Source organism: Megalobrama amblycephala, linkage group LG12, assembly GCF_018812025.1.
Source record: "Megalobrama amblycephala isolate DHTTF-2021 linkage group LG12, ASM1881202v1, whole genome shotgun sequence".
In the NCBI taxonomy this organism is placed as follows: Eukaryota; Metazoa; Chordata; class Actinopteri; order Cypriniformes; family Xenocyprididae; genus Megalobrama; species Megalobrama amblycephala.
In genome coordinates, this window is record NC_063055.1 from 26,997,493 (window position 1) to 27,138,641 (window position 141,149).

The 141,149-nt window shown below is 38.2% G+C and overlaps 9 protein-coding genes across 18 annotated transcripts; 5 read left to right on the forward strand and 4 right to left on the reverse strand.

The window, feature by feature from the left end:
• Positions 1-2,391: 2,391 nt before the first annotated feature.
• Positions 2,392-12,376, forward strand: LOC125280707 (class I histocompatibility antigen, Gogo-A*0501 alpha chain-like). Of its 4 annotated transcripts, none has more exons than XM_048211441.1 (7): positions 2,394-2,811; positions 8,875-9,132; positions 9,321-9,599; positions 9,787-10,077; positions 10,947-11,078; positions 11,240-11,284; positions 11,382-12,376. In XM_048211441.1, exons 1-7 carry the CDS (start codon positions 2,763-2,765, stop codon positions 11,390-11,392), a joined length of 1,065 nt encoding a protein of 354 aa, XP_048067398.1. In that variant the 5' UTR covers positions 2,394-2,762; the 3' UTR covers positions 11,393-12,376. The 4 variants fall into 4 exon arrangements, with proteins under 4 accessions (XP_048067397.1, XP_048067398.1, XP_048067399.1 ...); XM_048211442.1 differs by having other exon boundaries at positions 11,645-12,376; XM_048211440.1 differs by having other exon boundaries at positions 2,392-2,811; positions 10,953-11,078; positions 11,240-12,376.
• A 7,330-nt stretch (positions 12,377-19,706) lies between these two features.
• Positions 19,707-35,989, reverse strand: LOC125280388 (HLA class I histocompatibility antigen, C alpha chain-like). Of its 3 annotated transcripts, XM_048210901.1 has the most exons (8): positions 35,884-35,989; positions 35,689-35,733; positions 27,709-27,779; positions 25,578-25,829; positions 25,100-25,375; positions 24,622-24,912; positions 24,240-24,365; positions 19,707-20,515 (listed from the first exon to the last, which is right to left on the reverse strand). In XM_048210901.1, exons 4-8 carry the CDS (start codon positions 25,813-25,815, stop codon positions 20,409-20,411), a joined length of 1,038 nt encoding a protein of 345 aa, XP_048066858.1. In that variant the 5' UTR covers positions 25,816-25,829; positions 27,709-27,779; positions 35,689-35,733; positions 35,884-35,989; the 3' UTR covers positions 19,707-20,408. The 3 variants fall into 3 exon arrangements, with proteins under 3 accessions (XP_048066858.1, XP_048066856.1, XP_048066857.1); XM_048210899.1 differs by lacking the exons at positions 35,689-35,733; positions 35,884-35,989 and adding an exon at positions 30,889-31,231; XM_048210900.1 differs by lacking the exons at positions 27,709-27,779; positions 35,689-35,733; positions 35,884-35,989 and adding an exon at positions 30,889-31,230.
• Positions 35,990-43,322: 7,333 nt separating this feature from the next.
• LOC125280681 (DLA class I histocompatibility antigen, A9/A9 alpha chain-like) lies at positions 43,323-48,079 on the reverse strand. The gene is made up of 6 exons (XM_048211397.1): positions 47,551-48,079; positions 45,314-45,565; positions 44,839-45,114; positions 44,349-44,639; positions 43,961-44,092; positions 43,323-43,791 (listed from the first exon to the last, which is right to left on the reverse strand). The coding sequence occupies exons 1-6, from the start codon at positions 47,597-47,599 to the stop codon at positions 43,685-43,687; spliced, it is 1,107 nt and encodes a 368-aa protein (XP_048067354.1). The 5' UTR covers positions 47,600-48,079; the 3' UTR covers positions 43,323-43,684.
• A 6,576-nt stretch (positions 48,080-54,655) lies between these two features.
• LOC125280673 (major histocompatibility complex class I-related gene protein-like) lies at positions 54,656-61,309 on the forward strand. The gene is made up of 7 exons (XM_048211389.1): positions 54,656-54,920; positions 56,034-56,294; positions 57,130-57,408; positions 57,595-57,885; positions 58,952-59,083; positions 59,244-59,288; positions 59,396-61,309. Exons 1-7 carry the CDS (start codon positions 54,872-54,874, stop codon positions 59,404-59,406), a joined length of 1,068 nt encoding a protein of 355 aa, XP_048067346.1. The 5' UTR covers positions 54,656-54,871; the 3' UTR covers positions 59,407-61,309.
• Positions 61,310-63,863: 2,554 nt separating this feature from the next.
• On the forward strand, positions 63,864-74,380 carry LOC125279980 (gastrula zinc finger protein XlCGF52.1-like). Of its 3 annotated transcripts, XM_048210229.1 has the most exons (4): positions 63,864-64,271; positions 64,408-64,526; positions 65,308-65,436; positions 72,994-74,380. In XM_048210229.1, the coding sequence occupies exons 3-4, from the start codon at positions 65,352-65,354 to the stop codon at positions 74,139-74,141; spliced, it is 1,233 nt and encodes a 410-aa protein (XP_048066186.1). In that variant the 5' UTR covers positions 63,864-64,271; positions 64,408-64,526; positions 65,308-65,351; the 3' UTR covers positions 74,142-74,380. The 3 variants fall into 3 exon arrangements, with proteins under 3 accessions (XP_048066186.1, XP_048066184.1, XP_048066183.1); XM_048210227.1 differs by lacking the exon at positions 64,408-64,526; XM_048210226.1 differs by lacking the exons at positions 63,864-64,271; positions 64,408-64,526 and adding an exon at positions 64,603-64,756.
• A 2,678-nt stretch (positions 74,381-77,058) lies between these two features.
• Positions 77,059-80,441, forward strand: LOC125279978 (gastrula zinc finger protein XlCGF26.1-like). 3 transcript variants are annotated; one of them, XM_048210224.1, is made up of 4 exons: positions 77,059-77,139; positions 77,329-77,466; positions 78,839-78,898; positions 79,031-80,441. In XM_048210224.1, the coding sequence occupies exons 2-4, from the start codon at positions 77,382-77,384 to the stop codon at positions 80,317-80,319; spliced, it is 1,434 nt and encodes a 477-aa protein (XP_048066181.1). In that variant the 5' UTR covers positions 77,059-77,139; positions 77,329-77,381; the 3' UTR covers positions 80,320-80,441. The 3 variants fall into 3 exon arrangements, with proteins under 3 accessions (XP_048066181.1, XP_048066182.1, XP_048066180.1); XM_048210225.1 differs by having other exon boundaries at positions 77,062-77,125; XM_048210223.1 differs by having other exon boundaries at positions 77,091-77,253.
• A 3,861-nt stretch (positions 80,442-84,302) lies between these two features.
• Positions 84,303-91,242, forward strand: LOC125279982 (EF-hand calcium-binding domain-containing protein 14-like). Its single transcript, XM_048210230.1, has 10 exons — positions 84,303-84,970; positions 86,170-86,315; positions 86,820-86,965; positions 87,184-87,282; positions 87,404-87,514; positions 87,985-88,032; positions 89,453-89,608; positions 89,727-89,767; positions 89,843-89,932; positions 90,255-91,242. The coding sequence occupies exons 1-10, from the start codon at positions 84,792-84,794 to the stop codon at positions 90,349-90,351; spliced, it is 1,113 nt and encodes a 370-aa protein (XP_048066187.1). The 5' UTR covers positions 84,303-84,791; the 3' UTR covers positions 90,352-91,242.
• A 956-nt stretch (positions 91,243-92,198) lies between these two features.
• Positions 92,199-95,199, reverse strand: LOC125279983 (zinc finger protein 830-like). The gene is made up of 2 exons (XM_048210231.1): positions 94,521-95,199; positions 92,199-93,734 (listed from the first exon to the last, which is right to left on the reverse strand). The coding sequence occupies exons 1-2, from the start codon at positions 94,888-94,890 to the stop codon at positions 93,079-93,081; spliced, it is 1,026 nt and encodes a 341-aa protein (XP_048066188.1). The 5' UTR covers positions 94,891-95,199; the 3' UTR covers positions 92,199-93,078.
• A 39,627-nt stretch (positions 95,200-134,826) lies between these two features.
• Positions 134,827-141,143, reverse strand: LOC125279987. Its single transcript, XM_048210238.1, has 4 exons — positions 140,287-141,143; positions 139,826-139,994; positions 139,379-139,537; positions 134,827-139,262 (listed from the first exon to the last, which is right to left on the reverse strand). The coding sequence occupies exons 1-4, from the start codon at positions 140,864-140,866 to the stop codon at positions 135,254-135,256; spliced, it is 4,917 nt and encodes a 1,638-aa protein (XP_048066195.1). The 5' UTR covers positions 140,867-141,143; the 3' UTR covers positions 134,827-135,253.
• Between the last annotated feature and the right edge of the window lie 6 nt (positions 141,144-141,149).

Here is a 141,149-nt window from a genome sequence, read left to right on the forward strand (position 1 = left end):
CAACATCATTTGTGTAAAGAAGCTAAAGTTTATGTGCTGCTTGCCAAACTTAGTGTTGTAGTACCTAACCAGCAGGAGAGCAGTGATGTATGAAGCCATGACAGCAGTCACATGGTGCACATGTTTTTCAACAGTTCTTCAAAAGTTAATTTCTTGACAGTGTTGTATGTGATGTAGGTATGGACCCGAAACTAGAAAAGAGGCTAAATGAGACAAAAGGGGCTGGAAGTCCAGTTCCATAATACGTAATAATAGGCCCACAGGGGCAGTAATGCAAAGTTAAAAAAGAAAATTAAATTGAAATATTATTTCTAATTCCAAATTAAATTAAAGTAAATGTGTCACTTTGTCAGACTGAGGAGAGGCAGAGAGACAACAGCATCCACTGTTTCACACCATGACACCAGGCCCTTGAATGGCATCAAAGACTGACAGACCAAATGCATCAGATGAGGAGGGAAACACTCAAACAGCAGCCCGACCAGTTAAACTGATCTGCTTTCTTTCAGTAGACATCAGTCTAGCCATAAGCATTAAAAAAAATAAAAATAAATAAAAAGCTAACTAAAACTGGGACTGGACTGGACTAGTGAGGGGTTATTGAATTAACTAACTAAGGTCAAATACATAATTAGATCATTGATGATGTTGTCCAGTGTAGAAAAGACAGAGCCGATGAGCCTGTATGATACTGAGCTCTCTATCTGGGGAAAAAAGGGACATAATATGTTCAAGAAAAATGTGGATGATAAAGTTATGGTGCTGGTCACTCCATCTTGGTCCATAGTTCATTTTTTGACCTAGATCTAAGGTAGTAATTTCAAAACTTACAAATTTATGATAACACAAAGGCTGTCATTACCAGGTATTAAGTGATGTTAATACTGTATTGTTGGTAATGAATTCAAAATAATGGTGAGATCTAATGTCAATTCAAAGAGCAGTTTATGATGAAAGATTAAATTAATAGATGAATGACAAATTAGCTTTCAGAAATTAAAATGAGTTCTTTCACACTGCGATATGTCCCATACATAGTAGATAATTTGATTTATTAGATATCGGAGCTGTGGTGTTTAACGCAACTCATGCCAACTAATATTCATCGAATGGATATTCTGTCAAATGGATAATGCCACATGGCCTGAGTTCAAGTAGTTCATGTCGATTAGAATTGTGTTACTAATTTAGAATTGGTGGTATTTGCACATTGATATTTAGGTAAATTGCGTATAAAATTAAAGAAATATTGATAAGTCAATTAGAAGGCATAGGTGAAACACCTCAACTTTATATTGATGGACAAATGAGATATAAAAGGATATATGATTACACCAGCAACTCTTTTTACTATTTTATTTTCAGATGCGTATGGTTTTGACCATTGCGCAAGGGGGGAAGTGAAAATCAAGGCTGGTATTTTTCTTTTTTTTTTTTAAGCCAAGTGCAACATTTGTGTGGAAAACAATGTCAGAAAGGGTGTGAACAAAGGTTTGAATGGTCAACCAAGGGGAATACCAAATGATTTTATGTTAGAGATTAAGTAAAATCAGGCTTTGAGTATATTTGTATAGATAACATGTGATAAAAATGCAGAATGAATGAATGACATTTATTGTGATTAACAGAAGTTCATCAACCACACTGAAGATGCATTGAGAGCCTTGGGAGAACAGTTGGGGACCCATAAGAAAAATGACATGGCAAAACAGACAAATGTTAAATTGGTTATTCGAGGTGAAAGAATGTGTTATGTAATATTTGAAGCTAACTGTTGTACTTATGTTTCAAATACTACAACTCCTGATGGATTATTCACCAAGGCTATAAAGAAACTGAATAAAAGGGAAGGAGTCAAATGTATAAGATAAGCATACTGGGAACTAGTTTGACAAAATATTTGGACTTGTTTTTGATTTGCTACATCTTGCCTAAGGGTTGAACATCATTTGGCAGGTTGACACTATCAGAGAGATAATAATGAAGACTTAATTGTGTGAAACTGAATGTGAATGTTATCAGACAGTTAAGTCACATGGTTATTGTGAAATAACAGATAAGAAAGGTTATAAGAATTGTGCCTTGGCCAGAGACAAACTCAGATGTCATGCAGGCATCTTGGCTTTGTTGCTTTTAAGTCTTATTTTGACTTCTGGAACTCCTCTCATTTGCAAGGAAATGTTTTTTCTCCACTACATATGTTGGGTCAAAGTAAATCCATTAAGTTACATAAAACTTGTTGAAGTTGGAAATAGTCCTACCTCATTAATGAAGTGAAATTACTGAAGTGAAATTAGAGCAACAAATGCTCATTGTCACTGGTTATTTATTTGTAGGCTATCATTTTTCTTCATTTATTTCTTTGGATGTTAAAAAGAGAAAACAGCAGGTTAGGGTTGTGATGTTTTCCATATAGCCTGTCATTCACAGGCAACATTGTCATCTAGGAATCTGCCTAATAATAAGAAAATAAAGTAGCGTATAAGTAAAAGAAACAAACAAACAAAAAAAACAAAAAACAAAAACAAGAGAAAACGAAAGAGAGTCACATGAGGAACATCACCTTAAATGGCAGTAGACTATAACGATCAAAAACATTGTAGAAGTAGCCTACACAACAGATTTTGTGTACACAACAGATTTAGGAAGACAGATTTTGCATCGATTTGTGATCGTGTTAAGAAGGGGCACACGAGTGTACGCGTGTATTTTTTTTTTTTTTCAGAGATTATCCATAACGCCTGGATTCATTAATTTAGAGAATGCTCAAGCTTGCGTATCTGTTGTCATGCTTGACAGTCGTCAGTGCAGGTAAGCTAAATGAATGCTTTTCTATCTACCTTATTTTGCAACGCGGAAGATATTTTCTGTGATTGTGTGAGGATTCTGATTTAGCCTATAAGAAGAACAACTGTGCATCAAACGGTAAAATTAGGCTATTTGTGCTGCAAACAAATCAGTGTGTTTATAATTACGGCAATAGCCTACATATAATAAGGTAAGAAATACCAGTTTGCAATATCAAACAGCTGTTTTGTACAGCTAAAAAAAACTGGAAGCGGATGACACCAGATACATCATTCACAATGGCCGCGCCCGATCTTAAAAATAAGGTGGATTCTTTTTATTTCATAAAAAACTATTTTTCGATGGTAACAAATGGTTTTGAGTGTTTGTGCCTATATAAACCTATAAACTCTGCTGAAACAGCTTAGGTCAGCATGAATTTCTGAGTCATTCTACGAAACGGGTGCCATTTGGGTCCGCAACATTTGATCAGATGCATAAGGCACAAACAATGTCCCAAAGTCTGTTTCCAAAGTTTAAAGTTATTAATTCAAGTGTTCTTTTTGACATGATATATGATCAAATGTTTTTTTTTTTTTTTTTGAAGATTATACTATTTTTAATCATTTTTCATTATTACATTTCACATGTCTGTGTTAACCAACATGACATTTGCATCTTAAAATATCACCAAATAAGTTACATATTTTTTTCAAACATATACTATTTTCAGGATTATATGTGTGTCCCTATTTACACAAAATATATTTATTCACAATAAATATTTTTTTTTTTTTTGTAAATATTTTATGATTTGTGCACGTCCCTCAGTATGACTTACCACCCCGTCACACTAACTTGTTTTATATATAAATAATGCTCTGTTCCTTTAAATGACATCACAAAGCCTAAGTAACATAATTTGAGCCTTATAGCCACCAAGAACAAAAGCAGGCAACTATGTAAAAATTTTTTACATTGTTTATTTGTTGCTTTTTCATGTTAGGCAGGCCCGTCAAGCTTAAACTTACCACCCCGTCACGCAAAATAGATAGGGAAAACTGTTTTTTATTCATTTTTTTTTACATTATTAATCCAAAGATATTTCAGATTGAATGTATGTGTGCTAGTTGAGAAACTTGACCACATGGGAGATTTGCGGACATTTTGGGATGAAATTTATGAAAAAATGTCCGCAAATCTCCCATGTGGTCAAGTTTCTCAACTAGCACACATACATTCAATCTGAAATATAATTATCTTTGCATTAAAAATGTAAAAAAAAAAAAAATGAATAAAAAACAGTGACGGGGTGGTAAAGGCCCCGGTATACTTCAAACGAAATCGAAGAACGAAATGATGTGACGTCATTTCGAACAAAATCAGGCCAAAACGAAGTTCGTTTTGTGTTCTTTTTGGAAGTTCGAAACGGCTTGCCAAAGCGAACTTTCAGGAAAAGTTCGTTCCAGCACCAAAACACCTTCGTACTACCATTGGTCAGTGACGATAACGTAACAGGAGGTGTGCGCTGAGGCTCCGCCTTCACTCGCGTGGGAAGCATCTCTGATTCATCTGATCTGTAGAGTTTGTAGAGGTAAGATCTCTGCGGGTGAAAACATGAACAGACTAGATAGCCGCTTTATAGTACAAAATGAAGTTGTGCTTGTAAAAAATGAGGCACTGACACTGTTTTTCATGTTTGATACTGTAAAGCTGCTTGATTTTAAGCAATCTATTGAATAAAGTGCTATATGAAGACCTGACGTGACTGGAGTGCTACTTTTGCTGAGTTCGTGCTAACATTCCCATGCTGTTATGATCAGACGCTTTTCTTATGCTTTCTATAATAAATGCTTACTGTTTTCTCATTTTTGTTGTGTTTATTTTGCTACTGAGAAGAAAGTGCACGGCACATATTCATCTAAACGTCGCTCTTAGCAGTGTGGGCGGCGTCAGATGTTCGTTTACAGTATATCGCTGGTCACACATTTCGAACTTAGTTTTACCCCTAAACAAAGAACGAAAAAGAAGTTCGTTTGAAGTATACCGGAGCCTTAAATGTCATCCCAAAATGTTCCCTGATAAAAATCACATTCTGGGGGGTAAAACTTTTTTTTTTTTTTTTGGCAGGGTTGCCTTGGTAAAATGTGCATTCCAAGGGCTAAATATCATATGTATCATGTTATTTGGGCTCACTTCAATCCGTGGACATGAAAAACAACCCGCGGCAACAGTGTAAAAGTAGCCTAGTCAAATTTCGCAGGAAAAACGCAGACTTGGCAACACTGTTTGGTTCACTCACTCACTCACTCACTCACTCACTCACTCACTCACTCACTCACTTTTTACTCAATTTGAAGGTCTCCCCTCACCCAGTTTTTAAAGTTTAATCCAGCAGATCATATAGAGAAACACTTTGTCCATACCACCCCGTCACATCAGTTACCACCCTGTCACAGGGTCATTTTGTTAAAGGTTTATGGAAAGAAAATGAAATATTACATAAATTAATGTTGAATGATGTTCTTGTTGTGTGGACTGATCAGACAAATGTAACTTTATTTGTATTTTTTAAGTAAATTCATTTTTTCAGTACAAACAATGAGGCCATTGAAAGGTCAAATTCATGTTTCACGATTAAAAATCTAAAAATAAAAAAAAATATATATTAAATTACAGACTTTCTATTGATGGTTTCCAAAAAAGGGACATTTTTCTATTAGGAAAACATTAGATTTTAAAAATCTATTTCTTGTTTTACTACTCCAATGTCATACATATTGTCCGTGACAGGGTGGTACAAGAATGGCTTTCTTGCCTGAATAAAAAGGATAATAGTAATAAAGATTTTGTGCCTGAGGTGGGAAAATATGTTTTTTGGAGGATTAACATATCTTTAAATTTGTAGGTTTATTTTAAAAAAAAAAGTTTGTTCATAATGAAAATTTTGAAAAATGCAAAGTGGAAATGGCACCCGTTTCGTAGAATGACTCTTCTATGCACAAGCAAGGTGTGGTTAAGTGTAATTGTGATGTTTACCTAGTTGTTTACAGTATGGAAATGTATCATTTATATGTTTTTCACTGTTTAAAAAACAACAACAAAGATAAGATGGTTTTCAACATGTCTGCTTTAAAGTCAATTTTGGAGGGTGAGTAAATGTAAACAGAGTTTAAGTTTGGTGACCTATACCTGCATTGCAATTTTCATATTTTTTCTGTGAATGTTGGACAGTATTTAAGATTTTGAAAAGCTTTTCTGTGACATACAGAAAAGGAGAAATGCTGAGTTGGGAAGTTAGTGTCACAGTCCATTCTGTTCAGTTTCTGTTTTGTATGGACTTTCAGTTAGTTTTCATTTGTCACATGTTCCTTTGTTCATCTTCCTGTCACTCATCTGTCTCTTTGATAACCGTCATCATTAGTTCATTCTGTTCAGCTGTGTAGTTCATTACCTTGTTTGTACACATATATAAGTCCCTCCTGTTTAGTCACTCCTTGTCCATTCACCGTCCATGTAAGTTGTGTTGCACCTGATTGTCTGCCTGTTGATGGCGAGATGAAGCCTCATAAAGCATTGAAGCTTTTCAGCCAAGTGGTTCACAAAAGGGTTCATTTCTCGAGGCTTCATTTGTTCACAATACCACCTGGTGGAGTGTAAAACAAGTAGATACATTACAGATGACCTGAAAAGATCTGATACACTTTATTTTGCAGCAGTTAGCTATGGCTTTGAAATAACAGTGAAGAAAAAAACACACATTTCCACAAAGACTTAAATATTTTTTTGAATGTAATGTGTATTTTCTGGTTGTATATAATGACGATTGTATAACATAACTGTGTAATAAACGTATTGGCTTTAAATGAATGGGGCTATTAAATGTGTGTAATAAATTCTTTGGTCATCATATGCAGGAGGGGAGATATTATTACTCTAAAACCACACAATCTGTGGTGATCTCATGGGTTTATATATCTGTCAAAATATCGCGCCAAAGATTTGAACCGCATCCAGTCGAACCATTCGAACCATTAAGGCAAAAGCGAGGCTTCGAACGTCATCAATGACGTCACTGATCTAAAATGTTACAAGCTTTCGGGATTTCTCGACACATGTTCCGAAGCCTCGGCACAGACTGTAACATCACTACCTGGTGGATTTTTCGTCAAAACCAGTATTTTGGATTTATTATATGGTATGTGTCTGCCTTCCTGCAACCCAGTGTGACAGATGAACAGACCGCCCTATTTTGATGAATGGGCAAAGTTCATCACTGTTCATCATGACTTCTTTTAATTTGTGAAAAACATTTGTGATTTGGCCAGAGACAGCATTCTGGAGGACGAAGCCCTTAACGCCCTCTTTTGGATCTGGACAAACTTCAACAACACCATCCACCTTTCAGACACCACCGGACTTAATTGGAGGGAAGCCGCCTTAAGGTGTCTGGCAGTACCTACTAGACAGTTTAATGGAGTGTGGTGAGAAACTCCCAATGTCCCTGGAATTCTGAATCTGAACCTGTATCTGAATCTTAAGTCCTGTTATCCCCACCCAGCCTCCCTCTCCCACCACCTCTACTAACTGCCATCAAGGACACTTTATTTTTATTTTTTTTTGGGTTTCTGTGCCACTCTTCACTTCCAGACCTCTGCCAAGCCTGTCACCCAGTCATCATCTCCCATCAGTCCCGCTGTGTCACCACATCCTCTCAGTGGTTACACCGTGGTCCTGCTGGGAGCCTACTCCTGATCATTACGAGCCCCTGGCTCCGCCTCCAGCCTCGTCATGCTCTATCCCGCCTCAACCCGTCATTCTGGCTCCTGCGCCTATACTCCTCCCCTCGACTCCGGTGTCGACCATCAAGCATTCATCCTCGCCGGGCTTCCTCGGACCGCAGACTCCCCCTGGGTCGGACATCACCAAGCCTCTGCTGTGGACTTGCGGGCCGTCCGCTGCTCTCTGGCCCTCCACCCCTTTGACTTTGGCAAGCTCTGCCCTCCCTCAGGCTCCGCCTTTGCCCTCGGTCACACCTTGGACTTCTGTCTGTGCGGTGGGCTCCACCTCCCAAGGCTCTGTCACCATCAGTCCTCCCCCCTAAGAAGTTGTGTTGTTGCAAATGATCGTCTGCCTGTTGGATTTTTCATTAAAACAAGTATTTTGGATTTATTATCTTTGCCTGTGTCTGCCAAACCAGCGTGACAGTTAGGTTTGAGGAAGAGCAGGTCAGTTAATAATGTGTCTGTTTGGTGAACAATTGTAAATGTGTGAAATATCTGTTCATGTTTTTGTTAATTGTAAAATTTGCAAAATGGCCACCTGGCCTTTTATATATATATATATATATATATATATATATATATATATATATATATATATATATATATATTTTTTTTTTTAATTATATTATTATTATTATTTTTTTTTTAATACAATGTTTTAACTGCCTATTTTGCTGCCTCCATAATACATTGTATAAAAATAGAATAAGTTCAAACAGCTCTCTCAAAATGGATCTTTACAAAGTGTTTGTGATGCTGCATATCAGATCACATAAGTATGGTAATTATTTTTATGGATGTCTACATTTGATTCTTAATGAGTTTGATAGTAGGCTATGCTCCGTGGCTAACGGGGCTAATGCTACACAGTTGGAGAGATTTATAAAGAATGAAGATGCGTTTACAGACTGCAAGCGTTCAAACATGAAAATGACATGGCTCTGGTCACTGTGAATACTTCAATAATGCCTATTAATACTTTTTATTATTTTTTCACCCTTTATCAGTATGGTTGAAAATGCTGCAAAAACCATCCAAATCTTTTATCTCAATCTCTTGAGTCATCTTGCCTCTTTATACTTCTGTTTCAATGATTCACATCAAGTATACGGTTCAGTACAAGGTTCTTTACAGATGAACCTTACTTCTCGTATATTTTAAAGTGGATGACAACTTATCTGAGTAATTTTGCAATTTATAAATATGTGATGGTATATGTATATTCAGTTATAATGCCAGAGGAAGAAGTGTGGAATTATTATTTATTATTATTTATTATTTTCTCGTCCTTGTGTATCCACAGGTTCTCACTCACTGATGGCTTTGGCAACATATATAGTTGGACAGACACCATTTCCTGAGTTCAGTGCTGTGCTGCTGTTGGATGATCTGCAAATAGGATATTATGACTCTGTCACATGGAAAGTTGTCTATCGCACTAACAGTGATTCAAAATACTATGATGAAGAGCAAAGTGATGCTGATACTGTATTTAACGCCATGTATAATGGCATGAAAACTCGTGATTTTTATGTTAAGAAACACTTAAATCACACAGATGGTGAGATCTAAAGCTCATATTATCAGCCTTAACACAAAAATAATTTAATAACAAATATAGCTTCTATGTCTTTTTATTATTTTATTAAAGTTTTTAATGTAAGATGGTAATCATACCAGTCCACTACATTTTATATAATGTCAGTGAGGACTAATAAAACATTTTTTTTTTTTTCCCTTTATTTAAAGGTGTACATGTTCATCAGAGACTTGCTGGATGTGAACTGTTGAATGATGATAAACCAGGTCAACTTCATTTCTGGGATGCTTTTGATGAAAAAAGTATGGAGGAGTTCACATATGACCAGGAAAAAAATGATATTCAGATGAAAAAGCCATGGATGATACCGTGGGACCAAGTGAAACGGCGTCATATAAAGTATCTATATGAAATATTTTATTATCCTATTTGCATTAAAGTTTTGCGAAGGTACCTGAATATGGAAAAGAACAATGTGATGAGAAAAGGTGAGAGAATCAACCTGATTAACAGTATAATTAAGATAGAAAAGAGCATAATCAACAGATATGACTTAAATAGCTGTGCTGACAGAAAATACATGTGCCTCTGAATAATTTATGAATCATGACAACCATAAATAAATAACTGATGCAACAGTTTAACAACAGTAAGACTTCTCATCCTTCTCTGCAGTGAAACCCAGAGTCAGACTCATGAAGAAGACACTCCCAGACTCTCAAGGGCTTCAGATCAGCTGTCTGGCCACTGGTTTTTACCCCCGTCACATTAACCTGACTCTGTTCAGAGATGATCAGCCTGTGGATGATGATCATATCACAGGAGGAGAGATTCTGCCCAACGGAGACAGAACTTACCAGATGAGGAAGAGTTTGGTGATCAGCGTAGAAGAACAACGTGAAAGACACAAATACAACTGTACAATGAAGCACCTCAATCTGGACAACAAACTGGACATTACGTTTGGTATTGAAAAACTGACAATCAAAAGAACAAACAAAACTACTGAATAACAAAGTAGACATTAGATTCAAGATACTTTATTGCCACTGAATAAAAGACAATGACATGTAGTGTATAGAAACTCTCAGTAAAAGCAACAATACTAGATTTGCAATTTTATATTAAAGGTGCTAAAGAGGATGTTTTGTTTTATACATTTTTGCAATATTACTTGAAACTGTCTTTACTAACTGATAAAAGACTATTTATTAGGTGCACTGAAAGGAATAATATTAATATACATCATCTGTGCACAAGGTAGGGCCTTAAAAACATCAGCCAATCGTTTACGCGATCATCGCGTAAACGATTGGCCCTCTGGCTTGTCAATCACTGCCGTGACGTTCCTTGTGAAAGACGTGCGCGGATTGGCCCTCTGGCTTGTCAATCACTGCCATGACGTTCCTTGTGAGAGACGAGCGCGGCTGCGCGCTCCAGTAACTTTCCACACTCCACAGGCGCCGCATGCAATGTTTTTGTCAGGAGACAGGAGTAACAACTGCAGATTATGAGTTACCTGCGGTGAGTCCGACATAATGAATCCACTAACACGATACAGCAAATGCCGGTGGTAAACACTCATGTTCCAACACTCGTGCACGAGTTTTGGGAGGCGTTCCCTCGAAAGGAAGGGGGGTTGTTCTTACGCATGCGCTCATTTCAAAAACTCAGTAACAGTCTTTGGTTTCTCAGTCGACGAAAAGATCCTCTTTATCACCTTTAAGTAACATTTTTTAACTGACTTTAACCTGTGTAAATCATTTCAATATCTGTCTGTAACTTACAAATTTATTTTCCTGTTGTTCATATCACTGTTTTTTTTCCCACCCCAGTTTCAGATGTGGCTGAATCTGACCCAGGATCCTTCAGTCTGTCTGTAGTTATCAGTGTGCTGATGTTAATGTGTGTGGCTGTTCTCATCATAACTGCACTCATCAAATGGAGGAAGAAGAGATGTGCTGCTGGTAAATATTCTGTACAATCAGTTCATTATATTTATTGCTAATTTAGAAAAAAACACCAAGCATAAGTTCCTTTAGAGACTTGGAGTTCACAGTATGAAGCTTTATGTTTCTGTAGTGTTCCTCTGTGTTTATTCTGGTCTAAATGCGTCACGTTTTTTTAGGACGAGTCTCCGAGATGTCACAGTGTAAATACTCCCCTACTCCATGTAAGTACAGTATGAAGTAATATGAATTCAGCAACATGTTCATTTTAAGATTCATTTGAAAAACTTTCTAGAAAGGAAATTATTTTCTTTATTTCAGCTTCAAGATGAGGTTGAGACAATGTGTGCTAAAAAAAAAAAAAAAAAAAAACTCAGCATTTGCTTTGTCGATGCTATTTGGGCAATGCTATGATAACAACTTTCAAAATGATATTTGATTAAAATAACAAAGGAACTCTGCACAGACCCCAATGACCAGCATGAAGCAGAATGAACTGGATTAAATATTTTGAATGCTACAGATTTCCACAATCTGACTTGTGATGCATCCTGAATCATAATCATATCACGTTTGTTTGTTAGAGGAGAACTGGCTCTCCGACTGAGGTTGGCTTCTCCCAAGGTTTTTTCTCCATGTCTGTCACCTGAAGGAGTTTGGGTTCAATCGTATTGAATCGTTATTTTCCTGTCCATCATTGTAATGCTGCTTTGAAAAATCTGTATTGTATTAAAGCTACAATATGTAAATATTTCGCCGCTAGAGGTCGCCTATTTTAAACAAAGGTGTAGCTTGATGACGCCGAGTTTGAGCGTGGAGTCTTGGGAAATGTCGTCTTCACATCACATCCAGTGGAAAAGAAACGGGATGGGATTCGAGCAGAAATCATATTCATGGATGAGATTATTAACGTTAATGTAGAAGCAGAGCAGGGCCGAGTGATGTTGGAGCTGAATGAGGCCGCTGGAGCAATTGCTAATGAGAGATGAGCATGACACACAGCTCGAGAGCAGCGGAACTTTTATTTTGCCACAGTCGTCGATGCTGCTTCTTCCGGTCAAGCATCTGAGGTAACACAGCGCTGTTTATCATATTAGATACATTTGACTGTATTGAAAATTATGTTATTACGTTAATGATGTTATGATGTTCACTCAGCGGCTGCAAAACACTTGTTGAACACTGAAGTAAGCTAGATTGATTCTAGAATATCATATTAATTAATAAATGCTGGATGGCTTGTGTTGATAAATGGCACGCAATTAATTAATTAATAACATTGTATGACGGAGAAAATGCTGTATTAGTTGGCTACTTGACAAAATAGTGTTTTTCTCTGAGGCATGGTAAAAGCTCGAAAAAAAAAAAAAAAAGATTTAAACAATAAGAGTAAACCTGTTGATCTATATAACAATAACAATCGTTTTCTGTCTATAAATGTAACCAAACAGTTGTTCCCTTGTCTAATAAAACATGTAATATATTAAAACGTCTTTAGTGTTTCCATGGTTTCTATTTTTGTGTGCATGATTAAAATCCCAGAGCTGTATCAGTTTTTTAAATCATACTTCGGGTGTGCTGCTTATTCTTTATGATATAATATTTATTTATTTTTATTTATTAATAATAATAATAATAATAATAATATTCCTTTCCATTCTGTTTACTTGTTTCTAATGTGTAACGTTTGTCAACGTAATAACTGTGAAAGGTACGATCAGCTATGCAGGTCAGTGTTACTTTCCGGGTTCTTTCTGCCTGTTTCTGGACACATTTTGTGGTGAAAATGACAAAGAGGAGCAGAAGAACCATTGTTTTGTAATGTTCATTTCTGGTCACCAGCACCAAGGATTAGCAGGCATCCAAACCTCAACTTAAATTTAAATATTCTTATATTATAACTTGCTTTTTCTTTTTGGTGAAGACTTTAATCAAATTATAAACAACTCTTTTGACAGATCACCTCATCAGGCCTTTGTGATTTGATCTCCTGATTTGACCTAATTGACATTTGGAGGAAAAAACATGGTTAACAGCTCTGGTTCACTGAGGTAGTATTGAATTCTGGTTTATATTTGACTCTTTCTGATTATGTCACTAAGGTTGAAATTTTGCCTTCTCAATTGTCCAATCATAAATCCATAATTCTGTCTTTCGATAACCCATCTTCTTATTCAAGAACATATAGTTCATATTAGAAACTAAACTCTGCTTTATTAAAGGTGCCCTAGAACCCTTTTTCACAAGATTTAATAAGTCTAAGGTGTCCCCTGGATGTGGTTTGTGAAGTTTCAGCTCAAAATACCCCATAGATTTTTTATTATTCAATTTTTTAACTGCCTATTTTGGTGCATAATTAAAAATGCGCCGATTCTGTGTGTGTCCCCTTTAAATGCTCCCCGCCCCAAAGGTCACAGCTCTACAATACATTGCATAAACAAAGTTCACACAGCTAATATAACCCTCAAAATGGATCTTTACAAAGTGTTCGTCATGCAGCATATCAGATCATGTAAATATGGTATTTATTACAGCATTCAGCGGTGAGTTTAACCAAAACAACGCTCCACGGTGCGTGCAAGTAAGCAGTTTAAGTGTTTTCTGGTCATAGGGTAAGTGACTAATTAGAGGTGATGCATGCTGGATAATGTTTTTTTTATAGGAGTCTGGTATTGATAAATAAATATGTATATATGTCTGTGTTCGATTAATCCATATCTTGTTTGTTTATTTATTTATTTATTAAAAATCCTCTAAATTAATAACGCTGACATCATTGTATGGCGCGATCGTGATCCCAAGTTCCATTGCGATTTTCCACTTGGTAAGTAGAAACTTTAATAGAGATCAAGACTATTCTTAAATTTACACAATAAAAACTGTTGAATCGGGACAAGTTGTGTTTAGAACTTTTAGAAGTGTAAGGTAAGGTAAGGTTATTAGGACGGTTAATGATAGAAAACTTTTATATATATATCTAAATAACTTGCTGCACCAAATGTGCAGTAGGCTAGCAAAGTTAACTAATTAAATATAGCAGTCACGCCCGCTAAGTGGCATTGGTTTTCAGCGTGAATGCCGCGAAAAACACACAAAACATTTCCAAAACTGGAAAGAGCTTTGTGATTGACTCTACAAATAGCTTTGACACAAAACCTGAGGTATATATTTAAAAACTGCAGAAATCAACAGAAAAAAAGCAAATGGATCAATGCAATTCACAGAAACAGCTGGACTCCAGCAGAGAGTTATCATTTTGTGTCAGAATGTTGGATTTTGAGGTAAAATCATACCGTACATATTGTATTGTTATATGTTATGTTGACATCTCATCAATTAATTATTTTCCATCTTATATTCTGCATAATTGGGTGTTTTTAAATAAACAACACTGAAAAAACTATAAAACTACATATGTTTTAGGGCTGGACAATGTGACGATATAACATTGATATAAGTGATTACGTGGATTTAAACCTACCTATATTGTAGTTATATAAAATATTCACAGGCAGATTTGCTTTATGGGTCATTCTACAGAAACGTCCACTTTTGGTATGATAAAATGTATTTCTTTTTCTAACATTTAAACTTAGACCACATTATTATAATACACTTTGAATTTATGAATACACATAAATGACAGCTTAATGATTTTTTTTTTTTTTTGTACATTTATTTAAAGACCACATGTCCCCATTTTTTGTCACTGGTGTTACCTTACTTCTCTGGCATTTTTAAACATTTTTATGAAATATTATTTCTCATTTTTTCAGCACATGCAGTCAGAGTTACAGAATAATAATGATAATGCAAAACATAAGGAGATTATGTGTTATTTATTTTAATCAGGTTAGTTAAAAGTGTGATTGAATGATGATAATTCAATTGCGCAACCATGTATTTGCTATAACAATGAAAATATTTGAAAAACAGTTTAAAAAAAAAAAAAAAAGTAATGATGCAATCCTTTAAATCTTAAGTGTGTGTAGCAGAATTCAGTGAATGTAAAATTATTACATATGACACATTTTATTTAATGTGACAGACAAAAAACAGTAACCCCAGTGACACAATGAATCACCAGTGATGTGGCCAAAGATCCTTAATTTTTCAACTATAATTAAGTAAATTGGACTAAATTTTTACATTTGGTGTACAATAAAAGACTTATCATTGACACTTAGTGAAAGCAGTCACACTGTAAAAAATGACCGTGATTTTAACAGTAAAAGACTGTAAAAATGCTGCGGTGAAAAACTGTCAATTGGTTTACAGAAAGTTTCCGTACTATATAAGGTGAATAACTGTAATAGATCTAACGGTACATTTAATGTAATTTTACGGTAAAATACCGTTAAATTCACAGTTTTTGGAAGTGAAAAATAACAATTCATTGTAAAATTTACAGTGAAAAATCGTTAATTGACATTCCCACAATTCCCTGCATGACACTTCACATTTGATATATTTTAGTTGAAATAACTCTGTTTCTTCTTAGTTTTTCTCATTTTTTTCTAATCAGTTATGTACATTAGGGTTTTATGTTACATCTAATGTTGTTAAATTAATGTTTATTGCATTTTTAAAATTTCATGCATGTTACCATGATGGTGTTTAGTGTGTGTGTGAATGACACTGTGTGCACCTTCTATATGTTAGTGTTGTCCTCCTCAGCTTGTGGAAAAGCTGCTTGTGATGAACTTTGATTCATCATGTGACTCTCATCACCACTGTGTTTGATGACTGTCAGTGTATTATAAAGGTAATAAACAGATATTAGTACTTCATTAGGTTGGTAAATTAACATTATATCAGTTAATGAAATACGTTATTTTACCGTAAATGTAACAGATTTTTTTTTTTTTACGTTGCTACTGTATTTTTTACGGTAAAGTTCTGGCAACCACAGCTGCCGGTTTTTTACCGTAAATTTTAATGGGATTTTTTTTACAGTGCAGAAAAAGATCATAAACAACATTTTAAAACTGTCTGTAAAATGCTATCTTCAGCTATATACCCTTAATTTAGCCAAATCTGACCAAAGGAGGATTAACAATGAGAAAGAGAAGTTAGAATCATGTAATCTTAGTGCTATTTTATGTAAAATAACTTAATGAATAGCTTTAAATAAAGTTTATCTATAAACGGGTAACACCAGTGACGGTAACACCAGTGACATTTTACAAAATGGCTGCTGCAAGGTGTCAACCCACATGTTGTCAATCATGATATATTCACTAAATCAAGTAATTTAATCCATTTGTATTCTAGTTTTTTATAATTCCCTAGCAATAAAGTAGGTCACACCAGTGACTTCAACTAAAAGCTTCATATGAAATTATGATTTTCTAATTAAAATTTCTGATAACTGAAAAGAGATAGTGGACTTTCCATTGGCGTTTCTTAATGGATCTTCAGGAAATAGGAAGAAGGATGTCAAGTGATGTCATCAGTGTGATTTTTTTCTTTCAAAATAAAAGATTTTTGTTAAAGGTAACACAAGTGACACAACACCAGGGGACAACTACATTCATTACATATTTTATAATATTTGGCATTTGGTTTTTTTTTTAATGTCATTTACATTATATATTTGATAGTTATGCATACATTATTGTATTTTAAATGGTAGAAAAACCTGTTTCTGAGCTGAAAATAAAGGACTTTCCCTCTGTACATGACTGTGGGGACGAGCACTTCTGTGGCGCTTGGAATTTTTATAATTAATTAAAAAACAAATATTGCCACATTGATAGCTCAAGAAGGTTTAATTGTTCAAATAACATATTGTTTCATATTAAAATATAAAAAATTGTAATCCTAAAGTGTTTTTCAAGTGTAATATTTCTGTAAAGTCTAGGGACAGAAAAGTGGACGTTTCTGTAGAATGACCCTTATGTATTTCCCCGCCATCGAAATCAGGCACATATAAATGTCAGGAAACACGACTCCTGGCTGCATATCAATATCCATGATTAGGTTTATTTAACAAGTTGTAAGAAACACTTTTGAGTCCAACCATTAATGCAATTTGTTAGTTTTTCTTAACTGCTCTGGTTTTACTCGCGTTTTCGCAGTTTCCCCTATTAAATCCAGTCACACAACAGGTTCTTTTGCCACTCAGTCCAGCTGAGGGAGCGCGTTTTCGGCGGGAAACTGACGTCGATGCATACCCTCTATAGCTGCCATTGGAAACTCCAGTTCCCATAGAAACAGGAAGCTAATGAATGGGATTGCACATGTGCATTGGCTGGTTTAGTTTAGAAAATAAGTCTTTTTAACTATATTTAAGCATGGGAAACAACACTTATGTGACAGTTTGTCCCAAACTGTAATAGCAGTGAGCCCAAACTGTAATAGCAATTACAAAGGCCTGTGAAAATTCATATATGTAACGAGATGGAAAGAAAGAGAATAATGAATTACTTTTAGACAGTGTGGAATATAATAATTACAAAGTGAGAAAACAGATAGTAAAAACCTAGAGGAAACTGATGTTGGTAAATATTATTATTAAGTAATATTTACTATGAATAAAAATGTTTTAAGGGCAAATGAGCAATTAATAATAATGTGAAAATATAGAATTAATAAATGCTTTGAAATGGTTCAACCCAAAGGTCAGAGACCTGTGTGATGATTGGCAAATACAAGATTAGGAGATTATATGTGCTTTACTTGCCAAACACATATGGAACTTTTAAATATAAAGAAGGTGTTTTAAAACTAAAATTAAAAGGAATAAAGTAAGCCCTTGAAACATAACTTCTTGGTTAAAGCACAGTGAAATGCGCGGCTCATGGAAAGGTATAAATACCAAGAAACCATGATTCCCATGATTGACATCTGTAGATTGTCTAGTCACTGGAAGGGGCCGTATGTTTCTATGTGTAGATCCCAAGAAGGTATTTGATTTAATAAGGAAAACTAATAAGGTACAAAATAGTACATTTGTGATGGCAATAAAGCAGAGTACAAACATTTAAGACTCTGGTAAAATGATGCATTAGAAAATGAATTGAATAATCAAACACAGACTACCCTGGGGGGACTAAATGAATGTATTTTAAATAAAGCTTATAACAAAAACAGGACAGGTATCAGATTAAAATAGTAAAATAAAAGAGGGAGAGAAACATGCAATAATTAAAAGTAAACAAACAAATGTAGAACAAAGTTGCATGAAGGGGGGTGTTGATATCAGCCACACCTTGCTTCATCAGGGAATGCAACTTTTCTAGGCTACTCGTACCTCTTCTGCTTATAAAGAATAACAATGACAACACAATTGAGATTTAAAGGTGCCCTAGAACTTTTTTTTTAAAAGATGTAATATAAGTCTAAGGTGTCCCCTGAATGTGTCTGTGAAGTTTCAGCTCAAAATACCCCATAGATTTTTTTAAATTCATTTTTTTAACTGCCTATTTTGGGGCATAATTAGAAAGGAGCCGATTCAGGGTGTGTGGCCCTTTAAATCTGGTGCTCCACGCCCCAAGAGCTCGCGCTTGCCTTAAACAACATAAAAAAAGTTCAAACAGCTAATATAACCCTCAAAATGGATCTTTACAAAGTGTTCGTCATGCAGCATGTCTAATCGCGTAAGTACAGTGTTTATTTTGATGTTTACATTGATTCTGAATGAGTTTGAGGATATGCTCCGTGGCTAGCGGCTAATGCTACACTGTTGGAGAGATTTATAAAGAATGAAGTTGTGTTTATGCATTATACAGACTGCAAGTGTTTAAAAATGAAAATAGCGACGGCTCTTGTCTCCGTGAATACAGTAAGAAACGATGGTAACTTTAACCACATTTAACAGTACATTAGCAACATGCTAACGAATAATTTAGAAAGACAATTTACAAATATCACTAAAAATATCATGTTATCATGAATCATGTCAGTTATTATTGCTCCATCTGCCATTTTTTGCTATTGTCCTTGCTTGCTTACCTATAGTCTGATGATTCAGCTCTGCACAGATCCAGACGTTCTGCCCTTGTCTAATGCCTTTCATAATGTTGGGAACATGGGCTGGCATATGCAAATATTGGGGGCGTACACCCCGACTGTTACGTAACAGTCGGTGTTATGTTGAGATTCGCCTGTTCTTCGGAGGTCTTATATAAATGAGATTTATATAAGAAGGAGGAAACAATGGAGTTTGAGACTCACTGTATGTCATTTCCATGTACTGAACTCTTGTTATTTAACTATGCCTAGGTAAATTCAATTTTTGAATCTAGGGCACCTTTAAGAAGAAAAATCATTTATTGAAATAAAGGATTTATAAGTAATAATGACAACACAACTGTGATTTGAAGATAAAAGAAAAAAAAGCTGTTTATGAAGTACAGCTGTCATAAAGAGATATCTTGGAGGAAGAAACATGTTCAATAACATGTTTGTGTGTAACCAAGTGAAAAGAAGTTAGCTGTTTATGAAGTACAGCTGTTATGAGAGATATATAGATAACTTGTTTATGGGTAAACAGTGAAATAATTATGAGAGATAATTTTCATGAAAAACAACTGTAAAAGAGACATTGGAGGAAAATACATGTTTGATAACTTGTTTGTAAAGCAGTAAAAAAAAATGCATGATAATTTGTATATGATAACTGATGAAAACAAGACAAATGGGTTTTTATAAAGCTGTTTAATAAGATAATAGCTTATTTTATATAGACAGAAGAGGGGAATTCCCAAGAAGATGACATCAAGTGGTCAGATAGTCTATAAAAGGCTGGAACATCAAGAGAACAGGAGGGGCCTTCGCACCTGAGGCTGCCTCTCCGACACCAGAACCAATGCTGATGATGCCTCCATCGCTGATATTGCCTTGACTGAAGAACTTTTTAATACTTATACTTTATTTAATTACTTGTATAGAATGTTAGTAGAATATATGTAATGCTAGTAATATTAATGTAATAAATAAATGAACTTTACTTTATAATTAACTTTATAATTAAACTTGGCCTCATGTGGCATTGATCTAAGTCGTTAAGCCTGAACAGACCATGGAGAAGTCTTCTGTCTGATTGTAAGTATTTTAAAATGCTTATAATTTAGGTCAGATTTGACTTTCTTACCTAACCTGAGAATAATAAAAATAAGGTAAAGGTGCTTATGCATCACAAAACAGTCTTTAGTAGCTTTCTGGCCATTGAAAGTGTTAATTGTCTTGCTGGCAATGCAGGCCTCACTGAGCCATCGGATTTTATGAAAAATATCTTAATTTTGTTGCGAAGATGAACGAATGAGGGTGAGTAATTAATGACAGAATTTTCATTTTGGGTGAACTAACCCTTTAATGTTTCTGTGCACTAGAGGGCACTCTAGTTCACTTCCTTGTATGTTGTGTTGAAGTAAGCAAGGTGGTGTTTAGATTATTGAGGGCCCTAAGCAAATCTCCAGGAAGGGGCCCCGCGAACGTCCCAGGTCCTCGTCCTGAATATAAGTGACACAGTGAAACCAGAATAAACACAGAGGAACACTACAGAAACATAACACTACATACTGTGATCTCTGAAAGCATCTAAAAGAACTGATGTTTGGTGTTTTTTCTACAACCCGAATTCCAGAAATGTTGGAACGTTTTTTTTTTTTTTATTTGAATAAAATGAAAACTAAAAGACTCATTTCATGTCAGAAATCACATGAGCCAATATTTTATTTACAATAGAACATAGATAACATAACAAATGTTTAAACTGAGAAATTTTACAATTTTATGCGCAAAATGAGCTTGGTGTTGGAATTTGGTCCCATTCTTGCCTGATATAGGTTTTCAGCTGCTGAAGAGTTGGTGGTGGTCTTTGATGTATTTTTCTCCATAGGTGAAAGATCTGGACTGCAGGCAGGCCAATTCAGCACCCGGACTCGAAGCCGTGCTGTTGTAATAGCTGCAGTATGTGGTTTTGCATTGTTCTGCTGAAATACACAAGGCCTTCCCTGAAATAGACGTCGTCTGGAGGGGAGCATATGTTCCTCTAAAACCTTAATATACCTTTCAGCATTCATAGTGCCTTCTAAAACATGCAAGCTGCCCATACTCTATGCACATGTGCACCCCCATACCATCACAGATGCTGGCTTTTGAACTGAACACTGATAACATGCTGGAAGGTCTCCCTCCTCTTTAGCCCGGAGGACACAGCATCCGTGATTTCCAACAAGAATGTCAAATTTGGACTCGTCTGACCATAGAACACTTTTCCACTTTGAAACAGTCCATTTTTAAATGAGCCTTGGCCCACAGGACACAATGGCACTTCTTGACCATGTTCACATATGGCTTCATTTTTGCATGATAGAGCTTTAGTTGGCATCTGCAGATGGCACAGCAGATTGTGTTTACCGACAGTGGTTTCTAGAAGGATTCCTGGGCCCATTTAGTAATGTCACTGACACAATCATGCCGATGAGTGATGCAGTGTCTTCTGAGGGCCCGGAGACCATGGGCATCCAATAAAGGTCTTTGGCCTTGTCCCTTACACACAGAGATTTCTCCAGTTTCTCTGAATCTTTCTCTCAATCTACATGTATATATGTGTGTTTTAAATGTTAAAAAAATAATTAATATATCACAGAGATGTTTGTGGTGGGGTAAATTATGCCGCATTCCAGGCAACCCGTAACCCGTGTTTTTCCAACCTTCTACCCATGAAAGTGCACTGGAACAGCAGTCAAAGCCGTGACTTCCCACCCGCGAACTCGTACTAGATCGATGTACTCCCAGTTACGAGTTCTGACGTCACACAGCCCGCGAAACAACAATGGCAGCCAGCCACCACGGATGCGGTGTTTATGCAAGTGCACGGTAAAATAAAAGGTATAACAGCTTCTCTTGCCTTATGTGCCATTTTCCACCTCTGTTTCCCTCAAATAAGCAAGGAGTGCACCTTTAGCGATAGAAATAATTGTTAATGAGCATAAGCCCCGTACGGTCCGCCATGTTGGTTTGTTTACACTTTTACGTAGTTTGGCGTGATTTTCCTGGAACCCTACAAAGTCGTGAGTCGTGACTTAAGCCGAGTTCAGACTGCACGATTTTAGCCCCGATTTTGGCTCGCCGACAGGTTTTGAGAAATCGCCGACAAACGGCCGAAATCACAAGCAAATCGGTGCTCGTTCACGCGAGTGACAATCACGCAGTGTGAATGAGCAAAGACGCGATCTGAGAGAATCGCAGACGAGTCGCCGACGCCCATGAGATATTTGGCATGCTAAATATCTGGACCTGTCGGCGATTCAAAATCCTGCTGTGTGAAAAGTGTTCTGACTGAAAACTACATCGGCGATGACCGACAGCCAATGAGAGAGCAAGATACAGAGCAGCGGGGAGTTCGGGGAGGAGTTATAGACCAAAATATCAGCAAGCATGGCTTTGTTTCAGATAAACATTACAATTCTATCAAACAAAAACAAAGCTCAAACATTTGCTTGACCATCCGCAACAGCAGCACATCGAAAAGTTATGTATTTAGCTCCAACTGTCGTTGCAGAACACACAATCCTTGTTCTTCACGTCTCCCCAAACAAATCCTCCTCCATCTTCTTTTCTTTATGTTGTTTTCGATGCAAATCAGCGCACAGGCAATTCGTATTTCAAGCTTCTTGCGGGCTGCTATTTTTAATAATAATCCCACCGTGTGTCTCAATAAGCTCCCTAGTTCAGTAGTCAGGGCACTGATCAGGGTATCAGCCACATTCACTTTCATTATATACTGATTCACGATCTAGGGAGCTAGGGAGCTGATTGAGATGCAGGGCCAGTCTCACGTGAGAACTCCGGTCTTGAACGCGTGATATCGCGTTGTTTCCTTGTCATGTATCGCGTGTGTTTGGTTGTGAAACGTAGTTTGCGTGCCAGACAGAGTTGTCGGCGATTCTTTCGCCGATCCATCGTGCAGTTTGAACACAGCAGCGACTGAGTGCTGGCCAAGATAGTCATGCAGTGTGAAAAGAACAGTGACCCGACTACTTTGAAAATCGTGCAGTCTGAACTCGGCATTACGGGCTCAAAAACCTGCCTGGAATGCAGCATTAAACGCGATATGCGGTGACGTCATAATCGTGTTGCATTGTGGGTTATGGAGCTGCCTGAAGTGTACATATGAAGTAGACTCGCTCCCTCGGTTAGGTTAAAATCAAGGGAGCGAGGGTCTGTCCCATAGACTGTAAGGTCTGTCCATATCATAGACTGTAAAAAAATATAAACTTCCCTCGTCCACTTCAGGAAGTGGAACGCACTTCAAAATGGTGGCAGGGATTCCCCCGAGGGGAAGTGTTTAGGGAAGTTTGTGAGTGCGTGTCTAAAACTGGAGTGGAACGCAGCCAAAAATGCATCTTTTTTAGCTTTTTGTTTAAAATGTTTTCTTTTTTTTTTACTGAAACTTGCCCACATTTAAGTGTTGATAAAAAAGGATTCATGAAGCTAGAATAAAATGTTTTTAAAATGGAAAGAGTTAAAGTACAGTTAAATGTTTTTCAAGTCTAAAAAATAAATTACTAAATAGGAACATAGTACTTAATGTGCAAAAATAATATATAAAAAGTAAACTATAAGTGTGTCATGTTCACTTAAAGAAAACTTATAAATATTCTTGCCCTAAACTAGTAGTTTCCTGAGAGTATATTTCGTATACTCTCATATATGTACGTGTACGTGTACTTTCATATACTAAAAATGTATTAATAGTATTAAAATATAAAAATTCTAGTATACTTGGTATTACAGATGCAGTACAAATGAGAAACGTAGCTGTGAACTAATTGTGTATTTAAAGTTTACTACTTTTACACTTTTTATACTTCAATTGGGCCAATTTAGTCCCATATTAAAATAGTACACTTACAAGTTAAAGTTACAAGTTACAAGTTATAGTTACTACATAAAGTATACTTAAAAATATACTTGGACATTACTTAAGTATACTTGATACTTGAAGTATACTTCTTTTTCATAAGGGTGAGCTCATTTTTTGGATAACCGTTTCTCAGTTTAAACATTTGTTATGTTATCTGTGTTCTATTGTGAATAAAATAGTGTGATTTGAAAGTCTTTTATTTTTTATTTTTTATTCAAATTTAAAAAACGTCCCAACATTTCCGGAATTCGGGTTGTAATTGAGCATTAGATAAAATGAACTGGACTGTACAGAACAATTACCAGCAGCTCGTCTTTTCCTCCTCCATATAATGAGTGCAGTTATGATGAGAGCAGCCACACACATTAACACCAGCACACTGATAACTACAGACAGACTGAAGGATCCTGGGTCAGATTCAGCCACATCTGAAACGGGTGGGATACAGTGAGATAAACAACAGGAAAATTAATTTGTAAGCTACAGACATTTATTGGAATTATTTACATTTAAGTTAGTGAAAAATGTTATTCCATTGTAATCTAGTATTGTTGCTTTCTCTGAAAGATGCTGTACACAAAATGTCATTGTCTTTTGCACAGTGGCAATAAAGTATCTTGAATCTAATGTCTACTTTGTTATTCAGTAGTTTGTTTGTTCATGTGATTGTCAGTTTTTCTTTACCAAATGTAATGTCCAGTTTGTTGTCCAGATTGAGGTGTTTCATTGTACAGTTGTATTTGTGTCTTTCACGTAGTTCTTCTGCGCTGATCACCAAACTCTTCCTCATCTGGTAAGTTCTGTCTCCGTTGGGAAGAATCTCTCCTCCTGTGATCTGATCATCATCCACAGGCTGATCATCTCTGAACAGAGTCAGGTTAATGTGACGGGGGTAAAAACCAGTGGCCAGACAGCTGATCTGAAGCCCTTGAGAGTCTGGGAGTGTCTTCTTCAAGAGTCTGACTCTGGGTTTCACTACAGAGAAGGACGAGAAGACTTCCTGTTGTTAAACTGTTGCATCAGTTATTTATTTATGGTTCTCATGTTTCATAAAACGATTAGAAGCACATGCATTTTCTGTCAGCACAGCTGTTTTGGTCATATTTGTTGATTATGCTCTTTTCTATCTTTGTACTGAAATGAATCAGGTTGATTCTCTCACCTTTTCTCATCACATTGTTCTTTTCCATATGCAGGTACCTTCGCAAAACTTTAAAGCAAATTGGATGATAAATATTTTCATGTATAAACTTTAATTTAAGCAGTTTCACTTGGTTCCATGGTATCCATGACTTTTTCATCTGGATATCGTTTTTTTCCAGGTCATATGTGAACTCCATTATATTTTGTCTATCAAAAGCATTCCAGATATGAAGTGGACCTGGTTTACCATCATTCAACAGTTCACATCCAGAAAGACTCTGAAGAACATGTAAACCTTTAAATAAAGGAAAAATGTATGTTTTATTACATTGTCTTTACTGACATAATATAAAACGTAGTGAACTTAAAATAAAAATACTGGACTTACATTTAATCTTTTAATCTTACATTAAAAGCTTTAATAAAATAATAAAAACACAGAAGCTACATCTGTTATTACGTGATTTTAATAGTGATTTGTAGGATATAGTTCTCACCATCTGTGATATTTAAGTGTTTCTTAACGGAAAAATTTTCCATCTCATTATACATGTCTTGAAATATAAAACCAGCATCACTTTGCTCTTCATCATAGTATTTTGAATCACTGTTAGTGCGATAGACAGCTTTCCATGTGTTTGAGTCATAATACATTATTTCCAGATCATCCAACATCAGCACAACACTGAACTCTGGAAATGGTGTCTGTCCAACTATATATGTTACCAAAGCCATCAGTGAGTGAGAACCTGTGGATACACAAGGAAGAGAAAATAATATTAGTACAGTGTCAAATTGAACCATAACATATGACTATACATTCCAGACTTACTTCCTCTGGCATTATAACTGAATATACATATGATAAATATTACATCACATATTTTTAAATTGCAAAGCTAATCAGATAAGTTGTCATCCATTAAATTATATGAGAAGTAAGGTCCACCTGTTAAGAACCGTGTACTGAATCATGTACTTGATGTGAAACAGTGACACAGAAATCAAGAGATTGAGAGAAAAGATTTGGATGGTTGTTGCAGCATTTTCAACCATGCTGATAAAGGGTGAAATAATATAGACAGTAAATAACAGGCAATGTTGAAGCAGAGACCAGCTAATTTGAGTCCAGGCCTGAGACTTAAGTAGGTTTATGACAAGACCATGATACTAAAACGCTGTTAACTATATTTTTAAAAAGCAGCAGGTGGCCATTGTACAATTTTACAATTAACATAAAAAACATGAAAAGATATTTCATACATATTTACAATTGTTCACCAAACTGACACATTATTTATAATGTCTTTTCTCCAAAGAAAAGGAGAAATATTGAGTTGGGAAGTAGAGCAGCTCAGGTTTATAAAGACGACATTTTGGAAAAACATCTGAGTGGTTGTTTATGTTGTTTAACTTTAAATAATAAATTACAATGAAATACCAATAAATGATAAATTGCCATCCTACTGTAAAAAACTGTTAGGTAAACATCACAATAAGGGAATAAACTCATCCACTTGACAGCTTCCTGCTTGTGCGTAGAAACCAATTTATAGGTTTAGGTACAAACACTCAAAACCATTTGTTACCATCAACATCAAGTGTTTCTTTTAATGAAATAAAAGTTAGTATCCACCTAATTTTTAAGAGCGGGCACGACCATTTGTAAAGTTTTATTTTTATTAACTGTAACAGCACATTTTGCTGTTTGACATTGCAAACTGTTATTTCTTATATGTAGTGTTGTAAATTAACACACTGTTTGTAGCACAAAATAATAGTTTTACCGTTTAATGCACTACTGTTCTTCTAGGCCAGGGGTGTCAAACATTTTAGGTTGAGGGCCAGATTGGAAAAAAATGAACCATGCGGACCAAATTACCTTTTTTTTTTAAACCTTAGTCAGCTGATAGTTGCATTAATATTAACCATATAAACAACAAATTAATTTGCAAGAAAACTAGTACCCTGCTCTTTAAAACTGTAGCCTATTTGTTTTTACACCGAAGAGACTATTAGATTTTTTAAATAATGATTTAATATTTTTTATTAGTGATGCACCTATTTTGATTTTTCATGGCCAATTCCACTTTTTTTTTAGAAGCAAATTGAGAGGTTCCGATATTGGTTGCAGATTTATTAAGCAAATTTGTTGTTTATTTGATCACAGGCCAAACTGGCCTCAAACAAAAAATGTGTAGTTCTTTGATATTAGAGGCAAACACTGCATTTATCACAATCCCAACAAAGATGTTATGCACATAAGCATGGGCAGTTTTTTTTTTTTTTTTTTAAATATAAAATTATTCTATAATTTACGCAGTGCTACTACTACTAAAGCTACTTGTCAGGGATCTGAGGGAGGACTCAAACGCAGGATGAATGTTACAGGTTTATTGAGAAGACAAGATGCTAGACAAGATATTGAGAGAGGAAGTGAACACAGTCCAAACAGTAGGAAGGGAATGAGAAACGATGACAGGCAGGCTGAGAGAGCGACCGCTGAGTCCAACCCAGGTTGGCAGGAGGTTGGAGAGCAGAGACGGTATGGCAGTGCAAGACAGGAGAGAAACAGCATAGCTCAGGCAGGAACACACTGTTTGAGGAGATAGTCCCTCATGGACTCACAGGCACTGCACAGGTCCGGCTGCTTGGTAGGACAGGAGAGCGGCCAGGGAAGCTCAGCCTGCTGGACAGGACTGGGAGACACAGTACCAGGATTTGACAAGACAGGAGGTTAGATAGTTGGTTAGGAACAAGGCATGACTACAATGACAAATGGATACAAGAAACTCCTACAAAAATACTATAAGCTTTAATGAACAAAAGACTACACAGCAGTACAAGGTTTAACGAACTGGCAAAGATAAGAGGGAAAGAGGGCACAATATAAAGGGAGCAAAGAACATGAGGAACAGGTGACAACACTCAGACTAACGAGGACTCAACAAGAAAGGGAGCAGGGAACACAAGGGACAGGTGAGCATACTAATACAAACGAGGACTGAACAACGATTAAACAAGAGGGTGTGGTGACAGCAAACAAGGAGGTGGGAACAGAGGAGCACATGGCAAACACAAACACAGACAGAGCCATGTGCTCACACACAACACAAACAAAGACAACACAGACAAGGCTGCCAGGGCAGAACCCTGACACTACTACTTTATACGGTGATAAGAGGAAGAGCCATCAAAACTTTTCTGAAGACACTTGGTTCCCTTCAGAGATACATTCATATCATCCCCAATTCAATATTTATATTATTCTTCCTATATTTCGCGAAAAGTGAGCTTGTGCATACTAGGCTACTGTATTTTCTCTGTTGGCACGTCTGTTCTCCTCTTTGTGTCCTTATTTATCTTGTGCCTGTGTTAATGTCCTGTTTAAACAAGTTAAGGCACTCTCTCAACTCCTCAATGTCAATTTCTTTATCACACACATTCTGAAAGTTTTGGTCTATTTTTATGGTATCGCTCACCAAACTATTTAAAAAGCATCAATGTTGGAAGTAGCTGATGTAGAAGAATACAAATTACTAAAAAACTGAGCCACATATTTTGAAGTAACTGAAGAATTATCTACTAATTTGTTGTTAATCATTAATTTTGAGATCAAGGCAAAGTCACTGTTTCTTTTTTTGAGGCCAATGTTTGATTTTTACTTGGTGTATTTGGACAACAAGAATCACAAATTCCTCAGTTTTTTACTTTACAGGCATGCGAGTGAGTATCATTAAAGTTTCTCTTCTCTTTCGTAGTGTTACTCTCCATCTCTGCGCCAAGATCCTCATCCATGTTTTTGAACTGTGCAGCGATTTTGGGATTTAAAATCCTTTTCGATGCTCCAGGGTCAATATTTGATTAAATTCAACAGTCAATAGCAACCTTTAGATAATAGTTAGCAACTTTATGAAATTTATATAATCATTTGTGAGAAAAACCTGATTTGTTTCTCATCTTAGAGAATCACGACCATCCACGGCACCATCTTGGAGCTCCCCCTTGCACGCGGATACTGTTCGGTGTGCTAGCGGTGCAGAAATGTTCCCTCACAAGGATAGTTTTCTAACCGCGGATACTGTTCTGTGCGCTTATGAGGTGGTTCCCCGGACAGAGATTAAGCCTAGTCCTAGAATAAAATGGCCCTTTAAACCAGATTAACAGAAATCTGCTTTCTCTGACATGGTTTAAAATAGTCCTAGTCTAGAGTTTAATAAACTGATTTCCTGGAGGAAGACTAGAGCTACTCCAGGACTAAACTGAGGCTTAAATTAAACCTACCAGGAGGCAGGTTTAACTTCAGATAACATTGTTTCAAAGAAGACACATGATTACTGTGAGATATATATATCTGTTCACTTTATTTAAACAATTTATTTTGATTTAACACCATTGTTTCTGGTTCAAATGTGATTGCTTCATGTTAAATTGACTTGAAATGGTTACTAAACTCACTTGATGTTTTCATTTTGAAATAACATGTTCCAGTAAAGTAACCTAATCAAACAGGACTTTCACTTCCCATCAGCACCAGGCTGAATTGGGAGAGTAAATGTTGAAATAGTGTTATTTTATGCATTTTTTTTTTTTTTTTGAAAGATGACAATATGGAGATACTTCTTACTATTTAATGTTCTATTATGTAAAAGTTTTTGTTATGTTACTGTTTTTTGGAGATTACCGTTGTGGTGAAGTGTTGAGCTTGTGCTTGGGTTGAGGACCCGCTAACAAAAATTGCCTTTTTTATATAGTGAAGCAACCACTATAATATTGCTTTGGATCAAACCAGCCCATTTTTACCAAATCAGTTTCTATCAAACCAAACCATTTCTAGACTGCCAACAGCGATTATCACATGTGTAAATAGTTACATTTAGTTTGTTGATATGTAAAGGACAAAACAAAAGCATTAATAATCATATACATATATATACAAACATATTTCCAGGCATTTTTTTTTTCCCCAACAGCTGATGTATTTTGCTTGCTTTAAAAGAACTCTCTTGTTTAGTAAAGCTTTTTTATTATTATTGCAGTCTTCTTCTGTTGCCATTGTTTTCCTTGGATTTGCTTCTCAGTTCCATGCAATTTTAAGCTTTTCTTGGTTCATTCCATGTTTTCTAGGCAACTTCTCTCATGCTAATTCAGATTAGCACAGTTGGTTTTAAATTAAAGGTGCTCTAAGTGATGTCACACATTTTTAGGCCAAAACATTTTTTGTCACATATAGCAAACATCTCCTCACTATCCGCTAGCTGCCTGTCCCCTGAACACACTGTAAAAAACGCGGTCTCTGTAGTTGCCACAAGCTCCGAAAACGGCAATAAAAATAAACTGGTGCAGCCTGGACCACGAATCATAATAAACATGCTCCAGCCAATAACCGACAAGAATGATTTTAAATGCGCGTTCATGACTGTTTCGGGAAGCACGGAGGGGAGGGGGAGGAGGAGGAGGAGGGAGGGTCTAGATAGCCTCTGTTTTGTTTGACAACTTCGAACGTTAACAGGAAGTTACATCCACCCAGGATCACTTAGAGCACCTTTAATCTAGTTTATTTTAATTCAGGACTCCATAGTCCAGGTTTTAGTAATCTTTACTTAATCTGTGTTTCAGAAAGCCATTTTTTAAGCCATGATTAACTATTCTAGATTAAGGCCTATCCTGTCTTAATTTAAACCCTGTCCGGGAAACCGCCCCAGAATCATGTGCGCGAGATTTGAGACTATTTAACTGCCATAGAATCCCCACACAATCACAGAAAATAGCTTACTTCCACGTTGCAAGATAAGGTCAATAACTTACCTGCATTGACGACTGTCAAGCATGACAGCAGATACGCAAGCATGAGCATTCTCTAAATTAATGAATCCAGGCGTTATGGATCTCTGTAAAAAATTGTCCCTTCAAATCTCCGTCCCTTCTTAACACGATCACAAGTCGATGCAAAATTGGTCTTCAGACACACAGGTGATGTGTTGCCTTCTTAATGTTCTTTGGTTGTGATCGTCTATTGTAACTTAGCTGGCGTAAAAAGAAAGACAGTGGCATTTTATTCCTCCTGTGTTACAATGTATTTTGCCTGGTCCTCTATCCTTTTCTCTTGTTCCTTTTTTACTTTCACTTCTCTTTGGATACCTGACGCGCATGCGTCTGCTGTAATGAAGTTGTGAAAATGATTTATGAACCTTAGAGTTGTGTCATATAACTCGCGTAGGTTGCGCTTAGGTCGGAGTGTTGGTGAAGCGCAACGCATTGTTATTGACAAGCTACTGGAGATGGAGAATGCGGACATTGTACTGTAGTAACCTATACTAGATGGTTTTATTTTTTTATTTTTTTTTTTTATCAAAACAAGATTGAGATAAACTTAACTGTGAATGTAGGAGAATCCACAGCAGATTTAAGTATGGGAACATTGTGTGGCAGAATACCTGCATCTTTCCATGCATCAAAATGCAATGTCATTCTCTGAAGAAATATTAAAATTTTAAATGTAATGGTATGTATAGTACAGAATAGTAGAATAACAAAACACAGATCACCTTGGATCAACAAGAAAAAGCAGGAGATAATATTCTTTAAAAAAAAATTAAGATTTCAGGCCAAACTGGTGAATTTTTATATTCCATACTGTACAGTATCTGTTATCATTGTGTACCTACCTAGATTAAAAGTCAAGTCACCTTTATTTTAAACAGCACTTGACTTAATTCAATACAGATTGTTTCAAAGAAGCTTTAAAGAGATAAACAGGAAAATAATGATTCAATAATGCAACCAGAATTAAATTCTGCTCTTGTAAAGGAGCTCTAAAAAGACAATATTAAACTGTCATTGTATCTGTTAGTTTTCTTCTTCTTCTCCTTCTTCTTCCTCCCCAATGGGAGTCTATGGCAGCCCTATCAACGGAACATGATGAAATTTTGCACAGTTGTAGAGATGCTCATGAATAGTGATTGGACCAAATTTGGAGTCTCTAGAACCACCAGTTCAAAAATTCACTCTTCTAAAGGTTATAACTTTTGAACCATTAGAAAAATAAATCTTAGTACATCTGATTCGTCTTTCATGCTGATGCTATTCAACATCTTAAATTAAGTCTCCGCCCAATACAGTAGTGGCCATTTTGAAAAGTACAGTATTCAGTTTTTTCACTACTCAAAGTTTGTCCTATTTTGTCTAAACTTCGATCAGTTGATCTTTGGACTAAGCTGCACAGAAATGACTGAACAGATTTTTTTTTATTCATCTTTGTTCAAAAGTTAAGATGTCAAGAAGTTAACGAGGTCGACCCAAAATTGGTTTAGAGGATGTATCTCGGCCAAACTTTGAGCAATCGAAACAAAAATTGGTACGCTTCATCTGAACCATGATCAGAGGGTCCATGCCAAATTTGAGAACAGCGGCACCTACAGGTCATGAGATCTGAAGAATGTCTATTTTGGCCAATAACTTTTGAACAGTTTGTCAGAAAATCAAAATCTTGGTGTCTATGGATTCCTTGTGTCTTGGATCCTCGTGAAGGATTTCATGCTGAATCAGAGGATACCGATTCTGTCAATATCGGATGAACCAGGTGTCCACTATGTTGAATTTTGTCATAAATTGCAATATCTTTTAAACGATTTGATATATCTTCACAAAAATTGGTACGTATCATCATCAGAATATCCTGAATGTACCTCTTAGCGTTCCAGAGATATATAACGATTTTTGCACAAACGCTTATAACTTTTGAAAACATTGTCCGAAATTTGTATGCTTTATGTCATTTTATTCCCTGGCTAATGCAAATTCCGACGATGTGTCATTTGTCACTTTCCTTAAATTCACCTGTCTGCCATATTGAAGTAAATGAAAAACAGTTTTTTCGCTACTCCTCCTGCAAATGTTGTCAAATTTTGTCCAAAATCTGCTCAGATGATCTTTGGACCGAGCCACACAGAAATGACTGCACTGATTTTTGATATTCGCTACCATTCCCGAGATATTCATCTACGAATGTGACCTTGCTTGTGTTTGTTGTCTTATGTTAGTTAGCTTAGCATGCTAATCAGGTGAATTTCTTTCTAATGTGGCTCTTCAGCTATTAGGTTAACCATAAGCTTCATTAGCATGAAGTTAGCTTAGCATGCTAATATGGTTAACATGTTAAAGGGGTGATGAACTGAGAAATCAAATTTTCCTTGAGTTTTTGACATATAAGAGGTCATCATACTTTAAGAATATACTGTAAGTTTTAGAGCTGAAAACTTCCTTGTTAGTACAATAAAAGCTTTTATTGACACCAGACCCAGCAAACGACAGGATTTACAAAGTGGGGATCTATGACGTCAAAGGGCAGCAAGCACCGCCTCGGACGCCTTGCGCGTGACATGCAATAGAATAGGTAGCCTAAGTAACATAGGCCTACGTGGTGCTAAACCGGATCAAGCTACCAAGCAATAAACATGCCATTGAGGATCACAAAATATTGTGCAGTGCCTGGACTCAACAGTAATGCAACAACATGTAAGTAACTGTGTTAATTCTAATGCCTGATCTGATATTAATGATTCGTGTACAGTCAGATGATCTTTGTCTGTGTCAGTAAATCAAACCCGTGACTAAATGTCAACTTGCGTTGTTTCTCTTAGTAGGATGAAAATAATCTGATATTTAACAGTGATTAAATTATATAAAGAAAGTAATCAAAGAAAGCTCCCTTTGCAATTGTTGGAGCAACATGCGCTGAAGCTGTCCGCGAGTTTATCAGTGATTGATGCGCAAAACTCCCGTTTTATTCGACAAATCCCTTAGTTATATCGCGTTTGCACTGTTAGTGAAGATGAAAGCATTTGTTAGTGTACAGAAATTGAGTTGCAATGATGAGATCACTTCTTTCATGCGCTCAACAACATGTCTGTGATCGGCTACACAGTGTTCATCTCTGCAACCTTTCATGCCATGATCTAAATATGCCATAGATCTAAATGTAATGCAACACTTTTCACAATTAGTTAACCTTGAGAGCTGTAAAAGTAAAAATGCGCTAAAAGAGAGAGTAATACTTGGCTATTTCAAATGGAAAGATGTTAGCCAATCACAGCAGTGGGCATTTACACTGAAGTCTCACAGCAGACACGCCCCTTAAAACAGAGCGTTCAAACCAGAGGGCTAAATCAGGGTAGGAAAAATGCCTTTTATTTATACATTCTGACAATTTTGGATGTAAAAAGCATACTAACATTATAAGTGCACCCCAGTAAACATTATAAAACAATAAAACAATGCAGTTCATGACACCTTTAAATAATGTTTTTTTTTTTTTTTTTTTTGCTTGTTTGTTCATTTTCACACTAAAAGTTCTCTTCAGCAGCTTGGGAACTCTGCATCCTCAGGTAGCTCAATGTGTAAAGCCAGATACCTGGGAAACACCTTACCCTAAGGTTGTGAGTTTGAATCCAGGATGGAGCAGTTTTATGAAATTGTGTGTTTTGATTCCTTTATTGCCTCTTGGATTAGAAATAATTTTTTTTTTTTTTTAATTCATGCTGTGTTCATTTTCATTTAATCTTCTGTACATACTGAATTCATACTGTACATGCTGTTTTTCATATTCGTTCAATTTCTGCTCCACATTGTGCCACAGCATGAGCTGCAGAATGATCTAAACTAAAGTTATTAAATATAACATTCAGTGCATTTTTACAAAAATTCTTCATTTTGAGTTCAGTTTCACATGAACTGCACTTCGGCATTTGTATGAATGTTCACCTACCCAATAGTGCAATGAGACGAGTAACAGACACCTGACCACAGAGGTTCTGGGTTTGAATCCTGTGTGGGGCAACTTTATACAATTGTGTGTAATGAGTCATTTTGATTCCTTTATTAATCTTTATTCTTCTTGGATTAGACACAAGTGTTTTTTGTTCATTCTGCGTTTCATTCTCATCTGAACTTCTGTTCATTTTGAGTTCATTCCCACCTGTGCTTCTGAACCAGCTGTTTTCCATGTACGTTCAATTTCTGCTATTTTTGCTCTTCCTGCTTCGCATTGCGCTACAGCCCCTTCTGGGGTTTGGCCCCGTATCACTGCTTGCAGCTATATTTCATTTCATTAAATCAGTTTAGTGTTGATTCACTTAGGTTCAATAACTATGTAAAGTACATCAATTATGAAATGAGTTCAATTCAGCTATAAAGCAGCTCTGCAGAAAACAGTGATGTCATCTTAGCTAAGTTGAGTTCTCATCCCATAGTGTCAGTGCAGTCAGTAATATCAGTAATATTGTTGAATATTAAGTGTCCCCAAATAAGCAAGCCAGAGGTGACAGTGTCAAGGAAAGCTAACTCCTTCAGGTGACAGAAATAGAGAGGAAAAAGAAAATCTTTGGAGAAGCCATACTCAGTCGGGGGGCTAGTTCTTCTCTGGCAAGCGAACGCAAACGGTTGAAAATATTAAATCCAGTTCTTTCTGCTTGAAGATCGGATTCGTCACGCTGGTATGGAGACCAAGCTGGTCAATAAACTTTTAGTTTCCTTTCTAGAAAGTATTTTAAATGAATCTTAAATGAACATGTTGATTATTCATATTACTTCATAAAACAGTGTACTTACATGGAGTAGAGGAGTATTTACACTGTGACATCCCAGGCCCTCGTCCTGAATAAGAGTGAAACCAGAATAAACACAGAGGAACACTACAGAAACATACTGTCAACTTTGAAAGAGTCTATAAAGGAACTGATGTTTAGTGTGTTTTTTCTAATTGAGCATTAGATAAAAATGAACTGGATTGTACAGAACATTTACCTGCAGCACATCTCTTCTTCCTCCATATGATGAGTGCAGGTATGATGAAAACAGCCACACACATTAACACCAGCACACTTATAACTACAGACAGAGTGGATGATCCTGGGTCACATTCAGCCACGCCTGAAACTGCGAAAAAACGGCAATATAAACATCAGGAAAATAAATTAAGCTACAGACAAATATCAGAATGATTTACACAAGTTAAAGATAGTAAAAAATGTTATTTAATATAAAATTGCAATCTAGTATTTTTGCTTTTGTTGAGAATTTCTATATACGAAATGTCATTTTCTTTAAAGGGGTGGTTCAATGCGATTTCACTTTTTTAACTTTAGTTAGTGTGTAATGTTGCTGCTTGAGCATAAACAGTATCTGCAAAGTTACAGCACTGAAAGATAAATGCAAATGGAGATATTGTCTTTTAAAGTTATGGCAGTTTAATGCCTACAAAAACGACCGGTTTGGACTACAACGAGCTTCTTCCCGGGTTGGTGACATCATAAACCCTGCAAATCACGCCCCCGGGAACACGCAACAAAGTGGGCAAGGCCATGTCGCACAGCATAATGGAAGCGGAAGAGTTGTCGGACACGAGCGGCACAACGCGTCAATAGACAATAGAACCCATTATAATCTGTGATATTTTCTACACTGGATGCGGCGCTGAAGACAGCTTCCAGAATCTACACGAGCTCAATGCTGGATTTGCACAAAGGCTTTTAATGAAAGATGAAGCAGTTCCCACTTTAAAAGCAGAAGCTGCTGTTTATCGCCCCAACCTGTAAGTACGTTTTATTGTTTGTACATGTCTTTTAAACATATAGTTCTGTTTCTATTTTTGGTTGCATCAAGGACATATACAAAGAGCAACTCGTTTTTGCTTCACTAGCCAGTTTTAAATTCTAGTGTATAACTGTTACTTCTCCAACAAACTTCTATGTTCATAGACAAACAGTTGTTCGTGCTGTTAATTAAACGCTACCTTTACAAAAATGCTACTACTCAGTATTCGGCTACAGTAAAGCTTTAATCAGGATAAAACTGTATATTGAAAGCTAACAAACAGCAGTGACAGCATATCTAAACACTTTGACACAAATATAAAATGAAATACCATCAATTTGATTTGGCTCAATTTGATACAGCAATACAATCGCCATTATTTACATTTCCATTGAAGCCCACGTAACCGGTAACAAATGGTAAGGGGCGTGGCGTTTCCAGACGCTTCAGCAAATCACGATGGCTCTGGATAGACTGGGCCTGCTAACCAATCTGAGCACATTGCGTATTTCGGAGGGAGCGGCTTCATAGAAGCAGGAAGTCAAACGAGCCGTTCGAATGACAATGGAAACAGAGGTGTAGAATAGGCCTACTCACTTTAAAATAATTTCTACTCCCAATTCGTTTTTTGAAATATAAACATTTAAATGGTGGCTGTCAACTTGACAAATTTATTCAAACATGCATTATATAGGCTATTGAAGAACATTAAAAATTATAATTAATATGTAATATGGTGCATTTAGCAAAATGCTCATCTCTATAGTTTTTCTAGCTGACTAACGAGTTTATGGTAACTTATGCTGCGTTCCAGGCAGGTTTTTGAGCCCGTAAGTCACGACTTTGTAGCGTTCCAGGAAAGTCACGCCAAACTGTGTAAAAGTGTAAACAAACCAACATGGCGGACGGGGCTTATGCTCATTTACAATTATTTCTATCACCAAAGGTGCTTATTCCTTGCTTATTTGAGGGAAACAGAGGGGGAAAACGGCGCATAAGGCAAGAGAAGCTGTTATACCTTTTATTTTACCATGCACTGGCATAAACACCGCATCCATAGGGGCTGGCATGGTTGTTTCGCGGGCTATGTGACATCAGAACCCGTAACTGGGAGTACGTCGATCTAGTACGAGTTCACGGGTGGGAAGTCACAGCTTTGACTGCTGTTCCAGTGCACTTTCACGGGTAGAAGATTGGAAAAACACGGGTTGCCTGGAACGCGGCATAAATATATTTGTTCTGAGGTAACGTTAAATGTGATGTTACGTGACCAGCTGTTTTTTTAACGTCTTTCCATGGTTGAAACACTGATTGCGCGAATACACGAGACATGATACAGATTTCGGTAAGTACAGTATCTTTTATCATACCTTCAGAAGTTCATTCATGTTTATTTCGCGCTGTAACCGGTATTAAAGCGGAGGAGAGAATCAGTTCATGTGCGCTTCAAGCTGCCGCTTCTCTTGAACTGATGAGGCACTACAGTCACAACCATGGTCATAACACATTAAAGAGCACCAAAACGGTATTTATGTTTTTTTTTTTTTTTTATTACATAGTAAAATGGGCAGAATTTGAAATATAAGACTTTGTTTCATGTCAAAAGCAACAAACCACAAATCTTATTGTGATTTATTGGATGGTTACGTATCCTCAAGATTTTTTAAGTGGGTATAAGGAAATCCTTAACCTTTATGGTTATACGGCGTATACCTGCGTATCACGTAGACTACACCACTGGACCAAACCGTTAGAGACTTGAAACTTTGAGAGCTGGTAGTACACAGAGTGTACAATTTCAGCAAGGCTCACCCCAATCGGCCTGACGGGGGCCCTACAGTGGTCAAAATTACGAAATGGCTCATAACTCCTGAACCATGCAGCCCTGGGTATACAGGTACTGGTCATATAATTAGAATATCATTCAGAATATCAAGTTGATTTATTTCACTAATTCAATTCAAAAAGTGAAACTTGTTTATTATATTCATTCATTTCACACAGACTGATATATTTCAAATGTTTATTTCTTTTAATTTTGATGATTATAACTGACAACTAAGGAAAATCCCAAATTCAGTATCTCAGAAAATTAGAATATTGTGAAAAGGTTCAATATTGAAGACACCTGGTGCCACACTCTAATCAGCTAATTAACTCAAAACACCTGCAAAGGCCTTTAAATGGTCTCTCACTCTAGTTCTGTAGGCAACACAATAATGGGGAAGACTGCTGACTTGACAGTTATCCAAAAGACGACCACTGACACCTTGCACAAGTAGGGCAAGACACGAAAGGTTATTGCAAAAGAGGCTGGCTGTTCACAGAGCTCTGTGTCCAAGCACATTAATAGAGAGGCGAAGGGAAGGAAAAGATGTGGTAGGAAAAAGTGTACAAGCAATAGGGATAACCGCACCCTGGAGAGGATTGTGAAACAAAACCCATTCAAAAATGTGGGGGAGATTCACAAAGAGTGGACTGAAGCTGGAATCAGTGCTTCAAGAACCACTACGCACAGACGTATGCAAGACGTGTTTCAGCTGTCGCATTCCTTGTGTCAAGCCACTCTTGAACAACAGACAGTGTCAGAAGCGTCTCGCCTGAGCTAAAGACAAAAAGGACTGGACTGCTGCTGAGTGGTCCAAAGTTTTGTTCTCTGATGAAAGTAAATTTTGCATTTCCTTTGAAAATCAGGGTCCTAGAGTCTGGAGGAAGAGAGGAGAGGCACACAATCCACGTTGCTTGAGGTCCAGTGTAAAGTTTCTACAGTCAGTGATGGTTTGGGGTGCCATGTCATCTGCTGGTGTTGGTCCACTGTGTTTTCTGAGGTCCAAAGTCAACGCAGCCGTATACCAGGAAGTTTTAGAGCACTTGATGCTTCCTGCTGCTGACCAACTTTATGGAGATGCAGATTTCATTTTCCAACAGGACTTGGCACCTGCACACAGTGCCAAAGCTACCAGTACCTGGTTTAAGGACCATGGTATCCCTGTTCTTAAAGGTGGTAAAGAGGATGTTTTGTTTTATACATTTTTGCAATATTACTTGAAACTGTCTTTACTAAGTGATAAAAGACTATTTATTAGGTGCACTGAAAGGAATATTATTAATATACATCATCTGTGCACGAGGTAGGGCCTTAAAAACATCAGCCAATCGTTTACGCGATGATCGCGTAAACGATTGGCCCTCTGGCTTGTCAATTACTGCCATGACGTTCATGAATCCACTAAGTGTGTGCGCGGCTTAACGATTGTTAGGCCGATTATGAATGTAAATTGATACTTATGACTGATCGCGCTCAAACGCGTCCAGTCAGAGCCAGTTGCGTTTAGTCTGCGATTACAGTCGGTGTTCAAATTCCATGTGAAAGTATATAAATCTGCTTCAGGAGCAGGAAACAATCGCTGTATGTTGAGCATAGTCAGAATGTTTTAGCTAGTTGTTAAATGTGTGCCCGGCTTAATAACACAGCGAATGCCGATGGTAAACAAACACTCGTGCACGAGTTTTGGGAGGCGTTCACTTGAAATGAGCTGTGAAGAAGGGGGATTGTTCTTCCGCATGCGCTCATTTCAAAAACTCAGTCGACGAAAACATCCCCTGTACCACCTTTAATTGGCCAGCAAACTCGCCTGACCTTAACCCCATAGAAAATCTATGGGGTATTGTGAAGTGAAAGATGCGATATGCCAGACCCAACAATGCAGAAGAGCTGAAGGCCACTATCAGAGGAACCTGGGCTCTCATAACACCTGAGCAGTGCCACAGACTGATCGACTCCATGCCACGCCGCATTGCTGCAGTAATTCAGGCAAAAGGAGCCCCAACTAAGTATTGAGTGCCGTACATGCTCATACTTTTCATGTTCAAACTTTTCAGTTGGCCAAGATTTCTAAAAATCCCTTCATTGTATTGGTTTTAAGTAATATTCTAATTTTCTGAGATACCGAATTTGGGATTTTCCTTAGTTGTCAGTTTCCAGTTGTCAGACTTGCCTGATATCGTTTATCCCTGTCTGCCGCCTGCCTTGAACCTCTGCCTGCCCCTGTTTACCCAGTCAGCCGCCTGCCACGACCCCTTGCCTGTATTCTGGTTTATGATTCCTGTATTGCCCTTGTTGTTGAATAAACTGCAAATGGATCATCACCCTTCTGAGTCGTTACAGTTATAGACCAAAGAAATATAATTATATAAAAGCAAAATGGGATGAATTTAAGCATGCAATTATTATGCCAATATTGAAGCCTGGTAAAAATACAGGAGATCCCAGCTCTTATTGCCTAATTGCTCTTAAATCTGTGCTATATAAAATAATGGAACGAATGGTTACTGATAGATTAGTTTACATTTTGGAGAAACAGGAGTTCTTTACTCCTTATCAAAGTGGTTTTAGAATTGGTAGATCCACAATGGATTCTGTTTTATTATTAGATTTAGATATTAAAAAGAGCTATGGCTAATAAAGAAACAGTTGTGGGAGTTTTTTTTAGATATTGTAAAAGCATATGACATGGTATGGAAGGAGGGGCTGGTGATTAAGTTGTATGATGCAGCAATTAGAGGTAGGATGTTAAATTGGATAAATAATTTTATGAAGGAGCGCACTATTCAATTAAAAGTAGATCACTTTCCAGTGAAGAAAAGGTGGTAAATGGAACCCCCAGGGTAGTGTAATCAGCCCAGTGATATTTAATGTGATGATAAATTATATTTTTAGTAAACTGGAAGGGAATTTTGGTTTGTCATTATTTGCTGATGATGGGGCTGTATGGAAAAGAGGGCGTAATTTGAGGTATATTTATAAACAGTTAAAGCAAGCAATTAATACAGTAGCAGTGGTTCCCAACCACGTTCCTGGAGGCTCACCAACACTGCACGTTTTCATGTCTCCTTTGTCTGACACATCCATTTTAGATCTCTGAGTCACTACTAATGAGCTGATAACCTTAATCAGGTGTGTTTGATTGAGGAGACATGCAAAATGTGCAGTGTTGGTGGGCCTCCAGGGGTGCTTCTCAATTCTTATTTGTGCATCCTTGTTTCCTTTCCCCGCGTCTTAGCTCCACCCCTTCAGGATGCGAGGGAAGGACACAAGGAAAAGAAGCGAGGACAGGGGAATTGAATAAGGTGAAATGATATATCCTTGCTCCCTTTAGCGTCACTTCAAAGCGTCATTAGTTGCACTTGAGGAATCTACCCATGTTGTTAAAGTTTGGTTATTTAAAAAAAATATAATAAATATTAATAAAGCAAGATGCCCCGTTGAAATATGTGAGATGCAAATTTATTTAAACTGTAAAAGTAAAGCATACATTTAAATTACTGTGACAGATATGAAGGGGGAGGAGAATGTACTGTATACGTGCGTCAGGTTTCTCAACGAGAAAGACTTCAGCAAAGGATGCACCTGTGTATTATCCTCGCTCATAACTCCTGTGGAAGCTTCCTCACTCCTCGTTCCTCACCTCCTTGCTGTGCAATTAGAGAATTGAGATGTCCTTCAAGATGGCTGAGCTTGATCGGTTTCCGGGTCATAGGTTGGAGGACGGAGGAGCAAGTAAACGAAGAGGGATATTGAGAAGCACCCCAGGAATGTGGTTGGGAACTACTGCAGAGACTTGGGCAGAGGACTGGGGATTTAAAATTTCTGTTTCAAAATCCAAATATTTGGTTTTAAAAGAGTTAATCCAGAACAGGGATTAAAGATTTATAACTCACCCATTGAAAGGGTTAAATCATTTAAATTCTTGGAGTTTGGTTTGAGGAGAGAATGTCTTGGAGGGTATACATAGATCAAGTAGTTATAATAGGGATAGTATCCCTCAATTGCGTATTAACTTTAGATTGTGATTACCAAATAACATGTCTTTTTGACAGAACTAGTAGCAATTTTGTGGGCCCTTGGGTGGGTGGAGGGACAAAGACCTGGGAAAAATTCCACTGTTCAGATTCCACTGCCACACTAATGTAAATAAAGGGTAGGAAGTGTGAGGCCAGACAAGGGGTGCTTCTCAATATCCCTCCTCGTTTCCTCGCTCCTCCGTCCTCCATCTTATGTCCCGGAAACCGATCAAGCTCAGCCCCTTCTGCTCCGGACAGTGACGCTGATGATGTGTTATCTAGTGCGCCCGAGCTTCGATACAGTCTGAGGGAGACGCACGCCATATTCAAGCTATTCTACATTGTTTGTATTTTGGTATTGCTATATTTTTTTTAAATGGTGAGTAGGCGTGCATGTCGCGGATGTCCTAATCGCGTCACTGTCCGGAGCAGAAGGGGGCGGTAATGCACCAATAAGCTGGATACCAACCGCCGTAAAACAGGAAAGAAGAAGAAGGAGCAGCAGCGTCACTGTGGAGTGAAAGCGGATATACAACAGACCCGTAAGAGAAGACAATGTTGAATAAAGTCGTAGTTTTTGTTATTTTTGGACCAAAATGTATTTTTGATGCTTCAAAAAATTCTAACTAACCCACTGATGTCACATGGACAACTTTGATGATGTTTTTATTACCTTTCTGAACATGGACAGTCTACCGTACATACATTTTCAATGGAGGGACAGAAAGCTCTCGGACTAAATCTAAAATATCTTAAACTGTGTTCCAAAGATGAACGGAGGTCTTACGGGTTTGGAACGACATGAGGGTGAGTCATTAATGACATAATTTTCATTTTTGGGTGAACTAACCCTTTAATATAATTTAAACAGATGAGTTATAAAAATAAAATAAAAAGTCACCCCCCTCACAGTTGTCATGAAGGGAAAAATTAGCTGTATAGACCAAAACTACTTTTTGTACTAGGCTGTAAACATTTTTTTCTGCTGTAAAGTTGAGCATTTTAACATGGGGGAGATACAAGTTTGAGCCTGTCTCTATCAGCCAGTTGATGAATTGCAGATTGTCACTTCCGTGTTGGCTTCAAGAGAGACCGTGGGAGGTTGCCGCTTGGAAGGAATACATGATATATGCACTTAATGTTTCTGTGCACTAGAGGGCACTCTAGTTCACTTCCTTGTATGATGTGTTGAAGTAAGCAAGGCAGTGTTTAGGTTATTGGGGGCCCTAAGCAAATCATCAGGAAGGGGCCCCGCGAACATTCCAGGTCCTTGTCCTGAATACAAGTGACATAGTGAAACCAGAATAAACACAGAGGAACACTACAGAAACATAAAACTTCATACTTTTAACTTTGATAGAGTCTCTAAAGGAACTGATGTTTGGTGTTTTTTTTTTCTAAATGAGCATTAGATATAATGAACTGGACTGTACAGAACATTTACCAGCAGCACATCTCTTCTTCCTCCATATAATGAGTGCAGTTATGATGAAAACAGCTACACACATTAACACCAGCACACTGATAACTACAGACAGAGTGGATGATCCTGGGTCACATTCAGCCACATCTGAACCTGGGGTGGGAAAAAACAGTGAGATAAACAACAGGAAAATAATTTAACGGACAGATATTGGAATGATTTACACAAGTTATAGTCAAAAAAATGTTATTCAATCTAAAATTGTAATCTAGTATTGTTGCTTTTTCTGAAAGATTCTGTACACTATGTCTATGTCTTTTACACAATGGCAATAAAGTTTCTTGAATCTAATGTCTACTTTGTTATTCAGTAGTTTTGTTTGTTCATTTGATTGTCAGTTTTTCTTTACCAAATGTAATGTCCAGTTTGTTGTCCAGATTGAGGTGCTTCATTGTACAGTTGTATTTGTGTCCCTCACATGGTTCTTCTACACTGATCACCAAACTCTTCCTCATCTGGTAAGTTCTGTCTCCGTTGGGAAGAATCTCTCCTCCTGTGATCTGATCATCATCCACAGGCTGATCATCTCTGAACAGAGTCAGGTTAATGTGACGGGGGTAAAAACCAGTGGCCAGACAACTGATCTGAAGCCCTTGAGAGACTGGGAGTTTCTTCCTCATGAGTCTGACTCTGGGTTTCACTACAGAGAAGGACGAGAAGTGTTACTGTTATTAAACTGTTGCATCAGTTATTTATTTATGGTTCTCATGATTCATAAAACAATCAGAAGCACATGTATTTTCTGTCAGCACAGCTGTTTGGGTCATATTGTTTAGATTATTGTCAGATTATGCTTTTTTCTAACTTTATACTGAAGTTAAACAGGTTGATTCTCTCACCTTTTCTCATCACATTGTTCTTTTCTATATTCAGGTACCTCCGCAAAACTTTAATGCAAATAGGATGATAAACATTTTCAAATAAAAACTTTATTTGAAGCTGTTCCACTTGGTCCCATGGTATCCATGTCTTTTTCATCTGGATGTCTTTTTTTTCCAGGTCATAGATAATCTCCTCCATATTTTGTCCATCAAAAGCATCCCAGAAATAAATTTGACCTGGTTTATCATCATTCAACAGTTCACATCCAGCAAGTCTCTGATGAACATGTACACCTTCAAATGAAGGAAAGATTTAGTCCTCACTGATACTGACAAAATAAAACAGTGAACTGAAAATGAATACTGGACTTTACAATTACCCTCTTACTGTCTCACATTAAAACCTTGAATAAAATAATAAAAACACATAGAAGCAACATTTGTTATTACATGATTTGTGTTTTAATAGTGATTTGTAGGCTATAGTTCTCACCATCTGTGATATTTAGGTGATTCTTAACATAAAAAGTTTTCATGTCATTATACATGTCCTTAAATATGACACCAGCATCACTTTGTTCTTCATCATAGTATTTTGAATCACTGTGAGAGCGATATACAGCTTTCCATGTGACAGAGTCATAATATCCTATTTGCAGATCATCCAACATCAGCACAACACTGAACTCAGGAAATGGTGTCTGTCCAACTATATATGTTCCCAAAGCCATCAGTGAGTGAGAACCTGTGGATACACAAGGATGAGAAAATAATATTAGTACAGTGTCAAATTAGGCCATAATATACGACTATTCATTCCAGACTTATCTTCCTCTGGCATTATAAGTAAATATGATAAATATTACATTGCATATTTGTAAACTGCAAAGTTAATCAGATACACATCCACATTAAAATACATGAGATGTAGGTTGAGTTTATACTACAACACTGTTAACAATATTTAAAAAAAAAAAAAAAAAAAAAAGCAGGAGTACATTTTTACAATTAACATAAAAAACAAACAAACAGATATTTCACACATATTTACAACTGTTCACAAGACAGACACATTATTATAAACCTGAGCTGCTCTACTTCCCAACTCAATATTTCTCCTTTTCTTTGTTATAGAAAAGCTTTTCAAAATCAGAAAAACTGTCCAACATTCACAGACGAAATATGAAAATTGCAACATTAAAGGGATAGGTCACCCAAACATTTAAACTGATTACATTTACTCACTGTGCAAACTGACTTTCAAAAGTCATTTTGAAAAACATCTGAGTGGCTGGTGTTGTTGTTTACAAATAAATAATAAATTACAATGAAAAACCTATAAATGATAAATTGCCATCCTACTGTAAACATCGCTTGACACCTTCCTGCTTGCGCAAGGATATTCATGTTGACCTGTTTCAACAGAGTTTATAGGTTTAGGCAAAACCACTCAAAACCATTTGTTACCATCAACATCAAGTGTTTCTTTTAATGAAATAAAAATTAGTATCCACCTTATTTTTAAGAGCGGGCGCAGCCGTTTGAATTTTTTTATTTTTAGCTGTAACGTTAACTGTAACAGTTTGTTTTGCTGTTTGAAATTGCAAAATGGTATCTCTTACCATATATGTATTGTATTGTTGTAATTAACACTTGAAGCACAAAATAGTAGTTTTACCGTTGCAGTTCTTCTAGGCTAATGAATCAGAAGTATATGCAAGCCCGTTTCCGCCACAGTTGAGTAAAAAAATATAATTCTGTAAGTCATAATAATGAAAAACTTTCTCATAATTATGACTTAGTATCTCATTATATTGAGAAAGTTTCTCATTAATAATGACTTAGTATGTCAGAATAATGAGAACATTTCTTGTAATTATGACTTATTTTCTCGTAATAATGACTTAGTTTCTCATAATAACGAGAAACTTTCTCATAATAATGAGAAAATTCTACGCATGCGCAGAACAGCGGAGCAGAAAGGCGTGGGACGCTAGCGACATCCGCTGGTCAAAGTCTCGTAAATGCGAGAACAGCAAACATGGCACATTCTGCATTCGTGCACTTCTGTTTTCATTAAAGTCAGTGTAATATACAAAGTGCAGTCTATAACATCAGTTATAAATTATCAGTATGTTCATACACAAACATACAAATGAATGTTACAAATGAATAAACGACTATATCCCGTCTCATATAAGCTACTGATAATTTATCAATAATGTAATTTATTTAATTATATTATAGATTACACTTTTGCAGAACGTGCCATGGTTCTCACATTTGACCAGCGGCTATCGCTGGCGTCACTGCTCCGCTGCTTTGCGCGTGCGTAGATGTTTCTCATTATTACGAGAAAATTTCTCTTTATTATGAGAAACTAAGTCATTATTACGATAAAGTTTCACATTATTATGAGATACTAAGTCATTATTACGAGAAACTTTCTCGTTATTATGAGATGTTAAGTTATTATTACGAGAAAATAAGTCATAATTTCGAGAAATTTTCTCATTATTCTGACATACTAAGTCATTATTATGAGAAACTTTCTCAATATAATGAGATACTAAGTCATAATTATGAGAAACTTTCTCATTATGACTTACAGAATTATATTTTTTACTCAACTGTGGCGGAAACGGGCTTCCATAGAAATATCACACATTCACAGAAAATATCTTACTTTTGCGTTGCAAAGGTAAATAGGAAAGCATTAAATTAACTTACCTGCATTGACGACTGTCAAGCATGGCAACAGATATGCAAGCTTGAGCATTCTCTAAATTAATGAATCCAGGTGTTGTGGATAATCTCTGTAAAAAAAATATGCGCGTGCAGGAGCGTGTCCCTACACGATCACAAGTCGAAGCCTACTTAATGTTCTTTGATCGTTATCGTCTACTGTAACTGAGGGGCCGTTTTCACTACACCGTTTCACTTTTTAAAACGGTCTCCGTGTAAACAACAAAAAGGCGAAGCTGTGAAAACGATGACGTCATGCACATGCGCATTACGTGTTCTGTCTAGCGTTTCATCGCCATCTAATGACCTGCCAGCAGAATACAGCGTTTTTAGTTATTTTCACGGATTCGCATGAATGGGGATAGTTTTGACAATGGTGACGTGTGTACGCGGAAAACAAAAAGGAAAAACTTCTCCGTTTTTAACCATGTCGTGAAAACGTAGCTGCCATTAAAAATTAAAAGAAAGACAGTTGCATTTTCTTCCTCCTGTGTTAGGCTACGATGTGTTTTGCCTGGTCTTCTTTCGTTTTCTCTTGTTCTTTTCTTACTTTCACTTGTGTGTGTGTGTGTATACCTGACGCGCATGCGTCTGCTGTAATGAAGTTGTGAATATGATTTATGAACCTTACATATAACTCGCGTCGGTTTTGCTTGTGTCAGAGTGTTGGTGAAGCGCGATGCATTGTTATTGAAAAGCTCCTGGAGATGGAATATGTGGACAATGTACTGTAAGCCTATACAAAATACTTAAGAAAACAAAAAACAAAACAAAAAAACAACCAAACCAAAACAAGATCGAGACAAACTTAACTGTTAATGATGAGAGGAGAATCCACAACAGATTTATAGGAACATTGTGTGGCAGAATACCTGCCATAAGCATCTTTATGCATCAAAATGCAATGTCATTCTCTGAAGAAATATTAAAATTTTCCAAAATGTAGGCTAATTGTATGTATTGTACAGAATGGTATAATAATAAAACACAGATCACCTTGGACCAACAAGAAAAAGCAGGAGATAATATTCTTAAAAATATTATGATTTCAGTCCAAACTGGTGAATTTTTATATTCCATACTGTACAGTGACTGTTATCATTATGTACCTACCTATATTACAGGTCAAGTCACCTTTATTTTAAACAGCACTTGACTTAATTCAATACAGATTGTTTCAAAGAAGCTTTAAAGAGATAAACAGGAAAATAATGATTCAATAATGAAACAAAATTCAATTCTGCTGTTGTAAAGCAGCTCTAAAAAGACAATATTAAACCGTCATTATTCAGTTTAGTGTTGATTCACTTAGGTTCAATAACTATGTAAAGTATATCAATTATGAAATGAGTTCAATTCAGCTATAAAGCAGCTCTGCAGAAAACAGTGATGTCATCTTAGCTAAGTTGAGTTCTCATCCCATAGTGTCAGTGCAATGAAATCAGTAATATTGCTGATAAATTTAGATTAGAACCCATAATCCCATAAGCAAGCCAGAGGTGTCAAGGAACCCAAACTCCTTCAGGTGACAGAATTAGAGGGGGGAGAAGCCAGACCAGTTCCTTCTGCTTGAAGATCGATTCGTCATGCTGGTGTCCATTATAAGACCAAGCTTGTCAATAATCTTTTGGTTTCCTTTCTAAAAAGTTTTTTTTAAATGAATCTTAAAATGAACATGTTGCTTCATATTACTTCATAAAACAGTGTACTTACCAGGGCCGGGTCTAGGGGGGGGCTAGGGGGGGCATTGCCCCCCAGAATTTCCTTGTGCCCCCCAAAAATGTGCAGCCAACAATAAAAATGAATATGCCTACATAAACATTAAAAACGTCTTATCTATTGAATAAGGATCGGCCACTTTAATCACAGAAAAAAAAGTGAATATTATGCTTATAATGATATTTAATCTCACAAAAATGGACTTAAAATCCAAAAAACATGCGAACTGGGAAGTAACGAACATTAATCAGAAAACACGTCGAAAACAAGTGTACACCTAATCTTCAAGCAAGTAGCCTAAAAAAAATATCACAATGAGGATCACATCTGCATCAGCCGAACATATTTTCTGCATGCTGAGATAGCTGTCAGCGAACATTTCCTCAGTAATTTCGTTAACAATGAATAATTTGAACATTATATCCAGGGGCGGCGCTAGGGGTGGGTTAAGGGGGCTGGAACCCCAAATGTTTTTCCAAAAGCCCTGAATCTTTCAGGTTTGAGGTTTCTGTGCTGCGTGTTTTAAAGAGAAGTGCATCCGAAAATACAATGTAGACTGAGACTCTATATCACAACTAAAAAGATGTTTGAGCCCTCTTTCGTGACCAGGTACAAGTCAATGCTGTTTCTTTGTTCCATTTGCACTCTGTACATGGGTTGAAGCTCTCAGTTTTGAGCTTCCAAAGTGCACCAGACTGATGCATTTAACCTTAAAATACACAAAAATTTCTTACCGGGGGGCATGCCCCCGGACCCCCCTAGATGATGGTATATAATGTACATTTTATGAACTTTAACCAAGAATACTACAAAAAACACTCCTTTCATGTCAGTAAATTAAAATGTCATTGGACAAATATAGATTTCGGTTAAGCCCTGAATGTTTACAATGTCTGGCTCCGCCCCTTATTATGTCCATAAATAATTCACATGGCCTACATAGCCAGTACAAATTAGGCTATAGCCTATAATTTGTTAGCCACAAGACGATTCTTGATGAATCAAAAAAACAAAAAGTTAGCTATGAATATTAGCCTAGAAAATGCTGCCCTACCAAAATTTGTGATTGCCCCCCCAGTCCAGCAAGCCTAGTACCGGGCCTGGTACTTACATGGAGTAGGGGAGTATTACACTGTGACAGGTCCTTGTCCTGAATAAGTGAAACCAGAACAAACACAGTGGAACACTACAGAAACAGACTATCTCTAAAGAAACTGATGTTTGGTGTTTTGTTTTTTTGTTTTTTTCTAATTGAGCATTAGATATAATGAACTGGACTAGAACATTTACCTGCAGCAACTCTTCTTCCTCCATATGATTAGAGCAGTTATGATGAGAACAGAGATTGTGTCTTCCAAAATTGGATATTACCAAATTGTTTGTTTGTTGTTACAATGACAACGAAACAGTTTAAAAAGTTACATTTTTAAGCTGGTCTGCCTCAGCAGGGCATTTTTGACTGAATATTTTGGAAGTGAAGTCTGGAAGGCAATTGTGGATTATTTAATTTTTAATAATGAAAATGTGTGTTAAATATTTTAAATTGAAATATTTAATCTTAATTAGATAGTTGAATTTCATGTTGAATTTCAGACCCTAAAAATGCAAGCCCTGAAAATACAATACATTAAAATCCAAGCACTGTTAATGCAATGGGTTGTTTTTCAGTTAGTAACTCAACATGCTTTTTTCTTTAAATACATTTGTCATTATTTTACTTGGGCCCCATTGATTTCCATAGTATGAGGGAAAAAAGACTATGGAAGTTAATGGGGCCCATCAACTGTTTGGTTACCAACATTCTGCAAAATATATTCTTTTGTGTTCAGCAGAAGAAAGAAATTCATGGTTCAAATTCAGGTTTGGAACAACTTGAGATTGAGTAAATGACAGAATTTTCATTTTTTGGTGAACTATCCCTTTAAATACCTTTGGCGTATAAAGATGTGTCCAGGGGCCAGTTGCATAAACTGGCAATACTAGTCTTACAAGTTAGTCAGCCAATTTATTTCTTTAAGACTGTACATAACTTTTTTTTTTTTTTAAGCCAGTTACACACACACACACACACACACACACAAAAAAAAAAAATGGTCTAATTTGATACCAAAGAGTAATACTGACTTCTTGACAGATATGTCATCTCTGAAGCTCATTCCACTGAAAGGTTTACCTACAGCTCTAGAAACAGCAGAAACCCTTTTCCAACAACGTTGTTTTCCGTGTATTCCATGCTAAATGCATCAGCCTAACCTTTGACTTTTCAAAACTTTTTATAGCCTAGTAAAACCATTCAGATATAGCAAGCTGTAATTCAGGATAATGAAGAAAGAGAAATAAGCCTAGTAGGATAAATGATGTCTAAGAGATGTCTTCAGGCCAGGACTCTTATCAAACATGTGAAGTTTGGGGCAGATCGGACACTGTATGCCTGAGTTACAACAGCTTCCTCTTTCATGGTGAAAAATCCGACTTTGACACACCCTTCAGCGAAAACTCAAGATCTTTGCAATGTAACATCGCTGAGTCCTTAAGATTAGACTGACCAAATATTATGTTGATCTGATTAAATCTCTATGAAGAGTTAATCACAGTGTAAAACATGTCATTTCCTTTTGCCAGCAGGTGGCGTTATGACTGTAACTGAATATTGCATTGTAGATGTCTTCAGGTCTGGACTCTAATGAATCGTGAAGTTTGGAGCAGATTGGACATTGTATGCCCAAGTTACAACAACTTCCTGTTTCATGGCGAAACATCAAACTTTGTCAGGCCGCCAAGGACACATCCTTCAGTGAAAACTCTAGATCTTCGCAATTTAATGTCATAAAGGCCTTTAGATTAGACTGACTAAATATGATGTTTTTCTAATTAAAGCTCTAGGAGAAGTTCTTTAAAGTACAACGTCTGGAAATGACAAAAACTGCAAAAATTTTGCAGAGAAAATTCAAAATATCTCTGTACTTTCTGTTGGGTTTTCAGATTTTGCACCCAGGGACATTTTTGTTGGTATTGGGCTGTTACATGTGTCTACCGAATTTCAGACTTGTATGTGAAACATAGCGCGAAGGGCGCTTAATTGAAATTTAGTAGGTGGCGCTATCGAGCCTTTTTGGCATGTTTAGGCCCTCAAAAATGCGATTCATTTCAGAAAAGAAGAATAATTGACTGAGCAATTCCAATAGGGTCCTCACACCATCGGTGCTCGGGCCCTATTAAACGTGTCACTTTGTATGTAACTTAAGAGGATGGAACTTAAAAGATTAGGACCATAGACATATGCAATCCTCTCATTTTCCAACACTGAGATTGAATTTACACCGCAATCCATGAATTTATAATGGATAAATTTGATTAATGCGGATCTCTGAGTGTTCAATTTCCAGATGACACCAGATTACTTCTGGGCCAGCTACCTTGACATACTAAATGAAAGCATCTGGACTGTGCAACAAGTGAGAGCAAGAAACACAAAGACATGGCTGCAGAGAGAAGAAGAGGCACTCGTTGATGGGCCTTCATCCCCCTGAAAGAGGAAGTTGAAAACTTGCGTTTTGCGGCTTGATCTAAAGTCAGACTGAGGAGAGGCAGAGACACAACAGCATCCAGAGTCAATCCACTTTCACACCATGACACCAGACACTTGAATGCCATCACAGACTGACAAACCAAATGCATTGGATGAGGAGGGAAACACTCAAACAGCAGCCCGACCAGTTCAACTGACTGGCCATCTGCTTTCTTTCAACAGACATCAGTCTAGACATAAGCATTAAAAAAAAGAAAGAAAGAAAGAAAGAAAGAAAGAAAGAAAGAAAGAAAAAAGGATGGGAGGTCGAGTGTTTCCTTGACTCAACAAGGAAACAACCTTTTCACAACACAAAATAAGTGTTTCATCTATATAAATGTTTCATTCAAAGTAACTGCCTTTCATAATGCTATTACTATCAAACTTTTGATTTGCATCTCTTTTAGTTCAGTTCAATACATTTGTCTATTATTTAATCCAACTGGACTTAATGATTAATCAATCATTTGGTACACCAATAGATTTCTATAGACATTGATTCTATAGGCATATAGTTTCTATAGAAATTATTTGCAATGTCCGATATGGATAATCAAATGTAATGAATTTTAAGCAATTTATCTTAGATGATGACCACAGTTTTCAAAGTGTGTGTGTGTGTGTGTGTGTGTGGTCCTGGTAAACCCTGCATTGTGAACCAAATGTCCCAACAAGGATGGTAATACCAGTAAGTTTAGACCTTGTTTTTTTTTTTGTCCCATGAGGAAAACAGATTATAGTTATAAATCATAAGAAATTATATTTTTATAAAATGTAAAAATGCAGAAGGTTTTTTGTGATGGGTACGTTTAGGGGCAGGGTTAGTGTAGGGCATAGAATATACAGTTTGTACAGTATAAAAATAATTACGCCTATGGAGAGTCCCCGTAAACCACATATATTAACATAACATCTATAAGATCAGTTATAGATTCAGTCATATGGTACAGTGAGAACATTTACTGTATTGGCAGCAAACTCTGTTCTACACAAAAACCTCATGACTGTGACATACTTCACACCTTTTGATAACACACTGAATACAATTATGTAATTTAAGTAATGTAAGTGTATTTTCTAATATGGCATCTCTATCCTGTGTGACTGTAATTATTTTAGCAACAAGGATGATTTGAAACATGTATCTTGCATTGTTTGCTATTGAATTAACTAAATGTTAAAAGTACTAAACTGAAAGAAGATCATACTGTTGTGTTTGATTAAACAAAATGTTCTCTTTACATATCACAACGATCTTGTGTTTAAAACAGTGATTATGTAGAATGAAAATATGTACAACTAGAATGAAAGCATGAGATCAAGTTTTGAAAGAATGACTAGCTGTGTTACAAGTGTGATCAGTTTGGAGTTTTGTACTAAGAGTTTTGAAAATGTACACCTTACTTGTGAAAATAGTACCAAAGTGAATAAAAAAAACTGTAATCATTAAGTCCAGTTGGATCAAATAATAGACAAATATATTAAACTGAACGAAAAGAGATTCAAATCAAAAGTTTGATAGTAATAGCATTATGAAAGGCAGTTACTGTGAATGAAACATTTATATAGATGAAATACTTATTTTGTGTACTGAAAAAGATACTTTGTGCTTTTGTGTATTGTACTAAGACAATTGCTGAAAAATGAAAATAAAAAATATGCTGAAATGTTTGAAAAAGTGCATTTTTGATGATCTGTTGTGAGATTAGTACTAAGAGTTTTGAAAATGTACACCTTACTTGTGAAAATAGTACCAAAGCGAATAAAAAAAACCTGTAATAATAAGAAAAGAAAGTGAAAGTAAAAAAAGAGAGAGAAAACGAAAGAGAGTCACATGAGGAAGAAAACCTCACCTTAAATGGCAGCTAAGTTACAATAGACAATAACGCTCAAAAACATTGTAGAAGTAGGCTACACAACACCTATTTGTTGGAAGACATTTTGCATCGTGTTAAGAAGTGACACGCAAACATTTTTTTCAGAGATTATCCATAACACCTGGATTCATTAATTCAGAGAATGCTCAAGCTTGCATATCTGCTGTCATGCTTGACGGTCGTCAATGCAGGTAAGTTAAACTGATGCTTTCCTATCTACCTTATTTGGTTATCTGTGATTGTGTGAGACTTCTGATTCATTAGCCTATCAGAAGAACAACTGTGCATTAAATGGTAAAACTATTTGTGCTGCAAACAAACTAGTGTGTTTATAATTACGGCAATACATAACACCAGATACATTAGTCTAATTTTCAAATGGCCGCGCCCGATCCTAAAAATAAGGTGGATACTTTTTATTTCATAAAAAAAAAACCTACTTGCCAATGGTAACAAATGGTTTTGAGTGTTTGTGCCTATAACAGATTAGGTCAGCATTAATGTCCATGCACAGGCAGGAAGGTGTGGTTAAATGTATTTCCTTATTGTGAGGTTTACCTAGTGGTTTATAGGATGGAAATGTATGTATTTCATTGTATTTTATTATTTATAGTTTAAAAAACAGCAACAAAGATCAGATGTTTTAAACATGTCTTCTTTCAAAAGTCAAGTTTGGAGGGTGAGTAAATGTAAACAGAGTTTATGTTTGGTGACCTATACCTTTAACGTTGCAATTTGATATTTTGCCTGTGAATGTTGGACAGTATTTAGGATTTTGAATGGCTTTTCTGTGACTTATACAGAAAAGGAGAAATATTGAGTTGGGAAGTTAGGTGTGAGGAAGAGCAGCTCAGGCTTATAATAATGTGTCTGTTTGGTGAACAATTGTAAATACATGTGAAATATCTGTTCATGTTTTTTATGTTAATTGTAAAATTGCATAATGGCTGCCTGGTGCTTGACATATATATATATATATATATATATATATATATATATATATATATATATATATATTTTTTTTTTTTTTTAACAGTGTTGTAGTATCATGGTCTTCTCATAAACTCAACCTACTCCGGCCTGATCTCTGCTTCAACATTGCCTGTTAATACTGTTTATTATTCTTTCACCCTTTATCAGCATGGTTGAAAATGCTGCAACAAGCATCCAAATATTTTATGTGATGAAATATTTATCATATGTATATTTAGTTATAATGCCAGTGGAAGATACATCTGGAATGTTATAGTCATATGTTATGGGTTAATTTGACACTGTATTTTCTCATCCTTGTGTATCCACAGGTTCTCACTCACTGATGGCTTTGGCAACATATATAGTTGGACAGACACCATTTCCTGAGTTCAGTGTTGTGCTGATGTTGGATGATCTGCAAATACTGTATTATGACTCTGTCACATGGAAAGCTGTCTATCGCTCTCACAGTACTGATTCACAGTTCAATAATGAAGTGCAAAGTGATGCTGATGTTGTATTTAACGCCATGTACAATAGCATGAAAACTCGTGATTTTTATGTTAAAAAACACTTAAATCACACAGACGGTGAGAACTATAGCCTATAATATGAGCCTTAACACATAAATAATTTAATAACAAATGTAGTGTCTTTTTATTATTTTTTAGCTTTTACAGAGTTTTACAGACGCTAGGACACATTTCTCAATACTTAGGTCACTTTTGCAAAACTCTTCACACAATGAGCACAACAGAAGTCTATGTGGGCTAAACTGAGGATCAATTATCATTGCTTTGGCACAAAATGCATTCAATGACTACATCTCTCAAATTTCATGAATTCTTTTCTCAATCAGACACAACAACTGCCAAAACTCTTTGTACGTACAGGCCAATTTGCACATGCTTACATACTGTTTTCAAAACTGTTAAACTTATGTAAACTTTGCTACATTTCTACAGTAATATTGTAATGAAATATATGCTGAATCTAAAAAAAAAACAAATACTATCAAAGCAATTAGATGAAACTGAACACCTACATAAGCATTCGTTTTTCAATTTCATTATCATCCATTCAAAGAGGAAAACTTCAGAATAATTTTGTACTGTTATGTAAACAAGGTTCATGAAACAAACTGCAGTGAATTATAAACAATAGACAGTGATATTCTTGTTTTGTTAAGAAATTTTACAAAAGAAAACATTGTATAATGATACCTGATGTTAGTGTTTTTAGGTGTGTGAAGAGTTTTGAAAAAGTGGCCTAAGTATTGAGAAATGTGTCCTAACGATTGTAAAAAACTGTAATGTAAGATAATACATTACATAAAGTCCAGTATTTTTATTTTCAGTTCAATACATTTTATATTATGTCAGTGAAGACAATGTAATAAAACATACATTTTTCCTTTATTTAAAGGTGTACATGTCCATCAGAGACTTGTTGGATGTGAACTGTTGAATGATGATAAACCAGGTCCACTTCATTTCTGGGATGCCTTTGATAGACAAAATATGGAGGAGTTCACATATGACCAGGGAAAAAACGATATACAGATCAAAAAGCCATGGATGATACCGTGGGACCAAGTGAAACAGCTTCATATAAAGTTTCTATTTAAAAATGTTTATCATCCTATTTGCATTAAAGTTTTGCGAAGGTACCTGAATATGGAAAAGAACAATGTGATGAGAAAAGGTGAGAGAATCAACCTGATTAACTTCAGTATAAAGTTAGAAAAAAGCATAATCAACAATATGACCCAAACAGCTGTGCTGACAGAAAATACATGTGCTTCTGATTGTTTTATGAATCATGAGAACCATAAATAAATAACTGATGCAACAGTTTAACAACAATAAGTCTTCTCATCCTTCTCTGTAGTGAAACCCAGAGTCAGAATCCTTAAGAAGAAACTCCCAGACTCTCAAGGGCTTCAGATCAGTTGTCTGGCCACTGGTTTTTACCCCCGTCACATTAACCTGACTCTGTTCAGAGATGATCAGCCTGTGGATGATGATCAGATCACAGGAGGAGAGATTCTTCCCAACGGAGACGGAACTTACCGGATGAGGAAGAGTTTGGTGATCAGCGCAGAAGAACAACGTGAAAGACACAAATACAACTGTACAATGAAACGGCTCAATCTGGACAACAAACTGGACATTACATTTGGTAAAGAAAAACTGACAATCAAAAGAACAAACAAAACTACTGAATAACAAAGAAGACATTAGATACAAGATACTTGATTGCCATTGTATAAAAAAAAGACAATGATATTTACAGTATTTTACACTAGGACACATTTCTCAATACTTAGGTCACTTTTGCAAAACTCTTCACACAGTGAGCACAACAGAAGTCTATGTGGGCTAAACTGAGGATCAATTATCATTGCTTTGGCACAAAATGCATTCAATGACTACATCTCTCAAATTTCATGAATTCTTTTCTCAATCAGACACAACAACTGCCAAAACTCTTTGTACGTACAGGCCAATTTGCACATGCTTACATACTGTTTTCAAAACTGTTAAACTTATGTAAACTTTGCTACATTTCTACAGTAATATTGTAATGAAATATATGCTGAATCTAAAAAATCAAATACTATCAAAGCAATTAGATGAAACTGAACACCTACACAAGCATTCGTTTTTCAATTTCATTATCATCCATTCAAAGAGGAAAACTTCAGAATAATTTTGTACTGTTATGTAAACAAGGTTCATGAAACAAACTGCAGTGAATTATAAACAATAGACAGTGATATTCTTGTTTTGTTAAGAAATTTTACAAAAGAAAACATTGTATAATGATACCTGATGTTAGTGTTTTTAGGTCAGTATTTTATGACTGCCAAAGTGTGGGTGGGTGAAAACCTTTGCTCGTGTTCTGGAAGAATGAGTTGATTTGAGACATGAATGAAGTGTTTTGGTAGATTTAGTGCATTTTGAATGTGAAATTAACTGCTGTGCCAAGATGAAAGTTGGTTAGGAGAACTGTGTGTGAAGAGTTTTGAAAAAGTGGCCTAAGTATTGAGAAATGTCCTAACGATTGTAAAAAACTGTAATGTATTAAAACTCTCAGTAGAAGCAACAATACTAGATTGCAATTTTATATTAAATAACATTTTCTTTTTACTAAATTTAACCTCTGTAAATCATTTTATTATCTGTCTATAACTTACAAATTTATTTTCCTGTTGTTTATATCACTGTTATTTTTCCCACCCCAGTTTCAGATGTGGCTGAATCTGACCCAGGATCCTTCACTCTGTCTGTAGTTATCAGTGTGCTGGTGTTAATGTGTGTGGCTGTTTTCATCATAACTGCTCTCATCATATGGAGGAAGAAGAGATGTGCTGCTGGTAAATGTTCTGTACAGCCCAGTTCATTATATCTAATGCTCATTTAGAAAAAACACCAAACATCAGTTCCTTTAGAGACTTAGAGTTCACAGTATGAAGTTTTATGTTTCTGTAGTGTTCCTCTGTGTTTATTCTGGTTTAAATGTCACCTTTTTTTCAGGACGAGTCTCTGAGATGTCACAGTGTAAATACTTCCCTACTCCATGTAAGTACACTATATGAAATAATATGAATTCACCAACATGTTCATTTTAAGATTCATTTGAAAAACTTTCTAGAAAGGAAACCAAAAGGTTATTTTCTTTATTTCAGCTTCAAGATGAGGTCAAGGCAATACATCATGCAAAACTTTGTAGATGCTATTTGGGTTATGCTATGATAATAACTTCTACAATGCTGGGACAGAGATGGGTCTTGCGCATGTTGCCCACTTGAGACCCACCTAGTAAGTGCAATCCTGTATGAAATCCATGCGATTATGGAACCCACGGACTATGTAGGGCCAAGTTTTTCAGCCCATTACAGTTTTTTTCAGTTGCTAACAAGAATTGTTCAATACCGAAACCACATTTTCAAAACTCTTCACACAGTCAGCAAAACAGAAGTCAATGAAGACCAAACTGTGAACCATTTTTCATTGCTTTCAGACAAAATGCATTCAGTGACCACACTTTTCAAAATTCAGGAACTCTTTTCCCATTCGTACTCCACAACATGCAAAATACTATGTATTTTCAGCACATTTTTCTAATGCTAACACACTGCATTCAAAATGATTAAAAATACATTCAGAACAGAATGATGGCAAATTCCAAGCATTTATGCAGTAATTATTTTAAAATATTCTCAATTTTATAGCCAAAAATTAAAAAAATAATCATTACAAGCTAATTGCAATTTTAGCTGAAATTCCACCCACTCCAATGCAAGAGAGAGAGCAGACGAGAACCATCACTGTAATTTACTATAATGAACAACTACACATGTTGTTACAGTAATGTGTAGAATGTATTTTATTTATTCTTTTTTTATTATCATTGCAGCCCTGGAGTTTTTTCCCTCTTTTTTCACCTTTTGGTTATAATTTTCAAGTACTATATTCATATAAAAAAATGAAATTTTTATTAATTTCTGATTCATTCGTGTTACAAATGCTTTCAATAAAATTGTGTTACAGTATTCTATATGAAGAACTGATTTATGTGGAAAATCATTGAAACTTTAAAAAAGAAAAGTTCATCAATTATGTAATGCTTCCTGTTGTTAGTGTTTTTTAGGTCAGTGTGTTGTGAATGAAATGTGTGTTTTCTGAATTGTTGCCAGTGTTATGTTGGTCTGAGTGAGTTTTGTAGGTGAGATTAACTGTTTGGCCAACATTCATGCTGGTAATGCAGACTGTGTGAAGAGTTTTGAAAATGTGGTTTCGGTATTGAACAATGCTTGTTAGCAACTGAAAAAAACTGTAATTTCATATTCATATGTGCCCCACGTACACATGTTGGCTGGGGAACTGGATTCAATATTTTGAATGCTTCGATCCACAATCTGACTTTTGACTTGTGATGCAGCCTGAATCATAATAACACCGTGTTCGTTCACTGGCCAGAGGAGGACTGGTCCCCTGGCTGAGCCTGGCTTCTCCCAATGTTTTTCTCCATTCCTGTCACCTGAAGGAGTTTGTGTTCCTTTCCATTGTGACCTCTGACTTGCTTAGTTGGGGACAATAAATATTCAGCAATATTACTGATTTGACTGCACTGACACTATTGGATGAGAACTTGAACAAAAGTGAATCGACAATGAACTGATTTCAACTAACTGTTTGTGACTGTTCAAATGACTGTTAACTATTGTCATTTTAGAGCTACTTTACTGCAGAGTTGAATTCTGTTTTTGTTATTGAATATTTTTTCAAACAGTTGGCCTAGGGTACTTTCTGTTCTTCTGCTCCTCTTTGTCATTTTTATCATTAAATGTGTCCAGAAACAGGCAGGAAGAACTCGGGAAGTAACACTGACCTGCATAGCTGATCATACCTTTCCATTCTTTAGTTTGTGGAGGTAATGCATTTATTACATTGACAGACTTTACACATTATGAACAACAATTCAGTCAACAGAATGGAAAGGAGTAAGAAAAAAAAATCACAAAGAATAAGCAGCACACCAGAAATATGATAATATAGCGAGGATATGTCTGGGAGAATAAAGCTCAGGTTTATAATAATCTGTCTGGTAATCAAATATAAATGCTTGTGAAATATATGTCCATGTTCTTACAGTTTTTTTTAATTGCTAACATACTTTTGTCCATTCTGTAGTCACATTTTCAAAACTCTAAACACATTTAGCAGAACATCCGTCTGTTGTGACCACACCATTAACACAATTCATGTCGTTTTCACACAAAATGCAATCAATTAACACATTTCTTAAATGCTTAAATTTTCTTTTCATATAAGCTTACCTCATACCAAAATCATGGATTTTTCTCATCTTATTTGCAAATGCTTAAACACAGCAAGTCAGAAATGAAGACCTAATGTTACAATCTTTAAATATAGTATAAAACCTGTACTTTTGCAACAACAGCAGCTCAAAAGTATCGAAAAAATATATAAAACAAATACTGAAACAATTGATAAGCATTTTTAATTAGCAGATCACTGAAATATTGAGAAATAGCAGATTCCAATCTCAGTTGGAAGCATAGTCAGGGGGTTCATTTTCTTTCCATTACATGGACACACAGTAAAATAGGACTCTTTGAATCGGATTTGTTCAGTGTGGATGAAGAACAACACAGAGGAGCAGAGAGAAAATAATATCTGGGTAAGGGAGAGGAATAGATGAAGGAGGAGAGGAGAAGCTGGATCAGGACAATGGAGAAGAAGAGGAGAGGAGAGGAGGAAGAATGTGTGCTGGATTGTGCATCTCTGTTTTTTCACTTACACGTGGAACCTATGAAAGCTTATTTCTACCATGAATAGAAAATAAAAAAGGTAATTATGTCTTTTTATCTCACATTTCTGACTTTTTTAACTCAATTCCTATAGTTTATATATCACAATTCTGAGGAAAAAAGTCAGAATTGTGAGATGTAAACTCACAACTGCAAAATGAAAATAATTAAATAAAAAAAAAAAAATAGAATTGTGAGATAAAAAGTCTCAATTACCTTTTATACTTTTTTATTCTGTGGCAGAAAAAAAACTTCAACAGTAACCAAAGACCATGTATTTTGGATTTGTTGTTGATCAATGGCAGCAATTTCATGTTTTCATTTCAGTAATAGCTTCATGTAAAGCTTTTACTACAATGATTCCACTACCACTGTTCCATATATGCAGAATATGTGGTCTGCGTAGGGCACTAACTACCAAGGGGACACCATCCCACCCTCTATGAGGGCACCATCAACACCACACACCCAACCCCAGAAAGAGATTTCAACCAAAGAAGTCCTGCACTGGGGACTCATCTGACCCGTATCTGCCCTGAGCAATTCTGATACTTTCTTCTTCTTTTTTTCTACTGCACATTCTATAATGTAATGACTCATTCACTTTTAGATAGTTACTATGTTGCTAAGAATGCACACATTCAACACTCAACCAAAAATGTAGAATGGCTTACATGTGAGCTTTCTACTTTTACTCCAGTAAAAGGAAGCTGAATTTTAAAAACTATGGATTTCATATTTTCTGCAGGTAGAAGTGAAACATGACAGTAATGCATTTTTCATAATGCCATCAACTGTTAGTATTTTGACAGTCGTTGCACTATGATTGACTAATTGTTCATGTTGGACAGAAAACTAGTGCTATGTTTTGACAGAACGACTCTCTTTTGAATCAGGTTTGCTGTGTTTTGACAGAGTTAGTATGTGTTGAAAAAGGTTTTTAGCATTTTGAAATGTAGAGTTTGTGTTTATTTAACAAAATATGGTTTTGGGCAGAAAATGAACTATTTGGCTAATTGTGTGATGTATGTGTGCTGCTGTGTTAAGAGTTTAGAAAAAGTACTTTGAGTATTGCTAAACGCTTGTTAGCAACTGAAAAAAACTGTAATATTAATTCTAGAAATTGGACATTGAACGTTTGCTGACAATTAATATTAAACTTTATATATATATATAATTAAATGAATATAGATACGCATATGCAGTCATAAGTGTGGAAGAATGGAAGGATACGATCAGCTATGCCAGGTCAGTGTTTCTTTCCGAGTTCTTTCTGATTGTTTTTAGACACATGGTGGATCCAAAATGGTCAATATTCATATTCATGCATTTATTCATATTTTATGTTAATCATTTATGGCTTATGATTTATCAATATTACTTTTGATTTCATATATTCATGTACTCCTACTCTATATTAATTCTCATCATATTTTGAAGTATTTACTTTCTATTGTACCCTTTTGGTTATTATTTTTTTATATATATTTAAGAGTATGTATCCTTGCTATATTCAGTTGTTCTTCAAGTGTCCCAATGTGACAGGTCATTTTGACAAGTTTGTGGTTAGATATTGGACGTCTGCCAAGTACTGCAGAAGTGATGTTTTTGTGTTATTTCTGCTGACATGTAATAATGTAAGATTTGCAAAATTCCCTTAAGGGGGTCAAAACAACCCCTATATCTATTTTTGACATTTGACCAGTCTATGACATAATGGGTAAATCCATTTAATCTTTTCTCATTTGAACAAAACATAAGTTTGAGTGGGATGTAAATTTCCCTATGCTTATGGTATAAAATGAACTGAGTCGTTGATAGTTTAGCTTTTTCCTTTGCTTTGCTTCCCTTTGCCTTTCTGCTTCTCCTCTTCTATCTCTCATTTCATTCTGCGAATGTCTTAATTATTGTTATTTCTTTCTGTATATTCTGATCTTCATCTATTAGATACAATACTCTGGATTTTACAATACTCTAGATTTTATTATTAACTATTAATTACTTAATGAATTTGTTTGTCTCTATAATTTTTAATTAATAAATTTGTTATTCCTTATTCAAATCGAATCTCTGACATAATCATTGCTGGACTGCCTGGATCTTATTTTCTCAAGTTTTTGCATCAACACATTTTGTGGTGAAAATGACAAAGAAGAGCAGAAGAACAGAAAAGGGACCACCCGTTTGAAGAAAACAAAGTGGAACCAGAATAACCAATATCATAAAGGTTTGTGTATGTAAACACTGCACATTTTTCTCTGTGAATGGCTATTTAAATAATTTTTCACGTTTATATATATCGTCTTATAAGCATATATTTTATATTTTATATTTTTTTGATTAAAGAATTTAATTCCCTGCAGAAAAATCCAGCATTGCTGGTCAGCAGCATAAGGCATGTTTTGCATACTGGAACCAGCATGGGATGCTGTAGGTCCCTGTGGGAAGTAGGAGTGATGGTAGACCAGCAACACCAGCTCAGGTTTGCTTGAGAGCAGCATGGCTTTACTGGTCCATCAGCACTTTACCAGCTTTAACCAGCATAAACCAGCCTGTACCGACATGGAATTCATGCTGGGTTATGCTTGACTTTTTATAAATCATGGTTTATAAAAATGCAGCCTTCCGTTTATGAAGCACCATGTGAACTTTTATTTTGGTTTGGTGTTACGACGTCATAAGGCTGCGCCGCTCTCATCTGACTCGACAAAGGTTTGTGTTTCTGAACGATTATGTACTTAAGGTGTTTAAATCGATTCATATATATATATTTTACAAGTAACATAAAATAAATCATTTAAGTGGTATGTTTAGTGTTGGTCCGTGTGCGTAGTGAAATTATTATTTGAATAACCGTGGGTTTTACCATTAGCAGGAGGGTGTGTGTTGGGGGAAAAGATGGCCACGGGCTGCACTGACTTTGAGGAGTAACGTTAGTCAAACACAGTGGTCCTTTTTGACACGAAGTTCCATATTTTTTCTTGTTAATGATTTTATTTATTAAATGTAGATCCCAAAATGAAAATACTGTATTACTCACCCCCATGTCGTTCCAAATATGTATGCTTTCTTTTTTCCGTGAAACACAGGCTATATTTTCCATTTGTATTGGCATGGTCTAAAAATTGTTACACTGATACTGTTAGTTTGTCCCGTAAAGGGCTCATACATGATGAGTGTTATTTGTCTGTATGTAAAGTGTATTCATACTTGAGTAACATTGGGTTTTTCATACTTAACATGACAAAATGTCTAAAATACAGGAAAAACTCCCGGTGAAACAACAAAGATTACGTGACATATCAAGATGGAGTATATTAAAGAGGAGACTGAAGACATGACAATCTCAGAACCATTCAGAGTGAAACATGAAGAAACTAAGGAACAAACAGGTTGGTTCTTAAATGTGAACTCTGTTATTTGTTGCTTATTAAATTGTTGACATCTAAACAAATGAATGATAATTTTGAAATATGTTAGTCCTGTAAATTGGTATGATATGAAGAATCCAATCAAATGAATGGCACAATTAAAGCAGATTATCTAAAAAAAATCCAGATGTATAAGAGCTATACGTCATTTTACAAGATGTTGAACTCATGATACCAATGTAAAACTTGGGTAAAGTTGGTTTTATATTCGCACATTCGGACATCCATATTCAATAGCCTTGTTAATCACACTACATTCGACATTAAAGGTCCCGTTTTTCGTGGTTTTTTGAAGCTTTGATTGTGTTTATTGTGTACAATATAACATGTGTTCATGTTTCGCGTGTAAAAAAACACAGTATTTTTCACATAATTTACTTATCTGTATACCGCTGTTTCCACTGTCATAAAAACGGGCTGATGACTTCCTTGTTCTATGAAGTCCTTCCTTCAGAAATACGTAACGAGTTCTGATTGTGCCAGCGGTTCCTGTGTTGTGATTCGACAGCAGAACCTTGCCCGGAAAGGTCACGCCTCTTACCATAACGTGGAGATGCGTGCGCTCAGTGTTATTGTAAACATGTCTTTCATTTTACCCTATCAATTTGAGCCAGAATCAGACCCGGTGATTGGACTAAGGGATGAAAATAACAGCGTTTCGACGACATGGCAACAAACACACTCTACAAACGCAACTCTTGTGTATTCCTGTGGGCGGAGGTTAGTCAAAAAAACGTTTTAGTGATGTCATTAAAGAAGGAAGTTGAGGGGATGTAGTCCAAACTGGCCGTTCGATGTAGGCGACTTCTGTTAAATAAAATATCTCGCTTGGCATTGAACTTTGAGCTTTAAAATTTTACAGATTTTATTTATACTTTAACAACAACATTACACACTAACTAAAGTTTGAAACATGGGATCACGAAGAACGGGACCTTTAAGTGGACATTCACAAGTAAATATGCCATTAAAACAATATTTGCCTATTTTGATCGACTGAAAAATGTTGTAAGTTGACAATCGTTGGTTGTCAATATCATGTCGCTGCTTAAAATTCATTGCACATTTATTGGAAAGTCTGAATTTATCAGAAGTCCGAATGTGCGAATATAAAACCAACTTTACCCAAGTCAATGTAAGTAGTCTGCATCAATGCTAGTAAAATTTTACAGTTCTCAGTAGCAGTTTGTGTATAGCATAAAGAACTATTAGCCTAAACTTTTTAGTGATTCAACAATACTATTTAATTTAAAAAACACTGAGACTATACTAGAGCTTAGTGGTTTAGCATTTAAATAAGAATTAAAGTATTTTAATATAGCAATGGCAATCATGCACAAAATTATTATGAATTTATTTTGAATCATTTTGTAACCCACTGGACTCCATGGAAGTTCAATGAGCCTTTGTGGGCTGTGGCTCTTCGGCTGAGAAAACAACCATGGAACACAGTTTGGTTGTGTCCCTTAAGCCAAGTTCAGACTGCACGATTTTCAAAGTAGTCGGGTCACTGTTCTTTTCACACTGCATGACTATCTTGGCCAGCATTCAGTCGCTGCTGTGTTCAAACTGTAGAAAAAGACAGCATGAGGAAGGAGAGACAGAGGAAGCAGGGACGGAAGAACAACAAGGAGGGACAGTAGAATTGCAGACAGACGAAGCAGGGACAGAACAACAAGGAGGGACAGTAGAATTGCAGACAGACAAAGCAGGGACAGAACAACAAGGAGGGACAGGTGGCAACACAGAGGGAGAGGATGTTGACATGATAATGACATATACAAAGCCAAATCAACCTGACCCTAAAGTTTTGCATAAACAAGTGATGAAAGACCGGACACTGACATTCCAAAAATCATGGTATGAGAAGTATCCTTGGCTGCATGTTAGTATGGGTACAGATAGTGTTCTGTGTTTTCATTGCTCTAAGTACTTCAAGAAAGGGAAACCAGCACAAGCCAAGAGTATAGACCCAGCTTTTGTCAGTACTGGATTTAAAAACTGGAAAAAAGCTCTTGAAAAATTTTCCATGCATGAGAAATCAGAGGGTCACAACATTGCTGTTACAACTGCTGCCTATGAAAACAGGCCAGTTACTACACAGTTGAGCAGTGGAGTCAGTACACAGCAGGCAGAAAACAGAGCTAGCCTGTTAAAAATAATAGGGGGTGAGATGTTTCTGGCGAGGCAGGGATTGGCCTTTAGGGGGCATGAACATCATCAAGGTAACCTTGACCAGCTTTTAAAATACAAAGCTGAAGATGATCAACCTTTCTCTAGGTGGTTATCTGCAAAGAGGGGGGTGCACACATCTTGGGATTGTCAAAATGAGCGTATAAATTTGATGAGTTCATCGATTATCAGGACAATTGCAGATGAGATCCGGTCCCTTCCAGTGTTGCAGTATTCGATAATTATGGATGGGACAAGAGGATATCTCTGGTGTTGAGCAGGAGGCGCTGTGCCTACGTTATGTTGACACTGATTTGCTGGTGCACGAAGACTTTATAGGGTTGTATGAAACAACTTCTACAACAGGTGAAAACCTTGCCAGAATCATTTTGGACGTTCTGTTGAGACTGAATTTGCCAATATCTGGCCTCAGAGGTCAAGCATATGATGGGGCTTCAAATATGTCTGGAAAGTACTCAGGTGCCCAGGCTGTTATTCAGCAAGCACAGCCACTAGCTCCATATATACATTGTGGAGCACACTGTGTTAATTTAATTACACAACAAGCTTGCTCAGCCTCCAGTGTTGTGCGAAATGCACTTGACTGGATACATGAACTTGGCACATTTTTTGGGCAGTCTGGTAAGCTGAAAGACAAGTTTAAAGCCATTGTTGCAGCTGAAGGGGAAGGGCCAGCCCTGTCCATCAGGCCTTTATGTCCCACTAGGTGGACTGTACGCTCACCTGCTATCCGTGCTGTTCTCATGCCAGATATGGGATGGTACTAAATGCACTGGATGAGATGGCTGCAAGTAATTCTGGATCTGCAAGCCGGGCAGAGGGCTTACGTGTTCGACTGCAACAGGGTAATGTTGTACTGGGACTTCTCCTTGCTTTAGATGTGATCAGTGAACTAGAGGTTCTAAATGCATCTCTCCAGAAAAACACTCAGACAGTGGAGGGCATGCTCTCTGCAGTTTCTCTGGTCCAAGAAAGTTTGAAATCCAAAAGAAACACTGAACACTTTGACGCAGTCTTTAAGGATGCAGAAGACATGTGTGGCAATCTGTCTCTAGAGACCATTATTCCACCACGCACACATAGGCCCCCTAAGAGATATTCTGGGCAGGCTCCTGCATACACACCTGGATCAGCTGTGGATTTTTACAGAGTAGAGTTCTACCGTGTCCTTGACACAGTAGATGCACAAACTACTGAAAAGTTTATGCAACCAGGCATTCAAACTTTAAAAGAACTGGAAAACTCACTCCTGACTCCCATTACAAATAACGCAGCAGTTTGTAAATATCCTGAACTGAACGAGGAAAACTTGAAAGTCCAATTAGCCATGTTTAAAAACAAGTACAAGGTCAGCACAACTGCAGATGCTGTGCATGTTTTGAGAGAAATGCCCCTGAAGTCAGGGGCCTATTTGATCAGGTAGAGACATTAGTAAGATTGTTGATGGTGGTGCCCATATCATCTGCTGAGGCAGAGCGCAGTTTTAGTGGGTTACGCAGGTTGAAAACTTGGTTGCGATCAACCATGACACAAAAAAGACTCAATGGCATTGCTGTGTGCCATATTCACCAAGAGAGACTTGACAGACTGGACAGACAAGAAATTGCCCAGCAGTATGTTCAGGGTAATGAAAGGAGGAGAGATGTTTTTGGGTCCTTCATTAAGTAAATTTGTTTGGCTGCACTAGACGGAATTTCTCATACTCCGTATACATACTTATTTTTATTTATGTAAATATGTTGTTGTTGTTATTTTATTATTATTATTATTATTTTGCACATAGGTTCTTTGCTTTTTTTGTTCATAATGATAGCCTTTCTATGCTGAGATAAGCAAATGTTTAAATAAAACATACTTTGCAAAAGACAAATTAAGTTTTGGTGGGTGATTGGCATACTAGTAAATAACAGTCTGATCATGCATTGCTAGTGGTGATCAGGTAGGCCTTTGTTTACCTTTGTTCATTGTTGTTTATCCGTGATTCCAAATAAGAATCCCCCAATGGCTTTTAAGTGCAAAGCATTAGCCCAAATTTTGCAAAGTAACTACTTGAGCACAAGTTCAAGCCCAAATTACGCCAAATAACTAATTGAGTTTAAATCATTTGCTGACAGCTTGGTCCCCCCCAGTTACAAATTCCTAACTGGTCAGAGCAACTGCCCCTCAAAATTCCTGTGCACGTCCCTGGTGTTGACTGTTGTAACTGAACGTGACACGCAGTCTGAATGCTGAATGGAGAATGACTGACAGCCGCAGCGGAGGGAGGCATTTACGTGAACTTTAATTTAACAACTAAAATATTTATCTGTACCTCAAATTAAACTATGGAATGGCTTCAGAACACTTGGAATATAGTGCACAGAAACTTTATGGTGCTTTTTAATGTGTTTGTGCCTTTTGTAGAGCTTAACAATAACACAGAATAGTAGGCTACACGCACAGTATCGGATTTTGGATCGGTCCCGTCCGGCCGATACCCGATCCGGCAAAAATGGCAGTATCGGAGCCGATACCGATCTGAATATCGGATCGGTGCATCCCTAATTCACACTGTGTGATTGTCACTCTCGTGAACAAGCACCGATTTGCCTGTGATTTCGGGCATTTGTCGGCGATTTCTCAACCTGTGGGCGAGCCAAAATCAGGGCTAAAATCGTGCAGTCTGAACTCGGTAAATTTCTTGTTTTAAAGTTTGTATTACCTAGCTAAGTTGAGTCTGGAATGTTTGATAAGGGAATCAAGCAAAATGTGTGTTGTTGGATGAACTTGAGGGCCAGGGTTGGGAATTTCCTTTAATATGATAAGTACCGAATTAACCTTTATACAAATACAGTCATATGAAAAAGAATGTACACCCTTTAGAATTGTATGGTTTTTATGCATCAGAACATTATAAAAATCATCTGGTCTTTAGCAGGTCTTAAAACTAGGTAAATACAACTTTAGATGAACAACAACATTATTTATTTAACAAAAATAAAGCCAAGATGGAAAACCCATGGGTGACAAGTACACCCTATGATTCAGTTGCTTATAGATCTACTTTTAGCAGCAATAATTTAAAGTAGTTATAATTATTGAGGTTTGTGGGCATTTGACTATGCAAAGCTCTCGACACATCTTTTCAGTCGGGATTGACTGGGCCATTGCAACACATTTATTCTTTTCTTTTTCAGCCATTCTGGTGTAGATTTGCTGGTGATCTTCAGATCATTGTCCAGTTGCATTACCCAATTTTGGCCAAGCTTTAGCTGTCGGCCGGGTGACCTCACATTTGACTCTAGAATACTTTGGTATTCAGAGGAGTTCATGGTCGACTCAATGACTGCAAGCCTCCCAGGGCCTGTGGATGCAAAACAAGCCCAAAATCATCACCCCTCCATCAGCGTGATGGACAGTTGAAAGGATGTGTTTGTGCTGATTTGCTGTTTAGTTTTTGCCTAACTTGGCGCTGTGCATTATGGCCATACATCTCCACTTTGGTCTTGCCTGTCCAAAGGAAGTCTGTGTGGTTTGTTCAGATGCAACTTTGCAAACCTAAGCTGTGCTTCTTCTCTCTTTTTAGAGAGAAGAAGCTTTCTCCTGGTAACCATTCCAAACATGCCATAGTTGTCCCATCTTTTTCTAATTGTACTGTCATGAACTTTAACATGTTAACTGAGGCCTGTAGAGTCTGAGTTGTAGCTTCTGTTTCTCTGAGCATTGCACGGTCTGATCTTGGGGTGAAATTGCTGGGACGTCCACTCCTGGGAAAATTGGCAACTGTCTTGAATGTTTCCACTAGTGAATAATCTTTCTCACTGTAGAATGATGGACTTCAAATTGTTGGGAAATGGCCGTATAACCCTCCCAGACTGATGGCAGCAACAATTGCTTCTCTAAGATCATTGCTGATGTCTTTCCTCCATGGTATTGTTAACACACTCCTGAAGGCTCAAGATGAGCAAACTGCCAAAACTTCTGTTTTGTAGAGGGGATCACACTTGCTGATGATTAATTAATCAAAGACATCTGATTAGCAGCGCCTGACTGCTACTTACCCTCTTAATTCCAATGGAAGCAGTAATGGTGTACATAGTTTGTCACACATGGCTTTTTAATTACATTTAATTTTTGCCTAGTTTTTGTTAAATCAATAATGACACACTGTTGTTGTTCATCTGAGGTTGTATTTACCTAATTTTAAGACCTGCCAAGAACCAGATTAATTTTTCATTATTTCCTGATATATAGCGTTGGGGATAAACAGTTTAGGACCCTTGAAACCAGATATGTTGAATAAAGACCCGGAGTCAAAGTTTAAAAAAAAAATTAATAAATTGAAGAAAAATTTAATGAAGAATAGTTTGCAGTTTCATCAGCAGAAGCCAACTTCAAGTCTCACAAGGAGTTCCTAAGGCCGCCCTGCATACATACACATTTCCACACCAATTATACTCTAACAGAGTCTACTAACTACGTCATTACCAAGGTAAAAAGGATTCTGATTGGTTAAGAGAAGATAGACAAGATTAGAATTTTTCCACACATGGTCAGATAGTAAGAAGCGTATCTCCAGGCATCAGGAATCTGACGAGGGACCCCTAGATTTAGGGACTGGATGTCCCTTTAGGGTCGTGAGGTGGCGTCTCTCTGTCTCCAGCTTGAACTGCCAATTGTCCGGACCTGCACAGATTATTAGCACACATACACAGATTCACAGCTTCACAGCTTCTCCAAGGTTGAAGTCAACCCAGGCTCCAACTGTAAACAGGAAAGTTTTCTTCAAAACATAAGATAACATGTTCTAGTTCTGTAGAGAATTACGTATAATATTCATCTTTATTCTTTAGAGAAGTACATAGAGACAGGATAACACTGTGAAATGAGAAAAAGTCACGTAGTCCAGCTACTAGGGTGACCTTTGTGACCTAGCTGTCCAGGGTGTTAGAGAAACATGGATCTATGGCTGGACATATGGTGAGAGTGTCTCCAAATGGACAGACAAAGACACAGATATCAGCAGAACTTCTGAAAAGAACATTTCAACAGCCACATAATCATTCTATGGATGTATATGAAACAAATCACTCAAATCAGTTAATAATAAAAGAGGTTACATATTGATTATTGATTATCACTCTTATTATAATCACTCATGTCAATCATTCAAAAAAGGATATATGTATATATAGTGAAGAGGCAAGGGAATTTTGATTATCTCCCTTCAATAGGCAGCAGAATTCAATAGGCTGTCCTTTCTTTCTCACATGACTGTGGCTGTTTGATGTCTTTTGCTCTTTATTAAATTGGTGTTAACTTGTTTTTTTTGTTTTCACCTTTCAGACCTGATGCTGCTTAAAGAGGAGAGTCCAGATCTGAATGAAATGGAGGAGGAAGATCAGTATGAGAAACATGATTTCATAAATGAAGATAGTCTTTGCTCACAGACTGAGAAGTCTTCCGCACAAAAAAGAGGCGAGGAGGCAGGATCTAAAAGATCTTTTACTTGCCATCAGTGTGGAAACTTTTTCACTACAGCAGGAAACCTTAAAATCCACATGAGAGTTCATACTGGAGAGAAGCCTTTCACATGTGATCAGTGTGGAAAGAGTTACACACGAAGCAATACCTTAAAGGATCATATGATGGTTCACACTGGAGAAAGACCTTTCGAATGTGATCAGTGTGGAAAAAGTTACACGCGAAGCAAGACCTTAATGATTCACATGAGGATTCACACTGGAGAAAGGCCTTACACATGCAATCAGTGTGGAAAGTGTTTCATACGTAAAGACAACCTTAAATTACACATGAAAATTCACACAAGAGAGAACCATTTTATATGCCATCAGTGTGGAAAGAGTTTCAAAGACATAGAACACCTTAACAAGCATGTGATAATTCACTCCGAAGAGAAGCCTTTCAAATGTCACCAATGTGGAAAGAGGTTCAAAATAAGTAAAAATATTAAGGCGCACATGAGAAGTCACAGTGAGGAGAAGCCTTTCAAGTGCCATCAGTGTGGAAAGGGATTTGTAATAAATAAGGACCTCATAAGACACATGAGAAGTCACACTGAGGAGAGACCTTTCAAGTGCCATCAATGTGGAAAGGGTTTAAAACATGAAGAATCGCTTGCTTACCACATGAAGATTCACACTGGAGAGAAGCCTTTCAGCTGCACTCAGTGTGGAAAGTGTTTCATACATAGAGGACAGCTTACTGTTCACATGAGAGTTCACTCAAGAGGGAACAATTGGAAATGTAAATTTTGTGGAGAGTGTTTTACAGAAAAGAAACTCCTTCAGATACATAGAAGTACTCACAGCCACAAAGAAAAGCCTTTCCCCTGTCCTCAGTGTGGAAAGCGTTACACATTTAAAGGACGCCTTAAGAATCACATCAGATCTCACAAAAGGGAGAAGGCATTCACCTTATTTCACCATGTGGAAAGTGGTTCATACATAAAGGACACCTTAATTGTCACATGAGACTTTATAAAAGAGAGAATGATTTAAAAATGTCAACCATGCAAAGAGTTTTACATACAAAAACAAAACAAACAAAAACACTTAAAAGGCATGTAAATATTAACAGAGGAAAGAAACTTTTATTTTTCAGATTTTTCATCTTCTTTTGTGTTCAACAGAAGAAAGAAAGAAACCCATACTGGTTTGGAACAACATGAGGGTGAGTAAATAATGACAGAATTTTTAAAGGGTTATTTCACCCCAAAATGAAAATTACTCACTCTTATGTCATTCCAAATCCAAACCCATAAGTCTTTAATTAATATTTGAAACACAAAGATATTTTGACTGAAATCTGAGACTGTCAAATTTTATTAAAATATCTTAATTTCTGTAAGAAAAAACCCTGTATGTATGCACTTTTCTTTGACATATCTATTTGTATTTTATTTGTATGCATAATTTATGCATGTACCAGGTTGATGTAAAACATCATACAAATTATTTTTGACAAAATTAAACATTAAATGGAAGGGTCACCCTGTTAGGGATAAATTAACTCCATTTTAAAATACTTATGATTCTAATTTATGGGCATCGTGTACATTATGTAGACAACTCATACCCCTTTGTCCCTTTCAAAGCATAATAGATTATCAGAATAATATATGTATATATATATATATATATATATATACCTGAGACACCTTCATCTGATGGATTTCTGAAGGCAGCATAGATGTATCCTTCGCTGCCTTTAATATCCCACAATCCTGCACATTCCATTCCCTGACTGTTAACTAAAAAAATAAAGATGGCATCTAAAATTTGAGGTTGGTGTGTCAGTTTGTGTATAAAGTGTACATTTTGACCAACTTTCCCCACTTTTGATGACATTTCTAGCGAGAAGTTAGTATTGTAGTAATTAAACATTCAATTTGTTGTTACCAAAGTGCTCTCTGTTTTGTTATCTGTCATTAAATCGTTACGCTGCCTCAGAAATCAGTTTTGTACCTTCGTGCGCTGCTTGCCAAGTCATTGCCTGATAGGGCAGTGAGGCAACAAGTCAGCTGGTTTTCGGATGCAGCAGTATTACATTAAAAGGTCATATATTTTATAAATGTGCTATATTGCAACTTCATCACAAATGTGTAATTACAAACATATTTAAAAGCATACAAGTTTCAATAAAAATGAAGTTAAAGTGTATTTTAGTTTATCATAAATTATTGTCTGTATATTTGAACTATATTTCAGTGACGATAGAAGAAATTATATTAAAGGTCTTCTTAATTGGGTTGAAAAAAAGCACTCTAAAGTTAAGTTAATTGCATTTAACATAAATGTTAGCCTATAATACATTTTCGTCTCATTGTAATGAGCATGCAGTGTCCAAAAACATTACATTCAGTTCACACTCAAGTATATTCTTTAAATTATATTATTTTTAATAAGAATGACACTTTTTAAAAGTGTACTCTTTTTCAAAACACAATTTGGAGAAACCGTGTCAAGCTATGAGCTTCTTAAGATATCAAGTAGCCTGGTTAAATAACTACAGTTAAATTCCTCTTTTCAAAAAAAAAAAGAAAGAAATTCAGTCAGCTACATTACATGTTAGATAACTACACTGAAAAAACGTAAGGAGGCAATATATTTTTAAAAATTGTATGTGCGCCCAAAGTCTTGATTTGGACCTGATGGGACTTCTGTGCTGGGAATCTTTAGGCTCCACAGTTCAGATTTATTTGTCATCTTGTTGGCTCAGTTTGATTCTTATTCATCTAGTTATCACTGTGAGATTTCCAGCCTGAGTCATCAGAGCTGCCCAATATTATCTGCCTGCAAAACCAGAGGCTGCACTTTTAGGACCTTTGTTTTTGTGACAGCGCCATCTAGTTTAAATATTTAAACAAGGTTAACAATCGGTAGGTTTAGGGATAGGGGTTGGTTAGGACAATATATCAATTAAATTTAATCAGTAGCATTACCAACAGGTAGGTTTAGAGCTAGGGTTGGTTAGGATAATATATAAATTAAACTTTTAATCAGTTAAACAACTAAATCATTGCTAGGGTTCTAGCAATGCGGTTCTGAAAATAAAGCATGCTTTAGAAACATCAGCTTTTGCTTATTTTATATAATTTTATACAAATTTGATATAAATATCACATCAAAATGGTCTTAAAATGTTGACTGGGTTAGATTTTGAAATTCTTAAAAATGCCATTAAAGAATAAAGAATGAAATCTCTGTAGAAGAATGTCCTTGGACTATTTTGTGTGTTTGAGGCTATTATTCATTTTATATATATATATATATACACACATTTATTTATTTTTTCAGTGTGCTGACTTGTTACTTTTCTTTTATAGTCCTACCAAAATAACCAAACCTCTGTGTATATGGACTAATCTGGACAATCCGGATAAAGTGCTGTACATTTGAAATAAACAAGACTTGGAAATTCTGTCATATGCTGAAACAATAGTTAAAAATAAATACTTTGTCTCAGGTTACTTCAGACATGGCACAGATAAGAAAACATTATCACTTAGCACTCAACATTGTGATTAAAAAAGCATGTTTTTTTAGCATAAAGATCAGACCACTCCTGTATCACAGCAAGAAAATTATTGATGAGTTTCTGTAACATTAAGTGCCCTCAGTTGTCATCAGAGTATAAAGGGTTTCTGCACCAGCTCACTCTTACAATAGTACTTATATTTTCAGCACATTGGTTGACAATTAAAAAAAAAAATAAATAAATATATATATATATATATATATATATATATATATATATATATATATATATTTGTCAACCAATGTGCTGAAAATATAAGAACTACTATATATATATATATATATATTTGTCAACCAATGTGCTGAAAATATAAGAACTACTATATATATATAATTATATATATTGTGGACGGGACTTTTATTTTGGTCTGGCGTTATGACATCATAAGACTGCACTGCTCTCCTCTGGCTGAACAAAGGTTTGAGTTTTTGTGTGAGTATTTGAGGCGTTTAAATTTATACAAGTCGTTCAATCAGTTAATATCTTACATGTAGTTTGAAACGAATGGATTAGGTGCCATTTGACGCTTTACAGTTCAGTTTTCAGGTAATGGATATCTGCCGACTTCTTTCTATCATTTGTTTTCCTGATATTAAACATGAATAACGTCCAAACACACAGGAACAAGAAACAATTGGTGAAACAACTGATATCTACGTGACACTGTTTTCAAGATGGCATTTATTAAAGAGGAGACTGAAGACATGAACATTTCAGAACCATTCAGAGTGAAACATGAAGATACTGAGGAGCAAGAAGGTTGGTTTTCAAATGTGAACTCATTTTGTTCTCATGAAAATGTTGACATTTAAACAAATAAATAATCGTTTTGAAAAGTCATGACTTGAAATTGACATGAAAGAATCTGAACATATGAAGAATATAGACATATGAGTGTCACAACTAAAGCATTAGACATAATGCTGTTATGTCATAATCAATAAATCAATCACTATAGACACTCCAGAATCCTGAGTTAAATCCATGCTTTTTAAGAGAAATGTCAATTTACAAGATCCAGAACTCTTAGTGTTGTCACGATACCAAAATTTAAGTAGTCTGTGTCAATTCCAGTTTCAGTATATAGCAAAAACTATTAGAACTATTAAACAGTGTAATTATTTGATCTATTTTTTAAAAATGGTTGGTCTTCAGGGCACAGCTATGCAACATGTACATTTATGTGACTCTAGTGCAGGAGATGTCCACTCAGTTGACCAAAACACATCTTAAAGGATTAGTCCACTTTCAAAATTTTCCTGATAATTTACTCACCTTCATGTCATCCAAGATGTTCATGTCTTTCTTCAGTCGAAAAGAAATTAAGGTTTTGATGAAAACATTCCAGGATTTTTCTCCTTATAGTGGACTTCAATGGCCTCCAAACGGTTGAAGGTCAAAATTACAGTTTCAGAGCAGCTTCAGAGGGCTTTAAACGATACCAGACGAGGAATAAATTATCTAGCGAAACGATCGGTCATTTTTGGAAAAAAATACAACTGTATATGCTTTAGAAACACAAATGATCGTCTTGCACGCGATTGTCTTGAACGCAGCGCCAGTTCCGTTTTTTTCCATAAATAGAATAGGGAAGGCGTAGGACATACAGCGTAAGCTTGTTGAAGAATACGGAAAGCGGAAGCTTAAAGCCCTTTGAAGCTGCACTGAAACTGTAATTTTGACCTTCAGCCATCTGGAGGCCATTGAAGTCCACTATAATGGAATGTTTTCATCAAAAAACTTAATTTCTTTTCGACTCAAGAAAGAAAGATATGAACATCTTGGATGACATGGGGGTGAGTAAATTATCAGGAAAAGTTTATTTGAAAGTGGACTAATCCTTTAAAGTGTTAGTTCACCCAAAAATGAAATTTCTGTCATTAAATACTCACCCTTATGTCATTCCAAAACTGTAATTTTCGGAACACGAGTTTAATATATTTTTGATGAAATCTGAGAGCTATAAGCCAGCAACATCAATGCAACATTCAGTGCCCAGAAAAGGTTGTAAAGACATCATTAAAATTAGTCCATGTGAATACAGTGGTTCAACCTTAATATTTTGAAGTGACGCAAATACTTTTTGTGCACTAATAACAAACAAAAATAACGACTTTATTCATTTTTGAAGGTACTCAAGGATCAGAGTTGGGAAGCCCTGATCTAAATGATCATAAAATAACTGTTACAGGTATCTAAACTTGCAAATTTTTCATTATGATAATGATAGAATATCCTTTAGCACATTGAATACAAGTAGTCATTTGATGTCTGTTGCTTTATGTTAAGAAATTGGGCTTAACTTGTATTTTTCGTTTTTCAGACCTGATGCCACTTAAAGAGGAGAGTCCTGAACTGAATGAAACGGAGGAGAAACAACAGTGTGAGAAACATGATTTCATAGCTGAAGAAAAACTTTGCTTGCAGAGTGAAAACTCTTCCTCAGAAAAAAGTGGTGAGGAGGCAAGAGGATCTAAAAGATCTTTCACCTGTCAACAGTGTGGAAACTTGTTCACTACAGCAAGAAACCTTAAAATCCACATGAAAGTTCATGCTGGAGAGAAGCCTTTCACATGTGATCAGTGTGGAAAGAGTTACACAAAAAAAAAGACATTAAATGATCACATGAGGATTCACACTGGAGAAAGACCTTTCAAATGTGATCAGTGTGGAAAGAGTTACACCAAAAAAAAGACATTAAATGATCACATGAGGATTCACACTGGAGAAAGACCTTTCGAATGCGATCAGTGTGGAAAGACTTACACACGTAAAGACTCCCTTAATTTCCACCTGAGGATTCACTCAGGAGAGAACAGTTTTATATGTCATCAGTGTGGAAAGCGTTTTACACGCAAAGACTCCCTTAAATTACACATGAGAATTCACACAGGAGAGAACTGTTTTATATGTCTTCAGTGTGGAAAGCATTTCACACGTAAAGACACCCTCAATGTACACATGAGAATTCACACAGGAGAGAATTGTTTTATATGTCACCAGTGTGGACAGTGTTTCACGACTTTGAAACGCCTTAACAAGCACAGGATAATTCACTCTGAAGAGAAGCCCTTCAAATGTGACCAATGTGAAAAGGTGTTCAAAATGAAAAAGCACCTGAAGAGACACTTGACACTTCACACTGTGGAGAAGCCTTTTAAGGGCCATCAGTGTGGAGTCTGTGAACAGGTGTTCAAAAGAAAGAACGACCTAAAGAGACACATTACAAGTCACTCTGCAGAGAAGCTTTTTAAGTGCCATCAGTGTGGGAAGTGTTTAAAACATGAAGAATCCCTTACTTGTCACATGAAACTTCACACAGGAGAGAGGCCTTTCAGCTGCCCTCAGTGTGGAAAGAGTTTCATAAATAAATCATACCTTACTACTCACATGAGATTTCACTCAATAGAGAATATTTTTAAATGCACTCAATGTGGAAAGAGTTTTACAAAGAAGAAACACCTTAGACTGCATGAAAGTGCTCACCCCAAAGCGCAGTATTTCCCCTGTCCTGAGTGTGGAAAGAGTTTCACACCTAAAGAAAACCTCAGAAAACACATGAGAATTCACACTGGAGAGAGACCTTACACCTGGGAAGATTTTCTTATATAAAGTTGTCAAATGAAAATCCACAAAAGAAGGAACAATTTAAAGGTGCCCTAGAACTTTTTTTAAAAAGATGTAATATAAGTCTAAGGTGTCCCCTGAATGTGTCTGTAAAGTTTCAGCTCAAAATACCCATGAATTTTTTTTAATTAATTTTTTTAACTGCCTATTTTGGGGCATAATTAGAAATGAGCCGATTCAGGGTGATTCCCTGAATTCCCTTTAAATCTGGTGCTCCACACCCCAAGAGCTCGCGCTTGCTTTAAACAACATAAAAAAGTTCAAACAGCTAATATAACCCTCAAAATGGATCTTTACAAAGTGTTCGTCATGCAGCATGTCTAATCGCGTAAGTACAGTGTTTATTTTTCTGAGCATGTCAACGCTAAAGAACGATACATGTGCATAAATATATACACACAATAAAGTTTCTTTGGAGTACTTAATAAATCATCAGATATGATGTAGGCTAAACATTGATTATGTTTGTGAAGAACCGTATGAAAGGCTGCCGTTCAGAGCGACACGAACGCACTTCTGTATCCTGTCAAACGATGATGACAGGATACAGATCATGATCATGATCCCAGCAGAAAGAGCAGAGATAGAGTGTGTTCAACAGCTGAACATCAGGCTTTACCATCTGTCCGAGTTTCAGTCCGTCCTCTGCTCCACAGCATCACCAACACACGCCACATGAGTACAGCACGGCCGTTATGTTCAGACTGCACACAATAATGGACACATCCTGAACTGAGTTTACCCTTCAGGCCGAACACACACGTGACGTGACGGAGCGAAGAGTTTCTGTCAGCTAATATACTGTCAGAAGACCTGGAATATTCTGTGCATTCATAATACTTTGTTTGCCCTTTGAGTTTAACAGTAACAGATCAGTGAGGAACAGGGAGGAACAGATCCGTATGGAGCATCAGGAGTGCAGAGAAGTGCTGCTGATTTGATTATTTCAGCTCGTGTAGTCTCACAGTGGACGACAAAATCGTATAATCTGACAAAAATATTGTGTAGTCTGAGCTGGCATTACATTCCTCACACATCTTAAAATCGTACTCTGAGACACAAACATCTTCATTCATCTTCATTTACATCTGTTGTGTAGTGTGTTGTGTTGTGTGTTGTGTTGTGTTGTGTTGTGTAGTGTGGTGTGTTGTGTAGTGTGTTGTGTTGTGTGTTGTGTTGTGTAGTGTGTTGTGTTGTGTAGTGTGGTGTGTTGTGTAGTGTGTTGTGTTGTGTGTTGTGTTGTGTTGTGTAGTGTGTTGTGTTGTGTAGTGTGGTGTGTTGTGTAGTGTGTTGTGTTGTGTGTTGTGTTGTGGTGTGTTGTGTAGTGTGTTGTGTTGTGTGTTGTGTTGTGTTGTGTTGTGTAGTGTGGTGTGTTGTGTTGTTGTGTTAACCCAGCTCATGCCTGTTTCCAGAGAGCTGCTGTCTGAAGAAGAGCCGGTGATGCTGAGACGCAGAGCCTCTGATCCGCCCTCGCTCTCGTCCCTCCAGACGCCTGAAGGTCAGATCATGACCCACATGTCAGGGATTCAGTGATTCCTCACATCATGTGTGTTTTTCAGGGATCAGTAAAACACTGCTGCTGTTGCTCTTTATTTCAGGAGGTGCAGAGGAAACCCTGACCCGGAAGCAGTGGAAACAGAGTCCAGTTAGTAGAAAAGTACGATGACTCGATGATGCGGTGCTGTAGACTGCAGTAAAACCCAGAAAGCTTTCATAGCGTTTATCGTTGAGGAAATAATCACTGTTCGTCTTTTTTTTTTGCAGAAGAAGCATAAGCTGAAGCTCAGCAGGAGTCCAGAGACTCGAGCCGCTCCGCCGGTCACTCGTGTGATTCCTCAGAGCACCATCGGCCCTCAGGAGGTCAGAGACGTGATGTCGGACGGATCCGAGGGCTCCTCGCATTCTGACGAGACGCTGTTCTGTGGAATCACCAGCTGCACGCGTCTGTGTGAGACGATACCGGCGCCGAGAAGCTGGACACAGAGCAGACGGCAGAAAAACACAGAACAGCTGCATCAGCCTCCGCAGCGCAGCGTCCCGTATAATCTGACCCGCACTGGACACACTGACCCACACACTGACCCGCACTGGACACACTGACCCACTGGTGTCTAACCCGCACTGGACACACTGACCCACACACTGACCCGCACTGGACACACTGACCCACTGGTGTCTGACCCGCACTGGACATACTGACCCGCACTGGACACACTGACCCACACTGGACACACTGACCCACACTGGACACACTGACCCGCACACTGACCCGCACTGGACACACTGACCCGCTAGGGTCTGACCCGCACTAGACACACTGACCCGCTAGGGTCTGACCCGCACTGGACACACTGACCCACACACTGACCCGCACTGGACACACTGACCCACTGGTGTCTGACCCGCACTGGACATACTGACCCGCACTGGACACACTGACCCACACTGGACACACTGACCCACACTGGACACACTGACCCGCTAGGGTCTGACCCGCACTAGACACACTGACCCGCTAGGGTCTGACCCGCACTGGACACACTGACCCGCACTGGACACACTGACCCGCTAGGGTCTGACCCGCACTGGACACACTGACCCGCTAGGGTCTGACCCGCACTGGACACACTGACCCGCACTGGACACACTGACCCGCTAGGGTCTGACCCGCACTGGACACACTGACCCGCTAGGGTCTGACCCGCACTGGACACACTGACCCGCACTGGACACACTGACCCGCTAGGGTCTGACCCGCACTGGTTACACTGACCCACACTGGACACACTGATCTGCACACTGACCCGCACTGGACACACTGACCGGCCGCTGCTGATCCAGCTCTTGCACTGGTCACTCTGGAAGTTGAACTCTTCAGCGTCTCTCTTCAGGTTTATACAGTTTGGCATTATTCTTTTCTAATAATGTGCCACTTTCAGACAATCATTAATAAAACAGAAATAATTGAACTGCTGCTTTGATTTTATATTTATAGTGTATTCTGACAAATTACTTTTTTCAGCTTGGATATGTGAGTATTTCACTAATAATCATCATATACTCTCAGCGGACACTTTGTTGGCTAGCACCGTCTGGACCCCTTTCGCCTTCAGAACTGCTTTAAAGTCTGAGTAAAGCAACATTAAATCTGTGTTCTGAGTTTCACACCACAGAAAAATGTGTTATTAAACACCAGCCGAATCTGAATGATAAAAAACTGGCAAGTAAATGAATAAGTTATCAAAATCTTAAAAGATTAGCAGTATTCTCTGCTCTCAAGCGCTGTAAGATGCCGCCTCTCGTTTCCTGAATGACTGTCACTGGAGCCTCACTGCTGAGGATGACTCCAGGTGTCGGGACGGGAAACTCTCCGGTGTGAACGATCACTGCAGTGAACTCACTTCACGTTCAGGAGATGATTTGAGCTTTGACGTGTGTTATCCTGCTGGAAGTAGATCAGAAGATGTGGTCGTAAGGGATGGACAGGGTCAGCAGCAATACTCAGGTCAGCTGTGGCGATGCTCAGCTGGAACAGTGTGCCAGAGCTCTTCCTCCACACATCACACGAGCCGCGACCATCACACTCCTCGATCTGACTGCAGCTGTGGAGAAAGACACAGGCGTACTCATAATCAGTGCTCTTCTCTCTGTTTGGAAAAGGGTTTCTCACTGTCTTGTGCTGCAGGAACGCCTCGGCCTATAAAGGCAATGCCATGTGTTATAAATTAAACTTATGGCTCAAAAACTGACACATTGTGCATATAAGATGACCTCCATGATTCAAAAACACACATCTTCTTCTTCAGCTTTAATTAAACGCTGTCTTTTGGTTTCCTCTGAAAACTATTTGATATATATTCCCCCAAACCGGAAGTGCCACTCAAAGGTGGCTAGAGCGCCGCCTGGAGGACGAGAGCGTCACCGTCTGATGACGTCAGTCGCCCACTGACACGCCCTCTTGTGTTCCTCCAATCAGAATCACTTCCTGTCAGGATCGGATGGATTATCATGTTCATTCTGAAGAGAAAAAGATCTGCTCTGATTCTTGAGCTATAATTCATATCTGTGATGTAATATTAGCGTTATGACATCATATTCAGACTGACACGAGCGGTTCGTCAAACTACTGAAGGATTTCCGTAGCGTCGCCGCGAGCACTATTATAAACATTATAGCGACATTCGGCGATTATTTCTTACTGCAGCATCATGATTATGATGATTATGATGATAATGATGATAATGAGTGAAGTTGAGGCGGTTCTGTGAACAAACGCGTTTGATATGATGGACAGCGCGTGACCGCACACTGAGCTAAAGCTAACGCTAATGCTAACGCTCGCGCTCCTCAGTGTCCGAATAAAGAGTTAATCCGCTGAAGACTGACCGGTGGATGTGACACACACACTCCAGCTGACCATCGGGTCGCTGACGCTCGAGCGGTCGGTGTGTGACGCGATGAGCCCTCAGAAGAAGATGAAGAAGAGGAAGGAGCTGAACGCGCTGATCGGCCTGAGCGACAGCAGCAGGAGGAAGAGCAAACACCGGCTGCTGCGGACCGAGCCGCCCGAGAGCGAGTCCGAGTCCGGGTCCGAGGAGCAGGAGTTCAGCGGCGGCCGCACCGGCCTGTTCGGGAAGTGAGTGTGTTTTAATGTAATCATAATATACTGATACTGATCATAAACTGATACTGATGATATATTGATCATAAACTGATACAGATGATATATTGTATAAACTGATCGATGATATATTGATCTAAACTGATACAGATGATATATTGATCATAAACTGATACTGAGATATATTGATCTACACTGGTATGATCGCTTCACAGACATGCTTTATTCAGTTGGGTGAATCTGAGGGTTGTAAACATCTCGTGTTTCTTCAGTCCTGCCCTGGTGAAGCGTGACAGATACTGACCTCTAGTCCTCAAGAGACAGAAATAACTGAAGCTTCATGTTCCCTCCCGAGCATCAGTCCCTCAGTGTCAGCGGATCTGAACATCTTACAGAAGATGCTGGAGAACCAATGGATGAAGAGGAGCTTCAGAGAAACCTGAACAGAAGATGAAGCAGTTATCAGTGTCTGTGGTGCGCAGGAGCTTCATCAGGGCAGGACTGAAGAAACTGTGGCATTTTAAGATCCATTCTTTCAGTGAAGATCCTCTAGATTCATGTGTTTCATTGGAAGATCTGCAGGTGACATTCCTCAGTCACATGACCTGATTTATTGAGGAAGTAGAAGAGAGAGTTGCTGCTGATGCTGACTGTGATTGTGTCAGTCATCAGAGTAAAGTTTACTCGCATATACTCACATGATCTCACATACAGTCGGTCTTACTGGCCACTGATTTCATCTACTGACGTCACACGCAAAACACATCTCTATGGGTGTATTGGATTATTCGGGGGCGTGTCAAAAATGTCTTAATTTCAGTGTTTTCAATCATCAATACTGCATTACATGAACAATAACGCCATGCCTTTGATTATTAATATCATCAGTGTTTGTTCAGGAGATCCCATTGAAGTCTTTACATACTGGCCTTAAAATCAGCATACGGCACATTTTGGCTGCTATGATGAACTTAATCAGATCAGTTTGATTAAATATTGTTTACATGAGGTAAAGTTTAATCAGCATTCATCATAATCTCAGTGAGAGTGCAGATGAACACAGTCAGCGACACACGACGGCTCAGTGATCCACTAGAATAATTCAAGGATTAGTTCACTTTCAAATGAAAATTACTCTAAGCATGTAATGACACTGGTGTGTGTGTGTGTGTGTGTGTGTGTGTGTGTGTGTGTGTGTGTGTGTGTGTGTGCAGGAGCTCAGTGCAGTGCTGCTCGCTCTGTTACCCGCTGTGTGTCTTCATCCTGCTGGCCGCGTGCGTCATGGCCTGCGCCGGACTCATCTGGATGCAGATCGCCCTCAAAGAGGACCTGGACTCCATGAAGGAGAAGATCCGCACCAGTACGTCCTCATCCGACCGCACACACACACACACACACACACACACACACACACACACACACACACACACACACACACACACACACACACACACACGAGATCAGACTGATGCTCAACCATCCCTTCACTCACATTATTACAGAAATATCATTCATCGAACACCTTCATATAGAGCAGGTACTAATGTGCAAAGAATATGTTCTAAGAATGTTTTGCTAACGTTAGCATTCAGTTATGACAATGTTATTTCTGAATGTTCTCTGAACGTTCTGTAACAAACACCTAACTAACATCCAACTAAAAGGTTTCAGGAAAACGCTCCGTGAACGATTGTTTTTGTGTTGAATGTTTTGAGAACATTATTGAAGATCAGATTATTTGAACGAAACATTCTACTAACGTTTGCTCATAACGTTGAGAGAACGTTTCTGTTAGAGTGTCCCAGACGTGAGCAGGAGTGTGAAGATGTTTCCTGTCGGTGATGTTGTTGATGATGTGTGACAGTGGAGAGCAGCCAGAAGCTGTCGTCACACGAGATCCTGAAGCTCAGCGAGGAGCTGAAGGCCAAACAGATGAAGCTGGACGACATGGAGAGCGGAGAGCGAGGCCTGACCCGACTCTGGTCCAACCTGACGGAGGTCAATCAGAAGGTCAGCGATGAACGTCATTAACTCTCGTACAAATGACTGATTTTCCTGCGTCACACTGTGAGCTAATGTGCTTTATGGACCGAATGGTAAAATGTTGTTGAAATTTAAACTGCACCATTATTGTGTTTATCTCGAATGATGACGATCAGTAATAATCGTCTCGGAGCTCATTGATCAGCACAGCGGTGTCATGTGACCGATGTGTGTGTCTCCTGCAGCTCAGCGCTCTGGATTCAGCTGTCAATCATCTGAAGGCCAACATCAAATCCGCGTCGGACCTCATCGCTCTTCCCAGGAGTGTGGAGGAGCTGCAGAAGGTTTGCTGCTGTTCATCTGGATCTCCAGCGCATGTAAAGAGTCGTGTCTCACAGTGTGTGTGTGTGTGTGTGTTTGTGTGTGTGTGTGTGTGTGTGTGTGTGTGTGTGTGTGTGTGTGCAGAGCGTGGCCTCCATCGGCAGCACCGTCACCAGCCTCCAGCACGACGTCACCTTGATACAGGCTGTGGTGGAAGAGCGAAGAACAGGAGCAGATCAGCTGAAGGACAGCACGGTACGACACGCTTACACCGTCAACACCTCAGGACAGTTTTCACCGTCCAACTCTGTGTTTAAATCAGAGACGCTGTTAAACATCCTTCAGTCGTCCTTCCAAACCCGTGTGACTTCCTCAGACAAACACAAACAGAAGATGTGTTCAGAAGAGTGTGTGTTTCTCAGTACAGTGGAAGTCATTGCTCATTCTTCTGTTGTGCTCATCTGAAGCAGGTTTGAGTGACATGAGGATAAATGAGGACAGAACGGGTGAATAATCCCTTTAAGAGTCTCTCGTACCCGAGAACAAACGTAACGACGCTGCCTTTAGGAAACATAGTGGCCAAAATCAACGCGCTATTTTATATCGTTGCTGGAGATCATGTTGTTTTGATGTTTGTGCCTCAGATCAGTGTCTGCTGCTGTGAGAGTGACTGTGTTCATGTGTCCTTGTTTTACATGGCCTGACCTCACCTTCTGACCATGAAGAGCGGAGTGAAACCAGTGAACGACAGCAGCTGGGCAGCACTTAAACAGGTAACACACACACACACACACACACACACACACACACACACTCACACACACACTCACACACACACACACACACACTCACACACACACTCACACACACACACACACACACACACACACACTCTCACACACACACTCTCACACACACACACACACACACACACACTCTCACACACACACACACACACACACACCTGAGAACTGGTTCTTATCCGCAGCATATGAAGTCATATTCAGTTGTGTGATTCTGAACTGAGCGTGAGGTTAGTCGAGTTGAACAGATTCTTTTCAGCTTCAGAACTACAGAAATTGCTCATCTTTTTTACGCTGGGGGTAAAGATGACATCTGGATATAGTGGACTCACACCTGATGTGTGACGGACACCAAACGACTCGCAAACCATTTTAAACTGCGGTGTGTGTGTGTGCGATTTTGAAAGAAGAGAACCGTCTGATTGAGCGTCTGTGTACGTGACATCACTGACGTCAACATTAACATGTTCAGACACACCGCTGGAGTCATGAGGAGATTCACTCCTGAACTACTAAAAACATGATTATTGAAAAACAGATCTCCAAACCCCTCGTCTCCTGTAGGGTCACGGTAAGAACTTAATGGCTGATATCAATAATATTTATAAGTAAATATTACGTTAAAACATCAGCATGTGACCTTCAAATAAGTAAATATTGCTTTAAAAAGGTCAAGGGAAAAGTAAAATGGAGAAACCTAAAATAGAGGTATAGAAATATAAGCACAGCGCTGTGACGATACGATACTTTAAACCCTTCCAAAATAAAGAAGCTTTTCTTAAATTATTACATCTAACACATGATAAACGGTTTACAGGAAGTCCTGTTCATCGGTTCATCAGGAGTGGACTTCCTCCCACATGTTCATGTTTCTGCCCAGCTGAGAGTTGTGTTCGACGCACCTGCTCTCTCTCATTACTGATGTTTGAAGGTGTTCACAGGTGATCTGATCACGTCATGTGACCCGCCGCATGTTTAGTGTAAACGCTCACTGCCGCCCACTCAGCGAACACATGATGGATCTGGGCGTGTTGTGAGAGAGTGATTCAGACTGAACACAGCCGCCTCCTTCACCCTCTCCAAACTCACACAGATTCAGACAGTCTAAACTGCAGCTATATTCTCACCCAGCTGCTAAATTTGACTCCGCCCACACGCTCTTCTGATTGGCTGTGATTTGTGATTTATTTTGTCCAGGAGACGAGGTGTGTGTATGTAGCCGACTTGAACTCGACAGTGCCCAAACACACTCTCTTACTCTGATTATTATTAAGTGTGAACGCGTGAAACTGCCCGTCGCTGGGGTCTGGTTAGGACACGGTGTCTGACACTCATCAGGCCTGTGCTGGCGTTACCCATAATGCAGTTGTGTGTGATGCTGGTGTGGCAGGATGTGCAGGATCTTCAGGACGGGGTGAGCGAGGTGAACGGCTCTCTGCTGCTCCATCAGTCCTGGTGCCGCGAGCAGATCCAGAGCGTCCACTTCATGCTGTCCAACCTGAGCCGCTGGGTGTCTGTGCTGGAGCGGAGCGAGTCAGGTGACACGGTGAGACCTCACACACACTCTCTCTCTCACACACACTCTCTCTCACACACACACACACACACACACACACACACACACACGCCGCTCATCCCTCAGCTCTCTCTCTCTCTCTCTGCAGTGGACGGCTCCAGGCCGCTCATCAGCTCCAGACGGACGCAGGTGTGTATCGGTTCAGTCACGCTTGAGTTGACGCTCACCTGATCACCTGACTGATCACAAGCCTGTGTGTTTCAGGTTCCCCCCCGCCCCGCCGCCCCAGGGCCGCGTCCCGCAGACGCTTCAGAAGAGGACCGCCGCCCTCCAGCAGGACCGAGTCTGTGACAGGTGCATAAGCTGCTCGTGTTGTCATAGTAACTGCGTCACATGATACTTTACACGTCACAGACGTCCACTGAAGGAGTGACACTGGAACTGACGTGTGTAAATATACTAAACTCATCAACATTACATATACAAAGTCATGGACATATATTGGTAAAAATGAGATTCATTCATTTATTTTTATATCTCTCCTGAAATGTGGAGCTCATGGTTCCCGTCAGAATCTCCAGATGTCCGTGAGGAAGTCTGTGTTGTGTCAGTTTCTCTGTTGATTCTGGGGTTAAAGGTCAACACTGGCGTCTGAATCTTGTTCTCTCGCTGTCAGATGTGGAGCGGCTGCTGCGGGACCGTCCGGCTCCAGGACCTGCAGGAGGCGTTCGGGTCGGACCGGGACCAGACGGACCCGCCGGAGGAGCCGCTGATCCACCGCGACTGACCTCAGACTCGCTCCGAGTGTTTGGTTTCTGTGAAGCAGCTGGAAATCCTTCATGTGACGGACAGGATTGATCAGCTGACTCATCTCAGATTAGAGTGAATCTCAGTCCTGCCGGGATCAGATCCAGTGTGTCCGGAGCATGAACGTGTTCTTCACTGTATTTGATCCCTGAATCTGCCCAAAATCAAACATGCTAGTTTTCGTTGTACTGCTGATTTGAAGTCTTTGTTTTCCGGTGTAACGCAGTAAATTATTACAGTCGTGATGAAAACGACCGCAGACGCCCGTCAGAAGATCTGATGAATTCACTCTCGGTCACATGTTTATTTCCTCCGACAAACTCCCGTGACTTCTGCTGAACCTGGACGTGATTTACTGAGATTCACTCATATATTTACACAAGTGTCTGTCTCTGTATGAACTGAGGGCAATGAAGAGTTTAAACTGTCAGATTAGCAATAATATGATTGCTTTAGTGGATGTAATCAGATATTTATGATAATATAATCCATGCACTCAGCTACTTGTTTGATCAGATGTAGGTTTTAATTTAAAGTATGTTCAGCACAATAGTGTGTGTGCGAGTGTGTGTGTGTGTGATGGTGTGTGTGTGTGTGTGTGTGTGTGTCTGCAGACTGAAGGCCTCGCAGGCGCTGCTCTAGTTTTGTTCTCCAGTTGCTTGAAAATAAAGTCTCTCAGACTCTGCTGTCGCTTTATAAAAGGTGTAAATATTGTAGAATTGGACATTTCTATGTCAGAAACTAATTTTAAGCAGTAGGAAGATGATGATGATGATGATGAAGATGAAATGGCATCTGGTGAGTTTGCACTGCATGTTCTCTTTAACGTAACATGAATAAAAGCTGATTTTATTGAAGTGTCCGTCTGTTTCTTTATCATTGAGCATATCAAGAATCCCGTGAAGCTCGTGTGGATCTCGAGAAGCTCGTGTGGATCTCGTGAAGCTCGTGTGGATCTCGTGAAGCTCGTGTGGATCTCGAGAAGCTCGTGTGGATCTCGAGAAGCTCGTGTGGATCTCGAGAAGCTCGTGTGGATCTCGTGAAGCTCGTGTGGATCTCGAGAAGCTCGTGTGGATCTCGTGAAGCTCGTGTGGATCTCGTGAAGCTCGTGTGGATCTCGAGAAGCTCGTGTGGATCTCGTGAAGCTCGTGTGGATCTCGAGAAGCTCGTGTGGATCTCGTGAAGCTCGTGTGGATCTCGAGAAGCTCGTGTGGATCTCGTGAAGCTCGTGTGGATCTCGAGAAGCTCGTGTGGATCTCGTGAAGCTCGTGTGGATCTCGAGAAGCTCGTGTGGATCTCGAGAAGCTCGTGTGGATCTCGTGAAGCTCGTGTGGATCTCGAGAAGCTCGTGTGGATCTCGTGAAGCTCGTGTGGATCTCGAGAAGCTCGTGTGGATCTCGAGAAGCTCGTGTGGATCTCGTGAAGCTCGTGTGGATCTCGAGAAGCTCGTGTGGATCTCGTGAAGCTCGTGTGGATCTCGAGAAGCTCGTGTGGATCTCGAGAAGCTGTGGTTCGTCAGAATCAGAAACATCTTATGTTTCAGCTGTACTGCTTATTGCTTGCCATGTTTTAGATGTTGCAAATAGGGAAGAACACAAAATAAATCTGGAACAAGAAGTAAGGTGAGTTTTCCACTTACAACTCATGAAGCTTTTACTGTTTCTTTGATGAAATGAAATGGTCTTTAAGTCATGTGATGGAGAAAACCCCTAATGATTGAACACTAGTTCAGATTTAACTGATAAGACAATTTCTGGAGTCAAAGTGAAAAATATTCCATCATTAGACCCTTGTGTGCATCACGGGGAAAGTGTTAACAGATGCAAATACATTTATTGGTATTCAAACGTTCTTTTTCTGCAATGAACAGGAGTGATTATAAGAGCTCATATATGATCATCTTCATCACTGCCTCACAGGCCTCGTGTTCATGTCAGATATCTGCTCATCATCGGTCTGGCTCTCATGAGCGCTGTAACCATCATCATCATCATCACAGAGGAAGAACGTGTCCTCAACAGACTCTTAACAGCTTCCATCACTTTATTTAGATCTATATAAAACCTTTTTATCCCAGACTGTACAGACACAAACCTACAGCCTGAAACTTCACAATCTTCCTTGGCTCCAGGGGTTTCTTTAATAAAATGTGTAGAAAACATCCTACATTTGATCTTAATATAATTTCTCTAATCTGTGTATGTGATTCAGAGGACGAACATGTACGTCTCTCTTCCAGATGAGAAATCTGTACATCGCAAATGATCTTCAAATTGTGTGCAGCTGAATGGGTTCAGAGATTATATATATCTCCTGCCTAATCATGCGATGCACAGCAGAAATCTTGATTATATCGTCTCTGTAAGAGAACTATCGTATCATCTGCTCAAGTCTGCTTTTATTAGGCATTGCAGTCTTAAACATCATGAGTCGTGTAAAGATGTGTATTGTGAATAAAGAGTTAAACAATTAATAACACGGTAACTGAAGGACATCAGAGGATTATTAAAGATTTGTGCAGGAACAATCAAACATGTACAAACTCTGAAGCTGCTGTGCTTTATAGACAGTTCACACTGCTTCTGATTTAACGAGTCTCTGTATGAACACACATCATCATCATCTTCATCATCATCATCACTCCAGAGAAACAGGTCAGAAATGAGTTCTTCAGCAGGTAACGGTGTGTTTGATCACGCCAGCGCTCCTTTGGCCCTCCAGTCCTGCGTCAGCACGTGCATCAGCTCTTCCTCATCCTCCTCCTCGCCGCCGGCCGACCGCGGCTCGTCCCGCTGCCGTCTCTCTCTCCTCAGCGCGCTCTTCACTACTTCCTGTTTGGCGCGTAATACCTCCACGCGGCGAAAGCACTGGATCTGCTCGTCGATCTCGTCGATCTGCCGCTCCAGCCGCCCTTCCTCGTCGTCTTCAGCCACGATGGCGTCGGACGCGGTGTTCACCTGCCGCATCTCCTTCTGGAACTCCTCCCACTCGCGGTCCATGTGATCTCGGGGCGTGTCCACGTTACGCACTTTGGCGTCGCGCACCGGATCGTCGAAGAAGCCCTCGGGTAAAGCTTCGGCCGTGTTGTCCTTCTTCTCCGGCGCCGTCTCGTCCCCGTCCTCGGCTTTGGACACGGAGCCGGAGTGAGAGACGGCTGGCGGCGCGGCGGAGACGCTGCTGTCGAAGAAATCCGCAGGGAGGCCGGCGGCCGGGACCGGCTCCTCAGCTGGAGCTGCACTGCTGGTGTCTTCGTCATCATCATCATCATCATAGTGTCCGACGAGGAGCCCGAGACCTGCTGACTGACGGGAAGATACGGCCGTCTGCTCCGGCTGTCCCGCGGCTGCACCTGCGCACACACACACACACACACACACACACACACACACACACACGGGTCAATCACCTTAAAGACGTCTGATCAGAACCTCCGTCACTCATAAAGCACTCCAGTTTATGGAGTTATCAAAGGCCTCGCACAGACTGCAGTGTCTGTAAATGTGGTTAATTCAATTGTAGAAGTGAGTGTGAACAGAACAGGATTAAACACTGAGAACTGAACTGAATTGAACTGCAGTGTGAACATGATCTGCGCTGAGATGAAGTGTTTTCACCTGCTGGACAAACATCTGAACAGCGTCTCGGAGCGTTTACACCTGAATCCAGTGCTGAACTGACCGATACGGATCAAAACACTGGTGTAAACAGAAGTGGGTATGAAACTGATTTACACTTCACACATGCGTAAACTAGTGCTGCTCCTGGTGAATGATCTTCCTAAATCTGTCCAGACAAGTTATTCTGATTAAAGAAAATAATGTGGACAGATAATTCATTATAATAAATAGTATAATATTCCACTTAAAGAGATTTTATGGAGAGTTTAACTGCATCTTGCTGGGAAAACCTTCTCTACTCTCACTATCCATCTGATTCTAACCATGTCTGAAACTTCTCGTGCTTCACTTGTGAGAAGCTTTTGATAAAAGCGTGTCAAACATGTGAATGTGGAGGAACATCTGACTCCCTGAAGACACTGACGCTCGCGTGACTGAATACATGAATGAATGTACAGTATAAATGTGATTGTTATTGTTGTTATTGTTGTGATTATGATGTTGTGATGGTGTCGCACCTGCAGTGATGTGACTCTTGGCTCTTTTCCCTGAGGATGAGGATGATGAAGAACACACGGGCTCCGGCGCGCCTCTCTTCAGCGATGAGGATGATGATGATGATGAAGGAGCAGGTGTCGGAGTGCTGTCTCTGTTCTTCAGCTCGCTGACTCTGTCCTTGTGTTGTTTTCCCAGCACGTGAGTCTGCCACAGCAGCGCGGATTTGACGGACGCGTTGCACAGCGCGCAGCTCAGCTGACCCACACTGTTGTATTTGGCGTACGGCGATTCCACGCGCTTCTCCCGCTCCGTCGACCGCTTCTTCTCCCTCATTAACCGCCGTAAATCGTCTTGATTTACCACTTTCTTCCCCTTCTGTAACGAAGCCATCTTCGCAGGCTCGTCGCGGGAAAATGACGTAATTCTCAGGCGACGCTCTGTTTGGAGCTCGACCTCCAGGCGGCGCTATAAACCTTCAGTCATCTGCGATACATTCAACATGTGAGCGTTTGCGTGTCGTTCACAAAAACGTGTCATATCTGCCTCAAAGTCTATAACATTTTTAAATAAAGTGAACAGATGATATAAATGAAATAAATCATCATCCTCAGTGATGAAGAGGAGCGGGAAAAGATTCAAGCTTATCCAGGATTGGTCCGTCCTGCCCAGCGCTGAGGAAAGTAACAAGCAGCACGTGACTCCGTCGTCTCAATGTGCACTCTATCCACCCTAAATAGTGGGTGCTTCTCAGTTCTTATTTGTGCATCCTCGTTTCCTTTCCTTGCTTCCTTTCCTCGCGTCTTAGCTCCACCCCTCCAGGATGTGAGGGAAGGACGCAAGGAAAAGACGAGAGGACGGAGGAATTGAATCAAGTGAAATGATATATCCTCGCTCCCTTTAGCGTCACTTCAAAGCGTCATCAGCTGCGCTCGAGGGATCTAACCACATGTTGTTAAAGTTTGGTTATTTAAAAAAAATATAATAAATATGAATAAAGCAAGATGCCTAGTTGAAATATATGAGATATAAAGTTTATTTAATCTGTAAAAATAAAGCATACATTTAAATTATTGTGACAGATAAGAAGGGGGAGGAGAATTTATGCGTGCGTCAGGTCACTCGACGAGAAAGACTTCCTCAAAGGATGCACCTGTGTATCCTCACTCATGACTCCTCAGGAAGCTTCCTCACTCCTCCTTCCTCGCGGTGCAATTAGAGAATTGAGATGTCCTTCAAGATGGCTGAGCTCGATTGTTTTCCGGGTCATAGGATGGAGGACGGAGGAGCGAGGAGACGAGGAGGGATATTGAGAAGCACCCTGTGTATCCTCGCATAGACATCATATAGGTAGACGCCCTATCTAACGCTACTGGGTTTCATGTGACGTCACTGTATTCTATCGCCGCCATATTTGGGACCGGTCACAGCTGCGCGCTCTGTTTAAGTCTATGGTGACAGCAGCTACAACTACCAGAGGAAGGCCAACGAAACGCTCTCAGAAGGTTCACAACAAGTTTATAATATATCTTGGATATGTGGTGCTGTTAGCCGTTTCAACAGTCGTCAGAACTACAAATTTATTTGATCCCAAAGTAGTTAGATCGGCAGAATTATTGGCTTCATTCAGAAGGGACCACACCACTGGCAGCCAAACAGCAACGCACAACATTAATAACTGCTGGGACTGTCATTTACATAACATTATAACGAGAACACTATTGTAATAAAATGTTGTGAATTCTCTGTGTTGTTGTGGTAAGAGCGCGTCGACTGAGTTTGATTACATTACTTGTTCAAACTTCACTTGTGCATTCGCGTCATTTTGTACAGATAAAACTTATTAATTTTATTATCTGATTATTCTCATAAAGGATGTGTTTCGTTGAGGTAAATAACCCACAGAGCTGATGATCATCTATAGCTTCAGCGCGAGCGCTCAAAAAGTAAGACAAAACATTAATATGATTGGGACTGTCTTATTCTTATACATGATATTATAATCGTATATACTTGTAAAATAACGTTGTGAATTATTTGGGCTTATTTGCTGTGTTACGGAGTTTCAATGACGTTACTTCAAGTTCATCTGTGCGTGATTTTGTGCAAATACTAGTTGTAATATTATTTTTATTTTGTATTAATATCTGGATTATTTTATATAGGATGTGTTCCGTTGAGTTAATTAACTTTCAGTTTATGGGTTTTTTATTCTCTTCAGCTTCAGCGTGCGCAGCTCAAACAGCAATGATTAAGTCATTAAAATGTTTAACGTTACTACACAGTAATATTAAAACTTTAATATTTCTTTTAGAAAATGAATGCATTATTTTTAATAACTAGCTCTTATATTGTTCTAGTATTATTTTCATCAACACATAGTTTGATTAATAATAAGGATCATGAACAATAACAGATTTTTTTTTTTTTCTCAAATCATCTCGAATGATAGATGAATGAACATCCGTAAACTGAAGTGCTTTGCTAGAAGGTTAATTAACTCAACGGGACACATCCTATATAGGGTAATTCATATATATTTATACAAGATATACATAAAATTACAACTTATATTTGCACAAAATCATGCACGCATGTACTTGAACTAAGTAATGTAGTCAGCTGGGGCACGTTCAAGCTCAAACCGGTGCGCAACGTTTTGCTACGTTTTCCGGGTTGAACGACATGTTTCCTGGAAACGGTGTGCAACGGTGTGCAACGGGTTTGAGATACGTTTTCTCTTGTTTGGTGGGTGTGTCAAAAATGTTAGCCCAATCAGCATCAACATGCATATAAACCATGCGGTATTAAAGAAACAGCTCGTAAATGTAATTAACATCAAAATTCACAAGAGCAAGTATATTGTTTGCACATGTTTATTTACATTAATGGCAAAATAACTTAAATAATAAGAGCACAAGTATAGATCTGGAAGTTCTTTAAGTCTAAATATCATTTAGTAATTGCATTGTCTTCTGGTCCATATCCTTTCCTTAGGAAGGTGTGATAGACACTGATTAATGTGATAAACATAAAAAAATTCTATACTTATATATTTTGTTATTGTATTGTGGAGTGATACTTTCATAAACTTTTATAAACAAAGACAAATGTTGGATAACAATAATTAGAAACGGTTTTCACAAATCCCTTCACTCTTTTGAGATGTTTTATTCTGGACGGCAAGGGCATTGACTGTAACATCGAGCGTATTTTGCAGTATTAAACACGTATTTACCAACTTCATCAGGCTCCGAAAATTCGACAAAAAGAACACAAAGAATGTCCTTCTCAGCTGCCATAGTTGCATCTCTTGCGTCATCAGAACGGGGTGTTCAACGCACCACCGTTTCCGTTTAAAAAACGTTTTGCAACGTTTTGTCGGGGCTGAACGAAGCCCTGGTGTCGTGAATTTGTTCATCCTGTAACAACACGCCGAAACACAGCAACTAGAATTCACAATATTTTCAAATAAATTTGTAGTTCTGACGACTGTTGAAACGGCTAACAGCACCACATATCCCAGATATATTGTAAAGTTGTTGTGAACCTTCTGAGAGCGTTTTGTTGGCCTTCCTCTGGTAGTTGTAGCTGCTGTCACCATAGACTTAAACAGGGCGCGCAGCTGTGACCGGTCCCAAATATGGCGGCGGGCATAGCGGAAGTGACGTCTTTGAAACCCATGTATTGGCACGGACGAGCCGTGGAGCCGCCATCTTGGATCGGTCGCCAGCTCCACTCAGTGTAGCTTGTTTGACAGGTGCAATGAGCTGTCAGCGCATTTAATTAATCATATCTCACTGAATACCTTACTGATTTTGACGCGGGTTTTCTTTGCTGCAAAGGTCATTCATGTAGCTATGATACAGGACACATTGTTCAGTGTATTTTAATATTCACAGTAGGCTTAACAGTTATATAATATTCTGATATAAGATATAAAGTGACCAGACGTCCAAGATCAAAATATGTGATGTAGGATATAAGGTAATTTATAAATCACACACTATACATATGATAAAGAAGCAGAAACAGATAGTTGCAGTAAAATAAGATATCTCAGTAATACTAGCAGAAGTGGGAGGGGTAACTCGATTTGCGCTTTGCCGTCATGTGTGCAGCGCCGCCGCTCCCACCACGCGCATCACGCACTGTGCGTAGGGCACCAAGTGCTGAGGGGGCACCAAAAATAGCCTAATGAATTTTTTTTTTAAATGCCGGTATTATTTCATTAGCCTATAGAAATATTAGGCACATTTTAGCCATGTATATGTAACAAAAAAGGGGGAACAAGAAAGATATTTAATAATTGCTCTAGTCTAGTCTAGTGCCCCCCGTGCCGGATGGTCCGTTCCGGTTGTTCGCGCGGGCGCCTGCCTGACGCAGTTTGACAGATTTGAGCATGGCTCCGAAAAGACAGCAGGAGTCGGGTGCTGAGAAACGAAAGAAGAAGAAACTGCGAGATGATGCCCGTGCATCACTTTCAGGTAAGTCCATGTTTAATCATTCATAAATACGGGAAATGTGCTGCATGTGCGTGCTGCTGCTAATCGTAATGCGCCTCAAACTTGCTGACGTTAATGTTAGCATTAGCAAACTATTTTTTTTTTTTTTTTTTTACTATCTTTCTTTAGATATTGAGCAGTAGTTTATGGTTTATTTTGACGTGACAGTGGTTAATACTTTCTCAGTAACGTTAACAGTTAGCAGTCAGTGCAGTGCACATGGTAGGCTAACAATTCCTGTTAAATTATATATATATATATATATATATATATATATATATATATATATATATATATATATATATATATAAAATATAAAATGTCATTATGAATGATATAAAGCAAACATTACTGTTGATTTGTGTGCATTATTGCACCTCATTCTATTATGCTTTATATTAGATTAGATTTAGATTTACATTTATTTATTCATTTAGCAGATGCTTTTATCTAAGCGACTTAGAAATGAGAACAATAGAAGCAGTTAAACTAGCCTACTGTGTTTACAAAGTAAGTAAAGTTGTGACTTTTAGTCCTCTAAATCTTTGTTTTATTTAAGAAGACTGACTATTCTTGTTTGTACTTATTGATGATTATTTAATTTAATTTATTCAAAGTGACATTGAATTTGCAAAAAAAAAAGAAGTCTGGATTATTTTGATAATTTTTTTATTTTGCTATTCTGTTTACTGTTTACAAAGTCAGCAAAGCTGTGAAGATTTTACTTTCTCTTTTTTAGTGTTCTTAAGTTTTATACTGTGATGCTGCTATTGTGTGTTATTGGTATTGAGTTATGTTTGGTAATAAAAAGTTAAACTGGCAAAAACAAACGTTTTTTTTTTTTTTCTCTCGGGGTCGGGGTGGGGGGGCATCATAAAGGAATTATGCTTAGGGCACCAAAATGGCTAGCAGCGGCACTGCATGTGTGTATACATTGCTTCCTGATATCACGTACACAAACACAAATAACAGTTATGTCCGGTCGAACAATGTATGTATTAACTTCAGATTGGATTGTGTTAGTAATAGGCACTTAACGTTACCTAACGCTAAAAGTAAGTTTCGTGCATTGAGCGCATTCTAAGTGCTTTCGAACTTCTTTCTGATCTGAATAAGTTATGTGGAAAACACTTGCGAGGTCCGACGGTTAAGCAGAGCGGTTGATAAAGGGGCTTGAATAATTAATAATCAATATAACCTGACGAAAAGATATTTATTAAATGTTATCCACATTATATTTCATCTGCAACAGCATTGTTAACTTTTATAACGATGCGTTTGGTCATTAACTTTTAAATGCATCATTATGCAAAGATGAGGAGAGTTATTGCATGAAAGACCCATGACTGGCAGATCAACGTGCGACTACATTTCTCTCCGAAACGGTAGGAAAATAAATTTAATTCAATGTGGAGGATTTTAACTGTGACAAGATGATTGACAGGGTAGTTTAAACAGTTACAGTTTGCGTAAATAAGCGACATAACGTCCGTTAAAGATGCAGTTATGACGAGGTAGTATGTCCCAAAGCTTGTCTACTCTTCTGCTACACACTCAAAAGTATGTACTTTTTCTTTACAAAAACAGTAAATGGTTTTAGGACGTAGTATAAGTAGGCGAACTGGGACACAGCTTAGGAGTACGACCGGTCTAAGATGGCGGCCGCAAATCTCAGCGCCCAGCGGCCAATAGGGCGTCTACCTATATGATGTCTATGTATCCTCGCTCATGACTCCTCAGGCATCCTCCTCACTTCTCGTTCCTCGCCTCCTCGCGGTGCAATTAGAGAATTGAGATGTCCTTCAAGATGGCTGAGCTCGATCGTTTTCCGGGTCATAGGATGGAGGACGAAAGAGCGAGGAAACGAGGAGGGATATTGAGAAGCACCCCATGTGTCACAGCAGATAGTATGAACATGGATGCAGGGTCTCTATTTTTATGAAACAAAAGTCACAGATGTCTTTTATTGTTTGTAACGACGGAGCAGCTCAGGGGTGCGTTTCCCGAAAGCATCGTTGGTGAACCATGGTCGTAAGTCCCATTGAACTCTATTGGTAACGACGGAACTTGCGACCATAGTTCGCTTTGGGAAACGCACCCCTGCTTAGTGATGGCGAGATGAAGTATTGAAGCTTTTCAGCAAAGTGGTTCACAAAAGGGTTCATTTCTCGAGGCTTCATTTGCTCACAATACCACCTGGTGGTCAAAGAGTGTAAAACATGCAGATTCATTACAGATGATCTGATGTGATCTGTGATACACTTTATTTTGCAGCAGTTAAGGTTTAGAAATAACGGTGAAGGAAAAAAAAATCAATTTACACATAAACTAATATATTTATTTGAATGTAATGTGTATTTTCTGGTTGTATATATTGACTGTTTAACATAACTGTGTAATAAACATGATATTGGCTTCAAATGAATGGGGCTATCAAATGTGTGTAAATAAATTCTTTGGTCATAACAGGCAGGACGGGTGATATTATTATTATAAAACCACAAATTCTGAGGGGATCCCATGGTTTATATATCTGTCAAAATGTGGCGCCAAGATTTGAACCGCATCCTTAACCAGTCAGGCAGAAGCGAGGTTTCGAACGTCATCAGTGACGTCATTGATCTAAAGCGATACAAGCCTCGAAACGCGCTTCACTGAAAGCTTCCGGGATTTCTCGACACACGCTCCGAAGCCTCGACGCAGAACGTAACATCACTGGCTCTGCTAATGCCTCAATACTGCAGGTAATGATTTATAAACTTATAACAGAGTATAAATCATGGACACACGCACACACACGCCATCCGCATCTTTTATGCATTGGTTATATTGTTGCCACTTCATTTTTTGTGTTCTGTGTTGCTGATTTTATGATATTATTTGACAAATTTAATTGCCAGCAAGTGTCCACAAAGTCTTCAAATCTCATGTCATTTAGATTAAGACAACTTTTCTTTTCTTTTTAAAAAAAAAAAGATATTTCAGTATCACTGAACTGCAGTTTTACTGTGATTATACTTCACCAAGGTTATTAATGCCTTCGTTTTGTCTCGTCTGGACTATTGCAATGTGTTGTATGTGGAGTCCTGCCAGATCACTATTTCACGTTTGCAGTTAGTTCAGAGTGCAGCAGCTCATATCTGATATCAGATCATATCTCTCCTATTTTAGCTTCTCTCAAGTGGCTACCAGTGAACTACAGGATACAATATAAAACTCTTTTGTATGTTTAGCAGCAGTGCATGGGATGGCCCTTGCTTACGTGTCTGAGCTCATTGCTGTTCGTCAAGCACCTAGATCTCTAAGATCCAATATTAGGTTACTGCTCACTGTCCCTCGTACTCATTTAATGCTGAAAGGGGATCAGGCCTTTGCTGTTGCGGGGCCGAGGCTCTGGAATAATCTTCCTCAGGAACTTGGAGATATCTCATCTTTAAATGCTTTTAAAGTTTGTCAAAAATTACTTTTTGTCTTTGGCCTTTGAGAGGGTGGGCTAGTCTTTGTTGTTAGTTGGATGTGTGTTGTTTTAAGTTGTGTTCTTTTAATGAAGTGTTTCTTGCTTGTAAAGCACTTTGGTCTGCTGGTGCAGTTGTAAAGTGCTCTATAAATAAAGTTAAATGAAATAAAATAAAATGAAATCAATCCTGGATATTTATAAGCTGATGTTTCACACTGTATATTACTGGGTTCTGATTAGCTTATTTGTATATTATACATTAACGGTCTCTTCTTCACTCCACTGGTCATGTTTTCTTTTACCATTTGATATTTCCCCCCTCAAACGCTGAAACTGTTTATCCTATGAAATGCCAAGTCTGCCAAAATTAAAAATAAATACATAAATAAATATAGAAAGAAATGTAAAAAAGCAAAAATAAATACATAAATAAAATATACATAGAAAAGCAAATAAACAAAAATAAATAATTATTTATACATTTATTTCCTTATTATGCATATTTATTTTTTCTTTTATTTATACATTTATTCATTTTGATTTTTATATATTTCCACATTTATTTATTTATTTATTTATTTATTTCCATATTTGTTCATTTACACATTTATTCATTTTTACATTTCTTTATTTCTACATTTATGTATTTATACAAAGTTCTGGCATGAAACTCTAATGGGCAGGCTAATAGGGCCTTTAACACAACCTGCTAATTATCACATCATTATCTATAGGTCACAGATGATTGGTTCCTGCTGTATTAGTAGCCAATGAGCTTGCGTGCTTAATCTTTAAATACATGAGCTAGCATTGCTTACAGCGCAGCGTGCTTCAGAAATCATCTAAGATAAGTACATGGGTTTTACACTATTTTACATGCATTTTTGTGTACACTGCGTTCCAAATTATTATGCAAGTGACATATCAGTAAGATTTCAGTAGAATACACATTCAGATTTTAGTTTTTCTAAGAAAATGTTTGTTTGTTTATTTATCCATGTCTTTTTAGATAACTGGTATCAATCTCAATAATTTGCCAGATCTATGGAAACCCTTCTTAGAGGTTGTTCCACATTATTAAGCAAGTCACAGTTCTCATGCAATATGGGGAGGAAGAAAGATCTTTCTGAAGATGAAAAGCATGAAATGGTGCAATGTTGTGCAAAAGGCATGAAAACAACTAATATTATGTGAAAACTGAACAGAGATTATCAAATTATCATAAGATTTGTGAGTGATTTAGAGCACAGCAGAACTCGGTCAGATAAAGGCTTAGTTACTGTCAAAAAAATTGATTGTATTAAAAGGGCAGCTATAAAAAAGCCAGTGTTGAGCAGCAAACAGGTATTTGAAGCTGCTGGTGAATCATCATCTTGCCTTCTGCATTGATGGGGGATCTCTGACAGACAATACACTGGGCTTGTTTTGTCCAACATCATGTCACCTGCTCTGTTGGGGGGTTATTCATGTACGCTACATTGTACAGCAGCAGCATGTTTTACTTGCTCACAGCAGTGGGTCGTGTATGTATTGACAGTAGCAAGTCGCGTACTTGCTCTGCAGCAGTAGCAGCAATAATCAACAGCAGCAGCAGCATAGCAGATCTATTCCGCCAAGACCAAATATATCTACATTGTCATATCCATTACCATACCAAACATTCTGAGAGTTGTCATGACAGAATTACAAACCCGATTCCAAAAAAGTTGGGACACTGTACAAATTGTGAATAAAAAAGGAATGCAATAATTTACAAATCCCATTAACTTATATTTTATTCACAATAGAATATAGATAACATATCAAATGTTGAAAGTGAGACATTTTAAAATGTCATGCCAAATATTGGCTCATTTTGGATTTCATGAGAGCTACACATTCCAAAAAAGTTGGGACAGGTAGCAATAAGAGGCCGGAAAAGTTAAATCTACATATAAGGAACAGCTGGAGAACCAATTTGCAACTTATTAGGTCAATTGGCAACATGATTGGGTATAAAAAGAGCCTCTCCGAGTGGCAGTGTCTCTCAGAAGTCAAGATGGGCAGAGGATCACCAATTCCCCCAATGCTGCGGCGAAAAATAGTGAAGCAATATCAGAAAGGAGTTTCTCAGAGAAAAATTGCAAAGAGTTTGAAGTTATCATCATCTACAGTGCATAATATCATCCAAAGATTCAGAGAATCTGGAACAATCTCTGTGCGTAAGGGTCAAGGCCGGAAAACCATACTGGATGCCCGTGATCTTCGGGCCCTTAGACGGCACTGCATCACATACAGGCGTTGTTTCTTTCAGGGAAGACCTTGCATTTTCCAACATGACAATGCCAGACCACATACTGCATCAATTACAACATCATGGCTGCGTAGAAGAAGGATCCGGGTACTGAAGTGGCCAGCCTGCAGTCCAGATCTTTCACCCATAGAAAACATTTGACGCATCATAAAGAGGAAGATGCGACAAAGAAGACCTAAGACAGTTGAGCAACTAGAAGCCTGTATTAGACAAGAATGGGACAACATTCCTATTCCTAAACTTGAGCAACTTGTCTCCTCAGTCCCCAGACGTTTGCAGACTGTTATAAAAAGAAGAGGGGATGCCACACAGTGGTAAACATGGCCTTGTCCCAACTTTTTTGAGATGTGTTGATGCCATGAAATTTAAAATCCACTTATTTTTCCCTTAAAATGATACATTTTCTCAGTTTAAACATTTGATATGTCATCTATGTTGTATTCTGAATAAAATATTGAAATTTGAAACTTCCACATCATTGCATTCTGTTTTTATTCACAATTTGTACAGTGTCCCAACTTTTTTGGAATCGGGTTTGTACATTTCTTTGTCCGTAGGGTTATGAGGAGGGCATAGTTTAAGTCAGACATAGCAATTGAGCTCAGAGTAGGCGAGAGCGTATCGTTGAGGCCACACTGACACCTTGTGGTGTGCCCGAAATACAAGAAGTGTAGCCTTCTGACATTGATACTGTCTGTGGTGAACGACTTGGATAGGTATATGGCCAAAATCTCATATTACGGGTTAAGTCATATAATATCACCCTGACTGTACTGTGTGACCTGAATAGGCCACTCTTTTCCGGAAGGACATGGCCGTAGAACATCGTCTGGTCTGGATTTGTGAAATGTCCTGCGCTGGCAAACATGAACAGCAACACCTTCAGCAGATCTGATAACAGGGATTTTGAAATGGAAGTTCCCATTATTAATCATTTGAATGAATGGGCTTGTGTTTGATTGAGATTCAGACACCGGACAGAACACAGAAAGGAACCAGCGCACATGTAGGCTACAGTGAAGTCGACACAAGCATATTGATGAATGCATTTGAAACGAGACCACAAATTCACTTCACATTCATATTTCCTACTTATACATCCACCACGTGTGACAAACGCTTAAAATACTCAGCATATTTCAAAGATCCAAAATAGAACGAGGCATCGGTTACAGTAGAACATTTTGTCACGTCACTTCCTGTGTGGACAGACACAGCATCACTGATTATTATGGGGTTTTCTTGGTGTGGTCCTATTATAGAGGGTATGCATCGATGTCACTTTCCTGCCGAAACGCGCTCCCTCAGCTGGACTGAGTGGCAAAAGATCCTGCTGCATGACTGGATTTAATAGGGGAAACTGCAAAAACGTGAGTAAAACAAACGATTACACTAAAGGTTGGACTCGAAAGTGTTCCATATGACATGTCAAAGAAACCTAATCCATGGATATTGACATGCAGCCAGGAATTGTGCTTCCTGACATTTATATGTGATTATTTCACATGGGGAGTAGTTTAGGTTCAGGCCAAAATTCCGAGCTCGGAGCCCCCCAGACAGCACACCAAATACGCATAACTTTTACTGTTATATGTGACCTGATCCAGCAAAATGAGTCACAGTGACCCAAATTTCAAAATTGAGATTTTGGTATCAATGGAAAGATGAGACAATAAGCTTTAAAATGATATCCTAGTCAAAGTCATACCTTGAATGGTTTTAAAGATATACCCATTTGAATTATGGTCGTCTGCCCTCTTTTTCAAATTGAAAACCTGAGAAAATCGCTTTTAAAGTTTTTTGCCGTTTTTTTTTTGTTGATATCTTTCAAAATCCATTGCATTAAAAGGGATAAACTATTTATTTTACAGTTTAATTTGACCAAAGACATTTTTATACATATAAATGCTAAACCAGGCTGAAGCTCAAATTATTTGAAAGTATTTATTTGAATTAACCCTTTAAGACCTGAAGGCTTTTTTAGATTTTTTTTTTTTTTTTTTTTTTTTTTTTTCCTGAGCGACACACACACAAAAGTAAAGACTCATAACTCCAAAACTGTAGCAAGGAGAGTCAAAAGGTAGGTATCATTTGATAGAAAACATTTAAAATTTTAAGAAAATATAAATTACATTACATTTGGACATTTTCTTGCCGAGAAACAGCTGATAAAAGACAAAAATATATATACTTTTTTAAAAATAATTTTTCTTTTTTTTATTTGACATGGAATAACTCAGGAACACAATAAGATCGCTAAAAAAATTCTTTTTTGGTGATGCTCTCCTATATGTGAGCTGCATCTGTTTCAAATTTCGTGGTGATAGCATAAAGAATAGTTTGAAAAAATGTTGTTCATTTTTTCCGCAGCCAGGTGGCGCCAACGGGCGGTAAACTCCGGTTTAGAGGTGCTTCTCAGCACTCGTTAGGAGTTTTTCAAAATGGTTCAAATGCATTAAAAAGATGAGATTCTAAGCTTTAAAATGATATCTATTTTGTGTTATTCCACGTTGGAAAACGAACATGGATGGGTCCGGGAACATTGGATACACACTGCATCCCGGAGAGATGAGAGACATGTTTTTAGCCAAGTATGTTAAATCATTCCGTGAGTAATATCTTGTGATCAACGCAATATATTATATTGATTTGGATTCATTTTAATCTTGAGAATCTGCTTTAAATATTGATGTGCGATTTGTATGATCTGTGCATTTTTCATGAAGTTATGAGCACGTGAAATATACATACTTGTATTCAGTTAGCGGCTGTGCTGTTTTTGTTGTAAACGCATGTTACTCAGACTCATTAGAGGGTGAAAACAACGCAACAGAAGCATGTTGGAGGCTTGATATGAAAGCTTAAAGTCTCTGGTTTTGTATCCAAAAAGAATTTTTGTGCTACCTATATGGATTCAATTTTTATTGGCTTTTAAAGAGAGACACGCAAATGGGAGTTTTATTTTATAAGGCGCACTAGTCTGACCGGAGGATGGCTGGACCGATCGCGTGCCTGTCAGTCGAAACGGGGCTTCCCATTGTTAAAAATCAGCATTTAGGTCAGTGTGTTTACATTTCTAAGCTGTTTGATTTGTTCTATACAACGTGTAACACCACTTTGTAGAGCAGAGATAATGACGTTTCAGGGGATACCGGGACATGCTCATAAGTGACGAGAGGAGTTGAGAAGTTCATTTCCAGCGAATTTAGTAAAACCATGTCAAATTTAATTGCCATTTAAATACCTTTACTCAATTATCTGGACTACGAAACTTTGGGAGATTATTTTTGAAAGTCTGTTCTTTGAAATTAGCTTAAAAAAAAAATCGATTTTTTTTTTTTCATTGTTTTTCCACATTATTGGCCCATATCTTAAAATAGAACGTTGCGACTTCCGACTCATTTCGCCAGATCGGGTCACATATGTAATATATTCTGATTATATGTAAGTGTGAACTCGTGAATTTGCCTCCGATTCTAATTCTAATTACTGACACTTAATTTAGTGATAAATGTAAAGTATACTAACTTTATCCACATGTGTAGCAAATTAGCTCAAAATAAATATGAATAATTAATCATAACTAGTTATAATTAATTTTAAATATTTTGATAAGTTAATACAATTAACTTAATGTAATAAAATTAATATTACAATCAATTAACCTGTTGTCCAATGAACGCACAGTGTTAATTGTTTATTAATTCTAAGAAATGTTCATTTCCAGGTTATAATCTTATTGTACAATACTACTAAGAGCCTGTAGTCAGGATCTGCATGAATAGGGACTCCAGTATATGAGCGCAAAACATGGACAACTTTAAGTGTGACATGAACAAGACTTTATTAACTAGACTAAACACTTAAACTACTCTAACATTCACACACATACATGCATACAGTTTACCAAGAGAGAGAGAAAGCTAAAGCAGAGTACAGGAAAGCAAGAAGTTACAGCATTGTTTGACATTCAGCAGATCAACAGCCTTGAGCAAACCATCAGTTTAGTTTTAACAGGCCCTTCTTTAAAAGGGGTAAGGATACTCAATGTATCAAATAATGAGACTAAGTTTGATACTTGCATGTCTCTCCAAGTTGAAATAAAACTGTCCTGATGCAATGTCCTTGATGAAAGAGAACCGGCTGGATTCAGAGGATCTTTGGTGAATGGAAGGTCTAGGCCGAGGCCTGGCACAAGCTTGGGGTTCCTTAGAAGCTTCTAGCTTCTTAAAGCGTCATCTTGACATCAGCATTTGTCAGTAAAAGAGAAGAAGAGAGATTTGATCTTGTGATCAGTGAATATAAGGGGTGAAGATGTCACACCCTCTTGAGGTGTCTGAGCCAATAAGGAATTTCCCTTTCAGAGGGAAGTTTTATGAGTCTTTGTTCTGTAGCAAGATATTAGCATAAGACACTGGATTGGATGAATGAGAAAAGAACCTTCTAGATTCTTATAAAACTAATGTGTCACAGAGTTAGTAACATGTAACATAAATTACCAAATAGGAAATTAAAGTTGGAGTCCGTAGATACCAAACATGCTGCCAATGTGATCTCAGTCAACTATACATTTGCAACTATGGAACATTAATACCAAAATAGTTCAAAAGAGAGAATTAATACATAGAATAAAGCCTATAAAAGGAAAGTCATGAGATGGGAAAATTGGACACATGTTTATACATTTCCCAAGTGGTTATATAGAGAATACATAGGATTAAGACGGTTTATTTGTCTTTCTTAGAAAGAATGAAGTCAGAGTCACTAGTCTCTGCAAAATTCTTCCTGATCGTAAAAGGTCCAAGTATCTGTAACAGGACACCTAGTTCTGCCTGTGGTTTAGCTACGTTTGGGATGCTAGTTGCAGTTTTAGGGGGATGGGTTCACAGAAATTTGATAGAGTGAGTTATGGGTAATTCATTAAATATATTGAATAATTGTGTTTGATCGCTCCAGACGCTACAACATGAGTTTCTGTTGAAGATTTACAAATCATTACAAAATGTGTGTTAAAATATGTTGTGTTAATATAATATTGGTGAAAACCTAATTGATGTTCAGATATGGTGAACACTAGAGTTTTTCTCAGCAGAATAATCAAACACATCTGATCTTAATGGTAAATAATGACAGTAATGAACACTTTCATTAACATGTTGATCGTGAACACAAAACCCACGTGATGCATATATTTCACATATGATGATTTAACAGATTATAATAGCTGAAATGATAAACAATACAGTTATTAATCCTTTAAAGTTTCAGTCATGAAGGATTGAACTTGAAGCACTTCTACTGAGGATCATAATGGTTTGGTTTCTGCCGTTAGAAAACTCTTCCCTGATTGAGTGGATGTGGGTGATTTTTACTCTGTTTTCAAAAGCTTGTTATCAAGAGATTCAGTAGTGATCGCACATTTCCTCATTTCCCATCAGCATTAATTCATTATGCATGTCTCAAACCACCTCTAATGTAACATGAATGTTCACTGTTTCCTACTGAAATTATCTGCTCAATATCTGTGACCAATTTTTGAAGTGAGGAAATGGCCACTGACACACCGATCCGGTTTAATCCAGTTTGACTGACCAGTATTGGATGGCTATAATCCAGCAGCCTGAGTCGTTTGTGAGGAGGTGATAATAAATAATAATAATAAGTTTTATTTATATAGTGCCTTTCCAGAGCTCAAGGAGGCTTTACAGTATACATAACAAGGAAGAGATGAGATGTTTCAATGAGAGAAACAATAAGGAACATGGAAGTATACAGAAAAAAGAGTCAAGTACAAAATTACAAAACAGGACTTGAGACCTAACATTCAGAGAAATATTAGTAATAATGCAGAGCAATCAATGAAACAAATCAAGAGGTATAACATTCAGAAAACAGGTGAGTTTTGAGTAATGATTTAAATTCAGAGATATTATTTACACAACAGAGTGAGCGAGGGAGAGATTTCCAGAGTTTGGGAGTGATAGTACTGAAAGATCTGCCCCCCATTGAAGAGAGGCGATGCCGAGGGACAACGAGAAGGTGCATCATTTCTACTGTTAGTGAAAACTAACTCAGCAGTGGCTTACTCCACTTTAGTTCAGATCAGCTGTTATTAGTCAAATAAACACAGACAGAAACAGATACAGGAGAACTGGAGCTCTTTAATTATATTAATGATAGAAAAGAGAGAATACAGGACAGTCTCTGACTCCATATGATACAGTCAACTATATGAAACACTTCTATAAACACAACAATATTACTAATAACTCCTGGATAATATTTATATAAACTTAGTACACTTCTGATATACTTCATGCTCTTGAAATCAAGTGTTTTTAGGGATCGTTCACCCAAAACTGTCCACTGACTTACAATATATGGACAGAATAATCTCAAAATATTGTCTTTTATGTTCCACAGAAGAAAGAAAGTTCTTCTTCTTTTGATCAACATGAAGGTAAATGGTCATTTTTCATCCTTTTAATAGCGTGAATTGTAATTATCTGCTAAAAAGAGTATGATAAATGTACATGCATTATGAACACTAGCTGACAAGCAGGAATATGACATTAAACTGTGAGTCTAGCGGGGAAATGAAGTCAGAATAAAGGGTGTTTGTGTGCATGTGTGCGTCTGCACTGATGTAGTGATCAGAACTGATGCTGAACGCAGTGTTCACGCTGAAACCTGCTCGTGTGTGGAGGATCCAGCAGACTGTTGGACCTGTTTTACTGCGGGAACATTGATCCTACAGCATTTCCCCACGACTGCAATGAGACGCTCTTTATGAAGGCAAACCATTGATCCACTACTCTGGATTATAACTCCTCTCCATCGAATGAGAAATTACTGCTGCTACAGAAAGTCAGCAGAAGCTTCAACAGTAAGTGTTCATCAATACATCTTTTGATAAAACTCTCTTTACTGTGTGTGTTTTCTTTATGAATCAAGAGTTTTCTCTGATAAACCTGTTTGTGATGAACAGAATGACACTGTCTTCATTTCTTCAGTTCAGCTCTATTTCATCTGTTTAAACTGAACTGCAGGCGGTCTGTGAACGAGACGCAGGATTTTGCACTGAAACACAGCAGGCAAACGTGGCTCTACTGTCTCGAGAGTGTTCGTCCCGACTGTGTGTCGAATTCTGATGTGTGTCAGTTCTACAACAGCAGCGAACAGACTTCATTAAATCACCAGCATCAGGCCTCATGAACAAGTACAGTATACAGTCAGCGAGTGGGTTCAGAAACAGGAGGAATTTTACATACGGGATAACTTTAACAACTAATGAACTTTGATTAATGCGAAAAATCTCTGTAATAAAACGCAGGATTACAAAGGGCAGAATGAGAAATGTGTAAGTCAGCAGCACCATGAACAAACTTCCCAAAATTAATTGTCGCTTTAGAGAAGTAAGAGATATTGCGTGTGAAAGACCGCGACGAGTACCAACAAAACACAGAATGATTATCGGGTAGGGGATAAAACAGCCGATCGATCGTTTCACACGTTTAAAAGACAGCGAATCAGAGTCTATGTCTGCAAAGATCAGAGGAACAAACCAGATGATCAGGGAAATAACACAGGAGACTTTTAGTGAATGATGAGATTTGTACCAGATAGGATGAGAAACCATAAGATATCGTTCAAAAGCAACACATGCCATAAAATACAGACCCGCCATCAAACAATAAAAATATGCACTACGCCATTCATTTATCAGATCGACTACATCTTCCGGATCTTCTGGCAATTCGATGATTGTTATCATCAACATACAAATGATCTGAATAAGATCTGAAAGAATCAAGTGACCGACAAAAACTGAAGCAGAGCGCTGAGATTTGATAAGAGCACACAACGCAAACAGAGTTAAGATCATGATTGGAATTTCAATGGGTGAAATGATCCAGATAAATAATGGGTCTGCAAACATTTTCTCGCGCATCAATTCATCTTCATCATAATCTTCATCCATCCAGTAGCTGATGTTTTGTCCCATTGTTTCATGAAATCTTGACAGGCAGCAACTAAATAAAAAAAGTTATTTTTAAAATAAAAACATGCATTCATTTCCTGTTGTAAAAATATATTTTTCTTTAATAAAAATAATAGGGGAAAATATATGGTATTATGTCTTTTCTGTGTGATTGTTGAAATACAGTTTCCTCAGTTACATTTTCTTCAGAGGAGATGTGTGTGATGTTAAAATGCTTAAAATACATTAAATGTAAGATTAAATATTGAAAATCCTCCATCTGAACAATAACACAAGAATGCTGTTGTTGTGAATATTCAGTTCAGCTCAACTGTAAGTGTTCAATGGTTTATTAATGGAGGAATGAATCTGGAAGAACTTACGTTACTGACAGTAGTTTGTGTGTTTGTTCTGCAGGTCAAAGCGAGTCGAAGCAGAAGGTTTGTGGAGCAGCACACAGACTGACAGATGTTTCACGTGTTTGAAGAGCTCTTCATTCGCTGCACTGGAAAAACACACATTTTAAAGCTTGTTGATCTGATGTAGGAAATGACTGAGATTACAAACAAACAATCTGATCAACGTGTGAAACTGTGATTACCTGAAAGGACACGATTAACTAACAATGATAGTTTGAGTGAAAAACCAGTCTAACTTTCAGAACTGGTTCGGCTCAACTACGACGACTGAAGTAAACTGAGAAATGCTTTGCAGCTGCTTGATTTCATTTTTAAACTTCACTCAATGTTTTTCACATCTTCAGTAAAATAAGAAACCCACGAATGATCACGAGAGGAAACACAAACGACATGATCTTCCTGAAATATTGATTCTTCTGCTGCTTTTCAAGCCTGTTTTCTTTAAGAAATGGAAATCTGTAGTTTTTCCATTTGGATCTGCTGTACTGAAATCACACACAATGTTCATTAAAGGAAACTAGTTTAAACACAAATGATCACAGTGATTCCAGAGGCTGAAACACAAAGATAGTTGATGATATAAACTCACCGACGAGATGATCTCCTGATCTGACCTGGAATCAGACTGTGGACTGAAGACGCTGTTCATCAGAAGATGATGGTGTTTATGAGCTGCTCAGCGCTCTTTTATAGCCTGAATAACTCCGGAAACATCAAACAAAGATGCATTAAACATCATTTACACTTAATGGACACAACCACATCAGCAAACAAAACCAAACTTCAAATTAGAAAACCACTTCAAAAAGTGTTATAGAAAGGAAAATGTGTACAGTGATATACTAAGATTTTGCAAACTTTAGCAATCTTTGTTTCATTATATGCCAACAGTGACAGTTCAAAAATGGCAAAAAGCACTTGTGTTTTTATGCCCCAAGTTTGCATGACTGTAATTCAAGAAGTATTAAAGATATCTTAATATCCCTTTAGAATCTATTCTGGTTCTTAACTAATTTTCCTTTTGGTATCATTATTTTAAAGGCCCTCAATGGTTCAGTCCCAGAGATGTGGAGATCTTTAGGTAAGGCAAGGCTATTTTATTTGTATAGCACATTTCATACACAATGGTAATTCAAAGTGCTTTACATAAAGAAGAATAATAAAAATAGAACAAAAGGAATAGAAATAACAGTAAAAACAGAGAATTTTGCTATCTGGATGAATGAGCTAGGAAGTCTTAGGGAGATTTTTTTGTTGTTGTTGTTGTTGTTGTTGTTGTCATCCATCAGAGTGGATCTAAACGGATCTATCCATCAGAGCAGATCTGAATGGATCTTCCTCACACGACAGGACTGCTACCTGTTAAGGCACTTCAAACTGATAAACAAAGTTTCAATCTCCCCTTTTGCCAAGACACCTCAAACTGCACCACACAGCCCTAATCCCCCTTCCGGAGATATCTTATCTATGGAACGCAGTTCAAATTTCCCCTTTGGAAATTTCCCCTTTGGAAAGTATCCTGACTGTAATCCAGAGATATCTTAACCATGCACTTCAGCTCAAATTTCCCCATGGTTTGTCCCTTTATCCAAATTAACCAAATTTTAACCTAATCACCAATGCTTTCTTCCTAATTCTCCCAGCTTTCTCAACCAGACAGCAATATTTAAAATGCATTAAAAGTCAGAATAGCAAGATGATACATAAAAGATATAAAATACATTAAAAATGAAATAAAAACAGGAAAAGAATAAAAAGATAATACGTATAAAATAAAATGCAAACAGTTCGGACATAGCACAGTGCTCAATCAGCAAATGCATAGGTAAAAAGATGTTAAAAATCCAGATCTTTTGAGTCTGGATTTGAATGTGGCTACTGTTGGAGCACACCTGATCTCTTCTGGAAGCTGGTTCCAGCTGCGGCTGGCGTAACAGCTAAAAGCAGACTCTCCTTGCTTTGAGTGAACCCTTGGTATTTCTAAGTGACTTGATCCTGATGATCTGAGTGATCTGTTAGGTTTATATTCTATGAGCATATCTGCAATGTATTGAGGTCCTAGGCCATTGAGTGATTTATAAACGAGTAACAGTACTTTAAAATCAATTCTAAATGCAACTGGAAGCCAGTGCAAGGACCTGAGGACTGGTGTGATGTGTTCATGTTTTCGGGTTCTGCTCAGAATCATGGCAGCAGCGTTCTGTACGAGCTGCAGCTGTCTTATGGTCTTTTTGGGAAGGCCAGTGAGGAGCCCATTACAATAATCCACCCTGCTGGTGATGAAAGCATGAACAAGTTTCTTGACTGGAGACAAAGCATCTAATTCTTGCAATATTTTTGAGATGATAATATGCTGATTTAGTTACTGTCTTTACATGGCTACTGAAACTCAGGTCTGACTCCAAAATCACACCAAGATTCCTGACTTGATTTTTAATTGTTTGACCCCTAGAGTGAAGGTACATGTTCACTTTGAGAACTTCATCTTTGTTTCCAAACGCAATGATTTCAGTTTTGTCTTTGTTTAACTGAAGGAAGTTTAGGCACATCCAATTTTTAATTTCATCAATGCATTGGCACAGGGAGTCAATGGGGCTGTAGTCGTTAGGTGAGAGGGCTAAAATCTGGGTGTCATCTGCATAGCTGTGATATGCAATTTGGTTCTTTCTCATTATTTGGCTCAGGGGCAGCATATATAGGTTGAACAGGAGGGGTGTGAGTATTGAACCTTGAGGGACTCTGCATGTCATGGATGTCCACTCAGACTTATGGTCACCGATACTCACATAATAACCTCTCCCTTCTAAGTATGACCTGAACCATTTAAGGACCATCCCAGAAAGCCCAACCCAGTTTTCCAGCCTGTCAAGAAGTATGTTGTGATCGATAGTGTCAAATGCAGCACTGAGGTCGAGAAGAACCAGCACTGATAATTTACCTGAATCTGTGTTTAGGCGAATATCATTTATTATTTTTATGAGTGCTGTCTCTGTGCTGTGATGCGGTCGGAAACCAGATTGAAAGTTGTCAAAAATATCCATTCAAGCTTAAGAACTTGTTCAGCTGATTGAAAACAACTTTTTCAATGATCTTGCCTATGAAAGGAAGATTTGAGATTGGTCTGTAGTTGCTCAATATGGTGTTATCCAGATTGCTCTTTTTCAGGAGGGGCTTAACAACTGCAGTTTTCAGGGATTTTGGAAAAGTCCCAGAGAGAAGTGAGGCATTTACCACTTCTAGGAGATCTGCTTCTAAACAGTTAAACACGCTTTTGAAAAAAGATGTGGGAAGTGTGTCAAGGGCGCAGGTTGATGTTTTAAGGTGCTGTACTGTTTCTTCCAAAATTTAATCATCAATTGCTTCGAAAACAGACATAATAGCTGCTTTCTGATGTTGTGATCTGATCTGTTTTACCCCAGTGCAGCTCAAGGATGTGCTGATCGCCTTTCTGATATTATTAATTTTCTCAGAGAAGAAGGAAGCAAACTCACAGCATTTGCTGTCTGAGAGCATTTCACTGGGAATCTGACTTGGGGGGTTTGTTAGTCTCTCTATAGTAGCAAGAAGAGTGCGTGTGTTGTTTAAGTTTCTGTTTATAATATTTGAGAAGAAGGTCTGTCTAGCTTTGCCTAGTTCCACATTGAAAGCATGAAGAATATCTTTATAGATGTTATAATGGATTTCGAGTTTTGTCTTTCGCCACATGCGCTCAGCTTTTCTGCATTGTCTTTTCATATTTTGCACTGCTGTTGAGTTTCTCCATGGTGCTTTTTGTTTGCCACTTTTCTTCCTGACTTTCACAGGAGCAATGTTATCAATAACATTCTGTACTTTTGAGTTAAAAGAATCAAGGAGAAAATCAACAGAGTCTGCAGATATGCTTGGTGTTAAAGATATAGCCTTCATAAACAGTGCACTAGTATTCTCATTTAAGCATCGCTTTTTGACTGAGACAGATCTAGCTTCAACTGATGGAGAGATCAATATATCAAAGAAAATACAGAAATGATCAGATAGCACTACATCCTTAATGACAATGGATGAAATGTTTAGACCCTTACTAATAATTAAATCTAGAGTGTGTCCACGATTGTGTGTAGGTCCATGTACATGCTGAGTCAGATCAAAAGTATTCAAAACAGTTATGATTTCTTTTGCCATATTGGATTCTGTATTTTCTATGTGGATGTTAAAGTCCCCAGTAATAGCAAAACAGTCAAACTCAGAGGAAATTGCTGATAACAGTTCTGTAAAGTCCTCCACAAAGGCTGGAGAGTATTTTGGAGGCCTGTAAATAACTATAAGTAGAATGCGAGGAGCACCTTTTAACACAATACCCAAGTATTCGAAAGACAAGTAATCACCAAATGACACTTGCTTGCATTGATAGACATCTTTAAATAGAGCAGCAACACCTCCACCTCTCCTAACAGCTCTGCAGACACTCATAAAAGTAAAGTCAGGAGGGGCTGTTTCATTCAGGATTGTTGAACTGCAACTGTCTTCAAGCCATGTTTCATTTAGAAGCATAAAATCTAGGTTGTTTGTGGTTATTAAGTCATTGACTAGAAGTGATTTATTTTTAAGTGAGCGGATGTTTAAAAGTGCTAACTTAACAGTCTTACTTTCTGTCTCTATAGTAATCTTAGTTTGACGTGTAATAGGCAGCAGATTAAATGGGTTTGCCAAACGGTTTGAGAAGGCCTTAGGCTTTCTATCACGTAATAAAACAGAAATAGAGAAAGCAACAGGCACACTGGGTTCCCGCATGTTCTGTAAACATTTGAAAAGTCACTGTTATCATAGCGGGGACCCGACACACATCACTGAGAGCTGTTATCGGTTGTTTTTGGTTCACCTAGAACAGATGGAGGAGGTTGAGGGCCCTGGCGTTGTGGCAGGGGCCGAAGAGCTCTTGCAGGAGGAGGGGGAGGACGAGCTGGGCCCACAGGCTTTGGTGGTTTCGGGGCTTGACGTTTTTTTGTTGATATCTGGGGGCTCGCAGCAAAAGAGTAGGAGAGTTTGGTTCCAGCATACACCAGTTCCTCCATTTTCTCTGAGAAGCACAGAAGAGGGGATGCTGGAGAGAGGGATAACGTGTCCGGTGAGAGGGGCTGTTGCTCTGGTGTTACCGGAGGCTGTAATATGTTGTCCTGGCTGTTTTCCTGAAAGTCGTCCTTGGGTGCTGAATCTTGGAGCAGTTCTAACACGTCACTGTCTCTCGGTGAGCTCTGTGGGCAGGGCTCAGTCAGGATTGTGTCCGTGAGCAGTGGTTGTTGTGGCTGCGTGGTGTTATCATTGACCTTGTGGGATGTGTCAACTGCATGTCCATTCAGATGCTGAAATGAAGTCCTGTGGTCAGTTGTACTCTGTCCAGGTGTGTTTGTGCCATTCAGGTTGAGTGGATTTGCACACACTGCTGAAGGATGATGGAGGGAGAAGTAGATATTGTCCTTTAGCACTCTTGAGCCCAGTTTGTTTGGGTGCAGGCCATCATGAGTGAACAGTTGTCTCTGACTCCAGAACAGATTGAAGTTGTCGATGAAATTCAGTCCTTTTAAGTTGCAGGTATTTTGCAGCCATGTGTTAAGCCCAAGCAACCGTGTAAATCTATTTGTTCCTCTTGCTGGGAGTGGTCCACTGATGAACGACTGAACTTTTAGTCTTTTAAGCATTTCAAAAAGTTCATTGAAATCCCTCTTAAGGAGTTCTGACTGCTCCTTCCGAATATCATTCTTCCCCACATGGATGATTAGTCGATTTGCAGTCTTATATTTCATCAGAATGCTCTTAAGTTCCCTGTTTACATCAGAAACTGTTGCTTGTGGAAGGCAGCATGTAGTTGTATCCCTGCTGCTAATGTTTCTGATAATAGAGTCACCCACTATCAGAGTCCTGGGCTCGGCTGCTCTCTGAGCTGAGTGCCGCTGACTGTTCAACCTTGAGCGGCAGTTAGCATCGGTGTTAGCTGCTGGCTGATTTGATCTGTGTCCGATCATGTTTGGGGATTCCTCACCCACATTCATCATGTCTGGAGATTCCTCACCCACATTCATTAACACTTCAAATCTGTTCTCCAGATGTATTGGCGGTGGTAGGGAGCTAGCGTTTGGGGTAGAGGATGCTACTGCATTAATATGTGATACTCGTGACAATCTGATGTCTCGAGTGCCTTTGGGTCTCGCTCCCTGTGTGTGCCATCGATTAATATGTTGATCAATTTCGGCACTCAGTACGGTCTGTTTAGGAGCATTAGATTCATGGGACTCACCGACTGTGTGCTGAGGATGTCCATGACGAAGCTCTGTTGTGTGTTCCGTCTCGTTTGGTAGTCCCGCAAGTAACTTTGTTTTAACGACTGCAATCCTTTGTAGAAGTCTGTGGCAGTTTGTGCAGCAGGTAGATTCTTCAACCAGAGGAGGCATATTATTTTATAGAGTCACCCACTATCAGAGTCCTGGGCTCGGCTGCTCTCTGAGCTTAGTGCCGCTGACTGTTCAGCCTTGAGCGGCAGTTAGCATCGGTGTTAGCTGCTGGCTGATTTGATCTGTGTCCGATCATGTTTGGGGATTCCTCACCCACATTCATTAACACTTCAAATCTGTTCTCCAGATGTATTGGCGGTGGTAGGGAGCTATTGTTTGGGGTAGAGGATGCTACTGCATTAATATGTGATACTCGTGACAATCTGATTCCTCGAGTGCCTTTGGGTCTCGCTCCCTGTGTGTGGCATCGATTAATATGTTGATCAATTTCGGCACTCAGTACGGTCTGTTTAGGGGCATTAGATTCATGGGACTCACCGACTGTGTGCTGAGGACGTCCATGATGAAGCTCTGTTGTGTGTTCCTTCTGGTTTGGTAGTCCCGCAAGTAACTTTGTTTCAAGAACTGCAATACTTTGTAAAAGTCTGTGGCAGTTTGTGCAGCAGGTAGATTCTTCAACCAGTGGAGGCATATTATTTCTAATCCTTTTGGATGTAGGCAGCTGTGTTTTCCCTTCTCCGGAAAGTAAGCTGATGGCTGCCGTCAGTGGGAGGCTGGTTGGATAAAAATTCCCCTTTTTTGTAGCAATTCTTCCAGTTAAAAAGATTGTTGGTGCCAAGATTTGTCGTTTGAGCACTGTGCCTATTTGCTTTAGTAAAAATTAGGAGATAAAATATAAAAGCAATAGAGCAGAGCGCAGAGCTGTAAGCAAGAGCGTCCGAACAGTAGCGAAGCAGGAAGCAGAATCTGCTCAATCCTAGGATCTACAACATGACAATAGGTCTATGTGGAATAGAAACTCATACATGTTATTCTGCTTAAGTCACAACCCCAGAAGTGGGAGTGGGAAAAATCCAAGGGCGGCCTGTCAAGGCCACTCACCTTGAACACCGATCTTGATGGGAGCAAGAAACAACCACACAACAGCAACAGCAGATAAGACTGTAAAGTGCCCACATAACAGTCCACCTAATACAATCCAACAAGCAGTGTACTCAGTAAAAGCACCTTTTACTCTTTAAAGCAAGAGGAGTACAACATATGCCATCATGATCTAAAAGAGGCCCAAAAACAGGCCTACAACTTCAGACAGACACATGGCGTCAGTATAATACTCTGAGAGAGGCCTTATCTAGGGCCTACTCTTAGTAGAAGCAGTCGTGGCCAGTGGCGGTGATGGGCTTATACAACAAAACCAACACAGAACTGTGCCAACAAGTAATCTGAAAGGAGGCCTACAGCTTCAACAACACGTAAAATAAAAGGAGCCCTACAACTTCAACAACACATGGCGCCAGCTAGTGGTTATAAAGGGGACCAAGCTCAAAGGGGACCAGCTCTAAACCCAACAAACAGTTGTGGAAAACTAGCTTAACACAACCTGAGCTAAATCTACAAATTCCAACCGGCAATGTACCAGAATTTACACAATTACAGGGGCACAATGAAATGCTATCATGGTCTAAGGGAGGCCTACAAATTGCCTACTACCTCAAACAGACGCGAGCATAGACCTGTTGCAGTGCTAAACTAAGTGAGCAAAACTCATGACCATATACTAACAACACTTGTAAACACAAGCTGCTAAACTAGAAGGAGGCCTACAGCTCCTACAGTTATAAGCAATATAACTGTTGTGGCAATGTTTAAGCTAGCGGGAGCTAACAGAAACCAAACTGAAAGCGAGGTTCTCTACACTCAACCTGACTGTGCACTCCAACAGGTGATGCACTCAGTGAAACACCACAAACCCTAACTGGGGAGTACAGTAGTCACCATGCTTTTAAATAGAGGCTAACACAAGTCTACTATTACGAGAACAGGTGCTAAACTGTGGCAGCACTAGAGAAAAGCTCACATACATGTAGGGCAACAGCCAGAACCCAAAGCAAACATAACGCTTTGCAAATAAGTGCTATCCTGTAAAGGATAAATGCTCTCACCAAACAGAATTCTAGATCTGTTCTGAACCCCAGAGAATGGAGGCAAAAAAGCTAGCACTGTAACCCAAATTTGAATGTTAATTCAAAAGGCTCAGGGGAAAGACAAATTCATAGCATGAATTAAGTTCTAGAGAGTGGGGCCTAGCATATTTTGGCTTATACTAGGGCCTATAACATATTATTTCACTGCACACACTTATCTACGCAAAGATAAGGGCCAACCACCTGAGACCACTGCATCAAGGAGGCTCATAACAGCCTACTACCTTAGCTGCTAACCTCAGCCATTGCACCTACACAATAAACAAGGGGAAATGGGCATAAGGCCTAACAACTCCCTCAGGAGGAGGCCAGAACTAGGAACTATACAACCTACCAAGGGATAATAATACAAAGGGTGATTTATAATAATAAACACCTAAACCTAGTCCTAGCCTGGGCCACTAAGCTGTAGGCCTACAGGGCCACACGAAGCATAGCAATGCCTGGGCTTCACCTCTGAATTCCACTGAATAAGAGGAAATAAAGTGAAGATCAACAAGCAAACAATGTCAGGCGGCCGATTAAGGCCGACACTAGACATAAATAGTAACTGAACTGACGAGTGCTAACTCAAACTTCAAACTTCAGTTTGCCCAAAAACCCCTTACTTTTTCCGACTACATACTCAGGAAAAAATGTACAGGAGCACAAGGTCAACATATTTAGAAACATAAATATAGACCTAGCTTACCTTCCTGTGGCCAAAGACTCCTCTTTTCCTTTTCTTTCACAAAGGAGGATGGAATCTAGGGTTCTTTGAAGCCTAAAAGAGCCTCTTTTATTATCAAGCCAGAATGCGGGCCCTTAGAAAAATATTCATCAAGGGCCTAGCCATCAGCCTGACTGTTTAAGGAGCGCCTGAGTATGTTAAATGAGTCAAAACCCAGGAGGCGGAGGAAGAAGTGGCGAGGGCAGGTGTAAAATCGCCCTCACAATGAGAGGTAATCAATTACAGATGGTGCTGGCATCTGCGATTGATCACCTCCCTTAAAACCTGCTTCTTTCTCTTCGAGTCCTGCCGTCTCTGTGACTTGCTCCAAGAAGGAGGAGGCACCTGAGCAGCCATACTGGACCTCTGGCCATTTTAAAACATAAAATATAGACCCAGCTTCCTTTTCTGCGGCTCGAAGACCGAAGATTTCTCATTTTCCACATGAAAGGATGGAATTTAGGGTTCTTTTCAGCCTAAAAGAGGCTCTCATTATCAAAAGCGGGCCGTTAGAAACATAATCACTATGGGCCCAGCCATCAATCTGACTGTAAAAAGAATCTGAGCATGTTACATGAATAAAAAATATATATATATATATATATATATATATATATATATATATATATATATATAGGAGGTGGAAGAAGAAGAGGAGAGGGCAGATGTAAATTGCAGCTGGGGGACTGATCACAAAAATCCCGTCTGTCTGGGCCCAGATTCAGATCTTGGGTGAGTTTCCCGAAAGCATCGTTGGTAAACCATGGTCGCAAGTCCCATTGAACTCTATTGGTAACGACGGAACTTGCGACCATAGTTCGCTTTGGGAAACGCACCCCTGAACGGCTAGGGTTTTTCCATGCCCTCCCGATCTCAAAAATGGAGATCAGGAAGGAATGGAAGGCTCTCTGGGCTGCAGAGCTATTGACAGAAAGGAACCGCTCGTCGAGCCGTCCGTGTGCGGCCCCTTTCTTAACGCGCCCCCAAGGCAGCTGAACATGCCCCCCAATGTGCCCCCAGGCACATTCTTTGGTTTTGTTTTTGTTTCTAATTTAATTTAACCCTGTTACTGTCTCCCAACCCTAGACTGTGAGAGCTTGTAACAAGTGGGGGCTTATCTGTCCAGTAATTGGCTGGTGGTAAGTACTCTTTTTCTCTAAAGATTGTTTGACCTGTTTTCGACTGTAGCTGTGGAGGAAAGTATTGTAAGTATTTGTAGCAGTGGTATTTATTTTGGAGTTTGATTTTACCGCATTTACTCTTTCTCCTACAATTGAAGCCTTTAATCGTTGTGATAGTAGAATTCTTTGATATTTCTGTTAAGAAAGAGGTCACAAAGCAAGTACTTAAGGATGACTTGTTTGAGAAATTAGTAAATGCGGGTATTTTGCCTAGAGAGTCGGAGGAAGGTGTTGAAGTTCAGTCTGAAGCATCATTTGAGGCTGAAGATGCGAATACCAACTCTGACTCTGTTATGTCTCAAGATCCAAAGATTGTGTTGAAGTTAAAGGAATTGGATCTTTTGATTAAAAAACAGGATTGTGAGGCGGAAATGACAAAGCTTAGAGTAGTGGAGAGGCAGGCTGATAGAGATATCCAGTTACATAAATTGGATTTGGAAGCACAGCATTTGACAGTAAAGCCAGTTCCAATTCCACATACTAGACCTACATCGGTCACCCTTACTGCTGGTAGTACAGACACTGAGGATTTTTCGCATGCACCCTCTAGTGATAGTTTCAACGCCAGTAAGTATATAAGACTTGTGCCTCCATTCAGAGAAACAGAAGTCGACTCTTACTTTGTTGCATTCAAATGTGTTGCTAATAAATTAAGGTGGCCGAAGGATATGTGGGCTTTATTACTCCAGTGTAGCCTTACAGGAAAAGGAAGTTTGCTCATCTCTACCTATAGAAAGCTCTTTTGACTATGACATGGTCAAGTCTGCAGTGTTACTAGCATACAAACTTGTCCCTGAGGCCTATCGTTACCAGGAAGTGGTTTCTTTTTTTCTTTCTAACATTGTTTTGGTAACTAAAAGTTATTGTATTTTCTTATATTAAATACATTTTATGTTAAAGGGAGCTGTTGGAGGGGGTGCCACTTTTCTTTTGTAATGTTTATGCCTGTTTTTGGTTAGCCAGGGAGAGAAGCCTATGTTGTGTATTTCTTTTACCTGCATATGTCATTTAGTTTTCATTCTAACAGTTAGTAATTCTTTTGTTTGTTGTTTTGGACAACTGTTTGCTTCCATTTTCCCTGCATAATTAAAATAAATTTTATATAAATGAGTGGCTCATTCACATTTCTGGGGCAGAGGACTGAAAGAAAACCACCATGTTCTTTGGTTTTGTTTCTCTTTCTAATTTAACTTAATCTTGTTTACTGTCTCCCAACCATAGACTAGGAGAGCTTGTAACACTTCAAATATAAAACACAACCCTGACTCTTTTTGTTAAATGTCAGTTTTAATGGTCAATAATAGCCATTATGGAAGTACAAGCAGCTACAATAAAAAATAAAGCAAACGATTCAGTCAAACATACAAAGTCAGTGCTCAAGTAGGCCACAACAATAAACTATAATGCCTAACTATATAAAGTTATGAGATTTCACTTTTAGTTCAAATTATAGATTCATGAGACCAAAGATCACCTGTTAAAATTACAAAAGATTAATTATATCTCATGTTTAACCACTACAGAAACACCAGAACCAGTGACAAATTTCAGAAGGATTAGCCGAGGTTAGGCTGTTCTCGGCGGGGTACATGAGCACCCAAACTCCAAATAGGCACTACTTTTAAAAATAAACCACAAATTTGAGCTTTAAACCAGTATATTCTTACCTGAAAAACTCTTTAAACTACATATGACATAATAACTGTAGTTATGTTTGAATTACACAGGTTTTCTGTTTTACTATTGACGCTTGCTGGTTAGTGTGCGATGCATTCTGGGATAGCTGGCTGTCTCAAGTCCGCACAAGTCACCTCTCGATGCATCCTCGATAAAATGGTGGATCAACAACACATACTGGGATTTGAACTGTACTTAGCTAGATGTGCACTTTGAATTGGAACAGTACTTGGGCAGAGACTGATGATGTTTCACACAAGTACAGACAAGAACACATATTGAAAAACGGCTAACTATGAATAAATGAATGAATGAGGCATGTCGGGGTCTCTCCTCATCCACAATCTGGATAATTCAACAGCAGCCACAGAGCAACAGCGCCAACTATATGTGGAGATATCTGACTGTTAAACTTAGACAGAAGAGACACTGTTGCTGAGCACAAAGATGAACTACTTATCGTGATTTCAGACTGTGGTGATGTGGTTTCTCCACTGCATGGATCTTCATGTGTATCTTCAGCTGATTTTCAAAAGAGAAACTCTTTCCACACTGATCACACGTGTGCTGCTTCTCTCTGCTGTGGATCTTCTCATGCTTTTTCAGAGATGATGACTGAATGAATCTCTTGTCACACTGTGAACACTTGTAAGGTTTTTCTCCGGTGTGGATCCTCTCATGTGTTTTCAGATTTACTGACTGACTGAATCTCTTGTCACACTGTGAACACCTGTAAGGTTTTTCTCCAGTGTGAATTCTCTGGTGCTGTTTTAAATGGTTTGCTGTAGTAAAAGTCTTCTCACACTCAAAGCACATGTACTCTCTCACACCAGTGTGTATTTTCTCATGTTCATTTAAATATGACAGCTGTGAAAAACTCTTTCCACACACAGAACATGAATGTGGCTTCTCTTTTGTATGAACTCTCAGGTGTTTCTTGAAGGTTGATTCCCAACTAAATGTTTTGCCACACTGATGACATGTGAACGGTCTCTCTCCGGTGTGGTTCCTCATGTGTTCTTTAAGGTTTGATGATCGCGTGCAGCTCTTCCCACACTGATCACATGTGTGTGGCTTCTCTCCAGTGTGAACTCTCATGTGAACCTTAAGATATCCTTTTTGTGTGAAACTCTTCCCACACTGATCACATGTGTGTGGCTTCTCTCCAGTGTGAACTCTCATGTGTTCCTTAAGATTTCCTCTTTGTGTGAAACTCTTCCCACACTGATCACATGTGAACAGCTTCTCTCCTGTATGAACTCTCATGTGAACCTGAAGATTTTGTTTGGTTGAGAAACTCTTTCCACATTGATCACATGTGAACGGCTTCTCTCCTGTATGAACTCTCATGTGAAGCTCAAGATGTTGTTTCTTTGAGAAACTCTTTCCACACTGAGTGCAGGTTGTAGATTTCTTGTCTCTTTTCTTTAAAAATGTCTTTTCAGTCTTTGAGTGACTCAAAGGTTTTTCTCCAGGTTTGTCATGATGTTCCTCCTCCACTTCGCTCACTTCCATCAGCTCTGAAATGAAAGAAAGTCATTTAAATTTCAAAATAATGATCAAAATAATTTAAAGAGAGAAATATGAAGTGAAAGGTCATAAAATTGAGACTTCCTGTGATAGACAACTGCTTTAAAATATTCAGCTCATTTTGATGCAGAGTTCTGAATGAATAAAGTATAACATTTTATTTGACAGGTAAAAATGTATCATGCCAGTTACACAATTAGACATTTAGAAGACAATTTAAAAATAAGAAATACATAACATCAATTGCTCAAAGCATAAATCTAAGCATAAGAAATGTATACCTGACTGAGGTATATTTTTTATGTAAAATAAACTTATTTTTATGTTATATTACTTAAGTAAAAAATAATTCCAGCAAGTTCAGGTAGCCAAAACCTAAAATTGTGGTTAAAATTACGTTAAATTAAGTTTCAGCCTATATTTCAGCCTATATGCAGTCGTTGTGTACTACAGCCATATATTGGCTATTGATATTGCTGTTTTGATGTTTTTATACCATCATATGTCACCAAAATTACCACAATTTTAGGTTTCGGCTGTTACTGTAAGAAGAGATTTTGCTCAAGTTACACTCAGAATCCTGTCAACCATTCTGGACAGTTGAACAGTGTTGAAAACTATTGAAAATGACTAAATTCTGGTAACACAATTGCAAATTGAGAACCGGGTATGAAAATGTAAAATATTTAGTTTGATCTGATGTTGACAATCAATATGAAAGTTTCTCAAACCTCCGTTTACTGATCTTTTGTTAGAAAATAACATTGTTTAATTTCATAGTTTAACTGTTTCTCTAAATGTGCAGAAGTGCTTGAATCTTTCTAACATGAATGTTGTTCAGCATCATGAATGAATGAAGAATAAACACCAACCTCTTTGTTCTTCAGTATCTTCAGTGTGTTTCATTCTGCAGGGTTCTGGATCACTCATGTTCTTTGCAGTTTTCAGCTCTTCCTGATGCTCTGATGCTCGTCTGATGGGAATATTCCAGCATTTATTGATGAACTGCAGTGGGAGGAGCTTCACGGATGATGTGACTGCTAAGGAAGGAGCTTCATTAAGTAAATTGCAGTGGGCGGGGCTTTGTTGACTGAACAGCAGATTGGCTGGAGGAGCTGATCTGCCCAAATCAAAAATAAATCAGTAACTGTGTTTGTTTTTATAAGGTTAAAATCATCAAACTCTAGTGTCTGTATCAAATGAAATGTACAAAAGAGATTTTACATAGAAAACCCACTAAATGAAATGTGTCTGTTTAATGTTTCAAATTACTTTTGTGAAAATAAAATATTTTAATGTCCCATCATCATTTAGTGTAACAGATATATTTAATGCAAAAAGGAATCAGTTATTTTGATCTGTACTTAATAAAAATATATAAAAGAAAAAGAGATCATACTAAATTTCATTATATTTTAAATGATTAAAAACTTCTTGCTGACAACTGAGTGAAACCTGGTGGTTTGAAGGAAAGTGGCAAAGAATAAAGATTTAAAATGACAATTAAATAGTATTTTGGGCTTCACTGTGATCCTTCAATACAGTGTTTGAATGTTGTCAAATGATTCTTGTTCTAAATATGTCTGAAATATGCTTTTTTTTCTTTTTTGCTATATTAACCCTTTTTGTATTTCACCCACAAACTAAATGCATTCAGAATTTATATCGGTCTATCGTAAAGCATCTGATGCTAATTCAGAACTTAATTCTGTTTCTCCATTAAAATATTGACAAATATCTAGAAAAGTAGTAAAGAACTGAAAAACAGTTCTACACATAAAGACAAAAATAATTGTTCATATTTGTAGTCAACAAATCCCCTCAGTCTGTTGAGAGTAATGAAATGAGCTTTAAGTGTCAATTTACAGCAGATCTGAAGACATCAGCATAATAAATGAGGTGAAAACAGGAACTATTGACATGAAATAAAGAGTGTTTTCAGCAGTTTCTCTGTTAATATTGATGATCCTCAGACTATCAACACTCATTCAACAAGACATTCAGATCATCTCACTTTATTCGGAGTGTTTGCTGTTAGAAACTGATTATGGAGTCTGAAAATATATGAGAAAAAACTATAAAACTGCTCTATTGAAAGACAATACTGTTATTTCTCACAATGTGACACAAATAATACAAAAACAAACACTAATGGCACTCATCTTCAACAACCACTACTGCTAAACATTTTACCAAATAAAAACAAAACATTTAGTTTTAGATAAATTAATCTGATTAATTGCACAATGTGGTGATTAATTAATCACAATTTAATCGCATGTCAAATTTGGCTGAGAAATTATCCCCAATAGATCATATAAGAGACAAAAAGTAGCTTTAAATATTTCATTTGATTCAACATGAGGGTGAGTAAATGATAATTATTAATTATTAATATGGAAATTTGTACTCTAAAAAAGAATCTAAAACTGCCAGTAGGTGGAAGTAAATGTCTAAATGAGTGAGTTATTGAGTCCTTTCCAATCATTCAATTCATTCAAACGGCTGATTCATTCAGGAAAGAAGTAAATGGCTCTCTTTATGAGTGCACCACTAAATCATTGATTCACCCGATTTCATTCAGAAACAAAACTAAACACTGTTTAATAACAACATCATACTAAATTAAAAGCAAAACCTTTATAATAGTTTTAGATGAATGACCATATTAATAAAAAACATGTTCCAGAAAGTGACAAAGTAGTTCCTTATGCAATGATGTCCATACAGTGAATGAAAGCTTTACAAAAATTGCAAATAGTTTAAGTAGAAATCTAAAATTTCTTAAGTTTTTGAAGTGAGATCTTTCCAGCAGGATTTGTGAGTCTGAGACGGGGAGAGTTTTCAGTTTCTGCACATAAAACTGTTACATGTTAAAGATCTAATTACTTTAACTTTATTTTACTTTATTATTACAATGAATCTTATCATAAAATCAAACCATGTTTCATAGTTATAGTTAATTCATAGTTATTAAGCAGCAGTGGTTGATGAAGATGAGTGTCATTAGTGTTTGTTTTTGTATTATTGGTGTTTTATCCATGTCATGTTGTGAGAAATAACAGTATTGACTTTCAGTAGAGCAATTTTATGGTCTTTTCTCATATATCCTGACTCCAATAATCAGTTTCTAACAGCAAACACTCAGAATAAAGTGAGATGATGTGAATGTCTTGTTGAATGAGTGTTGATAGTCTGAGGATCATCAATATTAACAGAGAAACTGCTGAAAACACTTTTTATTTCATGTCAATAGTTCCTGTTTTCACCTCATTTATTATGCTGATGTCTTCAGATCTGCTGTAAATTGACACTTAAAGCTCATTTCATTGCTGTCAATAGACTGAGAGGATTTGTGGACCTCAAATATGAACAATTATTTTTGTCTTTGTGCTTTTAACTGTTTTTCTTACCATTATCCATATTTGGAATAATTTTGCTACATTATATTCTGTTATCATTTATATATATAAAACAAACCCCATAACTGATATATTTTTATTTTGGCAGATCAGCTCCTCCCACACTGGGATTCATCATCAGTGAAGCTCCTCCCACTGGAATGCATCAATAAATGCTGGAATATTCCCATCAGATGAGCATCAGGAAGAGCTGAAACCAGTAAAGACGGAGTTTATTAAAGAGGACAGAGAGAACATGAGTGATCCAGAACCCTGCAGAATGAAACACACTGAAGATACTGAAGAACAAAGAGGTTGGTGTTTATTCTTCATTCGTTCATGATGCTGAACAACATTCATGTTGGAAAGATTCAGCTACACATTTAGATATGCATTTAATCTAATATTCAACAAATGGTCAGTAAAGTGAGATTTGAAAAATGTTCAAATTGATTGTCAACATCAGGTCAAAATACAGATTATTTTACATTTATTTTATATCTGGTTCAAAATTTGCAACAATGTAACCAACATTTTAGACATGTTTCAAAATAAAAAAAATAGTAATATCAGTAAACACCAAACTGCATCAAGTAAATTCACTTTCCAGAATGGCTGACAGGGTTTTAAGCTTGACCTAAGCAAAAGCTGATTTATAGTTACTGATAAAGTTGTATTTTTCATAAAATGTAGAAGTTATTTAATAGTTCTTACTACAGAAACAGTACACTACAGACAAATACAACAGTGATTTGTCTATAATGTTTTAAATATAATAATTGTTTCAGGGACATATAATAAATATATAAAAAGGCATCAAAGTGATCAGAATATTTTATAGCAGTTGTCTACTTCAGTACATAAAGATTCACTTTTATGTTCTTTCACTTCATAATCCTCATTTTGAATCACTTTAATATACTGAATATTAACTTTTTTTGTAATTTCATTGCTGATGGAAGTGAAGGAGGAGAGTGAAGAACTGAGTGAAGTGGAGGAGGAACATCATGTCAAACCTGGAGAAAAACCTTTGAGTCACTCAAAGAGTAAAAAGACATTTTTAAAGAAAAGAGACAAGAAATCTACAATCTGCACTCAGTGTGGAAAGAGTTTCCCTTCCAAACATAGTCTTGATGTTCACATGAGAGTTCATACAGGAGAGAAGCCGTTCACATGTGATCAGTGTGGGAAGAGCTTCACACAAAAAGGACATCTTAAGAGTCATATGAAAGTTCACACTGGAGAGAAGTCACACATATGTGATCTGTGTGGGAAGAGTTTCACAACAAAACAAAGTCTTGAGATTCACAGTGGAGTTCATACCGGAGAGAAGCAGTTTGCATGTCATGAATGTGGCAAAACGTTTCTCTGGGCATCAAACCTGAAGAGTGTGATCTTGAGTGTGAGAAGACTTTTACTACAGCAAACCATTTAAAACAGCACCAGAGAATTCACACTGGAGTAAAACCTTACAGGTGTTCACACTGTGACAAGAGATTCAGTGTGTCATCATCTCTGAAAACACATGAGAAGATCCACACTGGAGAAAAACCTTACAAGTGTTCATACTGTGACAAGAGATTCAGTGATTCATCAACTCTGAAAACACATGAGAGGATCCACACTGGAGAAAAACCTTACAAGTGTTTACAGTGTGACAAGAGATTCAGTGTGTCATCATCTCTGAAAGCACATGAGAGGATCCACACTGGAGAAAAACCTTACAAGTGTTCACACTGTGACAAGATTCGGTCAGTTAGCACATCTTAAAACACATGAGAAGATCCGCACTGGAGAAAAACCATACAAGTGTTCACAGTGTGACAAGAGATTCAGTCAGTTAGCACATCTGAAACGGCATGAGAAGATCCACAGCAGAGAGAAGCCGCACACGTGTGATCAGTGTGGAAAGAGTTTCACTATTAAAAGTAACCTGAAGATACACATGAAGATCCATGCAGTGGAGAAACCACACCACCACAGTCTGAAATCATGATAAGTAGTTCATCTTTATGTGCTGAGCAACAAAGTAGTTTCCTTACAGCCACAATAAGCAGACAGTTTGGTGGTTGCTTAGTGTCTGCTTGGAAAATCTGAATTTTCTCCTGAAACTACAACAGAATGATCAAATCACTGTAAATACAGACTGTATGGATTTTTCGCTTAAGGTCAATGTGACAAACTAGTGACTTACACTTAGTGAACAAACTGCCGTGTTTCTATTATTGTCATTTACAACATAACAATAAAACAACCTACAACTGACAATATTAACTTGCTGTTGCTCCTCTTAATTCGTTCCATGATAAATCTCCCCCCATTTCCCATCATCATTCCTTCGATCTTCTGTAGTAGTTCTTGTACCTGAATGTCTGATTTACCTTTAATACTGAAACAGTAAAATCATCCCCCACATTCAGATGTTCATCAATGCCTGTTTCAGATCCTCCAGTTCATCTCCATGCGTGAACAGAATCATGATGTACTTCTGAACTTCAGTAGTAAAGGCAAGCAAAAAAACAGGCCATCATAGTAAGAAAAATAGACAGTTTCCAGACTATATTTACAATTCAATGTGTCAAATAATAAAGACAGACAAAAATGACACTGTGTAGACTCACTGGGCCAATGCCTTGACAAGTAGCCCATTCTGATAGTTAATGAGAAGACATGACAATGCAAACAGTTGATTAATGCTACCAGAAATGGACAAGGGGATGACTGTGTCAAACAACTTGTGTTCCTTCACCCGCCGGATCAGGCATTCAACATGCACCCTGAGCCTGGCCACAGACATTTGTGTGCCCTTGGTCACAAAAGCAGGCCTGTGGATTTTGCATGGTACCAGGTGTGACGACCTCTGCTGTTGGTCTCGGGTATTGCTGCTTGGTACCTGTTCCCACAAATTAGCAGTCTATTGGATTCACCTGTGACCAGTGCTTCAGGTGCTCCTTTAAAAAGAGATCTCCAGTTGAGCCAAGGAGAGCTTTGGGAACTTTGGCTTTTGGACTTTGTTTGGTTTTTGACTTTATGTTTTGTTTGATTTGTTTTCTGCATTTATGCCTCAACATTACATTACATTTCCAACCATGCACTCTGCTTTACACACTGACGTTACTGATGACACAGAAACATTGTGACATCCTTTGATTGTTTTCGTTTTATTATTTATTATTTAATGTTACCTTAATTTAGAAGTAAATAAACATCTTCTTGAGCTTAATATTTGGTTTGCGTGTGTCCCTTGTTTTTGTTGCTTCCCTTGAGCCAGGGGTCGTAACACAGGTTGTCAATTAAGAAGCCCCTGTTGACCATTATGGCCATGTCAGGAGTGAGGACGTCAATGATCCCTGATTGCTTGAACAGCTCCCAATCACTGATTGACCCCGCATACAGTCCAGAGACAAAAGTTACTGCACCATGAGGTGCCATTCCTATCAAAGCCTTGAAGGTGCAGTGAGATTTGTAGCTGGAAAAGACCTCACTCTGTAATAGCAGAGACAACGGCGTTTGGCACAGTAACGGAGCTCGGTACTGTCCAGGATAACCTGGGTGTCTCGGAAATTCTCAAATTCCTCTGGCAGGTAGGCTCATACTCTCTCTTTCGGCAACCAAATTTGCACGGAACCTAAAAGAAAATAGAGGAAGTTTGCCCAAGTGGTTATGATGCGGCTCACTGTACTCTGATGGACATGGAAGCGATAAGCCAGGTCTTTCTGCTTGAGGCCCAAGGCAAGGTGCATCATGAAGAGGAAGAATTCAGGCTCCGGAACTGACCAATAATCATGTCCACGATCAATTTCCATTGCGTTTTCTTCCATATCAGAGTCTGGTAGCGGTGGTCGATCTCATCGTTCCCAAACCCTTATCCTCGGCGGCTGCATTTGGCATTCACTGTTCCACTCAAATACTGAAGGGACAGCATCTTTTTTCAGACACCTCCTACTTTTTCCTTCCACAAAATCATCTGGTTTGAAATGTACACTGCATACCTTTGTGTGTTTGATCCTTCTAATGTTTAAAATCCATTTTTTTCATGATCTCTTCATTCACTGGAAAGGAACGAAAACTAGCGCAGAAGTTGTAGCGTGAAGACACAGAGCACAGCAGGGACACTACAGTGCTCAGACACTGCATCAAATGTCAAGACAAGAAAAACAAAAAAAGATTACTTACCTACATGACATTTTAGGCAGAGGGATACCAAACCAACTTTCAGCTGGTGGTTGTCCAGCAAGAATTTCCATGGAGCTACTCCCAAGTGCTTCAGAAGCAGCAAACATCTACGAGCAGGAGTTGGGATTCTCCCTTTCTTGGGTGTCTGCATTTGGATCTGAACCATTTTCATCATAGATGTCATGCGGTGCAGCTGTTTAGAGAGCGCTTCCCAGACATGTCTCTTTTTTTGATAAAGTGGTTAACAATGACCATGGACTTTTCAGGAGGCACTGTTTTACCTTATAAATGTTACAGAGAGGCATCTGTGAGATAAATATACATAGGCCATAAGGTGAACAAGGAAAAAGTGGCTAGAAAGTGATTTTCGTTCCCACGCCTGGGCACTACATTTTAAATGCATTTTTGCATAGACAACACCCTTTTGGACTTTATGTTAAAAGTTCTCCGCAAAATATCCTGCAGTTTTTTGTCACGATCCATAAATGTGTATAATTGTGAATTTTAAAAAAAATAAAATCTTATGCTGCTGGTTTTGCTTATAACTTTATTTATTTTCATTTTAGCAACACAAAATCTCTCTCAAACTGACCTTTACACATGTACCAAAACATTTGAGAAAGGTTTTGGTGCATTAAATACTCAAGTGTGAATGTAGACCATAAAATTTGGCAAATTTGTAGAAAATATGCTTCAACTTCATGGATTGGCACCAAGTAAAATTAAACATACACATTGTAATTTTAGCAAAACTGTGATGTATTATACATCAAAATTTTCAGTAGGCACTGTGTAATCACAGAAACATAAAGAAGCAGCACACTTTGGCCCAAGTTGGCTGAAATGACTCAAAATGTGACCACACCCCCCTTAATTATGAATAATGCCAAAAATGAACAATTCCACAATAGATTCATTACAACTGAAAATCAGCTTAAGATAATGCACAGCACATCTTTACTCATCAGTATCATCCCTATCACTATCAGAGCCATCCCATGTAGCTCTTTCCTCTGTTTCCTTTGAAACATTTACACAATTCTGGCACCGACAAAAATCAGTACAAGACAGTCTTGCAGACATACAGGAACATCTTCCAGTCTCACATTTGCCTTGCTTGCAACTGCAGTGGACTACCTGCAAAACACTTTCAGGTGCAGGATTTCTAGTCATCCAGGTTACTGTTAACTCCCCATTCTCAAGGTGCCATCCATTGCCGACGGGTGAAGGGGCAGACATCATAGCTTTCAGAGAATGTCTCATTATGGCTGCTTGGTAGTTTGCCCTTTTGCAGTGCTGGTGTAGTGCATCACATGTCGGAGGCATGGATAGTTCTGGCAAAGCTGATGATGCCATGCAGAATGCTTTGTATCTTGCATCGTTCACATTTTCGGCAGATGACTGGCCATAGAGGTGGCACACATATTTGCAAAGTATGTCAAAGGTAGACTGGTCCAGGTTAAAACTTTTACCCAGATTTGTAAATGCATTCAGGTATTCCTCTTTCTCACAAGCAACAGAAAATGCCTTTCTTTTGCCTTTGCCATAAAAGGCACTTGTAGAGTCACAACCTGAGAAGGTATGGATCCCAATAAGTGACAAACACACACTGGTGCCAAGAGCTGATGACAACTTAGCTAAATCAATGATCCTTGTTTTGTTGCCAACCCCTGTGAAAAAATACAACTTACATGGTAAATCTGGCTGCAGACTTAAAGCAATCACTGCCACATCAGTATCAGGGCTCTTGATGACTACAGTTTGATGTTCATTTGCAGCATGTTGTGCATGTAAAAACAACCTGGTGTCACATTCCTCATGATCGCATGTCAGTTCTTCAACAGCACTGAGAGTCTTTATTTCCTGCATTACGTTCACGCAGTGACACAGGTCTCCATGTGCTATGTACAAGCTTAAGTCCTTGCCCACAGTGGTAAGATCAGCATCTCGCCACACAACATAGAGGAATTCTGCCAGTGCCTCTTTGTTTGTTCCATCTGATAGAAACTTTTTCCATTGTGTTGGTGTCTTCTGATCCCGTCCATAAATTTTCACCAGTTGTGTACCACCACCAGCTCTACGTGAACGTTCTAGATTTTTAATACTCATTTCCGGATACTGGTCAATCACAAAGTCTATCCGTGTACAGTTGTACTTCAGAGCAAGCTTGACTATGTACTGCAGTATGGTCTCGGCGAGCTCTCCAAAGGTACTTGGTATGGACCGAATGGCTTGAATGACCGCCATTCCATCGAAGAGAATAGCTCCATCTGCCGGAACTTTGTCAACTAAACATTCTTCACCTTTGGTTTCCAATAAATCCATTAAAGCTGATTTGTTTGTTTTAGCAAGTGAACCATCAGCACTGGCTAAAGGATATGACACAGTTCCCAAGGAGTAGGACAGAATTTCCCGCAGCTCTATCTTTCTACTTTGACCTATGATGAGTAGTCTGGAGAATAGCTTCTTGTCGGCACGCAGAATCACTTCCTTGCCTGCTGCCGATTTCTTCTTTGTCTTTGCTTGGTCACTGAAGGTCTTTAGTTTTTGTGTTTTGATGGGAGCAAATATATCAACTGATGGTGATAACAGTCTTTGGTCCATAAACTCTCTGACAGCATTTTCCCCCTTTTCCGGAGCTGTGAGCAAATCCCTCATGATTTCTTCAGCTGCGACTGTCCCAGAGCTAAGACACACAATGCCATCTTGGTGTGTGTCAAAAGGATTCAGCATACAACCTAGGGTGGAAATTATTCTGGTCACAGCCTTTTCATCAGCATGAATTCGTGTGCTGTCAAGGTCTTTACGTTTCCTTATATCGGGAGTTTTACCAGCCATTGCCTCACATTGTCTTGCTATGGCAGCCCTTTCATGTTGAGACAATATCCACCGATATACTGCAGCTCGATTCTGTGTTATCCCTGTCCAACCACCCTTTGTCTTGGAATCCCTGTTGCATGTTTGCTCAATGGCCTGGTCACAAGCAATCGAGGAAAATCCATGGACACTTTGACGTTGGACAGTCCACTGGCCTTTAACACTGAGCTCACTGTGGCAAGAAGGATGGGTGAGGGGCAAATTGACCATTTCCAGCCAATATGAAGGTATATACCTAGCATAATTTACACGATCATAAGCAAAAAACCATGGCATCATCAAGCGCACTGTTGACAGGTGAAGCTGCCAGTCCGATTCTCGTGTTGCTCTCACAAACAGAAGGAGTATCTGTACCATGTCGATGTATGAACTCCAGAAGGCAAACGTTGGGTTTTCTGCACTTATTCTTTTTACAAAGTCTACATATTTTGAACAAATTTCGTCAAATTTTTCATTTGCACACAAAACATCCATGGTTTTGTCCAGGAATGCACATTTGATCTCATTCATGACATCCATACACTCATTTCTCTCCTCTGGTGGCAAAGAGTCTAAGAAGGTGAGAAATCTGATGCGTTGCAGACTCTCATACAGAAGTTTGTGTGCCCTCATGCTGCGGTTGTAGTGATGACCACTGATCACTCCACTGATGGATCCTGGGGCAACAACTTCAGACTCAATGAGTATGTCTTGCAGTCCTGCATCTCCAAACCTTTTTCCTAGAATGCTCAGGTAGGACATGCATGTGTGAAATTCACCTAGTCTAATCACTATACGCTTAGTAAAGTCGTTGTCTTTCCAGCGGATTTGCTGAGCTTTGGCATATATAGCTTGGTCAAAAACTAACACTATATGGTCCAATTCTAGCTGATCAGCAATTTGGACACTTCGCTTCAGGATTGTGTTTACTGTTGACATCTCTGTTGGTGAAGCCTCAATGACTGGAAGATAATACAGTGCTGACTTTTGCAGAGTGCCATCACCTTGAAGCAATGTATGGAAACCTGTCCAGTTTGGGATTGTACATCTTTCAGCATCTATGAACTTTAAAAAAACATATGCCAGTTCAGTTTGTGCAGCAGACATGGTGTTTAATTTGTATGTGTCTACCTGTAATGGAACACTTTCATGATGAAACAAGTTCTGTGGTCCTTGTCTTTTAGACTGATGGTACTGTTCGATAGGGATGCAAGGGGGTGCTTTGAATGAGGTAACTCCCTTCTGTAGTGGTTGTCTGTTTGTTGTTGACACATGTTGAACTACAGAACTTTGCAGCATAATCCCATTTGTGTGGTGAGTAGTTCCACGACCTGATAATGTCTCCTCCCCAAAGTCAATATTGTCCCACACAAGTATTGTAGGAACCTTCTTTGAGAACCCCTTTGGTATTCTGTCTCTGCCCTCTACTAGTTGAAGTTGGGCAAGGCTACTGTCTAGACTGACAACTGTGTCCCATGATGCACAATGTCCTAGTCTATTTAGAAGTGACACAATTTGTGATGAACCTGTTAAATGGCGAATGGTTAGACCAAGACACAATGATTTGGGTGTCTGCCTCCGGCCCTTAGATGCGAGATACACAATGTCTTGACAAATAGATATCACTTTTAGGTTCAAATCATCTGTAATATCAACATAATGGGCCAGTGTTGGTTCCTCAGTTGCACCAATAATCCAGGAAATCAAATTGTACAGTTCAAGTGGCACAACAGATTTTGCTTCACTCACATTTAAATCATCTGACGTGGGTGGCCATGGACATGTCATACCAGGAGCGTCACATAGAAGATTCTTTAATATCAATGCTGCACTATAAAGTGTCCTTGTGCTCTCTGTAGTATTGACAGAGGCCACTGAAGTTTGTCTTTGCGGATCAGCTGTTGTACTTGGCGTGTTTTCACAGTCACTTTGGCTAGTTGCCTCAGTTGACTCTGTTGTTTCTGTACCTGATGGATGAGGGAGCCTGTCGATCAGCTTATCTGCAGACAGTGTCTCAACAAATACCAGCTCACTGATGTTGCGCTTGTTGGGCGAGTGAAATACCAGCTGGGGGAAATCACGGATCAACCTCCTCTTCAATTTATCCTGCCTGAAACAAAGATACAGTGAAAGATGATCACAATGGTATAAAGATATATAAAAATGTTGCATAAACATTATTTCCAAAGCTACGTATTTAAAAGAAACTTGTGGTATTTAAATTACCTGTAGTTTGAAGCATCAAGATCTTCATGTTTTTTCACAAGATTTAAAAAGATCCTTCTTAGCTGCATCAGTGTCAGCACCTCTTGGTTTACAATTATTCTATGGCGAATGATCCTCTCACAGAAGATCCTGTAGCTAGCATCGAAGGTTGGCTCATTTCTGAAAATACAACAGAAAAAACAGAAAAGACATATTATTTTGTGCCATAACTATTTCACAATGGCTTCTATTTTAAATATCAAATATAATAATTGGTAATAAAACATTACTTGTTCATTCACCCCTCACAAACCACTACACATTTCATCATATTGAATTACTGTGCCAAGAGTTTTGCAGTCAAAACTGTGTTTAGAGACAAATATACAGACTATGTAGACAATGTTTTACCTTGGAAATGTACTACAATTTTTAATTATCATTTGATAATGTAATATAATAACTCACTGTTCTTCTGAGGTCCCAGTAACTGTTGCAGTAGACTTTGTCAAGAACCTGGTGTACTGTCTGTAACAGGTCTTGTGGTATCGCACCTCCAGAGACACACAGTCTTTGTCTTGAATATGCACAAGAATGCTAGTGTCTTCCTTCATCTCAGCAGCTTTCAGCAACTGGCCTGTAAATAAATAGTATATAATATTATATATTATGAAACAATATTGTAAATAAAAACCATAATATAAAAACTGTTAACCATTAAACAATATTGAGTGTTCTGGCTGTAGCTGTATGCAAAACAATGAAAATCTGTAAACATTAAATAAATCATGTAATTGTAATTTAAATTTAGCCATGGTATCCAGCACATAGCATAAAACTTAAAAGTTAAAACGTGTGTGTGTGTGTGTGTGTGTGTGTGTGTGTGTGTGTGTGTGTGTGTGTGTGTGTGTGTGTGTGTGTTTACTCACCTGCAGACAACGTTTCTGCCTGTGAAAGATGGTCCTTCTGGCGTTTGCCTGCCACAGTAATGTACTTGTCTGTTTTCTTACAAATTATGCACAAGGCAGGAAGCACAGGACCTGCACAAGCTACTGGCAGGCCCGTCCTGGACCTAAGTTTCTTTTTAGGACATTCAGTTGTTGAGGTACTACTACTCGATGACACAGACTGGTCTTTGTGAGCATCTTGAACTTCAGGATGCCGTATGACACGTTTCTCTGCCGCATCCAGGCGCTTTTTGTCAATGAAACGCCTGTAGCAAGTGGAGTGAAACCCAGCGTCTTCGGGAACATTTTCAAACTCCACTTCTAGACAATGTTTGTATGTTTCTGCTATTCTCTGATTCTCACCGTGCAAACCAAGCCACCGTTTGACGCTATTTCTGTATGTATCCCATCGTGTGCGTGTAAAATCCTTTGTTTCTTCTTTCTTTATGGGCGCGAGATGCATATAGCATTGTTTATAATCCTTTTTACGGAGTTTAGAAGACGGTCTCGGCGTAATTTCCTCTTCTTCGCTACTCGATATTGACAACAAGGGCGCAGACATCTTGGAATCATGTTTAAACGCCGTTCCAAAAAGTGGCCACTGTATTGGTCGTGCTTCCCGCACGTGACGCGAAGCCTAATCACTCATGATGAAAATACAATTACGCGAGGAAGGAACTATTGCCGACTTTAAACACTAATAAAACATAAACTGCAGGATTATACATGGAGAACTTTTATTTTATCGCTCAAAACCAATAGATCTTTTTATTGGAATGAAAATAATTTAGTGCCCCATATATGGGAACGAGATGAAACGAAAAACGGCTTCACCTTACGGCCTA

Excerpts from the sequence above, each read along its gene's own strand:
- LOC125280707 (XM_048211438.1), top strand. The coding sequence starts at position 2,763 with ATGCTCAAGCTTGCGTATCTGTTGTCATGCTTGACAGTCGTCAGTGCA. Across the intron at positions 9,133-9,320 it reads ACACTTAAATCACACAGATG|GTGTACATGTTCATCAGAGA; the intron begins GTGAGATCTAAA and ends CTTTATTTAAAG. Across the intron at positions 10,078-10,946 it reads CAAACTGGACATTACGTTTG|TTTCAGATGTGGCTGAATCT; the intron begins GTATTGAAAAAC and ends TTCCCACCCCAG.
- LOC125280388 (XM_048210899.1), bottom strand. The coding sequence starts at position 30,911 with ATGCTTGACAGTCGTCAATGCAG. Across the intron at positions 25,830-27,708 it reads GCCGGACCTGTGCAGTGCCT|GTTCTCACTCACTGATGGCT; the intron begins GTGAGTCCATGA and ends GTGTATCCACAG. Across the intron at positions 24,913-25,099 it reads GAACAATGTGATGAGAAAAG|TGAAACCCAGAGTCAGACTC; the intron begins GTGAGAGAATCA and ends CCTTCTCTGTAG.
- LOC125280681 (XM_048211397.1), bottom strand. The coding sequence starts at position 47,599 with ATGCTCAAGCTTGCATATCTGTTGCCATGCTTGACAGTCGTCAATGCA. Across the intron at positions 45,566-47,550 it reads CTTGACAGTCGTCAATGCAG|GTTCTCACTCACTGATGGCT; the intron begins GTAAGTTAATTT and ends GTGTATCCACAG. Across the intron at positions 45,115-45,313 it reads TCACCTAAATATCACAGATG|GTGTACATGTTCATCAGAGA; the intron begins GTGAGAACTATA and ends CTTCATTTGAAG.
- LOC125280673 (XM_048211389.1), top strand. The coding sequence starts at position 54,872 with ATGCTCAAGCTTGCATATCTGCTGTCATGCTTGACGGTCGTCAATGCA. Across the intron at positions 56,295-57,129 it reads ACACTTAAATCACACAGACG|GTGTACATGTCCATCAGAGA; the intron begins GTGAGAACTATA and ends CTTTATTTAAAG. Across the intron at positions 57,409-57,594 it reads GAACAATGTGATGAGAAAAG|TGAAACCCAGAGTCAGAATC; the intron begins GTGAGAGAATCA and ends CCTTCTCTGTAG.
- LOC125279980 (XM_048210229.1), top strand. The coding sequence starts at position 65,352 with ATGGAGTATATTAAAGAGGAGACTGAAGACATGACAATCTCAGAACCA. Across the intron at positions 65,437-72,993 it reads AGAAACTAAGGAACAAACAG|ACCTGATGCTGCTTAAAGAG; the intron begins GTTGGTTCTTAA and ends TTCACCTTTCAG.
- LOC125279978 (XM_048210224.1), top strand. The coding sequence starts at position 77,382 with ATGGCATTTATTAAAGAGGAGACTGAAGACATGAACATTTCAGAACCA. Across the intron at positions 77,467-78,838 it reads AGATACTGAGGAGCAAGAAG|GTACTCAAGGATCAGAGTTG; the intron begins GTTGGTTTTCAA and ends TCATTTTTGAAG. Across the intron at positions 78,899-79,030 it reads TCATAAAATAACTGTTACAG|ACCTGATGCCACTTAAAGAG; the intron begins GTATCTAAACTT and ends TTCGTTTTTCAG.
- LOC125279982 (XM_048210230.1), top strand. The coding sequence starts at position 84,792 with ATGAGCCCTCAGAAGAAGATGAAGAAGAGGAAGGAGCTGAACGCGCTG. Across the intron at positions 88,033-89,452 it reads GCTGGGCAGCACTTAAACAG|GATGTGCAGGATCTTCAGGA; the intron begins GTAACACACACA and ends CTGGTGTGGCAG. Across the intron at positions 89,609-89,726 it reads GGAGCGAGTCAGGTGACACG|TGGACGGCTCCAGGCCGCTC; the intron begins GTGAGACCTCAC and ends CTCTCTCTGCAG.
- LOC125279983 (XM_048210231.1), bottom strand. The coding sequence starts at position 94,890 with ATGGCTTCGTTACAGAAGGGGAAGAAAGTGGTAAATCAAGACGATTTA. Across the intron at positions 93,735-94,520 it reads CAAGAGTCACATCACTGCAG|GTGCAGCCGCGGGACAGCCG; the intron begins GTGCGACACCAT and ends GTGTGTGCGCAG.
- LOC125279987 (XM_048210238.1), bottom strand. The coding sequence starts at position 140,866 with ATGTCTGCGCCCTTGTTGTCAATATCGAGTAGCGAAGAAGAGGAAATT. Across the intron at positions 139,538-139,825 it reads ACTGGGACCTCAGAAGAACA|AAATGAGCCAACCTTCGATG; the intron begins GTGAGTTATTAT and ends TTGTATTTTCAG. Across the intron at positions 139,263-139,378 it reads CTTGATGCTTCAAACTACAG|GCAGGATAAATTGAAGAGGA; the intron begins GTAATTTAAATA and ends TCTTTGTTTCAG.